The sequence below is a fragment of the Sinohyriopsis cumingii genome, chromosome 17 (assembly GCF_028554795.1).
Source record: "Sinohyriopsis cumingii isolate HCF-2022 chromosome 17, ASM2855479v2, whole genome shotgun sequence".
Taxonomy (NCBI): Eukaryota; Metazoa; Mollusca; class Bivalvia; order Unionida; family Unionidae; genus Sinohyriopsis; species Sinohyriopsis cumingii.
In genome coordinates this window covers 82,980,316-83,124,494 of record NC_142977.1, presented here as the reverse complement: position 1 = coordinate 83,124,494, position 144,179 = coordinate 82,980,316, and the positions used below count along the sequence as shown (strand labels likewise).

The 144,179-nt window shown below is 35.8% G+C and overlaps 1 protein-coding gene and 1 long non-coding RNA gene across 23 annotated transcripts; one reads left to right on the top strand and one right to left on the bottom strand.

Moving 5' to 3' along the window:
* Positions 1-63,447: 63,447 nt before the first annotated feature.
* Positions 63,448-80,520, bottom strand: LOC149779329 (uncharacterized). 18 transcript variants are annotated; one of them, XR_016415610.1, is made up of 6 exons: positions 77,525-77,540; positions 76,717-76,783; positions 72,644-72,699; positions 69,985-70,262; positions 67,439-67,811; positions 63,448-65,559 (listed from the first exon to the last, which is right to left on the bottom strand). It is a non-coding gene; the product is annotated as an uncharacterized LOC149779329 (long non-coding RNA). The 18 variants fall into 18 exon arrangements; XR_016415614.1 differs by lacking the exons at positions 76,717-76,783; positions 77,525-77,540 and adding an exon at positions 80,458-80,501; XR_016415616.1 differs by lacking the exons at positions 76,717-76,783; positions 77,525-77,540 and adding an exon at positions 80,428-80,464.
* A 29-nt stretch (positions 80,521-80,549) lies between these two features.
* On the top strand, positions 80,550-132,985 carry LOC149779328 (succinyl-CoA:glutarate CoA-transferase-like). Of its 5 annotated transcripts, none has more exons than XM_089939947.1 (14): positions 80,550-80,622; positions 85,667-85,748; positions 86,829-86,902; positions 87,674-87,759; positions 91,441-91,491; positions 92,068-92,188; positions 103,122-103,213; positions 105,716-105,859; positions 116,038-116,133; positions 119,413-119,484; positions 119,950-120,047; positions 124,919-125,021; positions 128,875-128,938; positions 130,876-132,984. In XM_089939947.1, the coding sequence occupies exons 1-14, from the start codon at positions 80,568-80,570 to the stop codon at positions 131,022-131,024; spliced, it is 1,287 nt and encodes a 428-aa protein (XP_089796073.1). In that variant the 5' UTR covers positions 80,550-80,567; the 3' UTR covers positions 131,025-132,984. The 5 variants fall into 5 exon arrangements, with proteins under 5 accessions (XP_089796073.1, XP_089796076.1, XP_089796075.1 ...); XM_089939950.1 differs by having other exon boundaries at positions 80,559-80,629; XM_089939949.1 differs by having other exon boundaries at positions 80,561-80,592.
* The last annotated feature ends 11,194 nt before the right edge of the window (positions 132,986-144,179 follow it).

Here is a 144,179-nt window from a genome sequence, read left to right as displayed (position 1 = left end):
ATCAGCTCGTATCCGACATGGAATATTTTAACCAGCGAGTAATTAAAGCCATAATTGATCATGTTGACAGCAATAAAAATAATTCTAAACAACGATTTTTAACTACATACAAGATAACAGAAGCAGATCTGCCGAATTTTAAATTTCCCGGGTATAACGCAGACGAATTAAGAAAATCCACCGCCAAAATCATTGATGAGTTTTTTGATGACATACTCGCACAGTACAAAAAAAACATTACTGCCGGCAAACATTCTCCGGCACAACAATGACTCGGAAGGGACAGGCCGACATGTATCCCCGGAAATTGTAAATATAACCCCTGTGGTTGCGGTCAATCTTGTGTGTGATGTCATTGATGGCAGCTACAGCACAGACACGACAGTATCAAATCAAGCCCAGCAAGGATTTGTTCTTTATTCATTCACCCCGAAAGAACCACCTGGATATCTGATTGTGCAAGAGCCGATCAATCAGGTTTATTTGCAGTGTTATAATCCTTTTTATCAAGAATAAATTTCAAACTAACAGACCAATCTGGCCACCTTCTGGATTTAAGACATGAAACACTACATATTAATCTACTTGTGAAATCCTAAAAATCTCATCGTAAAGATCTCATCCTAAAAATCTCATTCAAAAAAAAAATAATTCTCCTGACAGTCAGCGTGGATATTTTTTTACTGTCGCTCAGAATTATAAGAAATTTATTTTTTACTGAAAAACTGTCAACGCTCTCAATTCTGAAGGGTACTTAGCTAGTCAAAATCATAAAAATCGTCCGATTTGCTAATTCTGAAGGGTAATGAACTAGTCAAAATCATAAAAATTGTCCTATTTGCTAATTCGGAAGGGTACTTAACTAGTAAATATCATGAAAATCGACCGATTTGTTAATTCTGCAGGGTACTTAGCATGTCAAAATCATGGAAAATCGACTGAAATTCACAAGCAAGTTTGATAATTTTATTTTTGTGCACGAGCAACAGTAAAAATATTTTATTTATATATATTTTGTGCACATCGACTGATTTGCTAATTTTGAAGGGTAATTAACTAGTCCAAATCATGAAAATCGACTGATTTGGTAATTCTGCAGGGTACTTAGCTAGTCAAAATCATAAAAATCGTCCGATTTGCTAATTCTGCAGGGTACTTAGCTAGTCAAAATCATGAAAATTGTACGATTTGTTAATTTCATAGGAGTGTTTACTAGTCAAAATTATGCGATTTCAGTAAAAAGCAAAAAAAAAAAAATAATATTTTATTGAAATCTGCAAGTGCATGAAAATATTATCAGAAATTTATTTTTACTGCACATCGACTGATTTGCTAATTTTGAAGGGTACTTAGGTAGTCAAAATCATGAAAATCGACAGATTTGTTAATTGTGAAGGGTAATTAACTAGTCAAAATCATGAAAATCGTCCGATTTGCTAATTCTGAAGGGATGTTTACTAGTCAAAATCATGCGAATTCAGTACAAAAAATATATCTGCAAAGAAATTTATTTTTTCCTGACTGACCCTGATTTCTAATTAATTAAACGAGTATTATATAATGTACCACCATATGAAAGTTTTCATACACGACAAGCAAGCACTTGAAAACTACATTAAAGAGGTGTTTATGCAGTCCCCGGTCAGCACAATTGATTTAGTTATTGATGTTTTCGGTAATGAAGACTTTTTATTAACGCAGGGACAGTTAGATGAACTGCGGCAAAAACGTATTTGTATCATCACATGAGACAGAGATCAGATTTTAAATTACGCGCATTCCTGCATTAAATTTGATCGGCTTAAGAAAATATTATTTAACTCATCAGATGCAGGTCAGATTGATACAAGTGAAAATAACTCATCAGATTGATGCAGGTCAGATTGAAGTAGGTAAAAAAAGTCAGATTGATGCAGGTAAAAAATATTTTTTTTTACTGTCAGTGCAATCAGACTGACATTCTACTTTCAATTTCATTTCCACGTACCTGACTTCATTTCCAAGAAATCAAGGGGTTTAGCTCTCGATCGCTTCACGATCTGACAATTTTTTCAACTGTCTTACACGAGTATTAATTTTTTTTTTTATTCGTATTCTTGGGATAATTCCAACCTAATTTTTTTAATTGCACGGGACAACGAAACAAATTCATTTATTTGTGCTTCTTGTACCGTAGCTAGCGATTGATACATAGCCGTTTGAATCCTCTTTATAAATCTGTAATTAGATGGCAAAATAAACCGCTCTTCATGGTTAGCCTCTTGCAGTGTTTCAAAATCAGAAATGATTTTTTCAGGATTTAATTCATCAGATAATTTTATACCGTTTTCTTTTAATTTTTTAATAGCAATAATTATAACATTTAAAATAAAACAATTGGTACACCATTAGAACTCCTAGGTTGCCCTATAACATCCTAGCAAGTCCAGAATGGTGTGTTTTTGTTTACACTAACGACGATACATCCCGTGAGCCTCTAGGGTGCCATTGACATCCTACCAAGCTCCGGGTGCAGAAACACAACCCCCTGCATGAATCCCTAACCCGTCATACAACGGTCTAGAGGCCCAAGAGGGTGTGTTTGCGAAGGACAGAGCACAACCTATGTGACCTTCTAGGGTGCCTTATGACATCCTATCAGAATCAGAGGAATACATATAGGGACAGCACAGACATATACGGGGGTTATTTTATTCTACGCTCAACAGATTTTGCACACCTTCCCCCAAAATCAACCCCGCGAGGTGCAAAATGTCACCGCGCGTGGTGATAACGCGTGAATGCAAAATGTCACCAGGCGTGGTGATAACGCGGGAAGGTGTGCAACTTTGTTGGGTCTCGAAAACCCCCGGTTTTAATACGGATCCTATAGTATATAAACCGACTGATACTTGTAAATCCAAGAATAGCTCACAAGGTGGGCGTGGTTTTTCGTATTTCTTATCTTAAATATAATCGCGGAAAAAATACAGACTAACCAAGAAACCAAACGAATTTAATAAAACAAAGATATTATTTGTGAAAAAAATTGTAAATAAACGATTACGCCTGCCCGTGTTGATAAAATCCTTGACTTTGTCAACCTTGATTTTGTCGCCCTTGACTTTGTCAAGGGGAAGTAATTGGAGATATTTACTTCCGTGTATAGGTAACACGGAGAACCGTTTACCCGTTGTAGTGTGTATACAATAGACGATTCGTTACAGTTATCTGTATAACCTACCATTTGACTTTTTGACTGTTGCAAAATAATACTTGAATTTAGTTCTACTTTTCAGGATAATATATTACCGCAGAGGATAATGACATGTGTTACGCAATCTTCTGAAAATCAAGGGGAGGGAACTAATTGCATGACATATACTTAACGGAGTTATCTCCCTTAAATAACGCTGAAATTTATATAAAAATCCTCGGATTGAAGTACACAATCTAACAATAATGAAAAACAATCTTTTGTTTATTTTTTTTGAAAATGCAGATTTACATATATTTTCTGCGACTCTCCATACTGAAGCGCTGCAAATATCAAAATACTTGCCAGCTGCATGCATTGAAAAAAATATTTTTGTTTCGTTTGTCTCTAAATTTGTGGACACAACGGTTTTGGCGCTTTTATCATTACAGCCAGCGTTTCCAAATCTACAATTCTAACTTTAGATTGGATAAAGTATTATTAAGTTTATTTTTATCTATATGATCGATCACAAGACCGTCTTCGATCTCTCCGTGATAAACCTCAAATACGAAACGATGACAGTGATAATTTTTCTTTCCAATACTAAACATTAGATAGCCAGTGTTAGTAACAAAACCAACTAGCCCTTTCAAACTGCAATTTCTAATTTCACCATTACGATTCGCTTCGTAATTCCTAATGATGGGATGTGGGACAAATTCCTGGTTCATTTTATATAATAATGTTATCTGTCTAATTTATAATTTGCCTGAAACTTAGTTATATAATCGCGCTCACATTTCAGCGCATCATTGTTATTTTTTTGTTATAATATCTTTTAAGTTCACGGTATCTTTTCCCCACGCAACTTGCACATAACTGTGTTTTACCCCTGACACCAACACCACATCGTAGACACGGTATTGGTCCCAAACTCCATTTCCGAACACTTTGGGAATGTTCCCCGCAGAATTCTTTTCTGCAGGATTTGTTACAAGGAGTTACAGATCCCACTTTAAGCCACCTGCACTGATTGGTTTGAGGCATTATATATATATATTTCTTATTTAAATGTTTGTCTTAAATATAATATGGAGGAGTTTGAGAGATTATCTGCAATCAAGCCCCGGAAAGCTTCTAGATTTGATCTTGACAGACTAACCCCTGATTCGCGGAGGTAAGCCCTGACTGGTCTGTTTTATATTATCAGAGATGCCAAAGAAGAATTTCGTAATGATGGAGCATCTCACATGTGGTCTACATTCAAAATTATACATCTTGACAGAGTCAAGGAAGAAGTTATTGATGCCACAATGAGTGATACACGAGCGAAAACGATTATCGATTACCTCAATCAGAAATATTTTTCCAGAATAAAGTTTATTTTGCGCTCGGATGATGACAGGTGGATTATCCGTGACAAACGTGACCCTGTCCTTGCTAATGGAAAAACCGCTCTGTTAAGTATAGATTCCAAACCAGGAATGTTAACTGGGATTGATAAACCATATTACGCTCGAGCGTATCCTGTAACAGCGGTTATTTATGGAATCTATCCGATAAAAAAAACAACATTAATGATCTTGCCCCAATGAAATTTTCATCACTGAATTGTGTAGCTGAACGAGTAACAGAACATTTTACAAATGCGATGCGCGGAAACGGTCTAACGGCGTTACGACGTAAAAAAATAAACAAATGGGCTGAACGGGTCAAGGATACAGGAGCTACAACAAACGATGTTGCCGAGTTAGAAAAAGCATTAAGATTCCCCATAACCGTAGCAACGATAACAGGGGAAGTATTATACAAATCGAAATATAAATCGCAAGGAGCTCCAATAAATATCATTGATCATAACGCTCACGCTTGGACCAGTGCAGTCACAATATTTCCACGAGATCTAACTGTAAGATTTTACCCGTCTTCGGAAAATTCCGAGAGGAGGGACTCTGAGAGAAACATGTTTGATTTTATTAAACAGATAGGTGAAAACGATCCTGTGTCAGTGTGGTTATTTTCGAGTTCAGATAATGAAATATATGATCAGTTTGTACGCTTTAACGGTGAAATATACCGTAAGGAATCCCTTCATGAAACAATGAGAAAACTTGCACAGAGATATTCAAAAGATACTGACCGATTACTAAACCGCTGTTCCATCAGTTGCAGCCCATGCTGCCAGAGAAAAAAATTCCTGGAAGCCAACCCGAAGTGAGTTTATTGAAGATATACAATTAAGTTGTTGCGAATACGGACACGGCGGATTGTGGGATACCAAGTATAATTACAAGGAAATGATATCAGTTGATATGGTTGCGTGTTATCCAGGAAGCTTTCTCGGGATGGGAGAGTGTTCAGGATACTTTAAAAGATTTGGACACCCCACAAACTCGATGACGCGGGTGGCTATTAATGGACCATTACCCGATTTTGACCTGACAGGATTCGCTCGTGTAGTGTCATTTGAATTCGCCAAGAGTCTTCATGTTATTTGTTATGCTTGGTTTGGTCGGCATTTTAGTGAAAAGCGCTGGGCACCAATAGTGTTGTTACGATATATGCTTGATTGTAAAATAATGGTATCGTTGACGGTCAGTGAGGCAATTATATCATATCGGGCACAGACTGAAGTTTTGTTACCAACACCTGAACTGGTTGATTGCGAAAGTGATGATTACGATACATTAATCGCCAACCTCGAAGAGAAAAGAAACGCGAAAGATCTCGGTAGAAGAATAATTGGTAAATTTACTCAGGGTGGTGCATAAATATGATCATAAACGACATTATGCAAGACTGATTATGGATCCCGCCGCGTATAAATTTGTGGTCTCTGATGCAACTGCGAAAGGTATATTTGTCAGTCGATTAAAAGCTTATTTATCTGACGGAACTCGGCTGGGTACAACTGTAAGTTATACTGTTGGCGAGTCACCTCAGTATACTCATTTAAGATCTTCAATGCTAGCTTATGTTTCTATAAATGTGCTATCGATGATAAATAGATTCCCCGACACTGCAGTTAGAGTTGCAACGGATTCGTTTTACATCAACAAGAAATACCTGAATTCGGTAACTCGTTTTACAACTGATGATGAATCATGGGGTTCGTGGAGAATGAAAGAAGAAATGGTATATGATTCAGTATCCAGACACAAGACTGTTTATCTCAATGGGCCGGGAGGGTCTGGTAAGACGACTCGAGCGATTGAATTATTTCGGAATTCAGATATGATCGTGTTAACACCCACACATAGACTCACGCGAGAGATGAAACAACGAGGGGTTAACTCATGCACTTATCACAGTTTTTTTCAGATACAAGGCGACACATGGATTCCTGATCGAATGGGAGAGAAATATATTCCAAGGATTATAATTTGGGATGAAATATGTACGGTACCGTTAGAAACATTAAAAATATTTCTCGATTGGTTATTAACAAAAAATACAGCTGTGATCATGTGTGGCGATCACGGTCAACCACCACCTTTTGTTGGTCCATCTCCGCATTTGTGGTTAAAAAATTTTGTTGATTATTACGAGGAGATAGTTGATGATTATAGAGCGATAGATGCAGAATTAAACGAGTTTAATAAATTAATCAGACTACAACAAAATAAAATTCAATGTGAAATAATGCGTGAAATAATTTCAGAGACTTCAATGAGCGACTTTTGGAAAACGTGGAAACCAAACGACTTGATAGCGGCAAGTTCAGTTACAACGAGAAAAGTTTCCAACGTTGCCAGTGCCGTTGTGTTATCGACCAGCTGATACGCGGTTACAGAATATCGACGTTGATATACCAGGACAGCCAGGGAGGAAGCAGAATCTCGTATTAAATGATGTTGTTGCAGTTGATGTCAATGTTGTTGAAGATGCACTGCGCGCTGATAAATCCCCGTGGACGCTAGGATACGCAATGACGATACATTCATCTCAAGGTCTGACTATCTCTGATACAGTTGTTTGGATTACTGATGATCGTATCGAGTGGTCAATCTTAGTTTACTTGGCTGTGTCCAGAGTCAGAAGAATATCTCAGCTGCGAAGGATTGTTTTGGATGAGTCAATGACTGATGAAATTAATAATGAAAACAACAACGATATAATAAGAAAAGAATTAGCTGGTTACAAACAAAGTGACAAAAAAATAATCGAGAATTTGATCTTGATGTTGAATTTATCATGACACTGAAACAACAGCAGAATAATCATTGTGCAAGCTGTAATTGTATAATGTTGTGGCAGTATGTGAGTAATAATCCAAGACAATTCACCGTAGATAGAAAGGATAATCTCTTGGTCATACACGACAAAATGTGATGCTGACCTGTCTTGAGTGTAATCGGCGTAGAGGAGCTAGTTAAGTGATATGGGCGGTAACTGTGTTTCCTCGGGAATTACTTGTAATTGTTCACGTGTGAATCCACGTTGAGGAGCAGTTGAATCCAGCCTGTAGATTGCTGGTCTACCAGTAGATCTAGTTATGTTAGATATCTTGTGTGTGGTAATACTCCAAATAGGATCAGTCGCTCTTTTTTTTACCCTTTTTAAGTTCACCTGGTTCATATAAATATCTCACAGTGACATCGCCCAGTATTGGTTGTGCTGACAAATCACGTCGCTGTACGGGTATATTTTTTTTGGTAATTGCGTTAATGGGTTTCATGTTGGTTGTTCGAGTAATTTCATTATTTAATCCAGCTATCACACCTGGTAATCTTGCGACCAATTCGCGTGATCTCTTGTCCTGAATGAATTCCTTCGCGTATTGATATCCAAATAACCGCTCAGCAAGTGTTCGATTAAATCGCTCAACAATTGCCTGATCACGGTGAATTTCAGTATGTCCTCGTCAGATGGTGACGTTATGTTGTTTCATCAACGATGATACTGCACCCTGAAATTCTTTGCCAGGATCAACTTGTAACAACTGTGGCCATCGCAGACCACCTCGTTGATAAATTCGTTCAAAAGCAGAAGCAACCTCAGATGCTGTTTTAGTCGTTAACGGTTCTGCATCTTTGTATCTACTTGCAACATCAACTACAGTTGACGCGTATTTATATGTTATTTGACGTCTTCGGATTTCAATAGTATTATGTGGCAGAAATAATATATCAGCCTGGTGAACTTCATTAGGAACACTAACATCGAAATGTGCAAAGTGAATTTGTTTAGGCGGTGGTTGGTAAATTTGCCATATTGCCTGTTTGGATAACCAATTTTTAGCAGTAACGCGCGTAACTTTTGCTGCTTCAGCGAGTTTACTAAATGCTGCGCTACCCCTCCAATATCCTTTTGGGGAATAATAAATCGACTCCATTATAATTAATTACCAGCACCTAGCGCTAATTTACCTTTCATTGCGGATTTTATTAACCAACTAGCTAACCTCTCCTTGAAAGATTTATCAGTGATGGAATTTAGCGTGTGAATTAATTTCACATCCGCGAGATGCCTATGCTGCAGATCTTTACTTTTATAAGCTACATCATGAGCATGACACGCCTTATCAATAACGTTTATCGGATACTCACCTGGTTTTGGTTGATCTTGGTCATCAAGTCTGATATCAAGTCCGGTTCCTGGGCCGCAGTAATTATATCCTGGAAGATGTTTTTCTCCTGGGTATTTAGCCCACGGAGTCCCGGGTAGTTTTGTTAATTTTGCTGCGATGTCACCCCCGTGTTGTTTTTTTTACCTGACTTTGGCTTTGACTTTGGTTTTGGTTTTGACTTTGGTTTTGGTTTTGACTTTGACTTTGACTTTGGCTTTGGTTTTGGTTTTTCACCTGATTTGGGAATAAATTTAAATTTCTTTGTACCGCATCGCTCACACTCGCCCGTAACCGCAGATCTGTTATTTTTTGTTGTAATGGTTGTTATACCACTTTTTAGCGTGCGCGCCCTGCATTTCACACAATATAAATCCATATTTATTTTATATTATTCTAATGGAGATCACTGACTTTTCTGCTACAAAACAACGAGAACCAGTTAAGCATATTGCTGCGTTACCAAATTCTATTCGAATGATTATCATTGGTCCATCTGGAAGTGGTAAGACGCAGTTGTTACTTAATTTAATAATGAAGTGGATGAAGTGGGATAAATTGTATCTGGTAGCTCCATCTGTGGACGATCAGCGTTGCTACGAAGTGTTAAAATACTTTAATAAAAGCGCAAAATCGTTAAATGAAAACGGAGATGATGTTGTTGAATTTATAACTGATATTAATGATGCGCCGAATGTTGACGATTTAGATAAATCTATTAACAATTTGGTCGTATATGATGACGCAATGTTGGACAAACAATCAAACCCCGCTCGGATATTTTCTAGAGATAGACACAAAAACACTGATATGATTTATGTAACTCAGCGGTATGCACAAATACCAAAAGTGATCAGAGATAACTGCAATATTCTTGCTGTGTTTAACGGAGTCGATACAAATACGCTGAGAAATATTCATCAAACTTGGTGCAGCGGTGATATGGACATGAACAAATTTAAAAATTTCTTTAGTCGTGCTAAAATAACCCCACACGGATTTGTAACAATAAATTTACACGTTCCTAGAACACGGTATCGAGTTGGTCTTGATAAAATTTTTAATTCATAGCAGCAGGGAGGGCGACGACAACGAATTGGTTCGTTTGGTAAATCGAAGGCGCCATTAATGGGGTTTTCAACCAGAAACCGTATTTGGACTAACTCAGGAGGACCTCCCAAGGAGGTTTATCTCCAAGGGTTCCTCTTGAAACGTAGTTGACGTTATTTCCGGTTGAAAACCCATTTTTTTTTGTAGGGTTTATTTCGACATTTGGAACAATCTAAATTTTGTATGGTTCGCCCTCCCTGCTGCTATAGTTTTGAAATTATTTCCTTGAGACCTAAACTTTCACAAAATCAAGGGAGACAATACGTGTTACGTAGGACGTGATGACCTTAATAGAGATGGATATATGTGTTAATTTTACGGGTTATTTGGATTAGTCTGTTGCCCAATGTATGGCAAAGTTTTGTAACCCACGTACATCTCACATTTATGTCACCAACAACTCTGAATCAATCTAAAATAATTGAGGTCATCACGATTTCTAAGACCACCATTTCCACCGTCTTCTTCCTCTTCATATTTGTTGAACTTGTATATGGGAATAATGATTTCATTGTGGAAATGATAAGGCATGTTATCCTTGGTCACAATGTTATGTATTCATTGGTCATGGCATCATGTGATCCCGGAGTAAATGGTTGGTTGGTTTTGTCCGTTTGGTCTTTTGTTCATCTCCTGGATCTCGTAAATCCACCACATGTTACGTCCAGGATAAAAATAATTGTTGGCTCTAACTTTGAGGACAACGGACGTGAAATAAATGTGGATAAATTTGTATTTCTGAAAACGTTATATGTATTTTTAATGAACAAACTAATTTGGAATATTGTTCATGTATGCTGTTCGATGGCTGCAAGCAACGCTCGCTAATGGATACGATCTAGACGTGCTACTGATCACAACTTTGACATAAATTCCAAGCCAGAAAAAAATAGCTATGACCAAATGCCCAGCTTGTGCAATATTACACTCGTAAACTGGTAATATATGCTACATGGTCATTAAAATGATCTATGAAGAAATATTTGGATTCTAGAGAGAAATTTAGGTGAATCGGAAATTGCACTGGCTTGATATAGGTCTAAAGTTGCGACTGGTATGCTATACCACTTCGTCAAAAAATTTAGTTATAAATTATCTTTTGCAAACAAGTTTAATTTTCATCCTTTTTTAAGCGCCGTTTAACCAATAAAACTGTCTTTGATAAAACGAAGTTCGTCTGCACAACAATATGACTGACTTGCCAGAAAAAATATTTGACTAAATATACATCTTTTCAAATGCATTTTGTGAAATCTATTAAAGATGATGAGCACAGGAAAAGAACATAAAACAATAACAATAAGTTAAAGACGTTGATGTCAAAGGGAAGAAACGACGAACCTGGTGATGATGTCGCCAAAACGTTCTTAATTCACTCTATTAAACCTCTTGTCTTTTAACTTTCCTTTTATTGGTATTCTACGAGAAGGCATTCTAAAAAAATGAATTTCAGGTACAAATTATGGAGGGTGGGTAGGAAATGTATAATTTCTATTACACTGAGGATCATTGGCTCAATATAACTGGATTTCTTATAAATAAAATCCAGGTCTTCACGACTTTCGACTAACTTGAAAAATGAATCCATGTTAATCTATCTTTGCAGACAAGAAAAGGAAGTTAACATGACGTAAGCTCTTTGATCTGAAAGACCATGTATTTTACACACAAAAAAAACACATCAAACGCGGCCGCTATTTGTTTCAATGATTTGATATATTTTTATTCTTCGAAGCGAAACTATGAATTATAACACCATAACATCAGATGTTGCATGCTTTGTTGCATGTACATTCCAGCAGGCATAGGATAAAAATATAAATTATTTAAGAGGAAATTATCTATTTACGAGCATGGAATGTTGAGTACTTTTCAATTCTTCTCAAAACGAATATGATATCAACATCTGAGGCAAAGTGAAGTTTATAAACTATTATTTATAACTGGAAGAATATCTCCAGGTCTTGACTTGCAACCATTCTCCTCCCGTTACACATTGTCTGAATAATGGTAATGTGCATCACGTTTTACATTCACTTGCAATCTAGTGCTAAGCTTGCATCTAGGAAGAAAGAGAAAATATGGTTCTAGAACTAAACTGGGAAAATTGTGCATTATACAGAGATTTGTTGGGTGAAGGCAAGACCGAGAAACATCGCGGTACAGAAAACAGTATTGTGGTATGTATTGCAAGAACGGCAATACGCAATATACTGGTATATCGTTACAAACCCTTACTATTATTATTATTATTATTATTATTTAAACCACACACAAAGACACACACTTATATATATATATATATATATATATATATATATATATATATATATATATATATATATATATATATATATAATAAACTGACTACGAACAGTGCAAAACTAGTATCTAGCTCGCCTAAGCGCTTTCGACTCTTCATGAGTCTTTTTCAATGGCAAATACAAAACAAAGACAAGACAAACAAATAAAACATAGAAACCGATGTCTTTGTAAAACTTTACATGACTATGACTTGTTGCGGATGCTAAAAGAAAGCAGGTTCAGGGGGTTTGATATTTATCTGAGAGCATACTGTGCGGAAAGCATTTCTCTACGATGCGATCAAGGTAGCTCATTCGCTTCAGCTAGAAGGCTTTCACACGGGGATGTCTTAAATGCTCCCAGATGTTGAATTGAGTCAACCATGTTCAAGTAGGACATCCTAGCTGAACCATAAACAACGCAAGCATAGTCCACTTTGGAGCGAATAAATGTTCTATACAAATTGAGAATGAGTTTTCTATCAGTACCCCAATCAGTGTACGCTACTACTTTAAGTAGACCTAGAGATTTCAATCATTTAGCTTTCAAGTTCTTTAGCTGTGGAATAAAAATCAGATTTCTGTTGAAGATAATACCTAAATGCTTTGTTTCATCAACAACTGGTATTGAGGTGTTCCGTTCAGCGTCCGTTAATGTTCATCATGACGTCTTCGTAGCTAACAAACATGCATACATACCGTTTTTGATTTCGAGAATTTGAAACCGTTAGTACTGGCCCAATTTTGAATCTTGTTGATATTTTAATGTAGTTGTCTCTCAATTGTATGCATGTACTTTAATCGATAACATATTAGAAAATCATCAACGTATAACAAGCAATCCACACAAGGAACTAAACACTTGGTGATGCTATTGATTTTGATGTTGAAAAGCGTCACATATAATAAAATTCTGCCATGGGGCACACGCATCTCTTGCTCGTGCATATCAGAGACTGGGTGGTGCCCATTCGTACCTTGAATTCTCTTTCTGAGAAAAAGTTTGACATGAATGAGAGCAGACGACCTTTTAGACCCAGATCGTGCAGGTCATTTAGTATCCCGTACTTCCATGTCGTGTCATAGGCCTCTTCTAAATCAAAGAAAATCGCTACTAAATGTTCCTTCGTGATAAATGCGTCGCAAATAAATGTTTCCAGTCTAACCAGATGATCGCTGGTGCTCCGGCCATATTGAAAGCCACTTTGGAAAGGATATTAAATTGTTAGTTTTCCAGTACCATACAAGCCGAGAATTGATCATTCGTTCCATTGTTTTGAACACACATCTCGTCAGGGCAATAGGTCAATAGCTGTTAGGATCTGCGCTATTTCTACCTTTGTTTGGGAACTGGTATTACTGTTGCTTCTTTCCAAATGTTTGGTACATTATCAGTAATCCATAAATCATTGAAGTTTTCCAGAAGAGCTATTAATGATGGTTCTGGAAGGTGTTACAAAAACTGTTAATATATTTCGTCAGGCGCAGTGAATGCATCATGGCCCTTATTCAAAGATTCAATCAGCTCAAAAAGTGAAAACGGTTGATTATAACTTTCTGCATTATTCGATGTGAATTTCAACCGTGTCATTTCTCTTTGAGTTTTTAATCTTCCTAAGGTTTCTGAATAATTAGACGATGAGGAAGTTTTAGAGAAACTATCAGCAAGTATATTAACTATTGGCTGTTTGGAATAAAATTCTTGTTGTTAAGTTTCAGATGTCGGAAAGAATTTTTTCCCTTTTCATTTATTTTGCGGATTGTGTCCCAAACTTTCTTAATGTAAGAACCAGAATGTAAAGTTGAAAAATATATTTTACATGTTGCTCTTTTACTTTCTTTAATCGTGAGGCGGGCTCTGGCCCGAAACAATACGGTACTTAGTTAAATTTTCGGGCGTTGGACGATTACTTAATTTTTTCAGGGCTTCTCGGCGTTGTCTAATGACCTCTTTACATTTTTTTTGAACCATGGCTTTTGTGTTCTTTTACAGTTCGGTAAGGACAGGGGAATGGATTCTTCTGCAATCTCTATTAAGACAGAAGTAAAATAATGAAAAGGGTTATTGTGGTTTAAAACGGAATCCATGTTAAGCCTAGCTGTGCAAAGTGTTTCAAATTTGGCCCAGTCGGCCTTCTTTAAATTCCATTGTGGAACTGCTTCATCAATTGTAACGTTGGTGTTCTTGAGAGAGATTGGAAAGTGAACACTGCTGTGAAGGTCATCAGCGACATTCCATTTATAATCCAAACGTAGCGAAGGAGAACAAATTGTCAAATCAATACACGTGTATGTACCCGTTCCTGGTTGTAAATATGTTGGTGATTTGGTGTTATATAAACAAAAGTCGTGTCTAGAAATGAAATCTTCAACTTTTTATCCCCTGCCGCTTATGTAGTTTGATCCCCATACAATGTTATGGGCATTAAAATCCCCAAGTAGAACATATGGAGCGGGCAGTTGTTGAACAAGTCATTTTGTACTAGGTTGGTGTTTGGTGGTATATAAATAGAGCAAAGTAAATCACTCCATGTAGTGTAACGCTTACAGCAATGGCTTCTAAATTTGTGTTTAAGGGAATGACGCTATGAGGAGCCCTATTGCTTACAACAACGGAAACTCCTCCTGAGGCCCTGTCACTAGTTTTGGAGTAGGTGTTAAAAAAGGAGTAGTTTTTAAGTGTGATGTTGTCTGTGTCTTTTAAAAAAGGTTCTAGCAGGCATAGTACTGCAGGATCATGTTCTTTTAAAGGCAGAAGAATGTCATTGTAGTTGGTTTTACGTCATCGACAATTCCATTGTATGATGCTTTTCTAAATTATGGATCTTTTTAAATCGTAGCGGATGTAACTAGGTTAGATATTTCGCGAATTACTATTTGGATTTATTTCTCTGGATGAAGAAAGGGGTTAAATATTTTGGTTGTAGGTCTGGGACCACCCTGAAGGCATGGAGCATTTTCTTCTGCATCCATATCCTCAAAGTCTCCAAACCTGTTATGCAACTTTATAGGGTCATCAGACCCCTTCTGCTTCCTGTTTTTCTTTGACTTTTATACTGTTTGGTGATTTTGTCGTTGGAGTGTTGTTGAATGTTGTTTGAGTCGATATAGATTTTTTCGGAGGTTTGTAATGCGGAATGTTTGAGCTGGAAGGGGATTCAGGTGGGATTGTTTGGGTTTGGGCGACTTTCGTTGTTTTTGGGTTGTTTTTCACTACAGTTGAGAAGCTCGGGCCGGGGAGGGAAGTTCTAGCTTGTACAAGCTTCCTGGTCTCTGGATAGGTGACGGTGGAGGTGTAATTAATTCTCTATATCTGTTTTTCCGGTTTCCAGGTGTTGTCATAGTTTGAATTAGCATGGTCCTCCTTTCCACAGTTGACGCAATGCGGTGTGGCTCTGCACTCAAATTCCCGATGAGAAGGTCTCCGCATCGGCCACATGCTTGGCTTTTCGAGCATCGGTCTTCATGATTGCCGTATTTTTGACATTTGAAGCATCGAAGTTGATTTGGTACATATACCTCAACCTTGCCTTGTAAGAAACCAACTTTAACAACTTTAGGTACTGTTGGTTTGTTGAAGGTGAGTATAATGGTGTTGATGTCCTTCCCTTCGATGATTTTATTGTCGCTGACTCCAGCCAAGTCACGGCAACGAATGGCGCCTTTTGATGAGTTAAGTGATGCGTGTGCGAAACAAGTTACTGGTATGTCATGAAAGGTCTTAATTTTTTGGATGTTCTCAGTATGTGCTTTACGTGCGGTAGTATGTGCTTTACGTTCGCACTCTACAAGCAGACCGCCTGATTTCAGTTTTTTAATACTTTTGGGTTTGCTGACTACTCCAAGTATAGTCTTTTCAACTAACTGACGTTAGTGCGGCAAAAGGTTTAGCTTCATCTTTGGACTGGATGACCATGAAGCAAGGAAATGATTCCACGCCACGTGGCTCATTGTCAGAGTCTGAAATAATTTTTGTTCTCTTGTGTTGACTTTTTTTGATTTTCCTTTTTTCGTTTTTTTGTTTGTTGTTATTTCGTCACCCGTGCTCGCCCACCCGCCACGGAGTCCAACAAGAGGACACTTTCCAAGTTCGAGGGATACACAGGTGGTATACTAAGTAGGTAAGATTACCTCTCGACCGACCCGATGAGCCACCGCCTTCTAGGAAGTCTTCAGAGAATAGGAGAAAGGAAAGGTAAAGGGGTAGAGAGTTAGAGCAACGGTGGTATCAAGAGAGATACGTGGAGAAAAATAAAGTGAGCAAGTAAATCAAGACTTCCTAGGTCCTGGCGTGACAAGCCGATTAGTCGAGACTGGGCTCATCCCGACCACCCGTCAAGAAGAAGTAGAGGCCAAAGTAGTGTATTGCATCGGAATGCCTCTGCTCAAGTACCAGGATCCTTTCCTTCCCCGACACGGAACACAACCCACGGCAACACTTTGCCTCTACTTAGTCGCCTCTTACGTTACGCCTCTTACGACACGTAGTGAGGTCACGTCGGGCCAATTCTACAACCCTGGACCCGCAGGTGGATACAAGCGAAATAACTCTGTAATAATGTTACAAGTATGGTATTATTAAAAGCAAGAAATCAGTATAGGTATGGCATTATATATACGTAATAAGTATCTCCTATGATACATGCAACCATTCTAACCCGATATTTTTATTAAAATATTTTTTATCGTTTCTGAACGTTTATACATAGAGGAGTTCCTTTGTTTTTTTCTATGGTCTGTTACAAAAGGTATTAGGCAGGTCGTATCATTCATACATTTTTGTTCAAATTAAATAGCTATAAAAACTGTATGAAGTTTGTAAGTATTCATTTAGATGTTCATATGCTCTCTCGCAAAGAAACCTTCTTTTGATTTCTTTGGGACCCCCTCCACACACTCTTTTACATAGGAAGAAGTAAAATCTTATAACGACGAGTGCTATAAACCAACCAATGAATTGATTGATAAAAGATATGACTTGACATACATACATGGCTAGAAATAACCAGTCTTCGAATGGTAAGCAGCTAATCACAAATCGATCTTGAAAACAAACCTTATCTTGAACAATTTTCTTGGTGGACGTTCAGACCGAATACGCTGAAATAAAAACATATATCTTCCTTTTCTGGTAAAAGTTCCTTATGAATGACATTATACTATGTATATTGTGGTGGATCACTATCAACACGTTTCCAATTTGTTTGAAAGCAAGTCTGCATATACGTTACAAGCTAGTACATGAAAGGACGCTTTTCAAGTAAGCAGTAACGTACTAATAGGAATTGGGATGGGGTTTTTGCGGACGGGTCGGTTGCCCTGGGTGCCAGAGACATTGGGGCACCAAAACAGCTGATAAAACTAAGTTGCAGGAAAATTGTTGGTGGAGCCATCATCGTCGCCCCGGGCTCCCTGTACCCTTAGTACGCCACTGCAAGTAAGGTCTCAGTGGTTGTGTCTGACTGACGTGGTAGCCTACGAATAAAACATATTGGTAGTAATAGCTACATATTAGCTGTCGCTCAATGAATGTTACTCCTAGCTTGTAAATGCTTGTAAATCTAGTTTATATCATTTAAAAGGATGATGGATTCAGAAAGCATTAGAAGTTACCTCTCACACAACTACTTTTTCAGTTCTGAGTTGGACTAACACACCTTTGATTAAACTTTTGAGACGAATTTTATTATAGGAAATATGGATAGAATTTGTTTTAAGAAATTGCTGGAACTACTAGTAATAGTGTTTACATTGTATACATTGTTACGGAATTGTGTATCATCTTTTTAATTTCTGATATAATTTCTATTTAAGTCGTCTGGGACTATGTTATATTGTACGTCTTATAATTTAGTAGTTAACATTATAGTAAAAGTACATGTTTACTTCATCGTAAGAATTCATTGAATGCAAGGCCGATTGCAAAGGTAATATCAACAATTAAGCATGTCAAAAATGACGCGAGTATGAATGGAGGGGGGTGTCACATAAATCAAGCGTGTGCTTCAAAGTGCAATTGCCCCGTACAGAGTTATCACGCGCGCTCCAGTATTTGATTGGTTCAATTGTTACGTATATTTGATTTAATTTATATTTGATTTAATTTAATTGTTTGCAAGTTTTAAAATCTTTTTATTTTTAATTTAATTGTATGTCAAAATAGTGTAGTTCTGTTTACTATGAACTTTCAGAAAATATTTTGACCTTGACTGTTCATTTATCAACACATAAAGCTTACCAAGTTCCCGACTTTAATTAAGAAATCAGTGAGAAAAGTAAACAATTTTTTTATATCTTATTCTTGGAGTAGAATGATTGGTTCTTATCAACGTGCTTTTATGCGCAAATTATTCTCGAAGGTTCTGGAAAGTTGACAGGGAATTTGTTTTGCGCTTCGAGTTACTGTATAGTCATTATTTATAGAGATATCTCGCAGTTGGGCTTCTAAATACTGGGACGTAAAGGTGTTTGTTTTGTTGTGTCAGTTTTTAGAGTTATTTTAATGCTTGTTCGAATTATTTGGATTCCAAAGTAATAATTTTTTCCCTGGAAATATATGTGTCCTCATACAGAATTCTTGGACAAAGACATTTCATAATTCAAACGCCGGATTATTGTTTGTGAATAACACAGAACTGAAGACATTTGCAATACAACAAAGGATGCAGTATTCGTCATCGCCTTCCATTTTGGATTTTTCGTCGGTTCTCGAACTTGAATCCATTAGAACCTTTCATTATTACGACTTCTAAAATTTAATTCGTGGATTATTTTTGGATTTGATTCTAAAACCGTAAGTTTTTTTCTGCTCGTAACAGATATTTGAATTTTGGCTAAAACATTTCAGAAAGCTTTGTTTTTTGTAATTTGAATTCCCCTAGGTTTTTAAATTTTTAGTGAAATCGGTAAGCTTTTATGTCATCAAGAGTGGAAACCTTTCTTTCAAGTCCTACCAAAGACCAATTAGACCTTTTCAAAAAAGATGAATTAATTCAATTTTCAAGAAAATATGATCTTTTTGAGATAAAGGTTTCCTTAAGGAAGCAAGAAATAAAAACAATTTTGGTTCAGTACTTGGTAGAAAAGAATAATTTGGATAAAGGTACTTTGGCTTCGAACAGTAAGTCTCCATCAGACTCTGACATACAAGTGAAAAAATTAGAATTAAAATACAAGATGGAAGTGGAGTTGCGGAAGCTGAAAGAAACAGGAGAAAAACAAATGCAGTTGCAATTGGAAAAAGAAAAAGAACAAATGCAATTGGAAAAAGAGAAATAGCAAATCCATCTACAATTGGAAGAAATGGATAAAGAAAGCCAAATGCAGTTACAAAAAGAAAAAAATACAGTTACAGAAAGAGCAAACGCATTTGCAGATGGAGAAGGAGAAAGAACAAATACAAAAGGAAGAGAGAGAGAGAGAGAGAGAGAGAGAGAGAGAGATGCAACTAAAAATGCAAAGATAGTTGGCAAATGGAAAACACTCCTCTACATTTGATGTTTTAAGAAATATCAAGTTAGTACCTCCTTTTCTGGAAGAAGAAGTAGTTGTTTTCCTTAGTTTTTACTGGCCAAGAGAGTAATGGACTACATTATTGCAATGTGTACTCCATGGAAGAGCTCGTGATATTTAAATTTCACTGTCATTGGAGCAGAGCGAAGACTATGATGTAGTTAAAGACTATAGCTTGATGGGTTTTGAGTTAATCCCTGAGGTTTATCGGCGAAAATTCAGAAACTATAAAAAAGAAGCTGACCAGACCTATGTCGAATTTGCATTGGAAAAAGCACGGCAAATTGATAGGTGGTGCTCGTCAAGAAAAGTTAAAAATGAGTACGAAAGTCTCAGACAACTGATATTGGTTAAAGGGTTCAAGAACTGTGTCCATAGTGTCATTAGGACTTATCTTGACAAGCATCAGATCAAAATCTTTGAAAATGCTTCTAGTGCTGCTGGTAAGTATTCCTTAACTCATAAAGTTCCTTTTGTAAATAAGATTTCCACTCAAAGGTCTTCTGGCAGAGAAATATTTCAGCCTATACAAACCCTTCTTAATCTCAAACTGGCACAACTTCTAAAACTCAAGCTTTAGATAAGCTTGATTCAGGATCCTTGTCTCTTCCTACGTGTACCTATTGTAAGAAAAAAGGACACATTACTTATGATTGCTACAAACTGAAAAATAGGCATCAGAATCAAGACAGACCTATTCCAAATGATCTTATTTCTAAGAATTCAAGGTCACTGTCATGTATTGAAAGCAATACATTTGTTGGGTCTAATAAAACCCAGTCGGATTTTATTATGGAGAATAATGAACCATTCATATCGAAGAGTTCTATATCACTCGTGGGTGATTCGGCCAATCCTATCCTTATTATAATTTTAAGGGACACAGGAGCTTCTCAGAGTATTTTATTGTCAGGTACTTTGCCTTTTTCTGAGAAGTTTTCTTCTAATGAGAGTGTTCTTATTCAGGGTGTAGAGTGCGGCTTTGTTAATGTTCCTCTCAGTTGTGTAAATTTGTCATCAGACTTAGTCTTAGGACGCGTGACAGTCGGCACAGTGTGTGTTTTACCCGTTGTGGGCATGAATTTATTACTCGGCAACGACCTATCTGGATACACGCTTGTGGTTCGCACGTGGATCAAATATATTGAAATGCCGCCCTAACCAAACAACTAAAACAGGATGAACATGCGCTGCAGACTCAAATGATTCAGTCTCGGCAAATCAGTTAAATCGAAATATGGTCCTACTCAGAGGGGGGGGGGCCATTTATCGATACCCTAGTCATCTCATGTATTTAAAATATTCCGAGCATGCTCCCATACCAAGAAAACTTCCAGGATAACATGTAACCATATTAAGTGAAATAATTTCGTTGAAATCATCTTTGCTATTATACAACCCTTCTTATCCATACTAGACACACGATCCCTGAACTCCTTCAGGAAATTATCCACGTATTCTCAGTGAATTGTTTTTGGAGCAAAATGAGCAACAACAGACGGAACAGTGAAGCAATTCACTACTCGTTCTGTCTCATCGTAATAGTTCGTGTATTTCTGTGTGGTTCTGGTCTTTATTTCATGGAGATATTCCGCGCGATAAAGATCACCGCATGGCAGCACTAATTGATCAAATCTACCATCCTCACTACTCTGAAATAACCAGATGGAAACTAGGTCGGTTTTGCTGATTATATAGATGAACTCAAATTTGTTGCTGGGCGTTATGATCAATTATTACTATCAGTGCTCTATTTCTTACAAATTTAGCTGTGTACAAAACCTCTCCGGTTATTGTTCTAACCTTGATCGGAAATCTTAGGCTCTTTTCCAGTTCTGCGATGATCCTGATAGTGGCCTCACTTATTCTAACTTTATTTTCCCACGAGTTTATTTTTTCTATTGAGTTGCAGATCTTTAAGACCCTTTCCTCGTAACGCATTTGTAAAGTTTTCTGTGATTCTCAATTCAGGACACCTTCGTCTCTGGGATCCCATGTCGGATCGGAAATAGTGCATTAATATAGGGCTTATTTAACGGATAAACCCTATAAACAACTTCAGTCACCGGATATGATCTCTCGTAATATGGTTTGTCAGTGCCAGTTAACATTCTAGACGTTTTATCGAGCACGGCAACACCCTCGGTGCAAGCACACGTGCGGTTTCGTGATTCACGAACAGGGTCACATTTATCACGGATAATCCAGGTTACGTCATTGTCACCGCCAGCGTCAATCGCGGAAACAATAACTTTTATTCTGAGAAAATATGTGTTCACCCGGATCCACTTGCTCGTTGGTCATTCATGGTAGCATTGCTATTTTACTCTGAATGTTGACCAGACATGCATTGCATTATCATCCCTAAACTTCTTCTGAGCCATACAGATACGATCATTCAATCCCAGATTAACATCACCTAATACGTGCCTGCATGGGTGCATGGTTCCAGCACTTCGTGTTGGTGGACCAAGGGTTAGAATCTAGCATGAGAAGGTTTGATTCGGATAATCTTGTAAATTCTTCCACTATATCATTAAGGCAAATATATATTATAATCGAACTTCAACTTGTAATATACATTGACTCGAGCAAAGAATAGTTGCAAATGGTTGACGATTGGTTCCACAACTCAGTGTAATAAGTCTTGTGTAACGGATTTCTGTGGATACCACGTGCACAGTGAACGATGAGGGAGTCTAGGATCAAAGCTATGTTTGAAGTGTAACAGGGGGTCAGGGCGGGGGAAAACGCAATTGTGCGTAAACTGTTGAGGTAGAAAATACAGAGCTTAGAACCGGATTTATGATAAAAAAGTGATGCTAATGAATCTCCGATAAGTAATGCTAGAGACTATCTCGCTAGATTTTCGGGACAGATTGATGCTAATATCAACGATCCTGAGTAGTCGGTGGATAGCATGCCAATATTTTATTGTTTTTTAATAATAAAATTATCATTTAGACAAAGATATATTATATACAAATGGAGTAAGGAAATAACGTCAATGATTGTGGAATGCAAGCGTTCCGAGCTCATCCCATGATTAAGAATTACGAGGCGCCGTGTGCTGGCATCATTAGTCACTATCGACTAAAAATACAGGTCGGTTCTGTTACTGATGCTGGTTATCTCATGTTCAATTTTGGAAAAACCAAGTAGATTTATTTATGAACGTTACAATGGCCTGATTGAAGATGGTTTTGTGATTGACCATATTGATTCAAATCCAAAGAATAATTCTCTGGGAAATCTTTATGCTATTACACAGGGTCAGAATTCTGCACGGGGAAGTACTGAAAAAATAAGAAGGATGAAATACCAGTTAGATCTGTAAATCAGGAGATAGGCGAAGAAATAAGCTATTAATCAATGACTTCAGCTGTCAAATATTTCGGCATTTGCCAGCGTTCGGTAGGCCATGTCGCAGATAACCATATCAGGATTTTCAAAGAAATATAACAAAAAATAAAATTTCAATATTACGAACTGCAAGAACTGAGTTGTTAGCTAAGCGTGATATTTCGTGTATCGTACTGCTTGCAGTCAAGGGAGATAACTCTGCAGGGACTAAACAGAACTACCGAGAACAGCAACTCTGCTTGGCTCCCCAAATCTGACTTCGGGATACACCCATATTTTCAAGTCGGCTAATAAATGGAAGCATAATATATCGTTTTGATTTTCTGTATGTCTGTGTGTGATAGTCTTGACGTATTCCTGGGAAATGAAATCAAAACGTGAGTTGTTTTTAGATGTATTTGTAAGCGCTTGATTTTCGTATGTCTACATTGGACCATTCACATATTCTCTGGAAGGAAATCAGCGTTCTGTCTTAAAATGAACTCTGTTTTTTATTCATTTTACTGACTACATAATTCGTCTATATACCTGTACACGTAGGCTTTGATAATATCGTCCGCCATAGATTGATTTCATTATATAAAAGCTTTCATGTACAGGCAAATAGTTTCTGGGGGTCTAAAAGACCCCACACATGTATAATACACACGTCAAATTATTGATTCAGTGGGAGGGAAGAACTTGACATTGTGGGTGTATTATACCTGCAAGGAGGTGGGGAATTCTAACTGGGTTTCTCCCAATATGTGTAATTTTATATATGAGTTCCGAACATGTATGGGAAAACATCAACCATAACGCAATTGGTAACGCGTCTGACTAGTGATCACATAGACAAATTAATACAAATTTGAATCTCCACAGACGACAAAAAATTATTTCTATATAAGTAGGGGAACGACAGGGATCAGCTGAGATGTAAATATAATCTGAAATTCAACGTGGTGTATGAGATCGATCTGTGCTAATTGCCTGTCTAGACATCAGAATTCCTCGGAGGTCTGGTCGCTTGGATCGACCTATGGACCTGCTAGAATGTGATTTTGCAATCTATGGATGCACGGGGGGTTGTATCTGTGCTTAAGTTAGCACTGGTCAATACAGATGCCTGTTGAACGTAAAATAATATATCAGCACGGTAGCCAGATGTCTGTAATAAATCAAGCATATGCTCCCAGTAAATAAAGTATATGCTCCCAGGAAATACTACTAATGGGCATCACCTGGGCCTAACTATCTCCTTTAGTCCCAGCACATTAATCACTCATTTTAAACATATATTTATTATAAAATGAATTTCGATTGAAAAGTTACATGACTGGATTGTTAGCAATTCCGACGCTAGCATCCGACTTTTTGATCAACTTGATTCTATATAAAAACACAAATGAATTTGAAATGTTACAAGAATGAAAATCTGAAGAAAGATACATGCTAGCAGCCGAATACAGGTTTATCAAATTACAGGTGGGGGACCTCAGGGGTAAACGAATAAAGAATATATCCCTGATGTGCTTGCTTGGATTTTAAAGCTCTACTTGATAGCTACCGTCGACTGCGTCGCAGACTCAAACTACGGATATCGTTGATGTGATATTGACAACACCTGGTGATATATGACGACCACCATTATTTGGGTCATTGTTATCTTTGAGAATACTTGGAGGAGGCGAAATGTTTCTCCATACTTCAACGATTTTGGGATAGTACTCAACAATGATCGCGTCGACAGCAGGTTGCATAACATCAACCTGAATCCATCGTATTTTAAAAGTTATCAGATCTGCCACTGTGATATTAAAATATGCAAGAAAATTATCGTTGTATGTTTCATCTGGAAAAAGTGGAGTGGGGTCAGCTCTAAGGCCTATTCTTATTTCATGCTCTTTATGAATTACAGTCTTCATCACAGATTCATAAATAAAATTCAGCGTCAGAGTTTACTTGGTTCAGATGTATTGTTGAAATTAATTTTTTTTAAGATTATCATTTGGAAATTTATGTGTATACTGGTGAAATAATTGCTGTAATTTGTCACGCAAAGGCTTGTGTTCTTGTGTTAGTTCTTTAGTTAGACTTATACTAAAATTTCCATCCAAATTTTTATGTTTTAGGATTTCTTCAGCGAAAATTACATCATAGATTTTCTATTCATATATTTTTCACCATCAACACGGAAAGTTATATCGCGTGGTACGTCCTCCCAAGTCTTAAAATTTCTATATTCTGTACTAAAACCAGATCGTTGAGGTTCTGGTGGTCCTTGGTGAACCGGCGCTATCTCTGGCCAGCCCAGTATTGTTCTGACCAATGATTGATATATATCAACAGCAGAATCTGACGTTGATATTTCTAACGCGGCTGATAACGTTAGCTCGTGTACAGTTATTGGTCTCTTAGATTCTTTTCCTTTCATAGAATTAGTTCTGCGCTGAAATTCATCGTTGATTTGCTCGATTTGATAACTGCCCGTAGGTATGCTCACAACATTCTAGTCTGGTGTTCCAACAAACTTATTTTTATACGCAAATGCTAGTGAAATATTTGCTTGTAAACCCCCAATTGACTTTGCTCGCATATTTGGCCAGCTGTAATATACTCGCAATTGTGCTAGTGCTATTTCTTTGGCTGGAATGGCAGTAGGAAAGATAACGTCAAACTGATATCATCGTGGTTGTTGATGGGGTCATATTAGCGACGATTTGTTCTGTTAGTCGCAGTGATTGATCAGTTCGCGACATTGTTAATTACTCTTAATCTAAATCCCTGAATTATATGTCTTTGCCGGAGACAAGGGGGACTCTGATAGTTGATGATTTCCAGTTACTTCATATTAAATCTTAATCATTTCTGCGAACTCATGATCTGATATTATTCCATCGTGATATCAGTGATGATAATTTGAAGTGTGCTTGAGCTGCCGCTGATAGCAACATTGTGTGTTCGTGTAATTTATCATCCGCGCACGTGGATAGTTTCTTTGCGATGATAGTAATAATATCAGCAACACCGGTTATAATGGCGACACCAATTCATATTACTGGTGTTATTATGTATTTGGATGATAATGTTCTGATTATAGTTACTATTTCAACGACTATGGCGGCTGAAGCTTATACAATTATGCCAGTAACAACGATACGTATGCAGTGTTACGTTTTGTTTGTTTAACTGCATGGGCATCAATAACATTTTCTAGTTGGTTCTGCCACAAACATGCTTGCTCGTACCTGAAACGTTGAACGTCAATATCTTGTCCGAGGATAAAGGGATGGGGTTCATTATGTAGATTGCTAACACTCTAAGTGGGTGGTATTCTGGCGACGAATTCAAGACACCAATATTACAAGAACACCAGACCATATTACTCGGGTTCCACCACGAATGTTTCCTGTTCGTTCTGCTCTAATCTCACTAACATAGATCAAGAAGATCAGTTAACTGGATAACTCCGTGATAGTGTGGTAGATATTGTAAATGTTGTAGCACCGAGTACTGAGAACCTGTACACACTGGTAACCTCAGCAGTATGTTTGATGGAGCTACTAAGTGGTGTACATAATGCTGATCCAGAAGCTACTGTATTTACAGCGTTGATTGAGGATGAACGATGAACGACACTATCGATAATTTTTTTATATCAGAGAGAATGCTGTTGATGATCGTTTTATTTCCAAAGAAATTATCTATGGTCCTATTTATTTTTCTACGAAAATTTACAAACGTGCTTACATGATTTGTATATTCAAATATGAACGTGGTCATTCCTTCATTGATTGTCATTAACGAGGTCATCATCGAGATGTTGCTGTTGTCCAGGTACTTCTTCATTGCAGCGTTATCGGTCTATTTCTGGTTCAATCAGACCAGAAATTATATTACTAGCCAGTGCTATGCATTCTTCTGTTGCTGATATACTGTTAAAATTCTGTCGGTGATGACAGTCCTTACTAATCAAAATAAACAACTCACGTGGATCAGCCACATATGCAACCCATTGAGTGCCCATACCACTATTGGCAGGACCAAGACTTTCATCGAGATTAATGATACCGGTTTCTTGGATATTTGGTTGTTGTGGTCATTGATCGCGCATAAAAACACCTCTGAAGTTTTTGATGTTTAATTTCTTAGCAGCATCAATTAAATCAAAATTGGAAAAGCATTCAGCGAAGTATTCCTGTCAGTCGTAGACCCCGCCCATTTTTCGGAAGTCTTTAGTCCGTGTCCTGTAGCTTTTTTAATGTCATCTTTGCGGCAGTTACAGCAGCACCAAGTGCAGCTGATTTTGCAACAGCTGGGGCGTCAATAGCTATCAACGCTGGTATAGCTGCAAGAAGTGGAAATAAACCAGCCGTCTTTGCTGTACGCTTAATGGTACCCGCAGAAAGATCAAGCTTAACACCGGGCTTTGATTTTGTTATCGTCATTGAAGTGCCTGAGTTGACGTTTTGTCAGTGATAATTTATTAGGCCTTGCTGATTGTACCTTTTTAATCTGAGCAGGGTTAGAGTAACGTTAACGTTATAATATGACATTATAATATCATGGACAATTTAATTACTGTTCTGATCGGATCGCAAGCAATCTGATTACATGTTTTCCACTGGTGAATCAATGACTCTCATTCATCCAACAACGCCTTCAAGCAGTATTGTTTTATCTGACAGCATAACATCGATTGCTCTGTAACCACAAGATGGCGCAGGAGCACGTGTTCGTCAACAGCTGACTGTCTAAATAAATCCCGATGCTCCAACGAGAAATAATAGATCAGATACAATGTTGAGAAATCCCGCTGAGATATCTGCAAACCAGAATCAACATTCTGATCACGTCCCATTAATTTTATCAAACTATGATACGCCCGTGCAACGTCATTGTCGAAATTCAGTATTATGTCTTCGGAAGGTTCCTCAGCAAAATCATTGACACCGCTAATCTATCAAATACCTTTGGGGTTGCTGTCTGATCGTTATACTTGGTGGCACGCTGAATTCCACGAATATATATCGTGGTGCTGAAATTCCCTGTTGTGATGCGATCTGCCCAGAAAATGGTCCTGCTGTGCCAGGAGCTGTGTCCGTGGTCATTGTCAATCACGACAGGGTTGATTTACCTCGACGGTGACGACGATATAATCCACTACCAGCCACCAGATTTGCAGTTATAAGTCTTTCAACCGTTCATTTGCAACTAGAGTTATTATTTTATTAACATTTACTGGCATCACTTCGGTACTGGGCAATTTTACTGGCTTCGGTTTTCGTCGTATTAATCGTGCTAGTCTACCCTTGATTACTGAGAATGCTTTGCTAGCAAACATCACCAACAATGACAATGCCCTTATCACAAACAACGTTAATACCTTTCGTTCCTAGCTGCTTTGCAATCGGGATCACCTTTGGGGCTACAGTTCTCAATAGACACTGAACAACACCACGAGTCCATCTCCGTAGATAACTTTATATGTTGGTAATCGTGAATGTATCACCCTGACCATTACAGGTCCACGCTAGGCCTTATGTATGATCATATTATTTTGCTGTCACTGATCTAATTGCAAACCTGGGCATTGTCGAGATTATTCTCTGTCAAGATTAGTCATTGTATTGATCATCGGTGATTTCATCGACAAGTACCCAATAAACAGTAATGTCCATGATACCACATTTGAATAATCGCTGACAAATAGCAGCTGTTTCACTGGTGATTTCTGGGGAATTATTGCCGGCTTGTCTTCCACCAATAAGAATTTCTTGTGTATCAACACCAGCAAGGACGTTGCTGGGGCTTGGTGAGGTAAGGCCGCTTCCGGTTTTCTTTTGTTCCATTGGTGATCTCTTTTCTCGGGGGATCATCACTCTAACTGCGGTTTTCTCTACAGACGCTTCCACTCTTTCAGGTTCTTCTTCCTCAATATGTGGCGATCCGAATTGACGTACTACATCTCCCAGTAATGGTGCAGACGGTGCTTCTTTGATTTGTTTTACGAAATTCGCAAAGTCAGGCTGATGATTTTTGCTGATGTTACTTACACCACGTGACGTTCGAAATGCAAACTGGATCAATTTCTGGTCTGAAATATCAGCGGTTTTTGGATCCAACAAAGTATCACGAACGAGATATCCTGCTGCAACAACCGCTATGGGATTGTTCAGAAGTTCTCTATAACCTTCTTGCTGACATGGGTCGGTGGTATTTTGGGTCCTGGGCTGGCCCCTGGTGTTTGTGTGACAAGATCCCTCACTGTACCGATATCGGCCTCAAGATTTGCAAAACTATCCACTAACTGCTGTGGCTGAGCAGCCATCTCTTCAAGGATCTTTTTATATATAGTTCTTTTTGATATTTTCCCAGTTGACTTAGTGGTTTGATATAATGTGGGAAGAAGATCTTTGGTGGTCTCTGTAACTGGTTTAAACAATTCTGCTGCATCTTCTGCAAATTCCATTCAACATTCCTGACGCGATTGTTGTTGTTGAATCACGGACGGGGAGATATTTCTTAATCGCATCTAGTCACCGTTGAGCTAATTTATCTGTACGAGATTCCATAGTTAGCGCAGAATTGCTTATTTGTATTGGTGTATCGATGATTTAATTACCTCAAGTGACCGAACCTTTTCCCCCATTCCCCTGATGTGACTCTGTCAAGTCACACACAACAGCGGGGGGCGGGGGGACTACCAACAGTGGATGTCTCAGGGTCATGAACGAAAACGTATACAAATTTGACACACAAGGTCAAGAGGAAAAATATTCGCTAACATGGTTAGAGGCCTCGGTTTAGTGATTTTGACCTTGGTACCATTTTTGTTGGAGGGGTTGATTTTAGAAATGGGACGCGCCTCAGAGTTGTAGGATTAGCACCCTCCCCCGCTGCATGATGCCCCAGTGCTATAAATTGCCATAAACTGCCATACTGCAGACATCGTAACAACATGAATAAAAAATTGTTAAAGCTACATTAAAAATCTAAGTCACACACACGCGCGTGGAGAGGTCGCATATATAAAATTCTTTTCTTCCTTTTGAACACAAGGACTTTGAATTCTAATAGTCTCCATCTAACATGCTAAATACGTGACATACTTTAAATGCATTAGCCAGGCTTGAGAGACATTTTCTAAAGTGTATGTGCTTTTCCATTCATCAATTTTGAAATATTGTCGTTTCTTCTTTACACAGTAGTATGGCTAAACCACATAACAAAAGTTTTCGAAATGGAGGGTTTTCAGGCCTTTACAAGTTAGGGCTATCTGCTATCAAATATGGCTGACGTTGGTAACATGAGCCTAAATGGACCCGGCATTGCTTGCAAGGCTAAATATACCTAAATGCCAAATAAAGTTATTAAATAAATGTGGGTTAGTATCAACATTAAAACTTTTTATATTTTTTTTTTTTTTGCTATGGCTGCTAGAATGGATATCACCTCATAATGATGCTTGGTGTAAATTTTAAAATCTTATGCTAAAATACTTTTCGCTAAGACCAACCATTAAGTCATTTAAATTATTTCTGAGCTTACGATAACTATGGTAGGATTAAATATTGCAATATAGGCGCATACAGTTAAGCTTTGTCAGGATGCCGTATTCTTGACGGCAGATGTTTCTTCTGGTTATAGATTCATGCAATACTCACTTTCGTGCATCTTTCTCTCATTCGTGATTGAAATGTGGAGCATTTCGTTTCGCTAGATAATTCATGATTTTTGTAGATTTCCCTTACGTCTATTGAATTTAACAACGCATAGTGATCCTTCAATTAGATAGTGACAGTTTTTGAAGTAGTCAAGTTTAATCTACATTTACAATTATGAAAAATGCATGTTGTAGATAGTAAATATTTATAACGGTTTCAGTTTCTTGTCACCCGAGTACATTTTTATGTAGATTTAATGTACGAGCATGGTTATATATTTGTATACCCATCACAGTGCGATAAAGATTAGACAACAAGTATTACACAATTCGATATTATTTCGGAGTAATGGACAGAAAAATAATGTGTCAATACTGAATAGATAATTGCTGGCTGTGAAAATCATTATTTAAACCAGTTCAATGCCGATTAAACAGCATAAGCACTGCTTCAATGATAGACTGGGTCTTCAGTGAGTTAGGGTTTGGTTTTCACATAACTTTAGACTGAAATACGACACTTACTACTGTTATGTGGGCATGTTAATTTCGCACGCGAGTACATGTCATTATATTCTTGAATAGTTAGAACGTGTAGTCAGAACGTGTTACCATGCAAGGAACACACGAATAATTATTTGAAAACTTACTCTATCAACGAAATATATCGTGTATAAGTGAACAATACCTAGAAGATAAAAATTAAATTCTGTAATAGATTCATGCTTGTTAGATTTTAAACCTCATGCTTGTGTTGTTGCAAAATAAACTGTATCAGAAATTGTTCATAAGAGAATAATTCTGTATGCCTTTTTTTCCTTGTTTCTTTGTAAATAAATGTATTATTATCCTTCACCGATCCAGTCCCCTATCATTGTATCCATTTAACAGAATCATTTTTCAAAACTAAAAGGCCATCAAAGCAGGGTCCTTCTGTCAAATTTGGTTCAATTCTGTTCCGCGGATTTTAAGAAGGCCGAATGATTTCTGCAGTGGCTGCCATATTTGATAGGGGACTGGCATCACTTGTATAAAATTGAAAGGCCTTCAATCTAAAATACATTCGTCAACTCTGATCATATTATGTAAATAATTTTGGAGAAGAAATTTAAAGTTTATCCAAATTTTTAAATGTCGGCCATATTTGACGACAGGCTGGCATGAATTTTACTTTTTTATCCATTGCTGTTAAATGGGTTTTGAAAGGAGGTTGACTGTTTTTGTATCGTTGTTAATGTTGAATATATTTGATGATGTATCAGCATTATTTGAATATATTTGAAAGTATTTTTTTCACGTGATGCAGTGTCAAGTTTGGTCGAATTTTGTTCAGGGATGTCTAATAAGGTATTTAAGGCAGGCTTGTCAGCTTTTATTAGCAGCGGCCATATTCGATCCCAGACCCGCAATAATTGTCAAAATGTGGTTTGAACAGTCGCTGAGACTGAGAAGTACTTTACAGAGTGTTTCTATTTTTATTAACGACGCCCTAATTCTTTCTGTCGAATTTGGTCAAATTCTGTTATCATACTTTGAGAAGTCATTCAAACGTTTCTGTAATTCTAATAACAGCTGCCATATTTGATGGTGGCTCGGCTTCATTCAATAAATATGGAATGGAACTAATGCTTCAATTTTCTTCTTTTAAATTTGAACAACTTCTGTTGATATAATAATTAAATTTGTGTATATTTGTTTTAACTGCGGTTCTATTTGATGTCTCATCGGAGTAATTTGTACAAAACTTGTGAGAATCTTATAAGAGGATGCCATCTGTGAACTTTGAGGATTTTGTTGACCAGTTTTTGAGGAAAGGTGAGAGTACTAGCTGACAACCCACCATATACCATAAGGTTACATTGATTTGAAACAAAGTTATCTAAAACTATTAAAACATTCAAACAACTTCTCTAAAGCGCTTAAGAGAATTTGACTTGACCAAAATTGGACAGAAATTAGTCTGCCTGAACGACTTAAAAGTTTTTCTGCAAATAAATGAAATGCTGCTCTGTCATCAAATATGACCAACATTATTAAGAAAAGAAAACGTTTAAACGCGTTTTTCTAAACTTACACTACAAATAATTAAATAGAATTTGACAGAATGCTAGAAGGCTACAAGAAATATAGCCGTTTCAAATTTGTAAACATGTATACCTATGGATCGTAGAATATGTTCTAGTCATAAAAAATCGAAAAGTCCTTCAGGATCTTCTTAAAAGGCACTTAACCGTATTTTACCGAATCGTACTTAGATGGAATTTCTTATTTTCCTTAAATGATGTCGATCCATCGTGAAATGTGATTTAAAAAATAGAGAGAAAAGCCATTTAAACGGCTTTATCTAACAACCCAGTTGACAGGAATTATCCTATTATAAGGGTCTTTCTATATTGACACACGATGCCGATGATCAATCTAAGAGGGATCAAAGAATAACAGATAAAGGAACGAAAAACAAACTGTTTTCATAACTTATTCAATCAACATGACAGGTTACACTTTTGCAGAAAACTTCATACTAACCCAGGTTTCGTGACCATCTGCTTTTACATTTGCCTATTAGGCGGATGCTAGCCAGTCTAGCCATGTCACGGAATGGTGTAAATGTTGTTAATTAAATACATGTACTCGGGTTTCGTTTCTTTTTCTCTGTACAACGATACCCGAGGGTGATTATAATATGGTCTATGTATTTCGAAATCGTGAGTACGATTCGTCCTGTGCCACACGTGCAAGGTGCCTTTGATAAAGAATAACGAAAATTCTAAAGGTATAAATACGTTACTACATGTAAAGGACCTTTACAATACTAATGGTTTTGTCAGCAAGCGGCCTGCTAAAAGGATTCGCACAACTCCAGCTGTAGGGGTAGGTAATGTTTTGGGTTTTAAGTGATAACTAGTGTATTACCATATTTGCCTTTGCATGTTTGTTATAGTTTTCTTTACATACCATAATGCGTGCATTTTTTATTCTTGTTGCGACGTAGTGCAGGACTTATATTGGTAATGTAAAGCTACATTTTTTAAAAGAATTGTTTACTATTGTCTTATCAAGCAGGGTTAGGTTTACTATTGAACCTCTGTTTTGTAATTGCCATTATAATATAATCTTTTTAACTTACCATGTATAACGTCCTTACGTTATGTCTGTATCAAGTGTAGTACACTGTATCGGGTATATTTTCAGCTGAGTGAGTGAGTGTTTTGATGGTAGGAATATCCGGGTTGTCCGGTGTTGTCAGAGGGTAGAAACGTCCGTGTGTCTGGAGCGTTTAAGGTGCCGGAGCGTCTAATGTCTAGCGTCCGGAGTGTCCAGAGGGACTAAGGTGACCCAGCTGTAGAGCCGTCAAAGGACAGGGGGTCCGGAGGGTCTAATATTCCAAGTGTCCGGAGGGTCTAATGTTTCAAGTGCTCATAGTATTCCGAGGGTCCGGAGTCTATATTGGTTGTGAAATTGATTCAGAGGAGCTGTGGAGCGGATAAGGTGCACGGGTGACGGAGTGCATCTCCACACATGTATTTTTAGCTGTATGCTAATTTTGGGTTAGTAAGACCCAGTGTAGTATTCAGGACTGGAAGGATAGATTGTATATCCGTTCTTGTTTAGTGACATAATTTCGCTACCTGAGCGAATACATTTTTTTTACTATGTGTAAACACTTACATTGTTTACTATTTGAGTGAACTATATTCATCTTTCCATTATTGAATCATTTGTGAAATCATTTATCCTGTATTTTAGGGTTACTGAACTAAATTTATTTGTATATTTTTTCCATCTTTGAAACTGTGCGTTTTTTATGTTAAATAGATCCAATATTTGGATTATAAATACGCACACATCTTCATAATCCACTATTCATATAAATCGCCACATTAAATCATATATATGTGTCGTCAAAACGTGTTCTGTTGTTAATCCGAAATATCCCACCCGGTTATCTTGTTACAAGCCAGTTCAGGCTCATATTGGTCTCTTCTACAAGCAGAACAGAGGTGACTTAATACAAACCAAACTGGTGTGAAAATTCAACTTGAACCGGTCAATGAATCTTATAAAGTTTGATTTTGATATAGCCTTGCAACCTTACAAATAAAACTAAATCAGTTGCATACACATTTCGAAACACCATCTTAGAAGTCTTTGATTAACGATATTGTTGCTGTTGTTGCTACAAAACAATTTTCTCTCGTCTGCAAGTGAGTCATTATTATGCTACTCACAACCCCCCCAAAAAACTGGTCACATAGCCTACATTTCATGCACTATTGATAACTTTTGAAACTAGAAGACTGTATTCATTGAAAGATGCTATCTTAGTAATTATGTTAAGGTTTTGCATTTGGCTCTTTTTGTTGTTGTTGTTGTAGGGTTTAACGCCATTTTTCAGCACACGATAGACTATACATGGCGGCCAGTATTAATGGTGGAGGAAGATCCTGGGAAATCCCCAGAAAGAACCACCGACCCTCGAGAAGCTTTTTTTTTGGCAAAAGTGCGTAATAGTGGCCAAGTTCAAGTGATCCAGTATTATGCAGCAGGACACTATGTCAATGTTCGGTTATCCCTCACCGGTCCGAGTTTGACTAGCATATCCTACAGTAACTATCAACAAAACTATTTAGTTTATACATGTTAACTTTCGTATATACCGCTCCGGTGGCCTAGTGGTTAGAGCGTCCGCCTCGGATGCGGGAGGTCGTGGGTTCGATCCCCGGCCGAGTCATACCAAAGGCTTAACTAACAGCTGCCTCGCTCGGCGCTCAGCATTAAGAGGTTAATGTTACGACCGGTCGGCCTGGTGTCAGGATAATGTGACTGGGTGGGACATCATGCTACATGTCTGCGGTATGATGCCCTAGTGCAAGACATCACTATAAACTGCCACACTGCAGACATCGTAGCAATATGACTGATTAATTGTTAAAGCGCTACGCTAAAAATCCAAATCACACACACACACACACACACTCACTAACTTTCGTAGGCGCAACAGGCAAGACAGCATTCTATAGAACTTTCAGTTCATTCATTCTTATTGCAGACCTTCAAATTTTTTTAAAATCATACTTGTACGTAAATGAGATAATCTTGACCTTCAGTCGAGTATATGGATGTAGAAACATAGTAACACATATAGCATGCAATTTTTCTCTCATTCTGTCTTATAATGTTTCTAATTTCTCTAAAGTATCAATGTTATTCATGCACAAGGATGGTCTTAAATTGTTGTATGCAGTTCATGAATGGACAATCAAATGTCAACTGATTTCAGTAAACGGTCTGCGGCGCTGCAACGGTCATTTCATGTATGGATTGATAGAAGTTGGCCTAAATGTTTATTTCAGATCACTTTCAATACGTTTCATTGTGCATACATTTAAAGTTAGTCATTATTTGTAAAAATAAAGTATTTACAAGAATCGTCTCTTCTTAATTGCTCGACCTTGAAATATGATTTCACATGTCAGCGGATGATATGCTTCACACAAATGTAAACTGGTATGAATAATTTGATTTGGTTTTTAAGTAACATAAACAAATGCAGGTGCCTTACGGCCGAGAAGATGAGAATAAAGTACCCTGCCTTCCAAAAAATAAATAAAATAAAACCCAAACAAAAACGTTAGATGATCCAGGTTGGTTCCATGACTTTTAGTAGTTAATTCTGCACATGACCCACAGCGCCAATGTTGCTACAGGAACGCTTATCTTTTGTAGGCACACTTGTATCAAAGCGAGACTTTTTGCCTTCTTACAAGCAAGGTTAGAATCATTAAGCAGTTCCATAGTTTAGACGTCCCATTCAAGTGTTTCCAAGAAATTTCTTTTTCAAAATAGATATTCAGTAATCTTTGTAATTGCATTAAAACCTTTTTGCACTTGGCTTTCAAATAAATCTTTTCAGGGCGGTTTGAAGCTCATATTTGTATGGGTTGTTTTAGCTCTCACTCCCACACCCTTATGAAAGGTGAGTGAAAATAAATCTGTTGGGCTTTAAGCTATAACATAGTGGTTCTCGTCGTTCTTTCAAAAGACTCAATAACTACGAGTACAGGCTACACTATTTATGCCTCTCCCACCAAAAAAGAGAAGAAGCGAAATTTATATTGATGTCATTCTATATCAAAATAAATGGTGTCGTTCATACTTTTGTGTTCGACATACGATTGCTTGCCTTTGTAGCCAGGTAAATAAAATGAAAAATATACAGAAAAAAATGCCGGAGCATCTATTTTCTTCCTTAGGACATTAATTCTTATTTGTCATTTTTATGTTGCTGTCTTGAAGAATTATGCTATTAAATGTTGTGCCAAATAGAATTAAATTGTATTAGCGGTGTCATTTAGGTCATTAAGTTATAGGCATTCTTTGAATTAAAATGAACTATTTGAAGACGCATTCCTTCAACAATAAAACAGTGTAAAGAATGATTGTCAATATGAACAGTACCATAATTTATTTTCACTTTTAGGTTTGGACACAATGGACATGGCAACTACTTTCAGGCTGCCTGTTATATAAAATATCTTTAATATATTATTAAAAATGGCATACTTCTTAGGTGCCTGGTTCAAAGCTACGGGTCTCCACCCAAACCAAAAAGGAAACAAAACAAAAATACACTCTTGTATTGCCAAATTATGAGCAGTTTAATACATCTATGTAATACATTGATAGTACAAAATAGGTATTCTGTCCCCAAACCAGTTAAAAAGAAGATATATGTATGGTTTCGTCTGAGGACACCATTCCTATAAAGAAAATAGAGAAATACGACCCTCGAATTCTGCCTTCTGGATGATCATACTGTACTCTAGCCCAAACATTATCTCCCGCGTTCAAATGAACGATTAAGTTACACGAGCAACCCGTGAGTATGTTCGGTATAACTATAAGAATCGAGACGCTACATTATAATCTGGCCACAATCGAAAAAGAGATAAAAGAATACATACAAGAAATATGGTTGTGCAAACAGACTGGAGTGGCACCTGACGTAAAAGTTATTTTACAGTTACACAGCATTGTATTAAAAGTGTTCAAACTGTGTAGTTCACAACTCTGCGAACACGTGCTTAATGAATGTCAAATGTCCGCATGCTTCTACACGTAAACGTTTCGGTGGTAATAGTTCTAGCTGTCGACGTCGATCCGCCAACAAATTCTTGTCGATGTTGTTGAAGTCGATAATGAACTTCATCTTATTCTTATACAACTGCGTCAACTAAACTTTTTAGCTGCCCTAAGTTCTTCTTTGAAAATTTCACATATACGTTAATTTTATCGTCGCTGACCTTAATGTCGCTCATCGTTTCTCTAAGAACCTACAGTGGATATATATTTAAGCCTTCTGTGATTTTTAATAACTGATTTATTATAACTAGATCTGCTAGCGTGTTATGGGCATTTTCCAGCTCAATATGGTCCAGATATCGCTGTTCTTCTACGACTTTCAGCAGCCTGAGATCATCTGTGGAATAAGGTATTTTTCGATGATATTTATAAACGTAATAATACGGTAGAGCAATTGTTCCACGTTGATATTTACTTTTTCAAAGTATTTTGTCACTGTAAACATAAAATCCCTGTCCTTGGAAGCCCACTGACTCCAGTGTTTTCTTCGATACTTTCCTCGATCATTAATGTTATCCAGAAGTCCGTGAGATGTCTTTGGAGGATTGACAAAGTTACATTGAAGAAGCACACTGCCTTTTTAAAAATGCTGCTCAGCCTATGTTCATTTTCATTTGGCGTGAAATTTCTCAGATACTTATAGGACACCGCAGCGATATCTGGATCAGTTTTTCCATGCACGTTATACATGATCATGTTATAAGGTGCTTCCATGGCCTTGTTGTTTCCAAACACGGGATTAACACGTGCTGACACCTCATTGCGAAAAGCACCTTCGCCAGAGCGTTCATCAAGCGGCATCACTTCCAGGACTGTGTCCATGTCCTCGTGCTCTCATCCGACATGCTGAAAGTTTTGTTCGTTTGTCGATAGCGCCACGCAGTTTTAGGTTACCACGAAATCGTTTTTGCGCCACGAATTTGTTCATGATCATTTTTGTGCTCGTCGTCGTCTTCCATTAGACGAAATCGTCGACTTTTGACACATACGGTTTTCACGATCGGTCCGCAAGGCTCACATGTAATTGGTTAATGATATCGTGTACGATACCCTAGATGGTTTTGGCCACCCGCGTTGACTCCCTGTCGTTGCAATTTTAAAGATTGCAAAAATACTTATCCATGGCGTCTTTTAGTTGTTATTGTCGCACGGCTCTCACGGACAGGTGAAACAGTTTCATGTCATGGTATTTGCAACTCTCGTGGGCTTCTTAGAACGACGATTGACTTGTGTTTCTAACCTCATTGATATCCGCAGAGTTCCTATGATCTGCTTGAACACTTGCTGTTCGTTGTCATCATACGACGCGTTATGTAGATATGTATCGTCGAATAGCAATTGGTAAAGCTCGATGGCGATTCGTACCATCTCCGCAATATTTCTCTCTACACATGATATAAGACTAAGCTAGATCACAATGACCTAAGATCGTTGAAGGTGAAAATTTGAAAATACCTCAGTCCAGGATTGACAGGTTCTGCCGTGAGCACTACTAACTTAAACATGGAGTACATCGTTGACGTGTTATCTGACGTAAAATTCCAGAGTAAATCCGAGGGTTGTAGAGCTACTATAAAGTACCTCGGTGGTGCTGCCCAATTTGATGCCCTGGAGCAACCAGGTAAAAATTTTCTCCTCAACTCTGAAATTTCCATGTCAACTCAGCGAAAGGTAGCTAGATATGTATTCAAAAATTAGCCGTGACGCAATTGGTAGCCGACTCGTTAGCAGCGCTGGCCAAAGCCAATAGGGTAGAAATGACAAAGTAGGCCCGATACACCTCCGAGCATTCCGACGCTGCCGTATTGACGATTCCGTTTGAATTATTCATATTTCCGGACAGCAGCGGATTCAATCTCGTGTTGTTTTTGACGGGACGTGCATCTACGTACCGCTTTGTCAACCGTAGGAAGAAAATCTATCACGCACAGTTTAGCTCAGGACAACATTGTGACTACCTCGGCGATGGTTCAACCTGTCGCTGATAACTTTGTGTTTTCCACCGAGATCAACTGCACATCCGACATCACCTGGGTGTTTTCGGTGATCGACCACGTCGTGGGACGACCGTACAGTTTGTGGTTCTCAATCGATGTCTCCCTAAACATGTTAATGACGGCGACGCTCATAATCAACAGTGGCTCATACGTCGTATTTCTAACGCAAAACTCTTCCACGATATGCATTTTGATAGGCGTATAATTCCAACGTACCAAAACGATAGATCATCGTCGATTTCATGTTAAGTCCGGTACTCACTCCGACTCGTCTAGGGTTCTGCGACGTGGTTCCGGAATCCGGTGATGCCATGGAAAGATCGCTGGTCACCTGGCCTGTCACGGAGACATTTCCCGAAATGGCACCGCCGATTTTTTCGTACTTGTTCCCCATCGCCACCTCGAGCTCTGCTGACGACATGACCTGCGACACCATCCATGCTTGCCGGTTGAGCGTTGAATTTCCGTATAAAATACATCTCGCATGTTTAAATTACCCGTGAGAGTTTCACCGATCAACGATAGTTTTGTCTGCGCGAGTCTGTTCACGTGATACCATGGTGCGGTGTTGGCGTCAGGGTGTGGGTAACTCACCTCGACGCAATTGATGCTCTGACCGCTCATGTTGAGAGATCCATGCATGGAATTCTCGGCGCGGTTGACTTTAGTGTCCAGTTTCTCCTGGCTCGAGGAACTACTACCGGACCCAATAAAGCGTGCCAAAGGACGTGAAAGACAAGTATATAGAAAATAAACAATATTAATTTCGACAAGAAGACTGAAACAAAACCGCAACAGCATCAATTTTGATGCCGGTTTGCCATTACATGATTGTGGGTCCCATAGGTCGTGCTAAAACAAAATAACTCATGAACATGATTCTGAATAACATGTTGATGTACGATCGCGTGATAATTTATACGCTACAGAACGTTGCACGTGTTTGGCAACTATGTTGCTGACGACGTTTCAGGAGACATCTTCGTATGGGTAACTGACTCCCGAAACGCAGTTTCCAAAAACGATATTTGTGGATTCTGTAACTCGATGCTGCGTGTCTAGCAGCGCCGTTGCCTGAGACGAGGATAACAACTCGGACACTATTTTTACCATTGTCAATCCTGATCAGATACAACCTGTAGAAGAGCTGGATTCGGACTAGTACAAGAGCATCGTATTCGACGATATTAAAATCGAACGCGAGAACATGAATCGGATCTGAGAGTATTTTTCATTGTTGCGAAACAAGCACCACAACTCCATTTACCTGACTCAGTCGTACTATGACGTGCCCAAATACATCCGACGCAACACGAGATATTTTGTCCTGTTTTCCTTTCTAGACAACCGGGACATCGACGCGACCGCAGTGGCGTTACTGCAAAACAATTCAAAGACTGCTATTCCGCCGCAACGTCATGTTACAAACACGATTTTATGACGTTTCATCGCGATGTGAAAATCATTCAGAATACCATCCCAAAAGGCTTTGACAAATTTATATCCCTGATTAGTATATCAACAACAAACGTGTCGTCATGCCGTTCGAAAAGATCACCCATCATTGACAGCGCGATGACGTGTTAAAATTTTTTATCGATCAGCGGGCGGCGTTATGTCAGCGTCTCCTAGAGGACAAGATAGGCCAACATTCAGTTCAACGCGATGTCGCTGGGAAACTGTTCAAACCTAATCTCACGAAACTCGACGAAGCGAAATCGACATACGATGCGAAGCAAGATCAGATTCTGAATAGGCTCCAATCAACGCAATGTTCAGAACAATAACTACTTGAGGAGTTAGTGCCATCTTTATAAAGCGACGTCGCCGCTACGATGAGACGAACAGAGGAAGACATCATGGAAAAGGACGAACTGGAAAAATAAAACAAAAGAAAAGGTATGACAAGGCAAAACTGAGACACGAGAAATAAAATGCATTATTATGAGAGGGACAAGGCAACAGAAGCTTATGAAGCCCTGGTAAGATTCAATGGAAAGAATAGCCTGATAAACCCGAACTACAATGGCTCGAAAAATTTGTGGACAGTGATCTTCCCTTGATCCAAGACTACATGTCAGGCCTACCGTGTCCTACACCAATTATTACTTCACCGTGATAACGGCACGTAAACTACTGAGCAGTGTCTCCAAAAGTTACGATACCTCCGCTAGGATGAAAACGGATGAGGCTGAAAAGGAGCGCATGATGGGACTCGTCGAGGTGGTCAGAGCGTACAATCAAACCATCAAGGAGGAAAAACTTCCCACAGGATTAAAGTCTGCTCGGCTGAAAGAACAAGCGTCGGCGGACCTCGTGGCTGTGAGTCTGCCTGCAGGAGCACGTCGTGTGAAAAAAGAGAATTAATAAGAGGAGATTGAAAAATGGGCAAAAGAGGAAATAATGACGGTTTACGATGAGATGTTGTTTGTATTCTCTATTGATGAACCAAATCGGGACTACAATTTTATTTTGGAACTGTTGTGAATTATTCTGTGGAGTTTTAAACGACGCCATCTTTACAACGTCACGGTTCTTAGAGGGCCAGCACATTTCCGGTTTTGAAATTTATAAAGAAATTTTAATTCATTTAAGGCTTTCATAGAACTTTATCAGGATTATTCAGGATTCATTTCATAATTCTGTAAGTTTCTCTTGCAATTTCGTTTAAAACTATGATAATTAAACTCTTTCGTAAGTTTTACAAAACTTATTGGTTTTGCTTCTTTTTCTTACTTCGTTTATGACCATAGAGTCGTAACAACATTTAGCTGAGAAATGACATAGCTTTTCCTATTGCCTACGAGTCTTGCATACAAATCCCAAAGCAGGTACAAAGTGCAACTAAAGAGAGGGTAAGACATTTGCCTGATTAATAAATGGAATTTAACATATAGACACAAGGGAAAAGAAGCCACTGCATAAAAATTTCATTACTTCAATATTGTCAAGTAGATATTGATAGATCATTTAAGCTTGAAAGTTCAATGTCTCTAGTACTTCCAGTACTTTGATTAGTGTCTGAAATATCTGTATTTTCAAATTACTTCTTCTTTTCAACTTTCGTATGTGATATTTTGGTAAATCGTATTGATTACTTTTTCATAACTTCCTGATAATTGCAATGCACATTCTAACTTCATAAATACTTCATTATTAAAAGCTTCCTTCCTAAGTTTAAAGAACTTCCTTATTTGTATGTCTTTCCAGCTTTATACAAAAACGGTTTTCTGTATTATGACAAATGGTGTGCCCGCCATATATAATGTAAATAGTACAGTGTACGCGAGAACAGATTCATCAAACTCATTAGTGCGTTGAACAAACAAAATCCTGACTTTCTCGCTGAATGAGAAAGTATTAGGCACGCGCATCATACATTCAGCGCTAGCGGGAGTTTGGCTTGTCCTGACATAACGGAGTACCCGCGAACAAAAGCGATATATCCAGGGTCGGTTTATGAAATATCGTTAAGGTGTAGCAAAGGCGAGAAGGCTGTGGGAGACTAAATTTCCGCTTGGGGCACAGAGAGAAAAGCCCCCGGAAGCATAACATTTTAAGCACATCAAAGGTATTATGTTAAGCATTTAACTTTAAAGAAAACTCTAGAAAATGTGTTGGATCCTTTGCGCTGATTTATTTGCTCGTGTCAGGGTCACACATACGCATTTCTTTTCTTCCTCTTGAACACTTGTACTCCAAATTCCAGTAGATCTCAATCTAATATGCTAAGTATTAAATATTTTAGTGTATTAGCAAGGCATTAAAGACATTTTCGTAAGAATATGTGGCAAGTCCAGTCATCCGTTTGCAATATTTTATGTTTCTTGTTTAACTGACAGTAAGGCTAAACCTCTAAACAGAATTTTACAAAATGGACGGCTTTCAGGTCTGCACACCTGACTGAAATATACCTGACAGCCAATACGGTTGTTCAATAAATCTGTGTTAGCATCATGCCAACATTTCTAGGTCTTTAGACTGTAATATTGCTATGGCAGCCATATTGGATGTCGGACGAGCATCGTTGGCGTAAACATGAAACAGGCATTTTCTGAATCAAACTCAGCAATTTCGAGGCACTTTCTTTCAGTAATGAAGCAGTGGAAATAATGATTGATGGTACGAACCATAACATTGCCCAGTTTATTTTCATTGTTAGGCTTCGACAAAATGGTCGTGACAACTATGGTCAAAACTAACTCTAAAACAATATATCTGTACTATTCGATGAACAATATATTAAGATGGCATACTGACTGGTCCAAAGATTAGACATCCAACCACAAGAAAGAAACAAAACAAAAACAGTCGTTTTATGACTACTTATCATCTGTTTAATGCATCTATGTCATACACTGATAGCGAAAAATTGTTGTGGTGTCCAAAACTAGTAAAATCAGAAGATATATGTAAGGTGTTTCCATCTACATTCCCTGACATCGATTCATTGGGTTTCGTCTGATGATATCATTCCTATCGAGAACGTTGAGAAAACCCGCCACGGATTTTATTGTCAGGATGATCATCCAATACTCTGGCCCATACATTATATCCCGCATTCAAGTAAACGATGACGTTACACGAGGAACCCGTGTATATGACCGTTGTAACGACAGCACGGCACAGGACAGTTCCATCCAATACGACCTCTATGTTTGGAGTTCTGGTATCGTCTGAAGCAACCGTAAACAAGACAATACACAGCCCTGCAACTGGAGTGCGAAATATTCCGTTGTGTGGATTATATGCGTTTCCAAGATTTGCATACAGATTGTCCAAAATAACTGTCTGACCGTGGGTAAAGGGAAACTGAGTGTTGATTTGCCGTACCAGAAATGCGATCTGTGTAGGCACTATCTCACGCACCATACCTGTAAACAATCAAGGGTAGTATGTAAAAATAATAGTTTAAAATATTAAAGGATTGAGAACATTTCATCAAAAAAAGTGGTGATCTGTTTTAAATTTGTAATCATTTGATTTTGATTTACGTCTATTAAAATTACGTACGAGGCTTACATAAAGAAGCTAGATTATTTATAAGCTCACCCTTGAAATGAAGAACCATTTGCAATTTTGTAAGATCAGGTTAAGAGTTTTCAATTTTTATTAAATATTTAAAGGTTTATTTGAGGTTACAATACTTAAGTTTTTATAGGTATGCGTTGCGTTGAATGGAAAATATTGCCTTCTCAGCTATCAAATGTGGGTCGATATCACCGAGGCGGTGAGAGAGTGGGTTCCGGTGGTGGGGAGCATAATGCATGAATGTACTTGCGGATGTTCTGCTTTGGTGCACTTTTTTCAAAACTTGCTGTACATCAATACGTTTTAGAGGTATATCAATAGAGGTTATTTTCTTCAGTTCTAAATGCAGGATAGAGCTATTAACTCAGTCGATAGGGCCATAATTTGGCAATGTTAGAAAATCCCATCCTTTACATTGACATGTTTGCAATTTCCCGCCTGTCCGGTTTGTTGAATATTGCTACCTGAAGGAACCAATTCGTTAGAACATGTGTAGGAATTTACATTACCATATTGCATGATCATGTACCTTTTTTATACACTCGTCGGCACATGCCTCCTTTCTATGATGTTTTTCCCCACCACCACTAATCCATCCACCCACCCACTCATCCAGAGCATGTCCATGCAGGGTCAAATCCTGTATTTACTATCTTCCGATATATTAGTCATAACAGGCCATCATTTTAAACGCTGGGACTTCCATTAATGACCTATTTCAGTGCAATGGTAAAATATAACTCTACCATTATACAAATCGTAATTATGGCAGTAATAAACAACAAATTATAATGCAGTTTATTCCAAAATGTCTTAGGTCGCATTCTATCACGATTAAACAAGGCTATGTTTCCACTATATTAAATCAAAGGTTTAGATGAGATGTCGCATCATGATTTTGTGTTAGCTGTTGTTTGCAGAAGTAAGTTAGATTTACAGAACTACTACATTCCTCTAAATTTGTCATTTCCTTGTTCAATACATGCATTACTATATTTAATATAATATTCTTATGATTCTACTTAAAACAGCATGACTTTTGTGTCTTCTCCCGAAATAGTGTATTTACGTACATGCATGTGAAACAAATATGTTCTGAATGTATTTTAAAGGTAACATATGTTCCATATTTGTGATTTCTCTGTATCATGTTATTATATTATTAAGTTTGTTTAATTTGTATTGTGTGCTTGACCGTTGTCTATGATTAAGGATCGAGGTTTTATGCGGAACTGGTTTTTGACATGTTTATGAGTTATAAGTAAGTTCTTTACTTATATCTGAGTTCAAGGTCTAGTATTATTTAAAAATTTAAAAATGTTCTGGAAGAGAAATTGTGACCCACATCCTGGGCATTTTATTGTACCTTAGTTTTTCATATAAGGTTGAGGTAAATAAAATACAATTACTCGTTTCAGTTTAAGTTCAGTTTGTGAAATCATTTACTGTTGAGTTCAGATATAATTTCAGAGGTATCACTTATTTACATTGTTCATTGGAATTACAAAGTGCTCATTGGTATTTTGAACTAAAACAAAAATTTGGGATTATTGTGAATTCATAAAATTTCATTATGGATTATATCATTGGGATAAAAATCAAGACTAATGGTACACCAGTTCGTTCCAGACTATTAATATATCAGCACATTCAAAACTTGGGATTCAGTCGGAATATTCTATACGTTTGGAATTGTGATAGAACATTTATGATTATTTGGGATTTAATTCACAATGATGTAAGTTCGTCTTAAATGATCATTTTGCACCTTAGAGAAATATATATATATATATATATATATATATATATATATATATATATATATATATATATATATATATATATATATATATGTGTGTGTGTGTGTGTGTGTGTGTGTGTGTGGTGTGTGTGTGTGTGTGTGTGTGTGTGTGTTTGCATACATACACAAGCCATACATGGGTGAAAATAATGCATTTTCAATTATAACAATTTTCATCTTTTAAAATAATATCTGACCCAAAAGTAAAAAAATATTCCAAAATCGATACGGGCGAAGGAAGCCTATTTCTTGTATCTATTGGATTTCTTAACAAGAGTATCGTCAGTGTTTAAATAATTTTTCACAGCTCATTGCCTACAATCGTGTTAAATTACACAAGATTTAACATTATCTGGAACTGATTTTAAAATAAATCTTAAAAATCCTCAAAAAAAAAAACAAAATCCTCGTTCTTTGGTAATAAATTTTGGTGAATCATTTAAAAAGCTGTATGAATGGAGACTGAATTAAAGGTTTAATGATGGTAATTGTTCCATTCAGTTTTCTGCTTATGTTACTATTACGAATTGATTATATCATCCGCATTGCCTCCGGTGAATTGAAATCCCCAAATCCTCAAATTATTATATACTACAGTTGAAGAAATTAGGATATAGATGTTCAAGGATTCCAGTCTAAATTAAACTCGTGATACAATCTCACATTTCCATTTTATAATACCCCAACCCGAATTGCCCTAGCCTTTTTAACATGTAATTTAACTTTCTGTTATTCCCAGTTACGTTTTGTAAGATTAATGCAGCTCTAAGTCGCACTTCAGTAACATCTGACAATAATTTAGTCTTTCGGTCAATTTGATCAAATTCTGTTTTTCTATATTTAGAGTCACCAGGCACATTTCAAAGCACATCACTGATATTTATACAAATTAAAAGCCAGTCGTGTCAGAAAGCTCTTTGTCAATTGGTTCACATTAAGCTGAACTGTTTTAGAGAAGTGCAAGTTTAAAAGCCAACCATTTCATCATGTTTCTTTTTGTTAAATTTGGTAAATATTTGTTGAGCATTTGTAGTAAAGAGATCCTTTAAAGATTTTGATGTTTTAGTAATAGCGGCCTTTTTTTAATGGAAAATCGGGATATTTTGTGTATAATTGGAAACGCTTTATGTCAGGACTTTTTGGGGTTTTATTTCTTCAAGTTGTGTCCGACAGTGATTGTTTTAACATATTTCGATTCAACATTTTTCTATTGTTATTAACGGCGACCACATTTGACTTAGGATATGCACCATTTCTATAAAGCTGACAACAAATCCTGTCTTTATTTTGTATACGTGAGTTATTTTCTTCCTTGACGAAGAGCTTGTTTAGCCCGAAACATTGGGAAACTGTCTTGAATGTGTCTATGTGTGTGTGGCATGGCATATCCAATGGCTAACGAGCAACAAAGTAGAAGAGTTCGTATAGGTATCACTGGTTAGTGTGTGCTTCGGTGAACAATCTTCCACTGAGGAATTATATGAGGAAAGTTGATGAATTTTATATCTAGACTATTCATACAGGGAACAAGACTATGACGACCCAACTGCCTATTTTTTATTATTAATGAATTCCATGTACTGTTATTCCAGCAAGATTTATTTCCATTGAAAACATATTTTCTGTAAACATTCTAGTTTTATTTATATCATAGTAAACTTTGACCATTGTATTATGTCTTCCGAATGATGATTTCCATATTCTCCGTGAATACAAATTTCATAACTACTATCGCTCTGTTACAATATTGTTCTAGGCTTTCCCGTACCTATGTATAGCTCTGCAAATGAAAATGTATATTGCATTCATCCAATCAGTGTCAAAGATACATTAATAGTTAACTGACATGATGGGTCTTTCCATTCTTCCGCATACAGACTCTTAAAGCTCAAGGCCATCAAGAAGACATACAGAGATTGAAGTTACGTGACCTTTGACATGAACTATATATGCAGATTTGTCATGCGATATTTTACAATTATGTTTTCTTTCACATGACAGTACATTTTATTTGTAGTGTCGTTGGTTTATCTCACTTCAAGTAGGAGTACATTTTGTTTATAGTGTCGGTGGTTTATCTCACTTCAAGTAGGAGTATATTTTATTTATAGTGTCGGTGGTTTATCTAACTTCAAGTATGAATAAGGGAAGAATGAGTCCAACATGTTTCATCATAAATGCTTGAGGAACTGTCCTTTTTCAAGAAACACTGCGGTAGACGTGTTATAAACTCGAAATCTCACAACTACAAAAATTTTTCATTCACTTTCGTTTGTTTTCCAAGTGACAAATGTAATCCAAAATTATCATGTAATCATTTAGTCATTCTGAGAACTATTAAAAAGAAACTTTTCTTCGGAAACGAGATACTCAAAATCAAACAATATTACCCTGAGCAAACAGAACAATAATGGTGGCACGATTTAACAACGAGTAGCTGCAATTGTTCCTTCAAAGTCTTTCCCTCATCATTCCAGGAGACGGAGGGAGATTAGGAATATGTTTATCAGTATCCTTCAAATGATAAAATTGATGTTACTGCTCTTTTTATTACCAAAAATATAAAATATGCACACAGACTTCTCATTAACATTCAATGATCCATAAAACAGGAAAGGAAACTCAAATACCATCATTTATATATTATTATATAATCAATTAAAATAGAGACCACATAACAAATGTATCAGTATGCAATAAATAGAGACCACATAAACAAATATATCAATATGCAATGAATATATGCCAGGATTAACACCAAAATATAAAAACAAACTCTTGACTTTGGAAAGACTTGAAAACCTCCACACGAATCTATCATTAATATAGGAATCGAGACGCTACATTATAATCTAACAACAATCGAACAAGAGATAGAAGAATACATACAAGAAATATGGTTGTGAAAACAGACTGGAGTGGCACCTGATGTAAAGGGTATTTTGCAATTACACAGCATTGTATTACAAGTGTTCAAACGTTGTAGTTCAGAGCTGTGCGAACACGTGTTTAATGGATGCCAAATATATGCATGCGCTTCAATACTTTCATTGCGTAAGAAACTGATTGTTTACATATTTTCGAATTTGTACCTGTTTTCATTTTGTTTGCTCTCTTCTCCGGTGTGTTGGTCATAGTACGTTCTGTGACATTGCCGTGGCCTTGCTGTTCAAAATCTGCCATGAAATTGCTTTCAACTTTCTTCTCCGTTTCGCAAGAGTTCAAGAGATTTTCAAATTGCCTTTGTAGATGTATATTTTTCTCTCAAGTTCGTTTACACGATTTCTAAGCTCCTCCTGTGTTGTCAGTAACTTATTTTGGACACTTATCATCGCCTTCTGTTCCTCCTTTAAAATTTTCAACTCTAAATAAAGCATTCGCACTAATTCCCGATGTTCAGGTTCCGAGAGTCCATCTAGTTCGGTCAAAGTGATTCCCTGGTTACTCAAATTAATTTGTGCCGCGCATATTGGCCAGTACGAGATCACTACCCCGATTGCAATAATTACCAACATTACCATTCTAGACATCGGCAGCGAATATCAGACTATTCTTCAAATTAGGTTTACATCTTTCATATAAACTTCTTATCGAAGTTTGATTTAGGTCAACCAACGGCTTTTGTTCCATTTCTCACGAATGAGATTACAAGTAAAGATCGGTTAATGAGAGGTCGGGGAGGGGGGAGATAATGGTTACAGGTTTATCTGTATTTCAAATATTTATCGAATATAATGTAATTAAAGAATAACATCCAAAAGCAGGATGGCCAATTAACGGTTGTTATAGTAGTGTATCACTAATTTAAAAGTGATAGTAATAGAAGAGCCAAAGAGCCCTCATTCAAATTATATTCATATTCCATAGAAAGGTTAATGCACATTAAGATTTGGTGAGATAGCTAGATAAAAAGATGGATGGATTGATGGACCGATGTACATATGGTTCGGTGGGGATGTTTGTCTTGTGCATGTATGCATGGACGTACGGACGGATAGACAGTGGCAGATAGAGAAATACATCACATTACGAGATGATAAATATGCAAAATTCGTTGTTGGTTAAAACCGTGGATGAAAAAATATATTCAGATATACATTAATATGTAACTGATGGCAGGTCGGATATTCTATTATGGATATTCTATTACGAATAGTATATTATGGATAGTATATTATGGATATTCTATTATGGATATTATAGTATGGATATTATAGTATGGATATTGAAAAGTAAATAGGACCAAGCAATGACTCTGTCGACCCAACACGCGTTATCTTCACAGACAGTCCATGGTCACTTGATAAGCAAGTCTGTGTAAATGCCATCTTGTAAGAAAACAAGGTCACACTTTGTCGTAGTCTTAGAGCACATTTGGTAATTGCATCTTTCATGACACTAGTGTTGAGTATATGCATCCGCAGTAAGTCGGATTTCAGCGAACTATTCGAATAGCAAAATTACGAAATAATGGAAACTCTTCACTTTGACGTCCATAACAAGTTGAATATTTAAAATGTCATACCTTATTAGAAGACTATAGCCTGCCCTATTCAGATCTCTTTAAGTATTAGGATAATGTGATGATGCTTTGCATAGTCTAATGCCAAATTTATAATTGATTATAATTGCAAAAGCAATACAAGAATCCCAAATAATATGGGGCAAAACAAAATCTACAGTAACATTCGCCATTTCATAAAACAGTTACTGTCAAGTTAGTGAAATCACAAAATCTAGATGTCATCGTTTAGTGCCGTATATTTAACAAGGATTGTTTATTCAAACTAACACGCATGATATAGAATAGCATTGCATGAAATATATGACGTTATTTGTATGTGTTGATTTTAATGAAACGTTCAACAAGTTATTGGCTATATCACGTATGGGAAATAGAGGCAATTGCCTTTCCTAAGGACAGATATGCAGCTGACCGGGGCTGGACTGGGCGTGTATCCTGTGCATTAGGAGTCCGACGCTCTACCGTTGACATTCGCATTTACTAATTAAACTATTAGTTTTTGTCTCTAAGATGAATGCAGCTTTAGTAAAATAGTGCTGCTAGTTGCGTATATTATTTTAGGTCGTGACTTTGAAGAAAAAATAATAAATGAGAGACCATACAAAAAATAAAACATTTCCCAAGTATAAGTTTCAAATGAAACCATAAAACCTGTGCAGACAGCAAGTTTAAATGGTAACTTAAAAATGCTGTCCAGGATAGTAATGTTGCGAGATCAGATTTTTTTCTCCATTACCTCTATGAGAAATGTAATTCTTCATTTACTACGAGCAATAAAAATATATTCCACATCCTTTCATCTCAGTTAGACTATACTTTAGTGCAATCGGAATGTTTCAACTATCTAATGTTCTATAGATGAGTTATTTTAAAGTATTGTTTGACTTCCGTAATTAATTCATCATAACCCAAAATGTTAACATGGATTTTGAGTTTGAAGGTACAAATGTCATGCAATAAAATCTTTTCGTTCACTGAGCACCTGACATGACTAAGCTTTCATCATAAAATTTCTTCAGAAATATTATTTCCCTCTTAATTCCCATGAAACAAGTTTATCTGTTCTGTGGAGAAATAAGTTGTTGGTGTAATTTGTTGGTGAAAACCCACGCAAAGTGTGGAGAATTTAATAACATCTGACCATTTAGTACTTTACAAATTCACACATTTTTTTAGAATGTCGTAGTTGTATATATATATATATATATATATATATATATATATATATATATATATATATATATATATATATTCAAACTTGAAAAAGACACGACTAGACGTTTTTAATATGCGTTGTAAAGGCTTTGGCAAATTGAACAATACATACTAAATCTTGGCTTCGCCAATGTTTTGATAACAGTGATTTTCGAAAAGGTTTAGATTTTCATCAGACGATTATAAAGTCAATTGTTATTATTTCTGATTTGGGGTTATAATCTATTCAGTATTTTCATAAAGGTTGGTGTAAACCTTGATACCAATTAGGATTCATTTCTCGAAAAATTAGAGACTTCTGTATCATACACGTAACTAAATCATGCAGACACTCTAAATATTAGTTTTCAAGACGGAAAACTTTGCAAAGAAAGATGATGATTAAATTTAAAACTGTTTTGGTTCCCTCGGGGCTTTAAATAAGTCTTGCACGCGCTTATAGCAAAGTTCCTATGATCCCCCCATCCTTCATGATATTAGTTTATTAGTATTGCAAATGTTTAACATGTATCTGATATTCATTACGTTCAAACACTTGAAGTAGAAAAATATGTTACAAATACTTCTCTAGCATTCATTGACAGAATATTGTGACTTTTATCATGGCAATGTTTACGCCCTTCATTTACGTTGCTTCACACCTCTATTTATGTTCTGTTCACGAAGCTGATTGAAAACGTTAAGACTTTAATAATATTTGGCAAATTTATGTATGTCTTGTAGTTGTTTTAAAAAGTAAGTTTTATGTTGTTTTTTTTTCCATTATAAAGTGTTTTTTTTTTTTTAAAGAAACTCATTCACAGTTACCAACTTTCTACCACTCTCGTTTTTTCCAGATCAAATTCCGGTGCTATTAATGAACTGACACTAAAGATAGTATATCAGATAAAGTAAAAACAGGACATTCTCTTCAAAGAAATTCACACACAGAGAGGGATTATTGCGGTAATCCTGATGATATATGCTGATATGATACAGCAAAATGAAGATGAAAACCACAATCATTGCCGGTACGGTTGTACCTCGTATGAACAAAGACCCACCAGCATATTTTTTTTGGTCGTGATGGCCGTTGGTGGATTTTCGATTCACTGGCTGCCGTGTTGGCTTCAAGCGTTTAGGTTCGGTCAGATTCTCACCTTTCGTATGCAGCTTTTGTCTTGTCTTTCTTTAATCGTTCTTCCTTGCATGATCACGCTCAACTACACACGCTTTATTGTTTTAATTGACGCAACATCAATTCAAAAAAAGACATACATTAACTTGAATGTTAGTTCCAAATTTTTCTCAAAATTTCAGTACAAATGTTGCTCGATGAACAAATGCTGTACTTTGGTTCGTCCGGAAAAATATTTTATTTGTATGACCAATACAATACAAACTATTTTAATTGAATGATTCAACCAGATACCATAGTGTAGTGGGTAACACCCCCACCTTTTGTGTGAAGTCATTGGCAATTCTAGTCCTATTGAGTTCTTTATATTTCGAGCGTAATGATTTTTCATTGCCATGATCTCGTCGTGCCTCCCATCGCTTTATATAACTTGAATTCTGTTTACCCATAAAATTAATTGTTTCTTAAGAAATTTTATGCCTATTTTTATATATATATTTGTATTGTAAGTGTTTCTACTCTGTACCATCTTTAGATTTAGTACACGCTGGGGCTAGGAGAAATTCCAGAGCTGACACATTACAACTGTTCCTTGTCAGCTCACTGGTATTTTGTATCAGACATGAAAAGGAGCAGGAGTGAACTTGAGATTTGAGCTAGAAACCAGCAGGGGATAATCTAGGTCAGTGGTCGATGGGTTCTGATGAAAGAGTTTTCTAATTATATTATACACTCTTTACATTACACTATGACTGACTGAATTAATCTGGCTAATTTAAAAGTACAAAATCAAATTGTAAAAGCAATGAATATACCTGCATACTGAGACAAGGAAAAATTGCTTATTGCCGAAGCACCTATATCAAAAGTATCAGTTCTGACATTTGTATATCGTAATATTATGAAGGAAAGTGAAAGTAGTATTCTCAATTTATAGGACTAATTATGGCTAATCAGATATGCAATGTTACTCTTAAAAAACAAATATCAATAATAAAATAATATCTCAAGTCAAAACTAGTAAAAATGCTTTTTGAACCTGTACACATTATTCTCCTATGCAATGCACATACATATTGAGCGGACATACTATTGTGAAATGGGACCCTAAAAGGAATATTAAAAATGCAGGCTAATCTTTCAAAGCTTAAATGTACAAACCTCCGCAATCAGATTTCCTTTTTTGAATGAAATATGTAGTAAGGTATTTTTCATAGAAGTACTTTTACACAAAACTATTTAAAACTGGATTTGACGGTTTCCTTCTTCTTTATCCAAACGACAAGTACTTAGATAAGGAAACTGACGGAATGTATAAAGACAATTTTATAACAATTAAAACGTGATGTGTTTTCCTTCTAACACACACACACACACACACACGAGCGCGCGCGCGGGCGAAGAATGTATAACTGAAAAGGGCTCCTCGACCTGATCTTTCTTCCCCTCCATTGTACTATTTGGTCAAACGTTTACGACATGAACTGAAGTTTAACAATTTTGTATTTAACAATGAAAACTTACTACAAACTAATGGAATGGATTTGCAATGGCCACCATAATGGTACCTTCGTATGCCAAAAGTTTCATAGGGAAATTATGAGCAAACGCTTCTCGGTGAGGGACTCTAGAGAACTCTAAGCTTGTGAAGATTCATCAACGGCATAGAATCAAGATGAATAGAAACCGAAGACAATTTCAAATAATTTTTATTCACCAATAACTTCCGTCTTCTGATTAAATTTATGTCGGATTCATCAAAATGGTCCAACATTTGTCTTTGGATACTCAATATGTCCTCCCGGGGTGGGGGTGGGACATAAAAACCGACCTGCATTCTAAACATTCTGACTCTACCCAGTATCTACTACCGGCCAACTGCTAGCCCAGCATGCAATAAAAAAAAATCTTCATGAAGGCGTTCGGACCAAAGTCATAATCTCTAATCTGGTTGCCTTTGAAAAGAGACTCGGAGAGCCTAAGGGTCACTTTATAAAGAGAGGACGTAGCAGTAGCTACATTGAGGATGTTGTTAACAAAATTTGATTCCTCGATATAGGAACCATCCTGAAATATACAACCAAAAAAACAAACATACGAATCTCCTCTGCGGTTTCTTTCAACCTAGATGTTCCAGACTTAAACAGATCATTTGTAAGCGTTGGCATCAGACTGAATCATCCGGAAATCAGAAGTGCGTGTTTCGAGACGTTCCTATGGTTAAATACCGTATATATCAAAATCTGAAATACCATCTGGTAACTGCTAAGGTAAGATAAGACTACAGATCACAGATTTATTCTCATACTGCTGCAAAGACCAATGTTTCCCAATTTGTAGATATATACCCGAAACCAAATTTTTCAGAAATTCCACAACAGGGAATTTAGTATCAATCTCAAGATAGGATGTCAAACCAAAAGTGTAATAGTTTTCTGAAATATACGATCTGTGTTGGCGAAAATGTTAGTTTCAGAAAACGAATGAATAGCCCATAAGAGCCACATTCATGACAAAATCAACGCAAAACTCGCCTAACATTCGGAAATTTCTTTCAAGACAATTAAGTCTACCGATTTAATATAACCTGAGGTGTACCGTTACACCATTATCTTGATATAACTCCTTTCGAACCCCCATATATATCTTTACCGTATTTAAAGCTATTGTAAACTGTGTATTCCAAATTTACCGCCCGTTTTGCACTACATATGGATTCAAGTTTCAATTAATTTCACTGTATGGTTATACTGAACTTTGAACCATACCATCGTCTCAATTATCTTCAAAGAGAAACTCAAGGTGAAGTTCTTGTTATAGGTTAACCTGCGTTGATTTGAGAGGCTAAACTGTCAATATAACAACGTGAAATGGGTCGCAGATTTCACATCGGATCAGTAAAAATACTTCGTTAATCTCTGTGTAGTGTCGCTAAAATGTACACACACATACACTCACTATAACGCTTATGTTCTAAAGAATATAGTTCCCATCATTTTTCAAAAGTGCCATTGTAAAGTCTCTGCTGAAGAAACCAACACTAGACCATAACGATTTAAAGAACTACCGCACAGTTTCTAATCTCCCATTCATATCAAAAATCTTAGAAAAGGTTGTTCTATCCCAGCTTGTATCTCATCTAAATTCAAATAGTCTTTTTAGCAATGCACAATCTGCATATCGCCCTTGCCACAGCACTGAAACTACTCTTCTAAAAGTAGTTAATGACATTCTCTTTGCGTTGGATAGCGGAAAGATTACAGTCCTCATCCTCCTTGATTTGTCTGCAGTATTTAACACAATAGACCATGATATATTACTTCACCGTCTCCAGCATGTATTTGGCATTCATGATACAGCCTTACTGTGGTTCAATTCCTATTTGGTCAACAGGACACAAATTGTATCTGCAAATGGAATACACTCCAGCCCAGTTGATCCATGTTGTGGTGTTCCACAGGGGTCTGTTCTTGGACCTGTTCTCTTTAATTTGTACACACATTCGCTCTCAAGTGTCATAGATCATCATCCAGTGTCTCACCAGTTGTATGCTGATGACACCCAAATATACAAATCTAGCCACCCAACTGAAGTTGATGCTACCATCCGAGGTGTAGAGAGGTGCATTTCTGATGTGAAATCAAGGATGACATGTAACAAGCTGCAGATGAATGATGATAAAGCTGAGGCCATTCTGATCACAACACAAAGACTTTCTCATTCACATCCTTTACCTCAAACAATAAATATCAGCAACACCAAGATTAAATTCACACAATCAGTACGAAACCTAGGTGTTACTCTGGACAGTACTCTCACATTGCACCAACATGTCATGAACATATGCAAGGCTGCATATCTTGAGCTGAGACATATCAGCTCAATTCGCAAATATCTTTCAGTTGATGCCACTAAAACACTTGTGTGTTCATTAGTACTTTCAAGACTGGACTATTGTAACTCAATTCTGTCTGGTTCATCTCAATATCTGCTCCAGAAACTTCAAAAAGTTCAAAACGCAGCTGCTCGGATCATACTTAGAGTACCATGATCAGAGCACACCTCCCCGCTGCTCTGTACCCTACACTGGCTATCCAATCGATCCAGAATCAAACACAAAATTTGTTCTCTGTGCTACGTTTCACTGTCGGACTCTAGTCCAACATACCTATCTGACCTCACCCATGTGTACACACCAGCAAGATACTTACGCTCCTCTTCTGACAATCGTATACTCATTATTCCAAGTATGAAAACAAAGTCATATGGACAGCGTTCTTTTGCATACCAGGGCCCAGCAACGTGGAATGAATTGCCCACTGAACTTAGACACAAAGACACAGTGATCACATTCAAGAGGGCTCTCAAAACTCACTTATTTCGACTGCAAGAACAAACTTAAAGACCTAATAATGTTTCCTACCTGAAATATTCTCAGCATGTTTTTTTAATGTTTTCTAATTTCATGGTGTTTGTTTCTGTAATCATATCATTATATGTTTTTATGTTATAGGTGTTGTCTAATGTTGTAAAGCGCTTAGAGCTTCTAAAGATTAGGCGCTATACAAAGTCATTATTATTATTATTACTATTATTATTTAATTTAACATAAGAATGCTTAAGTATAAGCCGCGTCCGACAATCAAAATGTGAGAGGAAAAATGTCCTAAAAATAGACTGGTACAACATTCCTTGGTACTGATCTGGACTTTAAATTTTTTTGACACGAGTTATATCAGGGTAAGAAATTTTCATTGGAATAGAATACACCCCTATATGTGAAGAAATAATGAATTAGGTCCGTTCATACGATAGTTATACGCTATTAACTGATCCATTGTATTAAAATGAACAAAGATCAAAATGGCTGACTGAAAAACCTGCACATATGTAAATATTTGATTGTGAATTTATAATTTGAGATAGACACGTCAATGTTTTGTTATTAGTTTTTAATAAGAATAATTACAATAAACTCCGGAAATTAGATGAAATAAAAACTTGTCTGTTAGACGATGTTAGAAAAGTAAATTTCAAAATATGATACATGTTCTTATTTAAATATTTGAATGTAAGGTGCGTCTGTGTATGTGTGAATGTAAATGAACGTATTATTTATTATGAATGTCCTTCTTTTGGTACAGTTATTCTTGTTGTTTCCAAAGATTTCCGTATTTTCAATGCATATTATTCTAACATGTTCATGTATTGTACATCTTCTAGTTATGTACCTAGTTGGTATCCTCACTGTCCTATTGGATTAACCGAAGTAAATAAAGCCTAGAATTGTAAATGGTGAGAATGGTTCCAGTTTATTATCATCACGTGTACATTCTTGTCGTAGACATATTTTGCCTTTGATGAGTAGCCGCTTCAGTGATGTGCCCTGCTCTTGGTGGAATGGACCTCCATCAAAGTTTCTTCATCAAATTGTTCAAAAGTCACACCTTTTACGCGAGTATGAAATTTAATTTTCTTGCTGAAATGAAACGTGTTGTTATTTCTATTAGAAAATCATAACAAAATTCAGCAATGATATATGGACGATTTCTTAACACTTAGTTGTATTATCTAAGTATCTATAACGTGTGTAAATTATCAGAAAAGTGTGGGTTTTTTCTACTCACATTTCGTACCGATTTGGAATAATTTCCACAAATTTGAGAGAAACTCTCACCAGGCTGATGTCCCACCCAGTTACATTATCCTGACACCTGGCCAACCAGTTTTAATGCTGAGCGCCAAGCGAGGCAGCTGTTAGTACCTTTTTTGTAAGTCTTTGGTTTGACTCGGCCGGTCAAACCAAAGACTTACAAAAAAGATACTAACAGCCCGCGATCTCCCGCATCCGAGGCGGACGCTCTAACCACTAAGCCATACCGTAAGATCACCGAAACGAACAGCAATGTGAGCGAATACGTCAAGACTGAATTTATCTTGGCAAATAATACCTATTAAAAGGCGAAGTAGCGCCCAGTTACCCACGTTTCACGCTCCAGTGATCACGACAATAGTGTGCATAAATAAGTTTCTCTGAATCTGCATATACATACAATCATGAAACTTAATGGTACGTTCACATCGGACGGTTCTACTAGCTATCGGTCAGAATAGATCAACATGATCTACATTTTAGCGAAAGGGGTCATAGACACATATATATGTAAAGTCTTGAACTTTGATGTGTGTACCCATGATTAAAATCACCGCATCAGACGGTATATGCCGGTTGAACTGGTATAAATATACTTTTCATGCCCCATTTAATATTTTGGTACTTTGTATTTACATGTAGTACAGCGTCTTGGATATTTTTGTATGTGTGGTCATGATATGTGCAGTCACCCGTATCGCTGATAAGTACCCATGACAGGTAAATTGTGTTCAATTACCTTCTTTTCTGTCGAGTGGTCTAAAGCGCTCTTCGTTATGGATCACTGCCATCTCACCTCTGTCTGCGGCGGTTCGAGTCTAAGATTCAGCCAATGTGGGCATGTGAGAAAGCTTGCCAGTAGCTTCTCGTGGGTCGGTGGTTCTTTCCGGGGTTTTCCTCCACCATTAATACTGGCCGCCATGTATAGCCTATCGTGCTGAAAAATGGCGTTAAACCCCACAACAACAACAACCTTCTTTTCTTGATAAAGTGGTTATATTAATCTTTGGATATATACCAGCGAAGCAGACAAAGCGAAGCAGAGAATCAGGTACTACAAACACCTTAAAAGTTGTTTCCGTTTTAAAGGTGAAAAAAAGAAAATCTTTCATTTCGATTAATTTCATGAATGGTATAGAGTTACAACTCTGTTGCATTCAGATTGGTTGAATCCCCGCCTGGAACATTTCTAAATTACCAATGCTATTCTCCTGCATAAGAAGCCTTTATATACTGTATACAACAACTGACTGACCGATACAAAGGTCATATCATATCATAAAACAGGTTTGTCTCTATTTTACAAGACAGTTGGTACAGCATTTGATAAACGTTGTAACTGTGTATTTCAATCCCTTGAGGTCACTTTTTGTAGATTTTAATTATTTATATACGTAATCTTAGTAATTATTTGTGAAATGACAGTGTTTAAATATATTCACTGTATAACTGAAATTATATTGAAATATGACTGCATTCTGCAATTGCAATTTATGGCGGATACTGGACATCAAAAACCAGTGTGGTTTATTTGGTTTTCTGTTTTGTGACACGTCAATACTTGCAGTTTATTTACTGTTTAGTAAAAGAAAGTTGTTGTTGTTTGCTGTTGTGGGGTTTAACGCCATTTTTCAGCACACGATAGGCTATACATGGCGGCCAGTATTAATGGTGGAGGAAGAACCCGGGAAAACCCCGGAAAGAACCACCGACCCTCGAGAAGCTACTTGCAAGCTTTCTCACATACCCACATTGGCCGAATCCGAGACTCGAACCAACGCAGACAGAGGTGAGATGGCAGTGATCCGTAATGGATAGCGCTTTAGACCACTCGGCCACTCGGGGCCCCTGTAAAAGAAAGTAAAGTACCTTGTTCAGACACACGCCACTTTTGCTGACAGGCTGATCTGGTGGTAAAATTCGAAACCAAATTAGTAGTGCCCCGAATGATTCACACGAACTACTGTGCCTCCACGGCTTCTGGATCACCAAATATTCCATAAAATGTATGGTACTTTTCTAAGAATTGCATACAGTGTGCTCAATGCAAATTCACCTTTGGCGAAACGTTTGCCTGGAGGTTGTACTCCAGTCAAGGTTAACATGTGTTATCTTCTTTTTGCTCCGACCGCTCTGGTGGCCTAATGGTAAGAACGTCCGCCTCGGAAGCGGGAGGGCGTGGGTTCAAACCCCGGCCGAGTCATACCAAAGACTTAACAAAAATGGTACTAACAGCTGCCTCGCTAGGCGCTCAGCATTAAGAGGTTAGTGTTAGAACTGGTCGGCCTAGTGTCAGAATAATGTGACTAGGTGGGACATCATGCTACATGTCTGCGGCATGATGTCCCAGTGCTAGACATCACAATAAACTGCCACACTGCAGACATCGTAGCAATATGACTGAAAAATTGTTAAAGCTACGTTAAAAATCTAAATCACACACACACACACACACACACCTTTTGCTTCAGTTTGAACTTGTAAAAGGCAGAGATATTTTATGTTTCTCTTACGAGCAAGATAAGGAAAAGTTGGCAGTTAAGAATGAATGGATTACTATATCATTAAAAAGAGATAAAAGTTTTTCTTTGATCTAATATGCATCATCATCAGGTAAGGGTGATAATAATTCAGCCCCTAGTTTTGATATGTTAAGAATTACAAGAAAACGTTATAGTATAGGAGACATACATACATACATACATACATACATACATACATACAAACATACATACATACATACATACACCTCTTAATACTGAGACAGCTGCTAGTACCATTTTTGTAAGTCTTTGATATGACTCGGCAGGGGTTCGAACCCGCCCATTGATGCCAGTTTAAGCAAACTAGCATGTCCATCTTGGGAAAATAAAAACAAAAATATGACCAGCATTCGTGCGCAACCAACTTATTAACCTTGTCAGTGATAAATACAATGCTGCTGTTGTGTTTGTGGCTAATTCAAACAAATAACTCCAACTATTTATTAGACCTATTTTTATTTTGTCACTAAACGAATCATGATTATCTCCTTCTCAGAGGCGTAGCGGGGGGGGCGGGGGCAGGGGGGTACATATGTCCCCGGGCGCCAAGGTACAGGGGCGCCAAAATGAGGCTTACAACATTACATTATAATAAGTAAACAAGGGTAATATTCAAAAATGTGATTAAACGGGGAGGGGGCTGGGGCGCCAATTTTATAGTTCGTCCCCGGGCGCAAAATATCATAGCTACGCCTCTGCTCCTTCTGCAGCGTTATCAACATTCTTTCCTCCATCAAGAAAAATAATCTGTTTACCAAATTTGATATAATCATACAAACTGCAATGGCAACGGGGGCAATCGTAGTACATCTTTCTTACATAGTTGTGTTTTTTATATATATCCCCACTATTATCTAATATTAATTGTTTCACTAACATTTTAATTCTCTTCAATTTTTGTATGAAAACTCTTTTCAAACGTGTTAGATGTTCAGTTAATTGCGTTTTTCTATTGTCAAAACCTTCAACAGTTCCTGAAAATTAATATTTCGTTTGGATCTCCTTTGTGATGTCCTTTTTGATATCCCAGTATTTTGCTCATATTTTCATCTTAATATTGTATAGATGAAAATTTAGAATTTTAGCGTTGGCATAATCCATTAATGATATTCCAAGTTGAATAATCGCTTTACCTCAGGTGTTCGTTTTCCGCTTTGAATCCTTTTGTTGCAAATAATCTTTCAGATTTTCTACGTCCCTTGCCTGTTGATCCAGCATCTCATTACTCTACATTGTTTGCATCTCAAGATCAACAGGAACTTGTATTGGTTGTCAGATTTAATTGTTTGTTGTAGTGGACACTTAGGTTGTGTTTGTTGCAAAGTGGGAAATGCGTCACACATATATGCAGGGCCAACAAATTCTGTTATACCAATAACTGTGGATAAACGCATGGCCACTATTTTACCATTTTTTTATATATAAAAAACCCCTTAGGTTTTGTTTGTTATCAACAGATCCATCGTTTCGATTTATTTTAACCAAATAATTCATAGTTTATTTGCACGTCATATATTAACTATGTTATGATAGGGTTTGTATCGTCTCTTGCTATGAGAAGGAATTACTCACAAGTTAATAAATGACTTTGCCCATGGTTAGAGAGAGAGAGAGAGAGAGAGAGAGAGAGAGAAGAAGAAGGAGTTCAGGCTCTCTGACAAGGGTGTTACCAGTAACCATGTAGATACGGCTACATCTTGAGGAATAAGGTACGGAATCACTGTAAGGAAAAGACAGCGCTGTTCTGACTCGAGAAACGAACTTTTTTATTGATATATATAATGCTACATTCTAAAGATACATTTATAAAGCCTTTTTAATAAAAATACACTAAATACATAAACAATTACACTTTCCCATCAAGCTTACCAACTTCATTTGTATAATTTCTGCCTTTTAGAACGTAATACAGATAGGTAAATCTCGATTACTTTATGATATCCAATGAGTATAAAATTCAATAGTTGTGATTAATGCAACAATCATTTTGAAGAAATGTATTTTACTAAATTTAAAATAGAATACTAATTTGGAATAGGTTACTGAACATTACTCATTATTACAAAAAGAATCTTTTATTTCCAAATTAAATCTAAACATGAAGTTGGCAGCGGATTCATCTTTTACAATAATACATACTACAAATGCAATTAAACATTCCATTATATTATAATATAAAATATAAAGAACTCTCAAAAATGTTGGAAAATCCATCTTTGTAATAAACAGGTGAACCACATTTCTAAAATAATGTATTACTGGCTGTTTGTCTACTTTTAAGAGAGATATAACTTTATTTTCTAACATTGACTTTTTATACATTGACTATTCTTTTTCGAAGTTACTCAAGCCCGCCGCGCAGAAAGAAAGAAAAATATGATATCAGGCTGGATAAGTAAATGCTCCTCAGGAATTCCTTTTAGTGCTTCATCAGTTAGCTCGATCTGCTTTCCGTCAAGCGGACTCATCATAAGAGGATTCTGGATTCTATAGTCGCATAGGTCAGCCCGGGTCGGTTGCCACGGTGTACGGTGTCTCCTTGGCTCCCGTGTCCTCGGCAAGTTTGTGTCAAGAATGTCATTAAAACATAAGTGGAAAAAAAGACAAGAAAAGGGAAAGAAAAAACTGAACAGGTACAGTTTTCTTCACACGATTACGAGTGCCATGGTAGCTCAATTGATACAGCATCCATCTTTGATCCAAGGGTCGCGGGTGCGATACCCACCTAGACCAGCCCGGGTCTGTAGCCTTGATACGTCCTTGGCGAAAGGCACGTAACCCAAATTTTCTTTGCATTATATTGCCAATCATTTTTATAAAAGTGCAAATAAAACAAAATAAAAAAACGAAACAAACAAACAAACACATATTTGCATCGTCGTTCAAGAGGTATAATCTTCGTTCAAAGAGAGTTAGCTTAACCCATCGCGAGCACAGTGGTTCGTTACAAAGAAAATTTGGTGTATCCGTCCATGAATCAAGGGATGGGGGTTCTAATCTGTAACAGTGTTCTATTGTGATGGTGAGTTGGAGCCGAATTTACTGTGGAACAAATCTATGGAGGGGGATTACCGCCATAATTCTATGCATGTATTTTCTATTTTTCCTTGATGCATTATTGTAAATGACTGCTTGCAAATGCTACTTTCATAATTCTATCCATGTAGATTGTATTCTTCATTGATGCAAACTGTACGTGGCAGTTTTCTAATGCAACTTTCCTTCTGCATTATTGTAAATGGCTGCTTGCAAGAGCTACATTCATAATTCCATCCATGTAGATTGTATTCTTCATTGATGCAAACTGTAAAGGGCTGGTTGCAAGTGCTTAGATCTACTTTCCTTCTGTGTCATTGTATCTCGCTTTCTGCCAAACGCTGAATTCATTCCGTAGTTTGTCTTATGGCAAATGCTATATCAGTTATTACAAGTTTTTAATATTCTATTTATAAACTTGCTATATCGCAAATTACATCGTTCCAGCTGTTGATTTTGTTTTGCATTTTACAAATTTTGCCTTGCAACGCCGTAACTTCAAAATGTTCTCCTAGTCCATGCTTTATAACAAATTGCAGCTTGTAGAATCATGATTATAATGTTGCATCAAGCATGTTGCAAGTTAGCATCAGGGAAGTTGGCATGAAATAATGCCTCATTATGACAACAGATGGCACTGTGAAATGTCAATTTCTTACAAAACGACTAATCCCTGACTCTAGCGACATGAGATTATACCACTTTACGGTATTGTTGGGCGTCTATTTTAAAATATCATTCAAGTTACCTTGCTGCGGGTAATGGCATATTACAGTCAGCTGGTTTCCCAGATTATTAACAATCGGAAAGGAGGTGGCCTGTAAGAAGCATAGAACAAATTAAACTTATCAAATTGTATACAATTAGATATCTCTTACACAATGTTATATATTCGCTGACCCTTCACACCCTCTTTTGATTTGGACATTTTGTAAAAGTTATGTGTAATTTACCGCAACCGGTATCATAGGGTATAGCCGAATACAAACAAAATTTAAACGATATTACATCTTGTCATACCTGCATAAACACCAAGTTGCTGAGACATCTTTCCGATCGTTCTCAAAATAATGTGTGTGTGTGTGTGCGCATGATTTCGATTTTTAACGTGGCTTTACTTTTTTTTAATCATATCGCTACGATGTCTGCAGTGTGGCAGTTTAAAGTGATGTTTAGCACTGGGGCATTATGCCGCAGACATGTAGCATGATGTCCCACCCAGTCACATTATCCTGACACCAGGCCGACCAGTCCTAACACTAACATCTTAATGCTGAGCGCCAAGCAGTTCTCAAAATAAATATGTTTATATTTATATGGCCTAAATTGTTGTAGACGTTTATTTTTTATTTTGGACATATGTGTTTTAGTTCTCTGATATTATTCTGATTTGTTTTTAATTGAAAAGAAAATATTAAATCTATTTAGCCGAATAATATATATATATATATATATATATCATATCATGGCTTTTAAAGTATTGGCATAAAACAATTTGATATACCAATACTATTGGTATATCAAATTGTGATCCACCCATGTTGCAATAATACGCATATATATACATTCTTGGAACTGTGCGCTGTCCATTCTATTCCTATAGATCAATGTTGAATTCCCACTTGTTAATCACTAATGAGGTATGAAAATAACGATAAAAAGTAATAATAATCCCCATTTTCTAAATGAATTTAACATGATACACAATTTAATCTCAATCCTTTTTGTTTCCCCCTCCCCTCATGCATAAGGGACATAATATGCAGATATTTGGAGTGAGAGAGAAAAAGAATTTGGGCTGGATGAAAACCTTGAAACTAAACTTGCACCAAGTAACTTACAAGAATATGGTTCAGCATGTGTTTACATCCCTTGCGATCTATCTACAGTGTTTATATAATCAGTGACACAAAGTTGCAAAAGCCTCATGATATAAGAAAATAAATTCTAAAAATATGGATCTATTTTCTATATCTAAACATAAAGAACATTTCCAAACAATTATGAGATGCTTTTTTCCTCAGATTTCAAACTGAAAACTACATTTTGTATCATTTAAAATCATATGCATCCATATATCTGCCTTGGAACAATGAATCAAGTAAATTCCATAATTTAAATGACTTAATCACTCAGAAGACAGAGAGTCATAAGCAAGTTAGTTTCTTCACAGAATAATAAAAACCACAAGCCAATTTCTAACTACAGTTGCAAGATGTCTTAGAAGAAAGTAACAACTACTTTATAAGCATGTAATACATTTAATCTAAGTTATAGGCCCCAAGACTATTCATCAGATAAGACAAGGCTGGGTTTCAGAAACTGAAGCCACACAAGTACCAGTTCATTACTTTGTGAAAAATGGGGTCATTATGAGAAAATGGAGATGTATCTGCTGGTGATGAGTGGTTAGTGAGCAATCAAAATGTTGTTCCAAAGTCGTATAGACAGGAAATTCATAGTCAAGCCCATGAAACTCCTAAGCTGTCATTTAGTTGTCAATAAGACTTGTCACAAGAACCTGAACCATTTTTATTGGCTGAAAATTGAAAGGGATGTTTATAAATGCCGTAGATCTTGTCACACTTGTCAAATGGTAGGAAGCCCCAATCAGAAGATACCTAAGGCACATCTGCAACCTATTCCTGCATTTGACGAACCATTTAGCAGAAAAATGGTAAACTGTCGGTTTCTTACCTGATATCAAGTCAGGCAGCCAATACCTCCTGTTCACCATAATGGGTGCATCCACAAGATTTCCATAGGCTATTCCTTTAAAGAATGTTACAGCAAAAACTGTTCTAAAAGTTTTGGTAATTTTTTTAACATTTGTTTGCTTCCCCAAATCTGTCCGGTCTGATCAAGGGTCAGATTCATGTTTGGATATTTCCGACAACTTATGCATGAATTAGACATCAAACAGTTTAATTTTTCTGCCTAATCTGGGAAAGCTTTCTTCAAATTTAGTCCTGAAATATGCAGGGTCACTGTCCTTACAAAAATTTATCTTTTTATCTCTCAGACCAGCATCATAAAGGCGCTTTCATTCATCTCTGCTGGGAACAGTGTCCTGAAGAAAAGATGGAAAATAATCTGTTAGTGTGTGTGAAAGCACAAAAAATACCAGACCCTCACTATCACCCAAAATGAAGTCCAATGTGGCATCAGCAGCAAAGATGAGAACAGTAAAGATCAGCAATATCCTTGACGTTTAGTACCCACCACCCCCAATTAGTCACAAAATTACTACATGTCAGTAGTGAGTAAATCTGTCCTATCTATCATTCCATTACAGATGATACTTATCTAATGATGTGAGTGTGGCACTGAAACCACCTTCTGACAATGTCATGACAATATTACGAGTTTCACCATATTAATCTTCTACCACAGAAATAATACAGGCATGGCAATATGCACACTTCTGTGTTTACAATCACAATACATCTTGGTGTGTCCAAAAATATTCTCTATATTTCCGCTTAATATTGCTTCTTTTATCTGATACTGAACACAGTTTAAATTAGGTGTGGTGAAGTAGGTCAGAGTGTTTAGAATCCAGGGTCTCTTTTGTTTTAACGTGGATATTCCATTGGTGTTCTTTTAGTCTCAACTGTACACTACTAGGACTAGACATACTGCACTGGATGAGAGCAGACCTGCCAACTCTTATGATTTTTCTGTAAGTCTTACGAAAATTACCCTTAAAATACAGACTTACGACATACTAGCAAAATCTATGGAAAAATGATCGTTGTTGATATATCCGGATAATTGGTTTATCCGTGTTTTATTGGTATCCAGGTTTCATCTTAGAATTAGTGAAATTAGTCAGGAAACCAGACTAACTTTACAGCAGCACCCTAGATGCTTTAAACTGCACCAATTTGTTCATGTGAAGCATCTGGATGATCAAACTGTTGAATATAGAAATTTTAAAAATGGCATCCAGATAGTGATGCATGTTGAAGACGAAAGGAAAAATAAGCTTCTAGAAAAGTGTTAATAATCAACACAGAAGAATAAAAAGGAGTGTTCATATTCTTGTGTATAAAAGCTGAAAAGGACACAATTATGTCTATTGGACATCTCATGCCAACATGAGTATGTCTTGTGGAGGGAGATATGATTGCCGTCGAATGTGAAATGGAAAAGAATTTCCAAGAATTATGTAAAGTTGAGAGATAGCAACAAGCCACTGAGCTGCATCAGGTTTGGAAATAAGAGTTTGTGCAACTGTACTGGTGGTAAATAAAGTATACGCATACTTTACAAACTTTTCAGTTGAACATAATGTTTATCATCGATGCGTCAAACTTTTAATTATGTTTTCCAGCTTTACAATAGCAGTTATTGATATTTTGTTACACCTTACTGAAAACTAGTCAATCTTATGGAAAAAAATCAACTGCCTTACTGAGATGGACTCATCAGGGTTGCCAGGTCTGTGAGAGACAAACTTAACGAGTCAGAGATAGAACATAGATCATAACAATAAGATATTCTCAGGCTATATTCTTCCTGGTATCTCCATCACCCAAAACTGGATGTATCAACAATGGTTCCTTGGTTAGCATGCAGAACTCATGACCGAAAGGGTTTAGGTTAGAATCCTACCAATGGACCAGCCTAAGTCAGCTACTGTGGTGTGTCCTTGGGTAAGGCACTTTACTCCAATTGCCTTTTCACTAAATAACCAAACTGTGTTGCTGTGCTGATAAACACCAAATTAAACTAAACTGGATGGGACTGCTCCAGTGACCTAACTGGTTAGAACGTCTGCTTCTGATGCTGTAGGTCGCAGGTCTGAACCCTTGATGAGTCATATCAAAAACCTAAAAAAATGTTACTAACAGCTGCCTCACTAGGTTCTCAGCATTAAGAGGATATTGTTAGGACTGGTCATCCTGGGGTAAGGATAATGTGACTGGGTGGGACATGATGCTACATGTCTGCAGCATGATACCCCAGTGCTAGACATCACTATAAACTGCCACACTGCAGACATCATAGTGATATAACTGAAAATATTTCAAAGCTATGTTAACAATCCAAATCACACATATACACATGCACACACACACTGGATATGTACCTAGTTAAGTGTCATACAGAACTACTATGAATTTTTGCCAAAAATATTAAGGGACATACAGAATTTGTGTTTCCATATAAACAAAGGGAGTTTGTTCAGAATTGAAAAAAATCTATGATTTAAAAGATAGCTGGGTTTTTCTTTATACCTCAGATGTGCTTGCTAACTAGCAAAATCTGTGGGTCCAATGTGATATGGGGTTCATGACCCTGCCTCTACTGTTTCCCCGTCTTGGACTGGAGAACCCTCCAGCAGTTCTGGGATGGCTGTATGGAGCAAATATATTGCGTACATTTTCGTTAATCTCTGAAATAGGTCTTGGTGTTGAGCCACCTGTGGTACTTGCTGCACATGGGGACTATGATAGCTGAAGACAGGGCATTGACAGCCTTCCGCTGCAAGCTGCTGATTGTTCATCATCTAAACCTAAAACAACAATAAACTGGCTATATTATTAGTAAAAAAGGAAAACAAAATAATGGCCACAAAATAACTATTTGCTTTTAGGTGAAAACTTGAATGCAAGGAACCCTATAAAAAATCATCAACTACAATTTATGGTACTAATACATAAAACTACATAATGTTTGATTTACTTGTAAACATTAATTGTATCACAACTTTAGCATATGGATTACTTGCAAATGAAATAGGGGTAATGAATTGATTGATTTATTGATCTGTGATTATATTACTCTGATGTATGAAATATTAGATAGTACCTTAAAATGAGGGCTGAAAAGTTAATTAAGTCTGCTTAGTTTAGTTAATCTTGTTCATTACATTTTACAAACTAAAGGTGAAACAAGGTGCAAAATACTGAAGGTGCAATGATCAAAAAGGCTGAATATACATACAAAGGTACTAAAGCATGACAAGCAGGCTACAGTGACCTTAGTTTGGTGTGGCCAAGTCACTTTTAATATGTGATGTATCCAAAGAATAAACTGCATAAAATGCACTCCAGGATATTAAGTTAACACAAGTTGATAAATGAATTAATCAATACTATATGAGCAAAATGATTAATGTCTTGCTCTGTTACTGGAGTTTCCTTAACATTACTGTATTATCATCTTAATTACTGTACATTATTATGACAAAGTACTAGATTCAACTTTCAGGATGAAATGCAAGAAAGATTTTAATTTTTAAGATCAGACACTATGAAAAAACACCTGACACAAAATCAGACCAGCTGATGGTTCTATGATTTATTTAAAATAAAATTGGTGAATACCACATGAGTTGGTAAACTTAACTGGCCAAATTTCATCTCAGGTTCAGATATATATCTGGTATTTCTGTGATGGTCAAACATAAGAAATTACAAATTATCATCCTTTTCATAGTTTCTGCCAATAGTAAGTGTAAAAAGATTACTTTATCACCTGCAAAAAATTAGATTCTTCAAAATAACAGCACTTCTGTAAAGCGAATATAATGAATATGAATCAGGTAATAAAATGTTTTGGGGAATAATTCTTCAAGCAGTCACTAATGAATATAACCAGTTTGTTCTTGAGGCAAAATTTACAAATTTATTTGGTACATAGGAGGTTCTGTATGGAGATATTACCGAAGTAAAAGGATTACAAACACACTTCTATCTTTTCAAAACAGAAGACTGCACATGATAAACATGCATAAAACATTCAAATGAACAACATAACAAAAACAACAAACAAATAATTAACATCCTTCCTATGATATCACTGGTTTCCAAGTTTTCAGTATTTTACTGCCAAGCACCACCTATCCCATGTTTATCACCATTCACTGGATGACCGTAAGTTACTTGTTCTGCATCATCAGCTGGATCTATGAACATCAGTGTTTCCAATAATGGTCATATCCCATGTTCTCAAATAATATCTATATCTTTTTAAAATCTATATAACTGTAAACAATCTGTTAGCCAGTTGTCCTCTTAAATATCCTGTGATGTCATGCAAGAGTCAGATGACATGATTATCATAAATTAGAAACAGTAGATTGAATCTAAATACGAGTCAAAATGTAAAATATGTTAATGTTGTTGTTTTTTGTAAGTTCTGATATCTACATGAAGAAATCAAAAGAAGAATGCTCTGGTCACAAAATCTTATCAGAGCAAAATACAACAGTAACAGTGTATGAGATGACACCATCTATGAAAGAAACCAGGCTACAAAAAATTCAAAGAGCAAATTTCTGACATCAACATTAGAGTCTAGTCTTCAATTCATTTTGGACATAATTATAAGGTAAAAAAAACAAATGTGTACTTCCAGCTGCCTGACTGTCCCATTTTTTGTTGCTGACCAATGCACTATTTCCCCCCAGAGTAAAAACAAAAGTCCCAAAATATATCTGATGATTTAATTGAGCTGGTTTTGCCCAGTACTTGTAGTACTTAGTATATATATATATATATATATATATATATATATATATATATATATATATATATATATATATATATAATGTTTTCAAAATATAAAAAATACCTACCTACCCTAAATTTAAACCAGTACAATAGGTAACACACTTCTTATTTTTTTTATAAATGCTAAACTTAAATATTGTTTAGGTCAATATTTACAGGCATTATCAATATCTAAAAAAATAATTCAAGAGATGTTCACGTAAACACTATACTCAATATTCTCAATATATCACTGCTGGGTTTTCTTAACATACTTCCTCAGCTTTCATGTGAATTTGTAGCAATATATATATTATGATCCCTACATTAGGATACATATATGCCATTACAGATATTTTCTCGTATTAATGAGGTATCAGAGTAACTTGTCTTTCACAACCTGGAATCTACATGGTGTCTGTCTAACAATCTTTTCCCACAATCATCTTTCTGAAACTGGAAATGAAATGCATTTAAATAATAATCAAAGAACAGTAAATAAACATATATAATACCTTTAAGCATCTTTAATTACTTGTTTGCTGACTGCTAATTTTAAGACCTGCAATACTGTAGTACTCTGGGCTAAACACTTCATTAAAGTTCATAAACATTTGGCCTCTTGTTTCCAAGTCTGACTAAAGACCCCAAGACAAAGACTAACCCAAAACACCACTAAACTATCCGAAAACACTCTCACCTACCCAAGGTACATGTATACAATTATAGTGAATCGAACCAAAAAAAATGATAGTGATCAGTAAAATTCTGCATTATATAATTAACGAGTAAGATCAGGAGTTTTTTCCCCATGTTTTTAATCACCAAATGAAAGAACCCATGACTACCCTAAAACAGTAAAAGACTATCCCAAAACACCCTCAACTACCCAGGATACATATAGGCAATTAAATAAAATCAAACCAAAAAGAAAAGGAGTGATCAGCATAACTATCAAGTAGGATCAGTCAAGTTTTCCCCATGTTGATAATTATTGCAGGAGAGACCTCAAGACATCGCAAAACTATCCCAAAACACTATAAGACTGTCCCAAAACACTCATCTTCCTAGGATACATATAATTACAATAACTTAATGAAATATGCAAGTTTTGGTGCATTCTCTGTCTCTTTCTGATCATAGTTAATTCTAACTAAACCACTTTTAAAAGACAAAGAGCAACACAATAAGTCAGAATCATGTGTCACTACATTAATATTTCAAGAATTCTTTTAGAGTTTTTGTTTTTATAATCTTTAATGTGACAAAGTACAGTATGCTTAATAATTAGAACCTAAGGGTTCTGTATTTAGTTTTAAAATTCTTTACAGACAAAATTCAAAATTCATAACATCACATTAAATTTTCAGTTGTTATTAAGGCAAAAGGAACAGCATGCTAATCAAGACAGTGACAGCATCTATTGGACAAAAGGACAAAAATGCACCGATTGCTTTTTGCAGGACTTTAAATGGCAAATGGTACATGTATATAACAGTAATTCTAAATGACATCAAAAATGAAAGGAAATAATGAAAAAAAGTAATATATATGTGTGTATCTAATAAAAAAGAAAGCAACCCCCCAAAAAAATTTCAATAAAAATGGGCCATGGAAAGTGTACCTCCTTGTGGTGTGGCCTGGATACATATTGATAAATGAAAATAAAATGAGTATTCAATTACTTTACAGTGCATTTGGTATTTATATATCCATACATAACAGAATGCTTTTATTCAGTGCTTAGAAGTACAATAACTCTTTCATTGCTGTGGGTGACTAGGTAATAGGCTTAAACATTTCTTGGATTTTTAATTTTCAATGTTGGGGTATTTAAGATAAAACGATTATCTGTTCAAATGAAAAAATTTCAACATTAAAACATAATTTGAAGTGTCTTGGGGTGTTTCCAAGAGTGTTTGGTGCGTCTTGGGGTGATTAGTCACTCCCCTCAATCCCCTGTCAGTTGACCTTACAAGCTGTTTATTTAGGCAGTGAGATGTACAGAGGCTCATTACAAAGAAAATTATTTATGTATCCATCAATGAATAGAGGGTTGGGGTGTGTGTGCTCCAATCTTTATTTTATGTGCTATCTATGTTATTCTGAAATATGTTATTTTCGCTGGAGCATATGTACAATAGCATCACAGGAAAAGATTGACTTCTGTGAGGTGTTTCAAAATAGGTGACGTACTACACGATCTTTACGACAAGGGGTTGTCTTACGAAAGCTTGTGAAGAAACAAAAGGAATATATCACTGTCATTTCTGATGCGTACTTTTCTAAAATAACTAATATTTCCAAAATAATGAGATATCAATATGAAAGAAATACATTATGAAAACATGAAAGCCAATGCTTAAGTGCGTCAAACCTGGAGAATCTGTGATATGACAATACAGTACTGCAGTGCAAGGTGGTCCAACTGCAGGCCCGCGGGAATCTTTTGTGTGGCCCGCGCTCATACAAAAATAAGTTCTATAATTACAGCATATATTAGCATGTATGGCCTGATAACTTTATATTTTTGGGTTCATATGGCCAGCGGAGTTGAAGATGGACCTGGTCTAAGACCACCTAGTCCTACAGGTAAGACATAGAACATGTTGATCTTGTTTTAGGTGCTTGACGCCCACAACATAAATATCAGCGTCAGGTCTTACACGTAGGACTAAAGACCACCCTGCTGTTGTGATGGCGTTTTTGTTTTCCTAAGGTGCTATAAATCACTTAGAGGTTCGAAAAAGCACATGGTTTTAAAGAACGATTAAAACTTCTTCGTTAATTTACACCTAAAAAAAGACGGGACTGAAAGAATGACGAGTTGTTTTCTTTCCACACGTAGACCTATTAAGTTCTTTATGGTATCACGGTACCAATTGTTTTTCCATATACCTCAATGCTAATGTTTTGTGAAATAAATATACTTTCTGTCCTACTTGGGCATGCATGTCACACACTGTCATATAGAACAATGCTAGATTGTCAATTTGACAATGACATAACCAGGTATTCCATTGCATTTAAGAGAGATAACTCTACTGGAACTAGACAGGGGTAAGAGTTATCTAGTCACAACAAGCACATTTTCAGCCATGTGTACCATATTTTAAAAAAATCATAAAAAATACAAAATATGATCTAGATAGAAATTAACACAAACTCACATGTTGCCAAGAGGCTCAACTTTCTTTTAAGCCAAACAGAAAGTACAACTCTTACATAATGCACCAATCACAGCTAGTGTTGTTCTTTAATTCTGAATACAATGTTCCATACACCTTAAGCTCCACCCACCTGGACTTGCGCAATTGGTACCGTTATACCTATAGCAAACCTTAATTTTTCCAATAATCTGCGAAATAGTTCAGGACTGTATAAGTAACAAATATACTTAGTCTCACTTGTGAAAAACAATTTGATGAGGTACTAACCTATGTCTTATATGAATGTGTATAGAAATGTCATTGAGCTGTTTGAACTATTGTTTTCTAACTTTTGCTTCACCATCAAAATCATCTCTTGAAATAAAATGAATTCTTTCAACTATGAGTTGTATCTTATTCAAATCAGCACTTATTGAACTTCACATAGGTGATATGGGATAAATCACATTATGTCATATTATGTAATAATTAGGTCAAAGGTCAATGTACCAAATAGTATGTACCTGTCCTACTTCAAAATGTACAATTCACCTAAAAGAAAGGAATTTATATTTGTTTGGTAGGTGCAGAACTTAACATCAGAGACAGGTGGACATGACCCAATCTTATTATAAAGTTTAAGCTTTGACCGCTTTACACTATCTGCAGATACAAGAGGTCACGAACCACCAGTCCTCACACAAAGGTCCACCTACCCATCCTCTTTGTAACACAAATAGTAAGCTTTCCTCCTTTGTAATGTGAATAAAATTGTTTCAATAAGCCAATCAGTCACAAAATATAGTAAATCACAGCTTCTAAGTGGTTATGTTGGATTGGGGGGTGAAATTAGGGGAATAAAATACAGAAAAATGCCAAATATAAACACTAAGTATAGCACATCAAATGGAGTTAAAAACAGGAGGAAAGTGTTTATCTAAAAGGGAGAGGTAGCTTATGATAAAGGAATTAAAGGAGGCAAAATCGGCAATGCAAAAAATGAGAAGTGAAAGTTTGATGACCTTACCTTGGACAAATATATGGGGCAGGGCCCAATAGGTCCAAGGACAGCCCAAAGGCAACTGTGCTATCACATCCCTTACAGGTACCCAAATTTCAAGTGAAGTTGTGTTCATTTCCATTTAATATAAAAGGGTGAATAATTTAAATAATATAGATACATATAAAGTATATTTCTTCTACATAAGAATTTAATAATAATTGGCATAAGATAGAGAGAAACTTGATCCAAGCAGAACATACTTTATCAGTTTTTAAACTTGTAAACTTTACTGTGAGAAATTATTAAATTGATTCTACTTACATTTGCATCAAGATTGAGGGCTAATATAATACTTCACAAATCTTCTCTTTATTTTCATAACCAGTCACTGAAAATGTGAGATTTTATTTCCTTGAAATGTTATGACTGGTGTAAGGGAGATAACTGAATGATATACATAAGGTGTGGTAACCTCTAATCATTATCCATGTAATATAGATGAGTTCATCAACAACCTGTATTAACTTCATTGCAATTAAATTATCTCAGAATACATTACTGATAAAGTGAGAACCTAACATTTAGACTCCTATATTTAGTGGAGACCTCAAGAGTCATGTAATTTTAATTTCTAAGATGACGCAGCTCTTTCATATCACATAGTTCATATTTTCTACAATGCCGGCATGTAGAGTGCAGCCTTCCATAACCATGCAGATATCATCTCATGCCAATTTGGATTCTTGCGATGGGATGCAAAGTTTCAAGAACAGTGTGGATTTTAATGGAATGAATACACACTGTGTGACTAAAATGGTTATCATTCTGTAATGTTGGACCAAACATGGAAATTCCACAAGAGCAGATTGACAGAAAGAAATAGGATTAATTGAAAGTCAATAGTAGATTATAATTGGGCTTAAACAAGTGCCAATGGGAAATGCTGACTTAAGGAAACTGTTCTTGTTTGTTGGTGTTCACTGCTACTTCAACAAAAGGGAATGCAAGAGAACTGAACTAACTACATGAACAATTTCAAAGCTGGAAAGTGCATAATAAAAAAAAGAACAATTAGAGCAGGACAATTCAAATCAAAGTGGGAAGGGATACCATATCCTTAATAAATTACCTAAAAATTACTCATGCCAGAACATCCCACATGGTACAAGTGATCTATCTACAAGTGTACTTAGAGTGTTCTCTATCCTTGTTTATGGCATGCCTTACAAGAACAAGATAGCTGTTTTTGTACACGTGATTTTTCATCTTTTGCAGGTAAAATAGCCAATATTTAGCCAAAATCAACTATATTATGTTCACATAACTTATTTTGTTGCATGCATTCCAATCTAGGAGGTAACAGCACATACATAAAGGCATCAGGTAACACAAGTCTATATCTATCATAGCTATAGTTATCAAAAGTCCCCATCCAAAGCCATCTTGTGCTATTTTCTGAAGATTTCATACATTTTATTCTTAAAGAACTTTCAATATTTGAGCAAAACTGTTCAGCACACATTTGTTTTCCTACATCAAACTAGTATAGTTCATAAATGTCGCCCACATGTATGCGTTTCTATGGATACACTGTGAGGCTATTCTTTCCTTTAGGTATCACGGTACCAATTGTTGTTCCATATACCTCAATGCTAATGTTTTGTGAAATAAATATACTTTCTGTCCTACTTGGGCATGCATGTCACACACTGTCATATAGAACAATGCTAGATTGTCAATTTGACAATGACATAACCAGGTACTCCATTGCATTTAAGAGAGATAACTCTACTGGAACTAGACAGGGGTAAGAGTTATCTAGTCACAACAAGCACATTTTCAGCCATGTGTACCATATTTTAAAAAAATCATAAAAAATACAAAATATGATCTAGATAGAAATTAACACAAACTCACATGTTGCCAAGACGCTCAACATTTTTTTAAGCCAAACAGAAAGTACAACTCTTACATAATGCACCAATCACAGCTAGCGTTGTTCTTTAATTTTGAATACAATGTTCCATACACCTTAAGCTCCACCCACCTGGACTTGCACAATTGGTACCGTTATACCTTATATGCTGCTAGCCACACAAAATTAGTGCCGTAAAGCATTTTAACTTCTCGTTAGGAGCATTCATTATTTCATTGAGGAAAAAGACTTGGAAATTTAGAGCGCCATCTGTTGTCATAATGCCATGCTGATACTGTAGTATCCCACTGACTTATAGACAATTCGGCCCAACTTTGTGATTTTTCTTCAAACAGCAAGTAGATACTATGTAAGAGATATATATATATATATATATATATATATATATATATATATATATGTGTGTGTGTGTGTGTGTGTGTGTGAAAGAGAGAGAGAGAGAACACAAACTAACATATATTGCGCTTTCTAATTAAAATACTTAAAGACATTTATTTTTTATGCTTAAAAATATATGCAACTGCACAACGACAGTCTCAATTAAAGTTGTCTGGTCAAATTTATCTATATTGATTTATCAAATAATAATACTTAACAGATAATATTCTACAGAATACGCTTACATTTTTCTAAGAGTAGCGATATCATACATGAGATATTATACTAATATATTTGATTTTAGGCTTCAGATTGTAACACGTTATATTTCTGGAGTGACAAAAAAGGCATACACATTGTAAATTTTCGTGCTTATATTTTGATGCAGAAACTGTTATGATTAGAATGGTATTAATTTGACAACTTAAAATGTTTTTGGTGCTTTGAATATTCATTATTATCTATTTAAATGAAATTTAAAATACGATAAATTTTGGTAAAGATGCATCTTACGTTGTGCACATTTATCTGTCTTTTTCGTAACTCATAATAGCAAAACGCAATAATGTTCTGAATTAAATTTATGTGAAATTATTGCAAAATACCTAATTATGCAATTTTCAACCATTTTCCTGGTATCATTTTATTTGTAAATCATAACAAATACGTTCAAGTACGAGAAGGTCTCTTGTAACGTATGTATTTTGCTTGAGAATTAAGGTTTTGAGACCAAGTGGGCAAGTGCCTAACAAAATCGACCTTCTTCCACAGGAGATATGATGCATCTCATTATTGTCTACGTAACTCCCAAAGCATCACGTCCATCTCTACTTCTTTTTATCAGACGTCCTTTCTCCACAGTAATATTTGTCTTTGGTACGGTTTTCCTAAAGATATCAGAAAGCTCCTAACCATTATAACTTCTGAAAACATTTATCTAGTTCACCAAATGTTTCAAATTTTATTCTCAACCTATTCTATTTTACAAACTAATTAAAATGAGAATGAATAATTAAGTTACCTAATGCAAGGATTTTGAACTATACGGTAAAAACATATTATATTAGAATTGTCAAAATATATGTTAAAAATAAATACTTGTTAAAACTATTGTCAGTTGTATTATAAAATTGGGCCGAATTGTCTTTCAAGTTGGACCGAATTGTCTTTTAAGTTGGGCCGAATTGTCTTATTTTCAGTCCAAGTTGGGCCGAATTGTCTTGGGCCGAAATGTCTTTGGGCCGAATTGTCCAATAGCCATCCCATTATAACAACAGATGGCGATACAAGCTGGACAAGAAATACGATACTGACAAAATTAGATTGTTGCAAGGCCGAATCTAAATGAAATCAGGAGTTGGAATGGTGTAATTTGTAATATGGCAAATTTATAAACAGAATATGAAACTTGTAATAACTGACATAGTATTTGCCATTCGACAAATTACAGAACGAATTCAGCGTTTAGCAAAAAGCAAGATACAATGACGCAGAAGGAAAGTAGATCTAAGCACTTGCAACTAGCCCTTTACAGTTTGCATCAATGAAGAATACAATATACATGGATGGAATTATGAATGTAGCACTTGCAAGCAGCCATTTACAATAATGCAGAAGGAAAGTAACACTTGCAAACTGCCACATACAGTTTGCACCAATGAAGAATACAATATACATGGATAGAATTATGAAAGTAGCACTTGCAAGCAGTCATTTACAAGAATGCATCCAGGAAAAATAGAAAATACATGCATATAATTATGGCGGTAATCCACCTCCATACAAATCTGCCTGTGTTTGTTGCTTTCCTAAGGGAACCAGACTACGTTGATGACTCTTCACGAAGAAGGTTTCGGACATGACGACGATAGGAGGATTTGTCAGTAAATTATGTAGAAAAGTAAAATTTTTAGGTGGGAGGTGCTTGTCATTTCTATTATTGTTGTTTGATTTATTCAGCGTACTACTTACATGCTTGATTTTCCAAGAATTATTAAATTGCCTTCCTTTATTGTTCGCATTGTACGCTCTCTTGCGCAGTACAGCAGACTCGACAGTAAACTTAAAGTCATACAGGTCATGTATGCGTTCATTACCGACTGTGACAGTGACGGGTGTCCTTTTTTAGTATTCAGTTTTGCATACATTTAAATGGCGATTATTCACTTTATTTGGATTTTTATCCATATTATATGGGAAGGTCATTATTTCACACCTGAGAAACGTCAAAACTCTGTTAAAGTATCCTGGACTCCTAGTCCTACCTGTAAGACCCGACGCTGATATTTCGTCTTACAACGTAAGACACATCACCCGCTATTTTTGTTCAGGGGTGGGTGGGTGATTGTACTAAAACAAAAGCAACATGTGCTGTCTCTTACATTGTAGGACTACCTGGACTCCTCAGTTTTGAAGCACTTTTATCTTTTCAGAAATGTACTTCTTTCATAGTGATATTTTCATTACTTTAGTACATTAGTTATTTTAGCAAAGTACGGGTACTAAAAGACAATTATATGCTCCCTTATAATCTTCATAGCATGTTTCAACCCTTGTTGTGAAGATCTTATAGTACACCACCCTTTTTGACGCACCTCATGGAAGTCGTTTTCTTCCTGTGACTCCTTTATACATGTGTAAGGTTAGTGTTAGTACTGGTTAGCCTGGTGTCAGGATAATGTGACTGGATGGGACATAATGCAACATGTCTGTGACATGATGCTCCAGCACTAGACATCACTATAAACTGCCACACTGCAGACATCATAGTGATATGTATCTTTTAAAGCTACATTAAATATCCAAACACACACATGCAGTTATCATCTAGAACATTGTATACCATTCTGAACAGTATTATTAAAGCTGTTATCCACTAGAACATTGTACACCATTCTAAATGGTATTACTGATGTAGTTATCAACTAAAACATTATACAGCATTCTAAATAGTGCCAATGATGCTGTTAGCCAATAGAACATTGTACTTCGTGATTCTAACAAATGTTACTGATACTGATAGCCACCAGAACATTGTACACCATTGCAAATAGTGTTACTGATGCAGTTAGCCACCAGAACATTGTACACCATTGTAAATAGTGTTACTGATGCAGTTAGCCACTAGAACATTGTACACCATTGTAAATAGCATTACTGATGCTGTTAGCCACTAGAACATTGTACATGATTCTGACGAATGTAATTAATACTAATAATAATAATGAGGACTTTATATAGCGCCTAATCTTTAGAAGCTCTAAGCGCTTTACATCATTAGACAACACCTATAAGATAAGAAACATAATAATATTATTACAAAAACAAACAACATGAAATTAGAAAAACATTAGAAAATAAAAAAACATGCTGAGAATCTTTCAGGTAGGAAACATTATTAGGTCTTTAAGTTTGTTCTTGCAGTCGAAATAAGTGAGTTTTGAGAGCCTTCTTGAATGTGATCACTGTGTCTTTGTGTCTAAGTTCAGTGGACAATTCATTCCACGTTGCTGGAAACTGGTATGCAAAAGAACGCTGTCCATATGACTTTGTTTTGATAGTGGGAATAATGAGTATACGATTGTCAGAAGAGAAGCGTAAGTATCTTGCTGGTGTGTACACATGAGTGAGGTCAGATAGGTATGTTGGACTAGAGTCCGACAGTGAAATGTAGCACAGAGAACAAATTTTGTGTTTGATTCTGGATCGAATGGATAGCCAGTGTAGGGTACAGAGCAGCGGGGAGGTGTGCTCTGATCGTGGTACTCAAAGTATGATCCGAGCAGCTGTGTTTTGAACTTTTTAAAGTTTTTGCAGTAGACATTGAGATGAACCAGGCAGAATTGAATTACAATAGTCCAGTCTTGAAAGTACTAATGAACACACAAGTGTTTTAGTGGCATCAACTGAAGGATATTTGCAAATTGAGCTGATGCGTCTCAGCTCAAGATATGCAGCCTTGCATATGTTCATGACATGTCGGTGCAGTGTGAGAGTACTGTCCAGAGTAACACCTAGGTTTTGTACTGATTGTGTGAATTTAATGTTGGCGTTGCTGATATTTATTGTTTGAGGTAAAGGAAGTGAATGAGAAAGTCTTTGTGTTGTGATCAGTTTTATCATCATTCATCTGCAGCTTGTTACATGTCATCCATGATTTAACATCAGAAATGCACCTCTCTATACCTTGGATGGTAGCATCAACTTCAGTTGGGTGGCTAGATTTGTATATTTGGGTGTCATCAGCATACAATTGGTGAGACACTGGATGATGATCTATGACACTTGAGAGCGACTGAGTGTACAGAATGAAGAGTACAGGTCCAAGAACAGACCCCTATGGAACACCACAACATAGATCAACTAGGCTGGAGTGTATTCCATTTGCAGATACAATTTGTGTCCTGTTGACCAAGTAGGACTTGAACCACAGTAAGGGCTGTATCATGAATGCCAAATACATGCTGGAGACGGTGAAGTAATATATCATGGTCTATTGTGTCAAATGCTGCAGACAAATCAAGGAGGGTGAGGACTGTAATCTTTCCACTATCCAGTGCAGAAAGAATGTCATTAACTACTTTTAGAAGAGTAGTTTCAGTACTGTGGCAAGGGCGATATGCAGATTGTACATGGCTAAAAGGACTATTTGAATTTAGATGAGATACAAGCTGGGATAGAACAACCTTTTCTAAGATTTTTTAAATGAATGGGAGATTAGAAACTGTGCGGTAGTTCTTTAAATGGTTATGGTCTAGTGTTGGTTTCTTCAGCAGAGGCTTTACAATGGCAGTTTTGAAAAATGATGGGAATTCCCCAGATGAGAGAGAGGTATTAATAACATCAGTTAGTGAAGGCAATACTGGATCTAAGCACTCAAGCAGCAGTGATTTTAGAATTGGATCAAGTTCACATGACTTTGGTGCACTCTTCGTCACGATTGTACGTACAAAATCCATAGAGACCGGTTCAAATGCTGCTAATGGTTGCCGCTCAAATTCTGTATCCCAACTGTATGGTGACAATGAGTCAGTTGAAATTGTGGTGTCAAGCTTATCTCTAATGGTTTGTACTTTGTCACAGAAGAAATTTGCAAACATGTCCGGAAGGTCGACTGGAGAGAAGGTAGTTGGAAGTGGTGTTGATTTGTTCCTTGACATTAGCTTGTTAGTAATCTCGAAGAGCTCTTTGCAGCTGGAACTTTCCATGATCGTAGTAGTCTAGTGGGCTGATTTCGCTGCATGGACTATATTTGTGACATTCTTCTTAGCGACTTCATGGATTTGCTTATGAATATTGAGTCTGGTGGAAAGCCAGGGCCTCTCAGCTTTACGGTGGTCTCTTTTAGCAGTGCGAAGCTGGTCCCTAATTGATACAGTTATCCACAGTGTTTCATGTTGCTGTCATATATTGAGCAGGTGACCTTATTTCCCAAGTATGGGATGAAATAATAGAACAGCAACAAAAAAATTATCATTATTTTTGCCTGTGTGACAATTGTAATGTACTGAAGTAACTAGACACATCAGTACAGACAATACTGTGTAGTCCAGTGGTGGATAGATTTATTTAAAACTAGACAGAATACTTTATACGCATAAGTACAGACAGTACTGTGTAGGTCAGTGATGGACATATTTATTAAACACAAGACACATCAGTTCTTATAATATTGTATAGGTCAGTGATGGACAGATACATTTTACAATAGATGCTAGGCACATCAGTGTGGACAACACTGTGTAAGTCAGTGATGAACAACTTCATTTTACAATAGACATTAGGCTCATAAGTACAGACAATACCATGTAGATCAGTGATGGACTTATTTTACAATAACATTTAAATAGTTTTCAGAATCCATCACAATTACTTAACTCAGTTTTGCAAAACAGTAGTAATGCCCATGAATTGATTTTAGTCTGTATAATTTATAGCAGTGGTTTTAACTTTTGGCACCATGTCCCACTTTCCCATATTCTTACTTTGCCTTGTAATGTATCATTACCACCAACCACACAGGTGATTATAATTACAGAACTGATACAAAATTCCATATTTAATGCATGGGGGTGTGTTTCATTTTGTATTTTTTTTTTGCAAACATTTTATTAAATAAAAAAACAATGGTTGGCAAAAACAAATACTACCACAAGGCAACATAAACTAAGGTTACTAACCTAACATGTGAGACATCTGGTGGTCAGGTTAAGGGAGATAGCTTTTCATGGCTATTCAGTATATCTCGAAAGAAGCAATTAAACCACATTCTTTTAAGTTACAGTCCAAATGTCCTCACTTTTTTTTCTTCAAAAATCCAGAAATAAGGAAAACAAAAATAATAAGTGGTTAGCTTGGAATGCCTAAATGGATTGCCCAGTACTAACAAATAGGGCTGGCCTGGACTGCCTAAAGAAGCATCTATGAAATTGAATGTTTTACTGCGTTTTTATGATAATGGTTACTGGATATGAGGAAATGTCCATGTGATAATATTTTTGTAACTTTTGTACCAGTGTTGCAATTTAGAAGTAAAATAACTAGTAACTGTCTTAAAATTAAACTGCACTAGAACTTTCCAAAAAAAATTATTTGTTAAAAACAATGATGCAGGACAACAATTCCAGTTTTGACCCACTAGACTATTGGCATGCTTGATACTGGTGAAATGATATTGGTATTAAAATTTTCATTCATTTGTATATGTATAACTATGACTATAAACAAAAAGCATATACTGGGGAATTTCTGCTTTTTATGGCATAACAATTCCCTTGCCTAACAAGCCCATACAACTATTAGTAAATTTTGAGGCAATTCAAATTTAATGAAATTTTTATTGCCTCAAAATTTACTTTTAGTTGTATGGGCTTGTTGGGCAAGGGAATTGTTATGCTCTAGAAAGCAGAAATCCCCCAGTACAGTATGTGCTATTTGTTTATATTTTTAATCTTTCAGATCCTGCAAAATGTAGATGGTATTCCACCCAGACTACAAAGAATGGACCTCTTGAAGGATTACGGGTCTTAGATCTTACACGGTATCATTCAGTGTTTCATGTACAGTAATGTCCATCATTGTCATTTATTGTGTATGAAAGTGATGCAAAGACCTGAACAGTATATACGTTGAGTAGTTTCCTACAGTGACTAAAATAGTGTAATAAGCGAGGAATCCCACATTTTATGAGTTGAATAAACGTGCTATAAGTTTAAGATGTTTCACACACAAAAAAAGCACTTGAATTTATAAATCATTTAGGTAAAAGTTGCTGCATGATGTTATGTAACTTAGCTATATATTGTATTTTCTGCCTCACTAGGCACTCAGCATTAAGAGGTTAGTGTCAGGACTGGTTGGCCAGATGTAAGGATAATGTGACTGGGTGGAACATGGTGATACATGTCTGCCGCATGATGCCCCATTGCTAGACATCACTATAAACTTCCACACTGAAGATATAGTGATATGACTGAAAAACTGCTAAAGCTGCATTAAAAATCCAAATCACACACACACATACATATTGCATTTTAACCATGAAATATTCTTATGTGTTTCGTCTATAGAATGTTGTGAAATTTGAAATAATAATAATAATAATTGGTGTTTAAAGGAATTAAGTATGTTTCCAATCAAAGATATTGTATATTTTCATGTAGAACACTGGAAATTAAAGCATACAAAAAGAAAGAAGTGCTTTTTAATTATAAATAACATACACATCAATAATATTACTACAGGCCATGTATATTACCATGAAAATATCTGAATGGATAAGAGCATTTAATTAATGAAATTAATTTTAAACTAATTTTTATCGATTGATTAAAATGGTACTATATATACTACTAATAAGTCTAGTCCAACTGCAAATAACATAGACCCTGATCTGTCATCATATTAATGAGCCAGCAGATTGGGGTCAATATTGTTTGTTCTACTGATTACTGCTACAAACTGCATAAATCCAGACTGAGTGACGGAGTTAGTGTGGTTTGCAGTTGGACTCCTTATAAGCAAGTATATATAATACATAACAAATTAGAGAATGAGTTACTAACCTCAGTGGATAATTTATGACATTTTATAATTTTTAAATTTTTTATTTGATTTCCAGGGTACTTGCTGGTCCCTATTGTTCTATGTTATTTGGAGATCTTGGAGCAGAAGTTATCAAAGTAGAGAGGCCAGGTGAAGTAACAAGCAGTGTCATTTGTCTGTTTTAGCCAGTGTGATCACCACCCTTTAAAAAATCAGACCAAACAAGAAAGGAATAGAAAACAAAATAAGATGGAGCCTTTCTTATGCCTCTGACATATTCTATTTAGAGTGTGTAAAGTATTACCATGTTTTCTTATCAAATCCGTATGTATCAGAAGTGTCATGATTCATCAGCATGTCAAATCCATATGTATCAGAGGTATCATGATTCATCAATATGTGTTGACATCATAGTATTTTCTGCAACAATGCATGCAATATGTTATTAGTATTTGTAGAAATAGCTCGTCTGTTTATTAGATTTTTCTTAGCTTATCTTTTTTATTATAAACTTCATACCTCATCTTTCTATTCAATCTTTCATAGCTCACCAAGAGTTTTCTGATGATGTCAAGTTTGTCCAGAATGAAAATAATGCTATCATGCATTTAATATGTCAGCCACAGTGGCTACTTTGAAACCAGAAGAAATCGTCTTAATTCAGTTTCCTAGACATTCTTGGACAGTAGAGCACCTGTTTGTTTAAACGAGTCTTGTTTTTAATAAAGTTTTTTTTGTGTGTGCCAAGTTAGTGTAGAAAGGTAGATGAGTGTTTAGGTGGTTTAACAGCCATTCAGCACAATGTTTCCTTTTAGTTCCTGCTTTCTTTCTTTCTTTCTTTCTTTCTTTCTTTCTTTCTTTCTTCATTAATTTGTTGTACCATTTTATATGCATTTTAAAAAAATAACCTTTATGTCAAAGGTCAAGGAGATGACACCCGCTCATGGGGACCCCCATTTATTGGGACAGAAAGTGCATACTTCTTTTCCATCAACAGAAATAAGAAGGTAATTTCTTTATGATATGTTGTTCTTTCAGTCAGTAGCAAAACTGAGTATGGCGCTTGACTGTTTTTCTGATGCAGTAATAATTATCTCATCAGTTATGTATTGCCCAGTTGTAATCATGGATATAGACCATAACCAGCTTGGAAAACAAGCTTGCAAGGAGGCCAATATGACTATCATGAACAAAGGATATATGTCAAATTTCTTGCATTATCAAATAAGAACAATGATGAAAAATTGGTTCCTGTTCATACTGATCCATTCTGCCATCAAAGAATTTAACTTGCACTGGAAATCTCTTTGTAATATCATTTGTTTTCATGAATCTGAACTTCTGTGTTTTTGTATTAAAAAAATGAAGACAAATTTGTGGTTACCAAATTTTGTGGTTTTACATGTCAAAATTTGCATGTTTGTAGGTATTAAATGTTAGTGGATAACCTCTACAAATACCCCAGATAAAGAATACAAAAGAACAAAATATGCTGACAACCAATGGGGGTCACTGAAGTGGTTCAGTTAATACTACCACCAGTATGAATACAAATCAAGTGCCTGTATGAGTATAGTACAAATCAACAGGTAATCAGACATCTGTATGAACACAAATCAAGTACCTTTATGAGTACAAATCAGACACCTATATTAGTAGAAATCAGACACCTGTATGAGTACAAATCAAACACCTGTACAAGTACAAATCAAACACCTATACAAGTACAAATCAAGCAGTGGCTGAGTGGTCTAAAGCGTTCACCGTTACGGATCACTGCCATCTCACCTCTGTCTGCATGGGTTTGGCCAATGTGGGTATGTGAGAAAGCTTGCCAGTAGCTTCTCATGGGTTGGTGGTTCTTTTCGGGGTTTTGCCTGGTTCTTCCTCCACCATTAATACTGGCCGCCATGTATAGCCTATCTTGTATTGAAAAATGGCATTAGACCCTACAGCAACAACAACAACAACAACAATAAATCAAGCACCTATATGAGTACAAATCAAACACCTGTATGAGTACAAATCAAACACACATATAATACAAATCAAACACCTGTATGAGTGCAAATCAAACAAATGTATGAGTACAAATCAAACACATGCATTGAGTACAAAATCAAACACCTGTATGAGTACAAATCAAACACACATATGAGTACAAATCAAACACATGTATGAGTACAAATCAAACACGAGTACCGATCAAACACATGTATGAGTACAAATCAAACACCTGTATGAGTACAAATCAAACACATGTACGAGTACAAATCAAACACATGTATGTGTACATAACAAACCCCTGTAGAGGTCAATCACTGACACAGCAAAGAACACTTAGCAAATCTTTTATTAAGCTTGTTGTGTATGAACTCTTCCTAAATACTCTGTCCATAAAGTTGCACCATCATATTTCTCAGACAACCATGGGGCTAACACTGTAGCTTAAGAGTGGTAAAATTTTAATTTGATCCCCTTTGTTTTGGATAATTTCAACTTTCTAAATCTGAACCAAACATGTGAACAGCTGACATTTGCTTAATTGAGTTTGCAAACATTGTCAGCGTTTGATATCTTCACTGCCCTTCAAAGTATAAACCACTTTCCACATATGAAGACAGCACAAGCGAAGGTCACTTTCAGGTGACAACAACATTCAGATAAGGAGAAAAGTGTGATGTTTCCTCACCAGGTACAAAAAATGTTTGGGTGAATCCAGTGCCAAGCCTATGCCCATGAGGAGGTTGTATCACCAGTGGAAACACCGGATTCAATTTTTGTCTCAGTGATGCTTGATTTCAAAGAAAAACACTAAAGAAGGTTCACTATGCATGCCAGGCAATAGTTTTAATTACATCATGGATCAAAATGTTGCATCTGAGTGTGAGACATATGGAGATAGCTTTAACATCATGTGCAGAAATCCTTGTGATGTGTATCTGACCATGTGATGATTCAGAATATGCACTGTTTATTTCTCTATTCAGTGTCTTTGCCAGGGATTGAGGGATTATAGACTTTGCCAGGGATTGATGGATTATAAACTTCTCCAGGGAATGAGGGATTATAAAATTTACTAGCAATTATGGGATTATAAACCTTTCCAGGGATTGAAGTATTTTATCCCCTTTTCATGCCATTGCCAAAAGAAAAAGATGTTTGTACCTACAGTCATAGAAAATGTACATTATAGTTTTGGTCAATCTTTTTATATATCCTTATGTTTCCTAAATCCTTTGATAGCTTCTTTCATATATGGGGTAAATCATTATGAAGCTCAGACACTCTGTGACAGACATATATGTCACATGGACCTTGGGTTCATGATCACATTCAGAGAAAATTTGTATTAAGGCTTTGGTAAAGTTTTATTATTTGTTTGCATTTCTTTACCCTTGGAATGAATAATTATGAAGCTAATACATGATTCTGCAACACACTTGCTGCCTCTTTTTAATTGAGGTCAGGGTCACAGTCATAGAAATTTGTGTTGGCTTCAGTTTTTTAATTTGTCTATATTTACTATTCCACTTGATGGATTTTCTTTATGCTTAGTGCTTTGGATAAAATTAAATCATTATGAAACTAAGATATATCATTACAACATTCTCCTTCCTTCTTTGGCTTTAGGGTCAAGGTGACAGTTATGGAAAATTTGCATTAATGTTTCAGTTTTTTAAAAAAATCTTACATTTCCACACTTCTTGATGCATTGTTTTATGGATGAATCATTATGAAGCTTGGACAGTTGCTTATGTTTCCACACCCCTTGATGCTTTGTTTTATGGATGAATCATTATGAAGCTTGGACAGTTGTTTATGTTTCCACACACTTCGATACTTTGTTTTATGGATGAATCATTATGAAGCTTGGACACTTGTTTATGTTTCTACACCCCTTGATACATTCTTTTATGGATGAATTATTATGAAGCTTGGACAATTGTTTATGTTTCCACATCCTTTAATACTTTGTATTATGGATGAATTATTATGACGCTTGGACAGTTGTTTATGTTTCCACACCTCTTGATACTTTGTTTTATGGTTGGATTATTATGAAGCTTGGACAGTTGTTTATGTTTCCACACCCCTTGATGCTTTGTTTTAAGGATGAATTATTATGAAGCATGGGCAGTTCATTTTACATAACACTTGTTTGATCATGGCATCATGGTCACACATTAGTACATTGATCATAGGCTGACATGCTGGCCCTATTCTTATTATTCTTTTCTAGTGTAGCAACACCACCACCCCCCTTCCCCCATCACCTCCTCCCAGTGATAAAAATACTGTCATTCCCTTTTTGGAAATAAGGTGCCATTTTATTATCATTGGTACCAGGTGATATGAATCTTAAGTGCTGAAAAGTGTTTTTGTTGCAGACTAGGGACTGGATTTTTTTTATAGTTTATGTTTTGTTGTTTGGTTTCTACACTGAGAACAAGTAATTAATCTTCGGAGTTTGATTATTTTGTTTTAGTTTAAAGTACAAGGGACATTTTCAGTTGGTAATATAAAATACATTGGCAGATGAGAGAAGCAAATAAGAGGTAATAACACATCCCTGTATACTTTAGCCTGGATAGGAGGTTGGGCTGTAAGCTCAATCACAGAATAACTAAGCCAGTTGGTAAGTAGCTGTAACAATAAACCAGCTCAAATTATATCTTCTGTTTCAGAGTGTGGCTTTAAATATTAAGAAAGTGGAAGGACAGGATTTGGTCAAGGAGGTACACTTACTAATTACTTATCTAAACCCCCCACTCTTCTGTTTTGGATATTTTGATTTTGTTGATATTTACCTTTCATTTTGACACTGAAAATTTAGAGTTTTATGATAGCCTTAGAGATTAATTTACTCATTTTTTTGTTTTCAAAACAAACACTACATAAAAGAAGAAATATGATTTTGTCAATTTATGTTTTTTTTAGGTGAAAAGAGTAATTCTAACTCATAAATCATGTACTTGCTAGATGTATGTACAATTCTAAAGAATTAATAAGATTGGTGATGTAGTCTGCCTTTCATCCTCAGTTTTCTTTGAACTTTAATTATAAATGTTTCAGGCTCCAAATGTCCAGATTGTTCTGGTAAATTGCAGGTAATTTTAATGCCACCAAATAAATGTACAGTTGGTTACAAGTTGGTAACCTAATTCAAATTTGTGTACAGGAGCTATGCTGTGTTTAGATGCTTATGTTGAGTTTGAAAAAGTTCTTAATATTTATAACATATTATTATCTTCACCATCACCCCACCATCATCACCATCATCTTCTTCAAACTGTTGTGCATTTTTATTCTAGCTAGCACAGAAGAGTGATGTGTTACTTGAAAACTACATTCCAGGCAAGTTGTCTGAACTTGGTCTGGGATATTCCCAAATAAAGGAAGTTGCCCCAAAACTTATCTACTGCTCCATTACAGGTATGTCATCCAGGAGCCTTAATAACAGTACCCTTTCTTTATTGAAAAATCATTTTGATTGTAACAAGATAACCATGTGGGATTTTGGATTTACAACAAAACACTTTTGATGGTGATACAAATACAGTGTTTAATAACGAATGACTTGAATGAGCAATTAATTATGATTAATATGTGCATGTATATGATCCAAATATTGGATCAATTAACATAAAATGTACAGACTTAATAATGAAAGTATGAATAAATGGCTTTACACAGTACAAGCACAATGAGTGAATAATTTACAATGATTTCACAATGAAAGAATGATGTGTTTTACTCAGGGCTGTTCCAGTAAAACATATACCCCCCGGGGGGAAGGCATTTTCAAATTCAACCAACACACAACAGAAGCAATTTTAAAAAATTATGATCCACCGTCAGATGTGTTTTAATCAAGAATCACTGCCCCCTACAGAAGTATATTTTTTAACATAATTTCTGGCTATGGGTTAGTGGGCGGTAGAAGCGATTTTAATATTGGGTTGGGACAGAAGCAATTTAAATGACAGCTGGCTGGAGGTAATCTACTGAATTCATATACATCATATAATCTACTGCATATTTTTATTTATATTCATTCATTATAATCAGTCTTTTGTCCTTTTGTTTGTTTTTCTGTCAGCCAAGTTTGTCTCTGATACTGTGAAATCACAGATTTTCATGGTGGCTTATTATTTGTAGATGTCATTGAGCAGTCCCTTAATACCTACTAATTTAACATCCATGAATACAGATTTTATAATAGATATTTCCATTCTAATACAGAAATCATGAATTTGTATCCTTACTAAACTCTGTGTTTCCTAAAGTGATTAATATGTCTTGCTATTTTTCTTTGTTCTCAGGCATGCTGCTTTTGATTAGAATAATAGTTAAATCTTGTACTGCTTGAAATGTGTGGTCAGATTCTTTGATTCATTGTTATTATTTTTTCCAATAAATGTTTTGATAAACTTTTATGATTTGTCAGAGAAAAAAAAACAATGATGCCTGTGGAAGTGATGTTGCATCATTTGTCTACTTTTACACTATATCATTTCTTGTAAGAACATCTTTTTCAGTTACCGATGTCTTATTTTCTTTTTACGCCTTGTTGCAAGACTAATATAAAGTTATAACAAAATATATCAAGTCAAACATTTTTATATCATAGATTTAAAAAAATGGATGAAAGTCAAGGAATCATTTTTCCCAGAGCACTCATAAAATCAATATCACTGCAGTTAACTGCATTGTCAACAGCATCATCATCACTGATGGCCTAGCAGTAACATTATGCACTTTCAATCCAGTTGTCACAGGTTCTATTTCGCACTTCTAGTCTTTCATATGAGACTTATACCTATGGCCTGAGGGGCTTTCATGGCAGAGTGGTATAAGATGCTTGTTTTGTGATACAGACCTGAGGGGCTTCCATGGCAGTGGTACAAGATGCTTGTCATGTGATTACTTGGCTCCAATGTGCTAATGAGAATGTTGCCAGTTACTTGTGGAAGGTCAGTGGTTCTACATAAGTGGTGTTTGGTGTCTCAAAAGGACTTGGATTTTCTTCAGCAGTAAAACTGGCTGCCATATATAGATTCTCTTCATCTGAAAATGGTGTAAGGCCATACCGATCTACTGAAACCCCGAGAGCTCATGTCTAAATGACTTCAGCTGTTGGAGATAAATGTCAAATCAACAGAGGCTTCATGTGCCCAAGTGTACTAAGGTGCCTGCTTTTACATCACTTAAACATCTCACAGAGTGAGTTTGTGTCACAGATCAACCAATTTAGGTTGGTGGTCTTTCGGGGTCCTTCCTCCACCTAATATACTGTAAAAAAGTCACTAAAAAACCCAAAATCAAACCACACTGAATCAACCAACTAATCAACTGTAGCAACAACAGCAAAGGTACTAGTCAATCATTTTTGCCACAGCTGTACGAGTTTACAACTTTTGACTCAAGTAATTTTTGTGGACTTTAGAATATCATCAATTATGCCTTTCTGACAGTTACCTAAAAGTCATCATCAGTTGGTGCAAATGGATTTTTCATGGTGAGCATATGAGATGGAAAAGTCTTGAGCAATCCTGCATCACACACTGCCGAAAAGTTAACATTTTAGCTCACTTAAATTTTCTCTTAACAATGTTCATTGTTCCAACTAGAACTGTTATAACTTATTCAAGCTATATTCACCAATATGTGATGATATGCGTCTGTAATAAATATTTGAAAAAAAAGTATGAGAATGCATCAATGTTTTTCAATGATGCATTTGAATTGAGCAACAACTACAATAAACAAACCAAGAAATATAATTATTCACATCTCTCCGGCAGAAGTAGGGTATAATCATAATCTGCCAAAAGATTTTTAATTTTTTAAATTTGCCAAATATTTTTATCAACCATAGTGATTCAGTGGACATATCACCAGAATGGACAGAAACAGACCAGAAGGTTAAAATTTGATACAGCTTTTTTGTAGCTAAATTCATATTGGTTTAGTTAACTGTACACCCTTTATTGTCTTCCTTTTGATGAAATTTCTTACTGAAGCTAAGAAAATAATGTTGCACACATAAAAAAGGAGGCACACTTCTACTCATTATTGTTTTTATTATACTTCTCCATTCCAGCCTGTTCTAATGATCTTCTCCCCCCACATACTGTTTGTCTTGTTTATGATATGTATCTAAATTTCTCACTTACTTTTCCTACTACTATACAGATGTTCTGTGAATATGCATATCAGTGTGAAACACAATGGGGAGACTAAATTCAAGATTAAAAACCTCTACATTTCTGGATATATTCTGCTTGGATTCCATATTTCTGCACAAAACTCAAGATTTCAGGACTCTGCACTAATTCAGTTCCCACTGTAAATTTGTGCAAACACCACGATATTAAAATTTAGTAACTTAAAATTTTGAGTGCTCATGATCAAATTTATATCAGTATAGACACATCTATGATGACAGCTTTTGTGAAGAAAAAAACCCTTAACAGCCACACCATTTTCTGGATCTATACAAATTTGAAATGTGTGCTTTCAATACTGCACCAGAGTCAGCTGCTGATTTCAGTAATGAGTCGTCCAAACTCGGGTCTGTAAAGGGATGGAAATTATGTTAATAAAACAATGTCCCTCACTTTTTTCAGTTACAAGTAGGACAAGCTCTCAAAAGATTGTTTTTACTAAACTCTTACTTTCATTATCAACCAATCAGGGACAGCCAAACACATATATACTCTATTTTATCTTCACTGATTTATAGTATGGTTCTCGTTCTTTCACATCTGTAGTAATGGGAGTCCTTGAACAACTCAATGGTTGTAAGCCTTTTTCAACCAAGCTGAATGGACACACTGTAAGATAATGTTCAAGTAACAGAAATACCATGGGATAACCAGAGACCAATAAAATTGAATAGTCAAGTTATCTCCTATGCAGGGATGCTGCCAGGATTTCAGGATGTACTCTATGTTTTGTGTGTGTGTGATCTCCAATGAGGAAGTGGTGGTGGTGGGAATAGCCATTGTTAAATATCTCCCTAACACTTAAATATCTGTCACTCTTTCTTACTGTTCCACTCTGTTACAGCTCTACTGAAATCAAAATTCTCGAAGAGATGTCATCTCTAGTTGTATAGCGATTATTACTGTGAGGTCATTGGGCATGGTCACGTGGTTGTGGTGGGGTCATGGTTGGGATGGCATAAAGACTATAGGCTTACTCCATATTTGACAGCTAATTATGATGTTGTCAAAAGAATTAAAAAATTTCTAGCAGTTCCGTTGGACTCGGATACTTGATTAATAGTCAGTGAACAGGTTCTAATATTGATGTGTTTGTTTTGGAGCTATTTTCCTCCATCACATTCAAGATTTGGATATACCAAAGGTGAAATTGGTACAGTTGAATCCTAAACTACTATCGTGGCTACTTCAAATGTTATTTAATGAGAGACTTTAATGCAAGAACTTGTAGCATCAGTGACTTTTGGGTTAAAAAAATTAATTTCTTCTCAAACAACTAAATTTGGTGCAGATTACATTGTTTTTTAATGATACGGTGAGAAGTCTTGATGTGTAAAAATTGCACAAGAAATGAACATCAGATCAGAAAATTACTACCACTGGGAAAATACTGATAGGAATATACAGAAATAATGATATAATTATTTAAGTAGAATATGTGGTGACAATATGAGCGCTAGTTCTACAACTTTGTGCAAAATACATCTTGTACAACTATTCTGTTGTTTCTAACAGCACTGTAATATGGCAATAACTTCTGTCCACTTTTTACTTTAATCCCTTGCTAATTAATAGTTTTAGATTTTACAACTCTAAGCACATTTTACCTTTTGACAATAACACATCATTATAAATATTTAGATTGCAAGAAAATAGAAGTTACAATTTTATTAAAAGCACCGGTACCAGTAAGACTAAAGGATTTGGTAAAAAAAAGAAAAGAATCAGGATGAACAGATTAGTAGTGTAGTAAAAAATCCATATATCAGAATGACATCAAGTATTTTTTCATCAATTTCATCATCAGTTAATGATACTGCTTAAAAATGTATAATACTAGATAATATACTTTTTTAGTTATCCATTTTGCAATACAAATACCAACTGATGGCTTGGAACTAAGTGCCAAAAGGTCTGCAGAAAATACAACCATGATCTATATATATGGAAGAACCGAACATAAACAGGTCAAATTTTATCCAGCTTGCTTTGAGTTTACACAGATCAGTCTCTTATGTTTAATGTCATTTAATTTTTGCACATAGAGAGCATGTACATCATTTGGTCATACATATGATACAAAAGTTTGTCTTTTTATTCTTTTGTTGCTCAGTGGTTCTGCCAACTTGAGATCTACACACACTTAATTATGTTGTATGGGGATTCTCTGATGTTCCTTATGAGCATTAATCTGTTAATTGTTTCTGAATTTAATATTATCCTCCTCCTCGATGTACAAATATTTTTCTGTGCTGTGAACTCCTTTCATTGCCTGCTGTCTGAAACGCATATGCATAACTAGCCTGAACAAGTTACTGTTCTTTATTGTTGTGCAATTTTCAACATCTCACATGTATGGCCCCATGGGTATTCTCTCTTGGATATCTCTGTCTCAGAAAGAAAAGTTTTGAACCAGAGGTCTCGTTAGGATTTTAAAACTAAGAGTCCATGGCTCCCATTTTGGTAAAAATATGAGTCCCATCAGGAAAAGTTGCAGTCCCCTCTCAGAAAACTATGCCAATTATAGTAACTACTGGTTGCCATAGAGTTTAATTTCTTCATTCTTTATAACACTGACATATTTATAACACTGACATAGCTCTTGCTTGTCCATCAAAGTCTGAATTTTTTCGATCCAAGGAAGGTCTTATTCAAAGCACTAAGCTAGGCATAACACACTTTCATACACTTGGCTAATGTCCCTTTCAAATTATCAGTTCTAGCAACTGTAGCCCTCTCCTGAATCTCACAATCTTCGTCAGTTTTCCGTTGAACCCCAAAATACTCATTCAAATCTATGTCTCAACATGTCATGATTCCGAGGTCATGTGCACTGCTTATTTCGTTACACTCGGAAATGAACACTAGAATGAAAGCTAAAGTTGTTTATTTGATGTACTGTTATATATCCACATGTACATCTCTGGGAATTTCTGCCTCTAAATTCAAGCACTGTAAATATCAGTAGATTTTCCCACCCAGCTGCCAGTCAAAGCCTTTGATCTCGCCGCTTAGCTATTTATTGCAGCATGTTCTTTTGATGTACTCTTATAATGGTGACGACGGGGGGGGGGGGGGGGGCTTTCAACCACTAAATTCTGTCATTGTAAGTATCATCACAGCTAACTGATCAACACATTTTTCCACTATGCAGGTGACTGAAGCAGGACTGGCAAGTATTTGAATTTCACCGCCCGTCTAAATAAATAAAAAAACTGGCGTCCAGATACGCGTGATTTTAAGCGTTTCCGAGACCTCCGTCAGTTTTCACTAACATGAACCCTGCCAAAGATTCACTTCCTTGAATCAGTGTTTTGCTGCCTCTTATGCCAGATTTTTCACTTCCATAATGCTGTATTGGGGTTTAAGTCCAACATTCCCATAGTATGCTTGTTTAGACATGGGTATATTTAATAAATATAACCGGCATATTCTCCATCCTACATCGGACTCGCACTCAACATTAATTTTGGGCTCAAAATCACACACTGGTATTTCCAGTGACATTTTTCCAATGTCCAACAGACCGATCGATATACATGAAATTCATTGTCATCATAGCTATCACCAGCCAGTATTTGCCGACTGAAAAATGTTGTCTGAAGACAAACCGTGTTGTGATTCAACCATTTTGGTTTCCTATGTGGCCCTTATTAGAAACACGCATTTGTAAAACTTCACGATGAAAGTAAGGCTAAAACTCCATAAAATGCATGTTTCAGGGCCAATGAACGAATCAAATTTCGTTTAACAGCCATTCATGTCGAACCGAAGTATCCTGTTATCTGGATGTTGCATAAGGCGTTGTGAGACAGCTGCGGCAGCGCGAATTACGTCGCCAAATGCACTTTTTAAGTTAAAGTTAAAAGTTTAATAAAAATTGCATACTGCGCAAAGAACATTTTTTATATCCGCGGCGTTGACGTAATTTGCCGAACGCATATCACTGCTTTAAAAGTACGCGAATTCGTACAAAGTACGTGCACTCGCGTGTACTGGCATCATTTTCTGACCCAATGTTTTATTCACGTTAGACCGCTAGGAGGGGGGTAGATGCGATTTTAAAAATAAATATATATTCGTTTTTTTTTTTTTTCTTTCTGACAAACCCAGCAGCGATTTCTCATTTTGTTAGCACAACCCACAACAGAAGTGATTTTCCTAACCAACCTTCCACTGTCAGAATTAAAATAGTTCGAAACACAACCTCCTACAGAAGTTTTTTTGAAGTGCCGTCCCCGGTGGGGGATATATGTTTTACTGGAACAGCCCTCAGATTGTAAAGAATTGTAGTATTTTACTTGTATAGTAAAATGTATGCACTCAGAAAGTGAAATTATGTAAACAAAAATGGACAGATATACAAATTATCTTTACAGTCCCCAAAACACACTGGGTTTTACAAACCCCAAAGATTAGTCCACAGCTAAAAGATTACAGGTAGTAGTTACACTCTGCCACCAGCACACTGGGCTACCAGTCACACTGGTCAGTCAAGCTGTCAGTATTCCAGGTTGGTCAATCAAGCAGTCAGCACCCGCCAATCTCGGTCAGCAATGCCTGATCACCTGCCACTCAACCAGCAACACTGTTTATTCAGCTCTACAGCTGCAATGGTTCAGCTTCACAGCTGCTATGGTCGACTTCTAAGGTTGACTCTGATCACTCCAATAACTGTTTGCTCTTGTCAGCTCTACAGCTGATCACTCTGGTCTTTCGAGTCACTCGGGTCACCTGAAAATACATCTAACACCGTACTATGCCTGACATGAGCATATGCGATATAACATAATGACGTTATATACAGAAAGTTATACAGATTGCATTATCGGCACAATAATTACAAACTAACAAACAGGTTCAGAAGTAAACATAACAGTGACCAAGAAGAATCCTACGGTACTAAACGTTTCTTAAAAATGCAGCTTTATATTGCTAATATAAATCTCTTGCTAAGTCACAAACAAGAATAGAAAATATTTGCATTACACTACATAAACCGAAGCTATATAGCAAACACACACAAATAAATGTGGTAGTACAATAGTTATAACTTTTAAACAAGAAGTTAATAATTCACATACCTCTACAGCTGAAGATGTGCAAGTCCTTTTAGTAGACTGCTCACTGATCACTGACAAGACTTCCGTAATGTGAAGATTTAATCTTGCGGTGAGGCATTTATACACAGACGAAGTCATCATACATTGTCCGTGCGCTGGAAGCATTAGGTTTTTCCCACTGAAAGCACTTCGCGTGTGCAGCATAGGATGAACTGAACTCACTATTTCAAAATATTGTACAATATACATAAATCACCCTCAGGTATCGTTGTACACAAAAAAACGAAACCCGAGTACATGTATTTAATAAATAAACATTGATAAGTATTTAAATGCCACAACTTCTTAACAGGGATTAACAAACATATTAACACTTATTAACTTTAACATATTAACAGGGACTAACTTTGATGTATTGACAGTGATTAACTTTAATATATTAAGAGATTATCTGTAAGATATTAACAATGCTTGTTTGTGACAGCTTTTGTCGTGGAGAATTTATACCGATATTTTACATATGGTTTATACATGTTATAGTTGCGTGTTTTCATTTAAAGTGATGCCATGACAGAAGTTATGGTGACTTATTTACAGTAGCTTTAGTGGGGGCGCCGAGTGGTCTAAAGCGCTTTCCGTTATGGATCACTGCCATCTCACCTCTGTCTGCGTGGGTTCGAGTCTCAGATTCGGCCAATGAGGTATGTGAGAAAGCTTGCCAGTAGCTTCTCGAGGGTTGATGGTTCTTTCTGGGGATTTCCCGGGTTCTTCCTCCACCATTAATATTGGCCGCCATGTATAGCCTATAGTGTGATGCAACATGGCATTAAACCCCACAACAGCAACAGTAGCTTTAGTTGTTCTCTCCTTGTTTTAATTCTTTCTGATGTTGATTCTACATCAAATAGCTTCACAATTTGCTCAAAATACATGTATCTATGCAAATAAAATTGTAATTTTGTGATTGAGATTTATGAAACTGAAGAATCTGAAGAAAACATAATAACCTTCCAACTTAGTTTAACATATTATGCATCCATGGACTGAACCCTGCATGGTAGAGGTGCAGATTTAATGCATTATGACAGTACAATGTACTGATATGATTTATATGGTTCCAAACAAATGCATCCTTCCGGTACTGATGTAGTAGGATTTATACAGTTCCCAACAAGTACATTATGACAGTACTGATGTAGGATTTATATGGTTCCAAATAAGTGTATTATGACAGTACTGATGTAGGATTTATATGGTTCCAGACAAGTGCGTTGTGACAGTACTGATGTAGGACTTATACGGTTCCAAACCAGTCATTGGAAAGAGTTGTTATTACTTAAGTCTATCAGTCCATCAATTTCAATGGATTTTATTGATTTTGATTTGGCCATCCTTATGTATAAATATTTGCAAACATCAGTCTGGATAAAGGTTGTACAGTATGGATTATAAAGACTTTTAGGCCAGGTGAGTTTATGGTATGGCCCTGTATCTGTCTGGCATAATCCATCCATCAGCATTTGTGTTTTTTAATTTCTTTGCAAGAACCACTCAATAAATTTAAGCCAGCTTTGGCGTAATGATGTTTATCTACTGCCTTTACTAAATCTATAAGTTCTTAAATAACTTCACAAAACCTGTTCAGCAGAACTTGACAAAATTTGACGGAAAGCACCTTGAAACACAAGGCTTTCAGCCCTATGCACATGATACCAATATGCCATAAATATGGTCATTGAAACTAAATACAGAAAAACTTTCAATGACTTCTTATGAAAAACAGCTTTATTAGTGAAATATTGATTCCATGATTTCATTGCAAGCAATAGTGAAACTTCTTCTCATCCTGGTTGCCAATTCAGGAATTTTAAGTTTACTATAAACTTTGGAACTCACTTATCCATAATGAACCATTTTTGGCATGGAAAGCTTAGAACTCATCTGTACTCATTTTGATTCTTTGCCTTGCTATCTTCGATCACATTTGTGAATGATTAGGATAATGTAGGTTAGCTTCATTGTTACATGCTCCTCATCTACGTCGCCGGGAACCAACCACAAAAGTGTTGGCTAAGGTCTATGCCAGTGAGAAACTTCCACTGATCATGGACATCACATCCAGCAGTCTGCTTGACTTTGAGATGTCCAATCTGGATAGGTTCATTGTTGGAGAATGTCAGCTATTTCAGCATGGAGTGTCGAGTGGTCTTCAACAGATGTTGTAAACCACTCCCTCATAGCTGAGCCATCTCTCTGCCCTCCTGGTTTCAACCTTCCGTGACATCTCTGGACCATGCTGAACTGCTTCTGGACAGGACAGTATCATTGTGCACTCAACCTTGTCTGATGGGGCCAGGCCACTGACTCTTCTTGTTGCTGTGGAGTTCTACAGACCATGACACATTGTGAACAACTGTCCACTGACAAAGTTCCCCAGTGGACTGCAGGCTCTGCACCTTACTGATGATGATGCTGTTAAATGGCTGAGCACACACTGCACACGATAAATAATAGTTGCTATTTATTTTTTAACTAAACATTTTCACTGATCAAAATTTTTATCAAGGATTGTTATTTACAGTGTACTGAGAAATTATTTTAGTAAAGAAAATGTAACAAAATATAGGACTTCTTATTATAAGTTGGGACTTTCAGGATGTTGATGAAAATTTCTGGGCACTAGCTGCTGTTTTTGATGATATAATGAGCTTCATTTACCAGTTTTGATTGTGATTTAATTCAAGTTGAGCAGATAAGTCTCAATTCCCATGGCATTTTGTAGAAAAGAAAATGGGATCCGTGGCTGCATAAGCAGGTTCATGAGTTATCTGGGATTAAGTTTTTGTGGGATTGGTGTATCTATATGGCCGATATCTTAAAATTTTATTATTGTTACTCCACTGAACATGGGGATTTATCCAGAATACTTTTTATCTAGTTGGTTATAAATGAAAATGGTATTGTCATGAATTCCTATAAATACTTTTCAGACAGTAAAGCATCTGTTCCTTTGAGGGACTCTTGTTTTTTTATTATATGGATTGAGCTTATATGGATGTAGTTTGATTCCTTCAGGTTATGGTCAGAGTGGACCATATTCAAAAAGAGCAGGATATGATGTGATGGTGGAAGGGATTGGAGGACTTGCACACATCACTGGACCTGAGGTAAGTACAGACATATACACAGACACATACTTATATACTTACATACATGGGGCCCCAGTTGGCCAAGTGGTCTGAAGCACTTGTGGGGCCCCAACTGGCAAGGTGGTCTGAAACACTCACCTTTACTAATCACTGCCATCTCACCTTTATCCACATGTGTTCAAGTCTCAGGCACAACCAAATGAGTATGTGAGAAGGCTTGCCAATAGTTCCCAGTGGGTTGGTTGTTTTTACCAGGGTTTTCCCAGGCTATTCCGCAACCACTTATACTGTTTGCTTGTGTGCTGAAAAATGGCGTCACACCCCTTTTGGAGATGAGCTATCATAACTATGCCAGATTTATATAATATTGGACCACCCAACAAATTTCATTTTTTTTATATGTACAACATTTTAGATTTTCAGATAGTAGACTCCATGTTTTTTAATGATTTTATTTAACTATATCTTTGTACATAACTTTCTTTTGGGTGATTTAAAGTTACAATTAAATTGCAGCTGAAAAGTAAAATTGGTAACCTGACAAATAAAAATAATTATAGACCTATAGCTCTTAGGACAATTATTTCAGAAAATGTTTAATGCCTCATATTACGAAGATGTAAAGTCACAATTTCTGATAATCAGTTTTTGTTTTAAGAAACAACATTCAACACACTTATGCCTCTCTGCATTTAAAGAAACTGTCAGCTATTATTTAGAACATGGTTGCATTGTGTTGCATGTTGTTTAGATGTTAGTAACTAATTTGATAGGTTCAGTCACTGAACGCTGATTAAATGATTGCTCAACAATCAACTGTATTGTTCATACTTTAATTAACTTTGAATTTCAATACATATCACAATGTGTACCAGCAAAATCACTCTGTATTATGCTACTGCTTTTGCATCTGAATGTGTGTACATTTTTGTGCTATTGTTGATTCATAACAAAATTAATTTTTTTTCAAAAATGATGGGTAATTATTTAAACAAACAACAATCTTGAAACTCAGTTTTTGTTGTTTTATTAGTAAAATGTTTTTGTAGTGATTTCATCCCAAGTAATGTGAACATTTTCCTCATCCTTAAAGAAAACCTCTGAGTGCCAATTTGGGAATTTTAAATTCATAACAAAATTTGGAACTCACTTCTACACAATGAGCCATATTTTTGAGCTTGGTTCTTCATGCACTGATTATGTTTTTCACTTCGTTCCTTTACTATCCTTGATCTCATTAATTTTGTGAATGAGTAGCCAAAACCACTGATTTATGTCAAATATTTTACTTATGATACTTGCATAATAATATTTAGCATTGTTCAATTGCTTAATTTGAAATAGTTGACTCAACACATGGCCATGACGACTAGCTCTTATACAGGTAGGGTTTGCATGCATTTTAAATAGATTCTACTGATTTGATTCAGAAGATATAATTAACATGATAGTACAAAACATATCTGCTTCTAATTGAAACAAAGCAACAACACTTCCTTAAGTTGGAGATCAAAACACAGCACTTAATGAGGTTTCTCATGGAAAGGGCATTGATGTTTGTAAGGGTCAATTGATACTTTTCATATTTGAATACAAGAGGACATATTGCATTTATGATGATTACACTACAGCCAAGTTAAAAGATAAATTGAAACAAAACATTTACATTACAGGACTTCTTTCATTGGCATTTATTTCTTAAAACATTGACACAAGCAGGTATTACTCACATTTAATTGACTGTTTTTTCATTGTTTATATTCAGTTACAGTTTACTGTGAATTTTATTAAATGAGAATTAAACAAAACAAAAATTTCATTATTCAAATTTGCTGACACTGTTTTCAGAGATAAAATGAGCAGTACATAAAGTTTTGATCACAATTTTATTCATTCAGCAAATATAGGCCGGTTTGGAAAGTGTTTTTTTTATATATAGATAAAATGGGATTCACACCTACTCTGCAGATCAGCAAGTTTATGAGTTATCCATGTATACTATAATGAGAGGGCAGTATATATAACTTGGCACAAAAAATCTATCTTTGCACAAAACTTAACAACTGACTGTACAATTATAAATATCCCAGTGATCTGAAATAATTATCCCAATGATCTGAGTTAATTATCCCAATGATCCTGAGTTAATTATCTCAATGATCTGAGTTAATTATCCCAATGATCTGAGTTAATTATCTCAATGATCTGAATTAATTATCCCAATGGTCTGAGTTATTTATCCCAATGATCTGAGTTAAGTTATTTTTAGGGGAAGAAACAAATTACATCAACAAAACAAACACTACTAACATTACTACATATTTCAGAGATGGAAATCTACTAATAAGATTTATATAATGGAAACAGGAAAGAAAAATAAAGTTGGAAAGTGGTTGTAAACTACAAACCTGTTTTTTGGAAATTGCAAAATTTTATTATAGTAGTAAAACATAATCAAATATATGGAACTCATGAGACTTTCAAATTTTATGTTACTGAAACTGTTGTGTTGATTTTCAGGATGGGGAGCCATGTAAAGTGGGTGTGGCCATTACAGACCTTTCTACAGGCCTGTATGCTATGGGGTCAATATTAGCAGCCCTTATCCATAGGCAGAAAACAGGGAGGGGCCAGCATATTGACTGTAATCTGCTGTCTACACAGGTGACTTGACATAGATCTTACACATATGTCCAGTAGAAGAGGAGCTGAAAGGGGTCCTCACTGCATGTAAAATGTATGGGTCCTCGCTACATGTAAAATTTGTGGGTCCTTACTATATGTAAAATTGAATTTGTCTCTTTAACAAATTAACCCCCTGGAGGTTTTTGTCGTTTTTGCCTGAAATTCGAGTAGGAAACACATTTTGAAAGCTATTTCAGAATAAATCCTAATAAATCAACTTCCAGGTGATTTTCCAATAACATAATGCCTAGTTGTTTAGATCATCTTTTTTCATTGGCTATTTGGCTTGCACATGGGCAGAAGGGTAAAAGTTGGAGTCTTTTTGTTGTTTTTTGGCTTATCGGAGCCATTATTTTCGTATCGAGACAACTCTTTATTCCAAATGCCCATCTTGTCCTACTTTTTGCAAAGGTTCATCTGTCTGTTTGCAGTTCATACCGGTCTGCCTTAGATGTGAGACCAAAAAGTCTAAAATCTGGACACAAAATCAGATTCTGACCGTGGGCGAAGTTTGGGTGGTAAAAAATTGGATCCCAAAAAAATGAGGATTTTCTTTCTGTATTTTGTAGTGCACCTAGAACTTCCAGATTATTTGGTATCATTGTAGAGCTACATCTGTCTACCTTTCTATAATGCCACCCACTTTAGTGTATCATACATGACCTTGATGCTACAGAGCTCGGCAGTAGGCTACTAACTCCTTCCACATAAACTCGTCACCAGGGGTTAATGTGTTAATGAACATTAGCATGCAGGAGAATGAAAAACAAGTTTAAAAATCTGTTCAAGTGACATTGATGCTGAACTTGCCTTGTGGCTGCTTCATGGGATGAACTTTTGTTGTGCACTAATGCTGGGTCACTATTATAAATTTTTTAAGGTTTTTAACACTGCTTAAAAGTTGTGTTCAGGCTCTAATTTCAGTATTATTTTATCTGTTGCTAAAAAACGTGCTTTGAGAATGCATCTTGTAGCACACTCTAAACTGGTTTACTATGACTAACTTTCAATTGTTTTGTGAAATACTTAAAAGATACCAATTCATGTCACATGAACAGGGTTAGTTTTGTGAACTCCTGCCCATTTACAAATCTAGGTTTACTTGTGTAGTGCCACCTTGACTGCATTTGAATGCCTTGGACATGTTCCATTGCATTACATGAGTTTATGACATGGTAATATAATCACATTATATTAAATGTGACGATCGATATCCAAAATATTAAAATTTCTTGATGAAACAACAAGTAAATTTATGAGATGAGTTGAATATTTTATGCTATAGGCTGAAATTGTCAGGTGGTGTAATGTATTATTCATTGTTAAACCACAGAGTTGAGTACATTGTTTATAACACATTAAAATAGTGACAAAATATAATGTTATGGAATCAGTAGATTTACCAGCCTGTTCCTAAATCTTTCAGTATAAAATTAACGATGTCTAATTGGACATTCCAATGTGTTTTCATTTATTTGACTCTTTTGAAAATCAGGGTACGGCAAGTGATTAACCTGTTCATCTAAAAGATTCTGTCAGTTTAAAAATTTAAGTTGAAAAATACATTATTATTACTTAAGGTCAATCTTCATCAAATTAGAATATCACCAGTATTTTTCAGCTTTCTTTTTTGCTCATTATATCTGTATGCCACATTGTTATGAGGTAGTACCCTTGATCCTCATGTGATAGTACCCTTGATCTTTGATGTCAGTATAATTTATGCTACACCAAAGCAGGTGGTTTTACAGAAAAGTAGGAAACATATAACTCTATAGTGATACCGAGTATGTAGACTTTTTTTTACTCATGTTAAAAAATGCAGTTGCAAAAACAATTTTTGAGACAGATTTTTTGTAGTCTAGATATTTCTGGTTCAGGAACCGGAGTTTTTGTCCAGATTTGAGACTTGCTGCTATTAGATGTAAAGCAGACTGGTTTGAACTGCTCACAGATGAATGTTTGCAAAGAGTAGGGTAAGTTTAAGATTTGGAGTAAAATGGGGCCAGGACGTGAAAATCTTGGCCCCCCCCCCCCCAAAAAAAAAAAGAACAAAAAATGCCAAGTCCAATTTTCTCCCTTTGCTCATGCACTGTAAAGGGAGGGTTGTTGGAATTTATGATGGATTTAGTGAAGAAGTAAAGGAAGGGATTGAATATATTATGTGTGAATTTTGCACATTGTTAAAAAATCTTGTTATTTTTACTCTTTCTGAATGGAGTATCAACATGGGGTTTTAACTAAGTGACTTCTTATGATGTGTAGTTGCTCCTGAATGAAAATGTTGCTGTTCTGACATCCAAGGTAGCCACCACCATGACCATTTCAAAAAGTTTGTAATCACTACTCCTGATTGAATTGTCATGGCAGCATGGTATTGTCACTTAAAGACTTAATATGATGTCTTATTGGTCATAAATAAAAATCGGTCCAATCTGACATCCAATATGACCACCACAATGGTCATCTTGAAAATCTTGGTCATGAATAACTGCAGTTGATATCAATATTGAGCTATCAACAAAAGACTTCTTAAAATATCTAATTGATCCTAAATGGAAATAGTGCCAGTCTGATATCCAATATGGCTACCATGGCAGCCATCTTGAAAATCTTGCTATTGTTAATTTTCCAATATGGAAACTCCTATCAATATGGGTTTCCACTAGAAGACTTCTTATGATGTATTGTTGGTCCTAAATGAAGATGGTGCCAGTCTGACATCCACAGTAGCTAATTTGAAAAGCTTGTTGCTGAAGAATAACAGGGATGATTTCAGCACTCAGCATTTAAAAGGAAAAAATGATCAAGTAGAACATCAGTCCCTTCAAGTAGTCTGTGCTTGATGTTACTGCTGCTGATGTTAGTGATGTATTTCAAGCTAATTTGTTCCATCAGTTGATCATTAAACAAGCTTGCATACATTTAACTAGTAAAGATAAAATGTTCTCGATCTGAAGAATAAGTAGGACTGGAAATATCACAAATATTCCATTTGTCTGTTTGAATTTATTAACTGGAAATCATTTCAGATTTTTACCACATTTTATATCAAATGTTGTTTATCTTGGAGATACATTTAGTTTACCAATGAAGATTATTGTTTTACAAATGATGGATATATCCAGCATTGAATGATTAATAGATCTAATTAAAATGGTTAATATTTGTCACATATAACACATATAAAATAATAATTACTGAACATTTGTTTTGTTTTACAGATGTATTTTGCAGTTATTTTCAAAAAAGTCAGCTTCATAAAATGTTAGGTGATATATTTTCTGTTGCATTTGCATTCTGGGTGAAAAAGTCATGCATCATATTCTTAAAACTTTCTTTTGAAAAATGAGGGAATAATTTCTCCTCCCAAAAATGAACAATTCTTTTTGTATCCAATTCAGTTATGTTAAGTAATACTTGTTTCTAATCTTAATACTAATACTTCCTCTTGCAAATCATGCTTATTTTATGCTACACCATGACAGTGGTTGCACATGGTATAAGTTTGTCCATCTGTCTGTCTCTTTTGGTTAAGAATTTTTGTTTATGTCAGTTTCAGGCACTGTGGAGGTACATCCTTGTTATTGTCTTCATTAGCCAAGGGTCACTGATCCACATGTTCAACATTAAATCTTTGCATTTGTAGCTAGCAAAAAGGGTATCTTTTGCTCCACAAACTGATTGGATGCTGCTGAGTGTAAGTGTTCTAATCACATAGCAGATTTCATTTACCTAGAAAGAAAATTAGGAATAATCATTGCAGCCACTACAAAAACAACACATCACATGTCATTTTCTCCAATTCCGATGGCTCACAAACAAGTGTTTCTACCAAATTAAGGCATGTGGATGAAATGGAAGACATCATATTGCACACCCAACATGAAGGCATGTGGATGAAATGGAAGATATCATATTGCACATGCAACATGAAGGCATGTGGATGAATGGAAGACATCCTATTGCACACCCAACATGAATGCATGTGGATGAATGGAAGACATCACATTGCACACCCAACATGAAGGCATGTGGATGAATGGAAGACATCATATTGCACACCCAACATGAATGCATGTGGATGAATGGAAGACATCACATTGCACACCCAACATGAATGCATGTGGATGAATGGAAGACATCACATTGCACACCCAACATGAAGGCATGTGGATGAATGGAAGACATCCTATTGCACACCCAACATGAATGCATGTGGATGAATGGAAGACATCACATTGCACACCCAACATGAAGGCATGTGGATGAATGGAAGACATCATATTGCACACCCAACATGAATGCATGTGGATGAATGGAAGACATCACATTGCACACCCAACATGAAGGCATGTGGATGAATGGAAGACATCACATTGCACACCCAACATGAATGCATGTGGATGAATGGAAGACATCCTATTGCACACCCAACATGAATGCATGTGGATGAATGGAAGACATCACATTGCACACCCAACATGAAGGAATGTGGATGAATGGAAGACATCACATTGCACTGCCAACATGAATGCATGTGGATGAATGGAAGACATCACATTGCACACCCAACATGAATGCATGTGGATGAATGGAAGACATCATATTGCACACCCAACATGAAGGCATGTGGATGAAATGGAAGATATCATATTGCACACCCAACATGAATGCATGTGGATGAATGGAAGACATCACATTGCACACCCAACATGAAGGCATGTGGATGAATGGAAGACATCACATTGCACACCCAACATGAATGCATGTGGATGAATGGAAGACATCACATTGCACACCCAACATGAATGCATGTGGATGAATGGAAGACATCACATTGCACACCCAACATGAATGCATGTGGATGAATGGAAGACATCACATTGCACACCCAACATGAATGCATGTGGATGAATGGAAGACATCACATTGCACACCCAACATGAAGGCATGTGGATGAATGGAAGACATCACATTGCACACCCAACATGAAGGCATGTGGATGAATGGAAGACATCACATTGCACACCGAACATGAAGGCATGTGGATGAATGGAAGACATCACATTGCACACCCAACATGAATGCATGTGGATGAATGGAAGACATCCTATTGCACACCCAACATGAATGCATGTGGATGAATGGAAGACATCACATTGCACACCCAACATGAAGGCATGTGGATGAATGGAAGATATCACATTGCACACCCAACATGAAGGCATGTGGATGAATGGAAGACATCACATTGCACACCCAACATGAATGCATGTGGATGAATGGAAGACATCACATTGCACACCCAACATGAATGCATGTGGATGAATGGAAGACATCACATTGCACACCCAACATGAAGGCATGTGGATGAATGGAAGACATCACATTGCACACCCAACATGAAGGCATGTGGATGAATGGAAGACATCACATTGCACACCCAACATGAATGCATGTGGATGAATGGAAGACATCACATTGCACACCCAACATGAAGGCATGTGGATGAATGGAAGACATCACATTGCACACCCAACATGAAAGCATGTGGATGAGATGGGAGGACATCATATTGCACACCCAACATGAAGGCATGTGGAAGAATGCAAGACATCATATTGCACTGCCAACATGAAAGCATGTGGATGAGATGGGAGGACATCATATTGCACACCCAACATGAAGGCATGTGGATGAATGCAAGACATATTGCACAGCCAACACATGTGCAACTCATTAGTAAATTGATTTGCTGTAGGCAATAACTCTTTCATGCACAGCTTGTTCAAAACAATGTTTTGCCTTACTACATATGCCAGTGGTTGGTATAGAACAAAGCGGACTGATGAACCTTGACTATCAAAGTTAACTTGTTCTAGAAACACATTTCTATTTTGTCTTGTGACATTTTGTGACTAATTTTAATATCAACACTTCTACACACTTGACTATATTGTAATGTTCATAATTATATAATTTTTCTATTTTTATATTAACAACACATGTCAACAAAAATAATTTAGTAATACAGATTTTGAATCAAGCATATAGAGTTATCAACTGGTCTAACCTTATCCCAAATACTGATTATATGTAAAATGTTAACAATATGTAACAGTTACTGCAGGTTTTAGGCTATTCCCTGTTCTTGGTATGAATGCAAATTATGATAATTCATTTAGTACATTAATGTATTTATATTTCTTATAGACCTAATACAACATGATCTGACTAATCTTTTTCCCTGAGTTCATGGCCTGGGTTGCTGGATATTGCCCAGTGGGCTACCATGGCCTGGGCTGCTGGATATTGCCCAGTGGGCTACTAAAATATACCATAACTTTGTTCTTTTTTTAATGCCCACCAAATGGCCATTATCTTATGATGTTTTCTGTCCATCTATCTGTTTCCAGTTTTGATTCTACACAGTAATAAAGAAACCTATAGATTCAGAGGTCTAAATGTCAGACTTCATGGTTATGTCTGATGAGAAAACATTGGTTTCGGCAGAGTAAGTTAAATTCAAGACCACATGCCTTGACCAAAGGTGTATGTCATTGACACTCATTGGTCAGTGTATCTAGAGGTAATCACACCTTGCTAATGCCTGCATGACTCATTGGTCAGTGTATCTAGAGGTAATCACACCTTGCTAATGTCTGCATGACTCATTGGTCAATGTATCTAGAGGTAATCATGCCTTACTAATACCCACATGACTCATTGGTCAGTGTATCTAGAAGTAATCACACCTTACAATACTTGCATGACTCATTGGCCAGTTTATCTAGAAGTAATCACACCTTTCTAATACCTGCATGACTCATTGATCAGTGTATCTAGAGGTAATCACACCTTACTAATGTCTGCATGAGTCATTGGTCAGTGTATCTGGAGGTAATCACACCTTAGCAATGCCTGCATGACTCATTGGTCAGTATATCTAGAGGTAATCACACCTTGCTAATACCCGCATGACTCATTGGTCAGTGTATCTAGAAGTAATCACACCTTACTAATACCTGCATGACTCTTTGGTCACTATCTACAGGTAATCACACCTTACTAATGTCTGCATGATTCATTGGTTAGTGTGTCTAGAGGTAATCACACCTTAGCAATGCCTGCATGACTCATTGGTCAGTATATCTAGAGGTAATCACACCTTGCTAACACCCGCATGACTCATTGGTCATTGTATCTAGAAGTAATCACACCTTACTAACACCTGCATGACTCTTTGGTCACTGTATCTAGAGGTAATCACACCTTACTAATGTCTGCATGATTCATTGGTTAGTGTATCAAGAGGTAATCACACCTTACTAATGCCTGCATGGCTCATTGATCATTGTAGCTACAGGTAATCACACCTTACTAATGCTTGCATGACTCATTGGTCATTGTATCTACAGGTAATCACACCTTACTAATGTCTGCATGACTCATTGGTCAGTGTATCTGGAGGTAATCACACCTTACTAATATCTGCATGACTCATTGGTCAGTATATCTAGATGTAATCACACCTTATTAATGCCTGCATGACTCATTGGTAATTGTATCTACCATTAATCACAGCTTGCATAAAGGTCTGTTAAACATGGGATGGTTGAATAATTTGACATTCGTTGATCTTTTATTTTCATAACTAAAATTATTTTTGAAAAGAGAATAACTCTCAATAACTCCTGTCAATGAAAACAGAAGGTAATACTAACTGAGGCTAACTTATTTGTATTAAAGTGCCTTTTCTGGTTGTTGTTGTTGTTGTTGTTGTGGTGGCGCTGACCAGATAATATGTACTTTTGAGAGAGTGACATATGTAAGGTGAAGTAGTTCGCATTTAAAACATGCACAGTGGAGAGAATGTTGGCATATCTCTATGCTACATTAATGTAATGTGGATGATATTTCTTTTGGATATTGTACTTTTGGAAAGTTTACATGATTTAAGTACACTGCTAACTAAAATGACTGCTCCCTTGTATTAAAAAATCAGTCTGAATTAGTCTAAAGTGCACTATACACAGCAGCTATTAAAATAGGGAAAATGAATTTTGCCAGACTAGACAATACCAGCTTCTGAAAGTGCAATGAATGAATTACCAAATATATAAAATGTAAAAAAAGTTATCGGCTCTTTTTGATACAATTGACCTCTGAAGTTCCGGAAGTGAAAATGACCAAGTAGAGCTAGCACTTTTTTGAAAGGTGCACATTTGAAGTAAGGCCAAGCTGCATACTCTATAACCCATAGTACACCCATCAATCATACACCAAAATAAAGGGAATTTAAGGTTCTTTGCATTATACCTAAGATATACAAGGTCTTTTTTAAATAGCCAGTATAACCAGTGAGGAGAGCCGGGGAAATTCTTTTTCTTTAAAATCCTAACCCTATGCAAAACGCGAAACTGTATAGCGCCACCTTAAGAAAATATAAAAATGTTTGCAATTATTTTTTTTATTTTCATATATTTATGTATGATGTTCTGAATAAAATGGTACATTCATATTGATGTTAAGCATGAAAATAAGCTAATTATGATAATTTTTCTCTTGCTTACATAATGTGCCATGAGGTATGTTTGTGTGAGTAGTGACCTTAATTATGGGGAAATTAGAAGTCTTAGAATATAGGAATAGAGTCAACTTAAATTTAAAACTGTTGCAATAAGTGACAGAAATATATGGTGAAAATGTTTCTTTTCATTAATTTGCAATGAAATAAAAAAATAAATGAAGAGAAAGTGAATTCGCTTCTTCCATATTAAACAATAGGCAAATATTTTACACTCTGACCTTTGACCTTTATGAAGCTGATGAGTTACCTCCCTTTTCTAATTGTAAAATTCATTGTTGATCTCTCTGAAATAATTCTGGCTAGTTTCATGTTCCTGTCATTCAGCATAACATTGGTTGCTATGTTTACAAAATGTAATGTGCATTCTTAAAATAGCTCACTTTTATCATGGGGGGGGAGGCTGGACTTGTTCGAGACTCTGACACTCATAAATACTGTTCTGGGGGGGGAAAGGCAGGAGAATTATTCAAAAGGATTGTTTTGATGCTTGCGACTTAAATGTTTCAGCCATATAAATATAATTAAATCATACAAAAATAATACCTATATCTTCTTTATGGTGGCGCTCACCAGATAATATGTACTTTTGAGAGAGTGACATATGTAAGGTGAAGTAGTTCGCATTTAAAACATGCACAGTGGAGAGAATGTTGGCATATCTCTATGCTACATTAATGTAATGTGGATGATATTTCTTTTGGATATTGTACTTTTGGAAATTTTACATGATTTAAGTACACTGCTAACTAAAATGACTGCTCCCTTGTGTTAAAAAATCAGTCTGAATTAGTCTAAAGTGCACTATACACAGCAGCTATTAAAATAGGGAAAATGAATTTTGCCAGACTAGACAATACCAGCTTCTGAAAGTGCAATGAATGAATTACCAAATATATAAAATGTAAAAAAAGTTATTGGCTCTTTTTTATACAATTGACCTCTGAAGTTCAGGAAGTGAAAATGACCAAGTAGAGCTAGCACTTTTTTGAAAGGTGCACATTTGAAGTAAGGCCAAGCTGTATACTCTATAACCCATAGTACACCCATCAATCATACACCAAAATAAAGGGAATTAAAGGTTCTTTGCATTATACCTAAGATATACAAGGTCTTTTTTAAATAGCCAGTATAACCAGTGAGGAGAGCCGGGGAAATTCTTTTTCTTTAAAATCCTAACCCTATGCAAAATGCGAAACTGTATAGCGCCACCTGTAGGGTTTAATGCCATTTTTCAGCACACAATAGGCTATACATGGCGGCCAGTATTAATGGTGGAGGAAGAACCCGGTTAAACCCAGGAAAGAACCACCGATCCACGAGAAGCTACTGGCAAGCTTTCTCACATACCCACATTAGCCGAATCCAAGACTCGAACCCATGCAGACAGAGGTGAGATGGCAGTGATCCATAATGAAGAGCCTTGTCTGGTACACTGTATTTAAATGAAAACTAGATTCTTGTCTGGTATCCTATCTGGCAGTCACCAGATTTTGAAACTTGTTAGAACTTCTAACATTTCATTATTCAGCCACTGTCTTCATAACTGATTTTCTACTTTCTCCAGGTTGCATCTCTGGTTAACATTGGTTCCAATTATCTTAATGCAGGGATTGAGGCTAAACGCTATGGCACCTCACATGCCAGCATTGTGCCGTATCAGGTAATCTCATAAACAAGCATTCTTGCATTTTGAATAGGACCAAGTGCAAACAGTTACTATCAATATTTGCCTTTAGGGCCTACCTTGATAAAACTTATCAGCTTGAGTACATACTCAACTCAAAGTTTTGTCCCACAGGGAAACTTATCAACTTCAGTATGTACTCAACTCAGAGTTTTGTCCCATGGTAAAACTTATCAAACTGAGTACATACTCAACTAATAAGTTGTCCCACAGTAAAACTTATCAACTTGAGTACATACTCAATTCAGAGTTTTGTCCCATGGTGAAACTTGTCAACTTGAGTACATATTCAGCTCAGTTGTTTTGTCCCATGGTAAAGCTTATAAACTTGAGTACATATTCTGATAGTTTTGTCCCACAGTAAAACTTATCAACCTGAGTAGATACTCAAAATTTTGTCCCATAGCAAAAGCTGCTCTTGGCATTATCTTGGTATTGAGCACACCAAATACTAGTTTGTTTTAGAATATTAATTTAATGCATTTAATTGAAAAGTAGTTTCCAGAATATCAGCATGTGGAATTTGAGTTTTGTTCAAAGTGGATATGTTTTATGATAGTGACCAGATCAGCCTATTCAGACTGAATATGCTTGCTTCTATGTCAAATCCAACTACAAACTACACAGGCCCAGATCAGCCATTGCTTCATGCACCAGCAGATCTGGGTGAATGCAGTTTGTTAGGAGCAATCAGTATAACAAGGAACATAGACCCTGATATGCTATTATATTATGCAATGACAGATTAGAGTCTATGTTATTGAAGTTGGACTCAACTTATGAGCAAGTATATACATTACCTCAATGTAAATCTTTATGAGAACCATTTGTATCCTGGACTAAGCTTTATTGTATCTCTATTTTTCCTTCAAAGGTTGCTAATCCACATTACAAAACTGAGTTCTGAGAAAGTTAAAAGGCAGATGAATGTAAATAAAAAGTAAACATTTTGTTGCTTCTGTATGCTTAAATTATTTTACCATTTGTGTCCAAATGGAAATGTCAGGCCCAGTTTAAGTAGACCTCACCTAATATCACAGTAAGCATTTATGGCTTCCTGGAATGGTGTTATTGTGATGACCAGTCTATAATGTACCCCAATACAAGGCCATCCAATATGGCCACCACAACAGCCATCATGAAACTCTTGTTACCACTACTCTTCTTGAATGGATGGCTTTATGGGGTTATCACTAAAAGACCTCTTATGATGTCTAGTTTGTTCTCAATGAAATTGCTGCTGATAAGATGGCTAACATTGTGGCCATCCAGAAAATCTTGTTATTGCTACTTCCCCAGGATGGAAAGTCATCATTACATGGGTTTTTCAACAGAAGATTCGTATGGTGTCTAGTTGGTCCTGAATGAAAATTAATGCTGATTTGATGGCAAGAAGGCCACCAGAACAGCCATCTGAAAAATTGTTTTGTTGCAACTCATTCTGAATGGATGGTCATATCAACACAGGGTTTTCACTAAAAGACTTATGATGTATAGTTGGCCTTAAATGAAAATGGTGCCAATCTGATGTCTGATATGGCTACCACAATGGCTATCTAATCCTCCTGACTGAAAAATAATATTGCCATGGGCTTTTCACCACGAGACTTCTTATAGTATATATTTGGTCCTAAATGAAAATGGTGCCAATATGATGTCTGATATATCTGCCACAATGGCTATCTAATCCTCATGAATGAAAAATAATATTGCCATGAGCTTTTTACCACAAGACTTCTTATAATGTATATTTGGTCCTAAATGAAAATAGTGCCAATCTGATGTCTGATATAGCTGCCACAATGGCTATCTAATCCTGCTGAATGAAAAATAATATTGCCATGGGCTTTTCACCAGAAGACATCATATAATATATATTAGGTTCAGAATGAAAATGGTGCCAATCTGATGTCTGATATGGCCAGCTTTAAATACTGTTTTCACTATTCTTTCTGAATAGATAGTCATGTCAACATGAAGTTTGAAAATCATGTTATCACTATTTCTCCAAAATGAATGGTCAGATAAGTCAAGGGTTTTAAGAAGACAACTTCTTATGATGTTTAGTTGGTCTTAAATGAAAATGATTCTGATCTGACTTCTAATGTGACTACCACAATGCCCATCTTTTCAATCTTGTTATAACTACATTTCCAAGATGGCTGGTAATATCAATATTTTGCTTTCACCAAAATGCTTTTTATGATGTCTAGTTGGTACTAAATAGAAATGGTGACAAAAATCTGATTTTGAAAACAGTCACCATGGTATCTATCTTGAAAGTCTTGTAATCATTGCTCTACCAAAATAGAAAGGCATACCATTATTTGGTTTCTGCCCGTTGACTTATTATGATGTCTCTGGTCTGAAATGAATATGGTGACAAGTTGACATGCAGTATGTTCATCACAGCAGTTAATTTGTAAATTTTGTTATTCCTGAAGAATATCAAACATGATTTCAGCATGCCACATTTTTAAAAGGAAGAAATGGTTTTATCTTGAATTCCTGGAAATTCTTCTCAGCCAGATGAGCATCAGTCCCTTCAAGGGACTCTTGTCTTAGGTGTTGTATAATATAGCTAAAAGTCTTAGGTGTTGTATAATATAGCTAAAAGTCTTAGGTGCTGTATAATATAGCTAAATGCAGTACAGTTAATTTTCAATTGTTTCTGATGTATGAAAATATTAAAACCTATTATCATTGAGTCAAACTGAGTATTAATTCTTCTCAGTAGTGGCAGCAAGAAAAGGAAGATGAATTTATAATAGACATTTTCACTCTTACCAGCTGTACTGCTTCAGCTAGAAACAGAGCCCCCCCATCCCCCTACCTGAAATAAATACCTGTGCACTGCTCATATCTGCCCTTCCAACTGTCTTGCTCCATATTACTAAAATGCACATGAAAAACTCTTATTTTCATTATATTTTAATTTTTAAAAAAAAAAATATAGGACATGTATGAATATGATTTTGCCTGTTTTTACTCTCACCCCTCCCCATAACATTGTACAATTTGTTATTAACAGTAAGTCATTTGGTTCCTAAATGAAATAACCTTCATTCCAAACAGGTCCCTTCAGGTACCTGATTGGAAACTATTGTCCTTTTCCTTGTTTCAGAAAAGTAATTTTAGCCTGAGCACTAATTATTAATTAAAGTAAATTTTCGGGTTCTTTGGTTTACCACATCTCAGGTGTATGTACTGTCTGCATGGTTCTGTCTAGTGTAAATCAATGTAACTTTTCTGCAGGCATTTAAGACAAAGAATGGCCACTTCATGGTAGGGGCAGGAAATGATCATCAGTTTAAACTTCTCTGTCAGGTAAGTAGATATCATTTTATTTACATGAATTGGTGACTTGTGAAAGAATAATAAATTAATGCAATATGTTGTAAAAAGCTCTGTAGTAGTTAATCCAGTTTTTCCTGAGATTAGCAATGGCATAAATTGGAGCAAAATAATCAAGACAAAGTTGAATAGTCATGAAGATTCTTATCAAGACATACTAACATACGATTTATATATTACACCAGGTTTTTGGTGCTTGTAGTTGAAATAAGCTCTAATTGTTATTAAACAGGTAGGTGCTAATTTGTTATACACATGATTTCATTACACAGGTCAATCCTCATCTACCATAATGGTATGATTTCAAACTTAAGAGTTTTTTATTGGAATGGCATTGTGTTCCAGGATTCAGAAAAGTGACAAACAGACCTAGTGGAGACATAGTTCTTTTCTTTCCAGACATTGTATTATGCTAAAACATTTGTTTGTAATTTTCAGAAGCTTCATCTAGATGATCTTGCCAGTCATCCTGATTTTATATCCAACAGACAAAGAGTTCAAAACAGAGTGGAACTAGTCGGTATTTTAACTCGAGAGTAAGTTGATTTTGTTTCACTGTATCAGCTGGAAAAAATGTAGACCCAGATTAGGCATTCAATGATGTGCCTGCAGATTAAGGTATATACTGCTTTTTTAATTCATGGAGGAATGAACATTATAGACTGGGTCTCCACCGTTCAGTCTGGTGTGCAATTTGCAGGGGTAATCAGAATGAACACTGTAGACTGGGTCTCAGCAAGTCAGTTTGTTATGCAGTATATAAGAGTAGACAGAATGAACATCATAGACTGTATGTCATAGTCTGGTGTAGATTTTGCAGGGTTAAACAGAATGAACACTATAGATTTGGTCTCTGCAGTTCACAGTTGGGTGTGCAATATGCTGGAGCAAACAGTAGCATAGACTGGGTCTCCACAGTTCACAGTTTGGTGTGCAATACATAGGGATAAACAGAATGGACAGCATAGACACGATCTCTGCAGTTTGATTTGTGATATGCAGGGATAAACAGTAATTTCCTCAAGACTAATCTTTAAAATATAATTCCTTGTGGATACCAAAAATTAGAATAAAATTAATATGTTAACCATCATTGCTAATAAAAACGACCTTGTTCTTCATCATGTTGAAGAGTTTTTCAATTGAAGGGACAGTACTGTGGATCATACTATATGTTGTTGTTGTTGTAGGGTTTAACGCCATTTTCAGCACACAACAGGCTATACAAAGCGGCCAGTATTAATGGTGGAGGAAGAACCCAGGAAAACCCCCAGAAAGAACCATCGACTCACGAGAAGCTACTGGCAAGCTTTCTCACATACCCACATTGGCTAAATCTGAGACTCAAACTCACGCAGACAGAGGTGAGATGGCAGTGATCCATAACGGAAAGCGCTTTAGACCACTTGGCCACCATACTAGATGTAATTTTCACAAGAAAGAATCCTTTAATAAGCCCCTTTCTTCCCACCCGCATTCCTTTTTCCCACTGCTTTAGTAGTAAGTTCCTTTGTGCTTTACAATTTACAATAGATAACCCATCCATCAATCCCATTATTCTTGTTTCAGTTTTCCTTTTACATTACTTAGAAATGTTGTCTACATTTTCCTTTCACCTGTAACGAAAAATAAACTTTATTAACTTATTTATTTGAAGCCCATGCCTGATGGTGAGAGCACCTCCATATCAAAACTTTTTGGTAAATATATATACTAAGGAGATGTCTCTGATAATAAGCCAACCCCAAGCTTTTTGATAAATGACTTTGTCTGGTTCCCAGATCTTATCATGGGAAATACTGTGATAATTGTGACTAACTGATCACTTTTTATGGTTATCTTAATTTTATACTTCTTTCTACCAGAAACAAGCTTTTACATGGGGTGGCCTTTTTTGTTTCTAAATCTGTATTTTAATCAATTGTCCACCTCTAATTTTTATGCTGGTTAATTTCTTGCTATTGCTATTGCACAATTTCAGCAATGTCCTTAAAATTGGTACATGGCATATATTTGCAAGTTGCATCATTATATTAGATCATTCTTTGCCAAAGTCTGTCAATGTCATTTTTTAGCTCAACTGGCAAAATAGGCTGTCAATAAAGGAGGCTGTCAATGCTATGTTTTAGCACACCTTGCAAGAAAAGGCTGTCATCTGTATGTTTTTAGCACACCTTGCAAGAAAAGGTTGTCAGTACTGTTTTTAGCACACCTTGCAAGTAAAGGCTGTCAGCACTATGTTTTTAGCACAACTTGCAAGAAAAGGCTGTCAGTACTGTTTTTAGCACACCTTGCAAGAAAAGGCTGTCAGTACTATGTTTTTAGCACAACTTGCAAGAAAAGGCTGTCAGTATTACTGTTTTCAGCTTATCTAATAATAAAGGCTGTCAGTATGATGTTTTAGCTCACCTGGCAAAAACTGCTGCCAGTGCTGTGTTATAGCTCACCTAGCAAAAAAAGGCTGCCAATACTGGCAAAAAAGGCCAAGTCAGCTTATTATATGGTCAAGCCTGTGTCACAGATTGTGCATGATGTATCCATTTTTCAACAATTACCTGATACCATTCAGGAAACAACATTTCTGACTTGTCAATAAAACTTCGAGTATGGGTTTTTGTCATGATAATCTCTAACAAATTCAATAAAAAGCAAGTTCCATGCATATTAATGAGGTGATTTTGTGTCTGTTTGGTTACAACACATTCAGTTTTGATCAGACTTGGAACATTATGGTCCAGAACGAGTTTGATGAGGATTGAGATCCATATCTAATGCATGATGCATCTGATTGGTTAGTTTATTACCACTGTTAAAGCTGCATTTCTGACCCAATTTTGATCAAATTAGGACATTATGCTTAAATTATTAAGATCTTGGATGAGTTCAGTAATGAATGAGACATATGTATGATGAAGAAGTAATCTTCATCTAATTGGCTGATTTTACTATTACTGTAGAGGCCAAAGTAGCAGTTTGCATATCAAAGCAAAGTAACTTATGTACAGACCTATTGAGAATCACAGGTTTTGTGAACAGTTATCCCCCTTGAAATATATTTTAAAACATAACAAAAATCATTTTAAAATACAGGATGTATACATATTTGACAATGATTTTTAACTTTTCAATCACATACACAAACAATAAATAGAAAGCTAACCTGGAGCTAAGGACTTCATCAGCAGCCTGAATTATTCTCTAATGACTGTTAACATTCACTCGATGGAATGGTGTGCACAAACTGATGCTGAACAGGGATGGGGACTATTACAACCTGCCGCATATCTGGAACAATCTGATAACATTACTCACCATTCCATTCAAACAAAAGAGTCACTCCACTGTCTTTCAGTTTAGTTACCACTTTGATGAGCTCAGAATATATCAATTATTAACCCTGCCTGCCAAATGCATTGAGCCTGGGGCAGCTGGTTACATGTTTGGTTCACATGTGAAATGCTGATAGTGATTGGTTCACATGTGGAATGCTGACACTATCCAAACTGATGGGGATCTAAGCTGAATTGTACCAATCTTGAGCCACTGTGTTAATGTCTTGGATGTCAGAAAGTACTGATAGAGCAACTTTATGGATGGCAATCATACAGTAAGAGATCTTACACATGTATTTTAATAACCAGTTAGCATAATGTTGCTGTTCCCTATTGTTCTCAATTTAAGTAATTTAAGTGATTGATCTAGACAGATGTTTGATATATACTCATACAGGTCATAGTATTGTTTTAACTACTGGTGTAACTTCTATTTGTTGTCAGCATAGTTTTGTTCTTTTGTTTTCTTTACATGTAAATGTTAATCCATGAAATTAAATACCCATGAAAATGCAAACTTTGACAGGCAAATCCATGAAATTAAATACCCATGAAAATGCAAACTTTGAAAAGCAAATCCATGAAATTAAGTACCCATGAAAATGCGAACTTTGACAGGCAAATCCATGAAATTAAATACCCATGAAAATGAAAACTTTGACAGGCAAATCCATGAAATTAAATACCCATGAAAATGCAAACTTTGACAGGCAAATCCATGAAATTAAATACCCACGAAATGCAAACTTTGACAGGCAAATCTATAAATTTAAATACCCACAAAAATGAAAACTTTGACAGGGAAATCCATGAAATTAAATACCCACGAAAATGCAAACTTTGACAGGGAAATCCATGAAATTAAATACCCACAAAAATGCAAACTTTGACAGGCAAATCCATGAAATTAAATACCCACAAAAATGCAAACTTTGACAGGCAAATCCATGAAATTAAATACCCATGAAAATGCAAACTTTGACAGGCAAATCCATGAAATTAAATACCCACGAAAATGCAAACTTTGACAGGCAAATCCATAAGCTTAAGTACCCACAAAACAACAAAAAATCCCCACAAAACCACCAAAATAAAGACCAGCAAAATAAATGAAACCACAGTACACACTAGAAAGATTAGCATATGATTCACATCCAGATTGATTCAGTACACTTAAAATGCTCAAACCTCCAGAGTTAAAACAAGGTACTCTTATTAAATTCACATTCAGATTGATTCAGTAAAATGCTCAAACCTCCAGAGTTAAAACAATGTACTCTTATTAAATTCACATTCAGATTGATTCAGTAAAATGCTCAAACCTCCAGAGTTAAAACAAGGTACTCTTATTAAATTCACATTCAGAATGATTCAGTACACTTAAAATGATCAAACCTCCAGAGTTAAAACAAGGTACTCTTATTAAATTCACATTCAGATTGATTCAGTAAAATGCTCGAACAAGTTACTCTTATTAAATTTACAAGATGCCAAATATAATTAGCCTTATCTAATGAATTTTCTAATTTATCTCACAGAGCTGTGATCCAACATTTCTTTTTCTTTTCTACAGACTTCTCTATATTTGTTTCTGGGTTCCAAAACTGTTGGACAAAATTCCTTTATACCTGTTCACCAAAATGTTTTAAGAGAAAGTAGTTTAAAAGAGTGTATTTCCTCCTTTTTAACTGAATGCATTCCCAGGATGGCTGAGGATTTCCTTCATGTGGCATCATTACTTTTCACCCTCAGATAAATCTCATATTTAATACTGTTTACAATACAGTATTGTGATAATGTGACATACAGTGTTATAATGTAAATAAGTGCATCATACAACAAAATAGAGCAGGATTGATCTTTACTGCATAGCTTCAGCTATTATTAGGTATAAACTTTTTCAGTGAGTTGATTCATTTTTTTCCTCAAAGTTATTTTTAAGATATAACATTGCACGCCTACCCCAACATTAAAAAAATGCAGTCAACCATGTCCTGTCACTTTCTGAGGCCACAATCCACTAGGTACTTTGAGTATTTCGATTTGTACAAGTTATGGTTTTCTTATTGTTTCAGATTTATCAAGAAATCAACAGAAGAATGGTTGTCGGTGTTTGAAAGCTCAGGAATTCCATTTGGACCCATAAATAATATGCAGCAAGTGTTTTCAGATCCACAGGTTGGCATTTTTTATTTTTCTTTAAGAAGGCACTAAATACAGGAAATCTTCTGCTCAAGTCAGGTGAACTTATTGGATGGCCCTGTGTCATTTTTGTGCGTTGTCCATCATCACTTGTCTGTTGTATGTTTAACAACAATTTTTTTCTCTCAAGTTCTTCTCAAAAACCACAGTTCCAAGCATAGTCATCCTGGAGAATCCTATAGAATCGATTGAAATGATGCTAATCCATCCTCAGATATATCCTCTTCTACTAGCATTTTTAAAAAAATACAAATATTAAAGATCTTCAAATAAAAAAAACACTGATGAGAATTTGAGTTAATTTGTTAGAATGCATTTTTGGAAGAAAACCTTTAAATTTTTGTACAAATGCTGATCTGCCATTAAATGTGGTCATCATTGCTAAAAATAGAACAACTTTAAGCAACTACTCAATAACAACACTGCAGAGTTTGACCAAGTATAACAGGAAGCATCCATGAAGACTTTAAAGCTGTACATATGTTTTTAATATGCAATCAGATGTTGTTGCTGTTACTAAAAATATAAAAACCTTTAAAACAACCTCTCAAGCCACTTAGCAAAATTTGACTAGCCTTTCATTTTGTGCATATGATACAGATCTACCATCAGATATGGTCATTGGTACTAAAAATAGGAAATAAAAGTTCATTTTTGCATATCAAACCAATCCCATCAAATATGGCTGCAATTGCTAAAACTATAAATATATTTATGAGGGTATTCCACAGTTATCACATACTTCTAGCAGAGTGAAAAGTGTAAAGTGAAGTTGTGTGTTTCTGCAGCATGCACAATATAGAGAATGTTGGCACACCACTACAGCTTTCATATACTGTGGCTGAAATTTCTTGATATGTAATCATGCATGATCTAAGCACACATTTGATCGAAATGGTTGCTCCTTTGTCCTCAAAAGTCAGACTAAACTAATCCATAAGCACTAACTTTAGCAGGTATTATAATAGAGAAAACAAATTTTGAAAGTTTATGTTAGCTTCAGTCTGCTAAACAACAACAGCTGCTGCAAAAAGAGGTGGGAGGTGATAATCTTTATTATGTCTTAACCAATAATTGCTTTTAATTTCACTGATGGTTAAAGAAATTTTTTTTATTGTTGGATCTTTTACTTCCATTTCAGTTATATATGGCTCACCTTGCACTAAGGTTAAAATATTAGAGACAAAAAATACCCTGGCATGACAGCATCTCAGATTACACAAATGATGTCAATCTGCTATTGAGTGGGGATACTATTATCAAAAGTAAAACAATCTTTGAAGAACATTTAAAAAGTTGTTGAACAGAATATAACCAATTTGATGGCACCATATTTATATGAAGGGCTTTCAGATTTTTCAAAATTACGCCAAACTCCCATCAAATATGACCACTGTTAAATAAAATTAAAAAGTTTTAAACAACTATGCCTCAAATAAATGCTGAACAGAAATGTGAGAAACTTTGATGGAGAGTACAGATAGTGTTAATATGCTATCAGTTATGGTCATGATTACAAAAAGACCTTCAAAACAATTTTTTCAAGTGATGCTGCTCTGTCACTACTTAAAATAAAGAAACAGCCTTTGCTCCAAATCTGCCAACAAAAAAAAAAACACCCTAGCATAAAGGTCTTTCAGATTTTAACAATGTTGATCTGCAGTCAAATATGTCTGCAATTACTAAACACATTAAATAATTTGACATCTTAAGAAATTCTGAATAGAATATGAACAAATTGACAGAAAACACCATAATATAAAAGCATTTCAGGTTTCTCTTTGCAAATGATGCTGATTTACCAACAAATATTACTACTATTTGTAAACATAGAAAAACTTTTAAACAATTTTATCAGAAAAAGATGTTGAAGAGACTGTTACACAATCTAACAGACAATACCCTTGCAGAAACACAATAAAGGCAATACGCATACATAAACTGTGACCCAATCTGACAGACATTACCCTTCATGAAGCCTCTTCTGATTTATTGAAATAATTATGAACTACCATCAGTTATTGCTGTCCTAAAAAAATAGGCAGTCCTTTAAACAACTTCTCAAACATAGCTCAAAAAAATTTTACCAAATTTATAAAAATACACTCCATTTCATGGAGGTATTTTTGTTTCGTACAAATAATGACAATTCATATCAAATAATGACAATTCATATTGGATAATGACAGTTCATATCAGATAATGACAATTCGTATCAAATAATAACAATTCATATCGAATAATGACAATTCATATCAGATAATAACAATTCATATCAAATAATAACAATTCATATCAAATAATGACAATTTATATCAGATAATGACAATTCGTATCAAATAATTACAATTCATATCAGATAATGACAATTCATATCAATCATGGCTCCTATTTCTAAAAGTAGAAAAACATTAGAACAAACAGCCTTTTTCCAAAACTGCTAAACATGAATTGACTAAATATGACAAAAATTACACTGGCATAAAGGGCTCTCAAGTTTTTTCAAGATGGAAAGTACAGTGGCATAAAGGGTTTTCAAGTTTGTACCAACAATGCACGATAAGCCACTGAAAATGGCCACTGTTATTAAAATTGGGAAAACTTTAAAGGACTTCTGCCCCAAACTGGCTCAGCAGGATTTGAGTTAATTAACAGAAACATCGCAACCTAAAGGAAAGGGCTTTCAGTGTTGTGTAGATAATGCCAATCCATCATTACTACCGCTCCTGTACATATACAAAAAGTGGAATATATTTAAATAACATGTTTTTCTTAGATAATTTTTTTTAATAGAATGTGAGCTGATTTCACAAAAAGCACCCTGACATGAAGGGCTTTCAATTTAGTACAAATGATACCAGTCCACCATCAAATATGGCCACTATAACATTAAATATAAAGCTTCCGCTTCAAAGACAGATAGATAATGTAACAGAAAAATAGGAAAACAGATGGTCTAAAAATATTGGAGTCAGCAAACAGAAGAATGTGGGTAACAGTGCAAGTATGTTGTCTGGAAAAAATATTATTGATTGTCATAAGCTTACAATGTGATATGCTATAATATATGTATTGTCTTGATTCACAATAACAGTGTCCCCATATTGCAATTTAGACATTATACAAGACTGTGTTTTGTTCTGATGAGTTAGCAGAAACAACATATTTGATATGAGTAGCAATATGTCTCAGCCTGACACCCTCATCATATGCCATGTTGGTTGGAATTTTTTCCACATCTTGGAGCAAAATTTGAGTGCATTTTGGCATTTATTACAGGCCTTCTCTTTTATGTTTTAGAATATTTTTAGCCACATTCATTGAATGGATTTCAAAACAAATTAGGATTTATTAGAGTTTGATTCTTGAATCTAAAAATATTGAGATGCATACATCAATGAAAACACCTAAATTGTTCTTGGGGCCCCGGATGACCAATTGTCTAAGGTGCTTACATTTATAGATAACTGACATCTTGCTTCTGTGAGCATGGATTTTGAGGTTGATGTTAGGCCAACGTAGTTAATTGAAAAAGCTTACCAGTAGCTTTCCCATGGGTTGGTGGTTCTTCCTGCATTTTAATTGGGGTTTCTTCTCCACCAAATATACTGGCTCCTATGTATAGCCTATCAATTGCTGAAAAATGCAGTTAAACACATAACAACAACAACAAGCTAAATTGTTCCAGTCTGGTTGTGTGATATGAAAAAGTGAATTGAACATTTATATCAGGCACAAAATCAACCATGTAAGATTAAATTGTTTTGTTATAAATAGTGTTCTGAACATTACTTGTGCATGTTTATTTCCATCTTCCATTTGCTTTCAGGTCCTTCATAATAACTTAATCCAAGAAATGGATCATTCAACAGCTGGGAAAATTAGGGTGGCAGGTAAGACTTAATCATGTATATATTTTCTTCTCTGCATACGACTCTGATACCTGCACAGACCAGCCTAGTTTTGCTGTTTCTGTGTCTCCTTAGAAAAGGCACTTAGCTCCCTTTTTCTCAGCATTATATAGCCAATAATGTGTTCAAGTGCTGTTAAAACTCACAAAACAAAAAAACAGTATACACTTCTTATCGAGATCCTATGTGCTTTGCTGTGTGCAAATGTTTGCCCGAATTCAAAGGAAAAGTTTGGGGCTGGGCATTCATGGTCTTTCATGCAAATCTAGAAACAAATATATGATTATTATTCTTGCATCATCAATTAAAATAAATTGTTTTATGATCATATAAAAGTATAAAGAAGCAACAACAACAAAAACTGCTCAGTTGCTATGTGCAGTTCTGATGTTTGAGTACAGCTGATGTCACAAACTTGCATGTATCAAACCAGCTGGAAATGGCTTGATAAAAATGATAATTGTCTTTGTACCTCAGTCTATCAACATTTCAAAGTTTTATCTGGCCAGAAGAGCATGAGCTTTTATGGTATTGCCTAGGATCGAATTTACTGACTTTGGAGATATTAAGCAATGGTAATTATTCAATAGAATTGGAGATGCTAAGCAATGGTAATTATTCAATAGAATTGGAGATACTAAGCAATGGTAATTATTCAATAGAATTGGAGATACTAAGCAATGGTAATTATTCAATAGAAATGGAGATACTAAGCAATGGTAATTATTCAATAGAATTGGAGATACTAAGCAATGGTAATTATTCAATAGAATTGGAGATACTAAGCAATGGTAATTATTCAGTAGAATTGGAGATACTAAGCAATGGTAATTATTCAATAGAATTGGAGATACTAAGCAATGGTAATTATTCAATAGAATTGGAGATACTAAGCAATGGTAATTATTCAGTAAAATTGGAGATACTAAGCAATGGTAAGTATTCAATAGAATTGGAGATACTAAGCAATGGTAAGTATTCAATAGAAATGGAGATACTAAGCAATGGTAATTATTCAATAGAATTGGAGATACTAAGCAATGGTTATCATTCAATAGAATTGGAGATATTAAGCAATGGTAATTATTCAATAGCCTAATCTGCTCTACCTTTAGTCCTTGAAATTTCTTAGTAGATTTTAAGGTTGGAGACAAAACCATGCTTTGCTCTGGGTCTGACCAAGCTATTCCAGCATGATTGCTGCATATCTATGTGTGATTGAAGATTTAGTGTAATTCACCCCTCTGGAACAGATTTCCAACTGTGTGTTTGAAACATTGTCCTGAAAATATCAAATATTCTTTTTGTGGATTTGGATCATTGGATGAATGGAACATATTTCAGTCATTATTTTAAATTTGATTTGCATGACCTTTCAAGTTTACAGTTGATACTGAAACTTTTGTTGGCCCTAGTTGCGGTGTGAAAAACTGCTAAATGTATTGGCCCCAGGTATTGAACCAGAGACAGTAGAGGTGCAGAGTGAGTGACTAAATCACTACATAATGTGTCAGAGGCCTCGTATTCATGAAACTCCTCAACTAATGTCTACACTGAAAGGTTATGAAAGTTTATATTAAGACTGGTATGAACACCTACAAATGATCATTGACATAATAAAGTTTCATTACTGATTCAGTATTTTGATTAAAAAGAACTTTTTTAATTTTGAGACAGTTTGCCTTCCCCAGTCTCTGCAACATGGTTATGTTTACAATGGACAAAATATTCGTGTCTGAGGATATTCACAACATAAGGGGCTTTGTTTGAGGATATTCACAACCTAAGGGGCTTTGTTTGAGGGTATTCACAACATAAGGAGCTTTATGCATACAGAGCCAGGTTTCTTGATTAATTAAAAAGTAAACATTTTGCAAATGGAAAAAAAATCAATTTCTCAATTCACATTTTACTTTCAGGTCCTGCAGTAAAATACAGTGAGAGCACAACAGTGTTGCAGTACCCTCCTCCTTTGCTAGGAGAACACACTGACATTGTACTGCAAGAGCTTCTTGGACTGAGCACAGATGAACTAGGCATTCTTAGGGATAAAGGCATTATACAGTAGATCCATGATATATTGACATGGATGCTTAATTATAAATATAGATTGTATGCATGACCTCATAGGGAAATATTTGCCCTTATCTATCCACCTATTTGACCATATGTCTGGCAAATTTTAATTTATTTTTTGAGTTATTGTGGTTGTGTATTCATGTTCTTTGAGCATGTAACATATATATATGTATAATGGTTTTGAAATGTATTGAAATATACTCAGGGGAAATGTCATTTTTTAAAAGTATCTACTCTGAACAGTTATTGAATGAACTGGATTTTAAGAAATCACCATTCTTAGTTGTATTAGACCCAGAATACAGGATTGAGATGTCATTTTATATTTGGAACTGCTAAACCATTAATAGGTATTTTTATATGGTATGATACTATTTACATCAGTAGAAATGTTTTGAAAATGGTATTGACAGAACAATTACAGATGGTGAACAGTTGTTTGCAATAAAGATTAAGCCTGTTTAAGTCTGTGTACAATGTGCAAGGTGGCTGGTCCATTTTAACAAACCAGATTAAATGCCCATATAATAACGATGCTGTAGGGAGTCACTGTGGCCCAGTAGTTGATGTGCCAGACTCCCAATAAATGGGTTGCAGGTTTGATTCCTAGCCAGACTACCTTGGGTTAACTGCTGTGGTGTGTCTCTAGGCAAGACAATTCACGTTCATTGCCTGGGCACTAAGTACACTTCTCTCAATAACTTGCACACAATTGGATCCAAAAACACAGACTGCAACATTAGCAGTGGTTCAAGTTACCAAGGGATCTCGGAAAAACTAAGAAAGGGATGGCATCACAGTTGGGCCTCAACAATGACAAAACTTGGGGGGGGGGGGATTGTTTAATGATATAGTACTTTTATTATGATTGTGATAAGAATAATTGACAATAAAATGCTTTTTTCTAATAAACCTGTTTCCTTTTCTGTATAAATTACCTTTAGTTTCAAGATAACCAACATCCTGAGAAATATTGTATCTTACCTGACAACTTGTGTATGTAAATGTGGATATATTCAAGTGTTATTGTTGATTCATAACAAAACAAGATTTCCTTTTTTTAAAAACTAAAAGCATTTTTTTCAAGAAACAGCAGTTGTCAGTGTCAAAACCGATTTTTTTTTGTATTGTTCCATTAATAAGATATTGTTTACATGATTTAATTAGTGAAATTTCTGCCCATCCTTGAGTGAATATCTGAGGGCCAATTCAGGAGTTTTAAGTTGACTACAAATTTTGGAACTTGCTTTCTATGCACTGAGTCCTCCATTTGCTTGCTTCCTTTGATAACATTTGTGAATTAGTAGGATAAACCACTGATTAATGTTAGATCTTTAATTAAGTAAGCTACATAATAATATTCGAAACAGTATTTGATTGGTCAATGGTAATGATTTGACCTGACACACTACCATAAATGCTAGCTCTTATATGGGTAGGATTTGCATGCCTTGTAACATTATTTTAAATCTACCCAATGTTTTTATTTGATGCAAAAGACATAATTACTATGATTTTGCAAAGAAAGTCTGCTTTTAATTGATTCAAACAAAACAACAAGTAATTTTACAAATTGAAGATCAAAACACAGCACTTAATTAGGGTCTCAAAGAAATGCTTGCAGACATAGCCATGATGATAGATTGACGATCTTCACATTAGAATACAAGAGATAATATCACATTTTTGGTGATTACACTGAAAGCCAATTAAAAGATATAACTAACACACAAATTTCACCGGATAAAACGTATTTAATTTGTATTTATTTTCTTTAAATGTTGCCACCAGTTGACATTGCTGACATTTTTATGACGTCAGATATTGTTATTACTGATAATATTTACGAGTAAAGAAAATGTAACTAAATACATTAATTTCTTAATGTACATCCAAATTTCCATCCACTAACTGCCATTTTCTACAATAAAAACAATTTCGGGCCATTTATTTTTTGTATTTTCTGGAAAAAATGGAATCCATGCGTGAGCCACATTATAAGTGGGTTTGCAAGTTTTCTGCGCTAGAGTTGTCGAGGGAGAAGTGTAGTATTTGATGAGCTGATCTTATACAAGTTAGGTACTGTATAAATATGATACTTTACTGTTCAGCAGAAAACCTTTTCCCCCATAAATATGATACCTCACTCATCATCATTAGACTACCTAATTAACTCTAAAACTTGACCAACTAGCAAGGAAAATAAATACAACTGTCAGAACATTTTCCTGAAGCAACTCGGGAAAATTTAAATTTTTTTATGTATATATTCTTTTTGGAAAATAACAAAACTTAAAAAGAAATAAAAACTCATTAATTGTTCCAGAATTGGAAACAAGTGTATAATCTGATGCACAGACATTATGCACATGATGTGATTGTTTACATACTGAGAAGAATTTACTTGATGAAAATGGTGGTGCTCACTTATTTAGCATCAAACTGCATTGAGTCTGTACAATAGACATAGAGGTACTCGACTTATTAGTCATCAAATATCCCAGTCTGCTAGATGTAAATTGGGGTACTCCATTATTTGACATAGATATCCCAGTCTGCACATATTGTGGTTTGAACATGTCAGTGCCACCGGATACTGCATTCTCTCTATTCCTATTGGGTATTTATGCCTTGCACATTATCAAAATATCAAATATGTCTTAAGTGGCAGCAGGTGAAAAAAGATCTACAGACTCAAAAAGGTAAGAATTAGTTTTAACAATATGTATAGAATTAGCATTATTACTTCTAAAAAATGATGCATAATGTTTTAAAAAATGTATTCTGCAGTTCTTGTAATACAAATTTGGAATGTTGAATATTCCAAAATGTTTGGCATCGGTTTTAAAAGTAATTTCAGTCTCAATGTCAAAATCAAATGTTAGTGATAAGTTGCAAAAGGACTTCACAAAAATGTACAATTATGTCACACTATGTGAAGTAAAGAATATATATGCTCATTGCAATTTTTCTCTTAAGATGATATTACTTTGATGATGGCTTAGATGCTACATATTACCGTACAGTAGTCTTGTACAAAATCTATTCAAGCTCAACATTCTCACAGATATCGTATCTCATACAAATAAACACTTGGACATGTTTTTGTCATTAATATAAGAATAACTGTAAACGTCAGATATCGTGTCTCATACAAATAAACACTTGGACATGTTTTTGTCATTAATATAAGAATAACTGTAAACATCGAATATCGTGTCTTATACAAATAAACACTTGGACATGTTTATGTCATTAATATGAAAATAACAGTAAACATCAGAGCAGATGATCAATTTTTTTAATGGTACTGTCTGCTTCAGGCAAATTATTATGATGAATAAAGTACAAGCCACAAGAAATTTTTCTAACTATAGAAATACTAAATGACAAAAAAGCCCTGCATTTAATATGTAAATAATTTCAAAATATTTTGGTTACTGTCTTCTAAGAGATATTATATTCATGGTCAGCTAGTCATTGATACATGATTATTGATATATCTAAGGCAATTATTCAAAAATTGTCATTGTATGATGTATTTACCCCTGTTGTATTTAAATTTCAAGGTTTCCTTCTCATACTTGATAGGTTGCAAACAATTCATTTTTATGTTACGTAGTCATACTCTGCCAAATTGTTTTCATTAAGTTACAAGATTCTTCATTGTATTAGAAAATAATTAATTATTAATCCACAATGCTTTTCTTATTACATAATGCTAAGCACACTATCCATCTTGCAAGTGAATCTTTTCAGAGGATGGAAAAGTGAACTCCACATGACTGCAGTCATCAAAGAAGCACACACAAAATGATTTGGTACATACAGTGCAAGAGTATGAATAAAATAGTCTTCTGAGGTAATTTTAGACAAGAGCTAGAATTATATATATGTATGACAGTATGACACAGGATCCAAGTTGGAATCTCAGTAGATTACAATTTATTAATTATCTAGTGTGTATGATAAAATTCTTTCTCCATATTTAAAATTCAGTAAAAGAGCCCAGGGAAAACCCCAGTAAAATAAGTGGAGAAAGCCCAGGGAAAACCCCAGTAAAAGTAGTGGAGAAAGAGCCCAGGGAAAACCTCAGTAAAATTAGTGGAGAAAGAGCCCAGGGAAAACCCCAGTAAAATCAGTGGAGAAAGAGCCCAGGAAAAACCCCAGTAAAATTAGTGGAGAAAGAGCCCAGGGAAAACCCCTGGACCAGTAAAAATAGTGGAGAAAGAGCCCAGTAAAATTAGTGGAGAAAGAGCCCAGGGAAAACTCCAGTAAAATTAGTGGAGAAAGAACCCAGGGAAAACCCCAGTAAAAGTAGTGGAGAAAGAGCCCAGGGAAAATCCCAGTAAAAGTAGTGGAGAAAGAGCCCAGTAAAATTAGTGGAGAAAGAGCCCTGGGAAAACCCCAGTAAAATTAGTGGAGAAAGAGCCCAGGGAAAACCCCAGTAAAATCAGTGGAGAAAGTGCCCAGGGAAAACCCCAGTAAAAGTAGTGGAGAAAGAGCCCAGGGAAAACCCCAGTAAAAGTAGTGGAGAAAGAGCCCAGGGAAAATCCCAGTAAAAGTAGTGGAGAAAGAGCCCAGTAAAATTAGTGGAGAAAGAGCCTAGGGAAAACACCAGTAAAATTAGTGGAGAAAGAGCCCAGGGAAAACCCCAGTAAAAGTAGTGGAGAAAGAGCCCAAGGAAAATCCCAGTAAAAGTAATGGAGAAAGAGCCCAGGGAAAACCCCAGTAAAATTAGTGGAGAAAGCACAGGGAAAACCCCAGTCAAAGTAGTGGAGAAAGAGCCCAGGGAAAACCTCAGTAAAATTTGTGGAGAAAGATCCCAGGGAAAATCCCAGTAAGGACCAATAAGTATCTACTGGGTGCCTTCTCATATACTTACATTGGCTGAGTCTGAGGCTCAAACACATGCATTGAGGGCTGAGATGCCAATGATTGGTAAAGGTGAGTGCTTTGAAAAATCATCCACTCGGGGCTCCATGCATAAATAATGTGGATGAGAAATACATATACAGTGATTTCCTGCCTTGTGAGTGTTGTTTTTTTTTTGTTTTTTTTTAAGAAAGAGCTATAGAGACAGAGACAAATGTGTCCATTTGCATCAGACCAAAGAGAAGATTCAAGTTGTAAGTATGTTCAAGCATAAAGTAACAGTGTGCTAATGCTGGAATCATCTCTGCCCCCCCAACAAAATCTGTCAACACAGGGTTTATGGAATGTGTTGTAACCAAACTGATCATGGACAACATTTCCCATATCATTAGAAATTATCAGATTATTCCAAAAGTTGGGGTTAATTTATTTCCAAAGCACGGAGTAAAACAAGCAGTATTATCAGTCAGGAGATTAGGTTTCTGGACAGAATAGTGAAAGCATTGGAAAACATTTGTACAAATGAGAATGGGTATTTGGTGGCCTTTCTTAAACCACAATTATTTGTTCACATTGTTGAAGCATTTAAAACAATATCTGGAGTAGTGCAAGATCATTCTTGTTCCTTCGAAACACCTTCTGTGGTACTGAACTGTGGGCTGGTTCTGAAAAAAATGTGTTGTTTTGAAGGATTGAGAGCTAAGAAACAGTGATGATATAAGTGGGAAAAATACACAGATATTGCAACATCTGATCAAAGAGGAAGGACAAGGTCAAATCAATCACTCTAAAATACAGGAAAGATGCAAAGAGGAATGGAAGGACAAGGTCACATCAATCGCTCTAAGATACATGAAAGATGCAAAGAGGAATCGAAGGACAAGGTCACATCAAACGCTCTAAGATACATGAAAGATGCACAGAGGAATGGAAGGACAAGGTCACATCAATCGCTCTAAGATACATGAAAGATGCAAAGAGGAATGGAAGGACAAGGTCACATCAATCGCTCTAAGATACATGAAAGATGCAAAGAGGAATGGAAGGACAAGGTCACATCAATCGCTCTTTAGAGGAATGGAAGGACAAGGTCACATCAATCGCTCTTTAGAGGAATGGAAGGACAAGGTCATGTCAATTGCTCTAAGATACATGAAAGATGCACAGAGGAATGGAAGGACAAGGTCACATCAATGATTGTTAGGTATATGAAAGATGCAAAGAGGAATGGAAGAACAAGGTCACATGAATTGCTCTTAGGTATATGAAAGATGCAAATGGGAATGAGCCAGTTCTGCTACCATCTGCACATGACTTGATCAAACTCAAAGAGTATATTGAAAATGAAATTAAAACAACAAGTGATTACCTGAAAGAACACCAGAACTTGATTAACACACCTTCAACAGGAAAAGAAATAATATTCATTAGTTTTATCATCTTTGCATACTCAGATGGGGGTGCACTTACAAGTACTCTGTAGAGATGCTACATTAGAAAAATTTATTTATTCCTCAGTTTTGCATGTGTACTTGATAATTTTCCTTCACCATGCCTAAAAGTTTTGCATGTGTACTTGATTATTTTCCTTCACCATGCCTAAAGTTTTGCATGTGTACTTGATTATTTTCCTTCACCATGCCTAAAAGTTTTGCATGTGTACTTGATAATTTTCCTTCACCATGCCTAAAGTTTTGCATGTGTACTTGATAATTTTCCTTCACCATGCCTAAAGTTTTGCATGTGTACTTGATAATTTTCCTTCACCATGCCTAAAGTTTTGCATGTGTACTTGATAATTTTCCATCACCATGCCTAAAGTTTTGAATGTGTATTACATTTTTGGAAATAGGGATCGTTTGATGTTTAAATTACATTAGTACTATTGTGTAACAAAAATCAAATGGACCGATCATATATATATTTTAAATGCAGGATCACCTCCCAAACGCGAGAAATAGAGGCAGACAAGAGAATACAAATAAATTGCCTTTGTTATGACATGTCTTACTTTATTCTGATAAAACCTTACTGATAAATATAATTTGCTCTTATTACAAAATGATGCATTGAAGTGTAAACCAGACAGACACTGAATTTAAAATGTTACATATTTCAAACCAGCATTACTATGTGTACACTATACTTTTTGTTGATATTTTTCTTAAACAATATTGTACAGTCATGTAAAATTATTTGTCATTTCAATATCAATTCCTATTTCAAGATTTTATTAGGTATAAAATTGTGTAACCAGCATCTATAAAGCTCACCTGACCTTATCGTACATACCTACTTCCTCCGTCATCTGTCATCTACTGGTCGCTGGTTGTACATCAACATTAGTTTCAACTTATTCTCAATACTATTAGACAAATTGCAGCCCAACATGAAAGGCAGCATTTAAAATTTATAAACATTATGTCAATATGCCATCAGGTATCACAACCATTGATAATCTTAAGAAGAAAAAAACCTTCAAGCTACTGCTCTTGAGTTTCTCATTTTTGCACAGAGTTGAAAATTTTAAAAAGTATCGCTGATTTTCCTCACTGATAATCCTAATAATGAAAAGAGAAATGTATAACCTAATTTTGATTTCATGAACCTACATTTTCTTTACTTTGATATCTGAAGTGGATGATTTAGGTGTGAGAGTGCACAGTTTGGCCATGTTGTTGATATGTCTCATAGAAGTTTGCCATTTTTATGTGAATATTTCACTTCCTGAACATATATATATATCCTTACTTTTCTTGTCTCAGTCTAGTCATCTCAGACCAGTCATCTCAGTCAAGGTGTTCACATGCTCAGAACTACTTTAAAAAAAAGAAACCCTTGTTGTCTTCTGCTGTGCCTGATGTAGTTGTACTAAAATCAAACAACAACAATAATAGCAACAAATATATAACAAAAACATAGTAACTTAAGTTAAATCCATCTTTGAGAACACACCATACAAAAACAATTCGAGAGAGACAAAGACATACACATATGATGTTGAGCTTTTTGGTATTATGCGTGTTCGTTCCACACAGCATGGTCAATTTTATCCTATATGCAGGCTTAGCTCATACATTTTTAAATCAGCGTCATTAAATGTAGCTAAAGCTACCTAACTAGTTTTAAATACTTTGTGTGAAACGAATTATATACTGTTAGCTACATTTAATGATGCTGACCTGAAAATGACTGTGCTACAGAAAGGATAAAATTCTCAATGCTGTGTGAAATGAACAATATAACAGAAAACACTTATCCATGCATTATATACTATAGACCTATACACTTCATAGCCTTCCTACTCTCTTAACAACTACGGAAAACTTAGTAACAGCCAGAAAAGTGTTATATAAAACATGCTTTTTTCTAATTTTGTTAAGCATCTCCACTGTGCCCCGGTTGAATCAAACATGTACCTACAATATTTAATGACAAGTAATATACTTACCACCCAGAAGGAATAATTTATCCATCAGCACATTAATCCATAATCAAATTTCACTGTAGCACTTGCCATATTTCCAGGACAAAGAATCCATGAACTTGAAAGTTTAGCACATGGTTATCCACTAGAGTCCATTTTTGGAGGTCTGTTATACATGGAGGTAATTTTACAATCAATATTAAGGAGAACACAAGTATGTCACACACAGTTTCACCTCTTCCAAAGAAAAGAATAGTTATATACAATAGTGACACAGATCTCTAATTACCCATGAATAATCTAAAGAAAGATGTTACTCTTCATTACAGCTTGTACTAAGTATAACTACAGTAGAGCTGAGTAGCCAATATCGTTTTATTATTTACAATATAACTTTTCAAAATTGGAACTGATGAAAATGAAACAGTTTCTTGTAATAAATATTAATTATTTATTGTCAATTTCATATAACATTCATATATTAAATGTGATAATACCTCATTATTATGCGACGTTTTATTTTGTTATTTTTCTTTGCTCACTTGTATAAACTGTGTACTTCGGACGCAACGGTCACACCACAGCCCTGATTAACATATTTATATTAATGCGCCACATGTAAACATTGGACGTGAACACTAGTACAGAATTCTTTTTACTTTAAAGGAAAATATTGGGTGAGAAAAATAATCTACGTGGGGTTTGGGCCAAGACAAGGAAATCGCAGTCGAGGGTTTATATTATATGTCTCCCCACTTTGGGAAGCCTCGTGGGGAGACAATCAATATAAACCCATGACTGGGATTTCCTTGTCTCAGCCCAAACTCCAACATAGATTCAATATATATAGTTCATTACTAGCAAATAATACAAATAGAGATAAACACTAAAATGTCACTCCAAGTAGGTGAATACATCTAAATTTTGTTGGCATTCCCTAACATTCTGATAGTTGTATAGCAAGCAATTTTACTTTGTAATGTGCCCACTTTGAACTGTGTTCCAAAAATCGGAGAGCAAAAAATGAGCATCTTTTTCTGAAAATAAAAGGATGCTAAGCAGAATTTTGCCAAATTTGACAGAAAACATTGTATAAAGATACAAATATTAGAGAAACCTTGAAACGACTGTTTTCATAACAAATGCAATAATACAGCATTGGAAGAAATTCCATAGAAAGTATCCCCGACACTCAGATTTCTCTGCCAACTTCTCTTGCATTGGGCTAATAGATATCAATCATTATGCAATCTCAGGCTGATTTTTATTTAAGGTTGCCTATTATTTCCAGAGCTGTATCACGTACACCAATAAATTACAGATATGGTTCTTACATGTCACCATTGCTTATTTGAAGGCAAGGTGTATACATGACGTAGATTTTCAGAGGTGTAAATGGTCTTAAATACATGTAATTTGGCAAATATTTAAGATTCATAACTGACAGATGAAAGGCATTTTTCTCTTTTATACTTGGCTACTAATGATTGCATCATTTACTTTAATACCACACAATTATGACTGAATCTTAATTATACTATACATTTTACGGTTTATATTAAAAATGTTTTTAAAATGAGTATGTATTTATCATATGTAATACTGGCACTTCTCTTTATATAACTGACATTGTTTATACTTAATGATTATAACATGAAAAGAAGTATTTTGAGAATCAAACATTCAGTACAAGATATTGGCATGTTTTAAAGCAGTTTAAGGCTTTTTTTCATCTGTATACTGCTCATACTTGACAGTTTAAGTGATGGTATTTTTACAGGCATAGTAGTGAAGTTCATTCCAGGGTCATGTCACATTTCATAAATGATGATTTGATAAATAGGAGAAAATAATAACTTTGTCAAAGTTTTATGTGAGGAAAGGGCCATGTCATCCTAAAATTATGGTTGAATGTTTTAAGGGTACGATATAGCCACATGAGGAAATATTGTTATAAACATATTGGTACATTAGCAAACATAAAAATGTGTACAAATTATCTGTAATATTTTGCTGAAATTTCTTTTACACATTATTTCAGCTGCCAGTGACACACTGATGCCAGAAATAACTAGAACTGGCACTTCAATATATGACTAGTTTCACTTGCCAATTCTGTTTATGTGTTATGTCATAATTGATGCAATGGTAATTTTCAGTATCTATTGAGATATAAAAAGTTTCATTTCTTAATATGTGCAGACATGGGCACACACACATAGGGACAAGAGAGGACACATGCATCATCTCTTCCCAAGATTTCACCTCTAAACATTTTATGTCCTGCAACCATAAAACTGATTAGCTGTTCAATGTTTACCCACCCCTCTGAAAATGATTCTGCATATGCCCTTATTTGCAATGATATTCCATTACTGAATTTATTATATCACATTTTGTACATACTCATAACACTTTTTTCATTTTCATTCATTAATGCAGTACATCTAATAAAGAAACAATGCAGTATTTCTGAGTGTTTCTCCTGAATATATTGTTTCCAAACAGATATATTTATGTTTATCTGACTTGCTTGCGAGGTACAGTAAGGTAGGAGTTGACTGTTTCAGGAAAAACCACTTAATAACAGGTAATGCATGCATTGGTACAAGTTGCCCTCGTAAAGAATGAGAGCAAAAGAATTTGTGACTATGTTGTTGTTGTTGTTGTTGTTGTGGGGTTTAACGCCATTTTTCAGCACATGATAGGCTATACATGGCAGCCAGTATTAATGGTGGAGGAAGAACCCATGAAAACTCCAGAAAGAACCACCGACCCACAAGAAGCTACAGGCAAGCTTTCTCACATACCCACATTGGCTGAATCGGAGACTCGAACCACTGCAGACAGAGGTGAGATGGCAGTGATCCATAATGGAGAGCGCTTTAGACCACTAGGCCACTTGGGGCCGCATGTGACTACGTAAGCAATGCAAAAAAAAACCATATTCAATATGTAGTTGTTGTTTGAAGAAAACGTCAAGGGGTCAACAAAATAAATGACAGAAAGTAGTGTTATTAAAGTAGTTTGTGAGTTTTTGTTACTTTTCTGGGTCAATGCTTCCATCCTCATGGCTGTTACTCATTTTTAGAAAAAGGGTACACACACTGTGCAACCTGTTGACTATTACCATTATGAATCTATAAACATAAAAATGGCTCAAGCAAGATTCATACAGTGACCAACAAAATCCACCATTGTTACTCCACTCACATTCTCAACCATAATCCACTTACCATTTCCAGCGGATTCAGCCAATGTGGGTATGTGAGAAAGCTTGCCAGCAGCTTCTCGTGGGTCGGTGGTTCTTTCCGGGGTTTTCCCGGGTTCTTCCTCCACCATTAATACTGGCCGCCATATATGGCCTATTGTGTGCTGAAAAATGGCGTTGAATCCTACAACAACAACCATTTCCAGATTTGCAATTAATGAATTTTGTCATTTGGTGGCCTTGTTAATGATTTTACCTACCACAACAACAACAACAACAACCATTTCCAGATTTGCAATTAATGAATCTTGTCATTTGGTGTCCTTGTTAATGATTTTACCTACCACAGCTGGCATTATGTTGATGATTTTACCTACCACAGCTGGCATTATGTTGATGGTAGTGTAACTGCTTTTGATGCGTCTCAAGTTACTAACCACCGTAATCACTCTAGAAGTGGTTGAGCTGCTTTTAATTTGAGGGTTTGTTTTCTTCATCTGATCCAACGTTTTATTTATACTGTACTTAGAATGACTCGCATTGCAACCTGTTTTGCAATTGGTGTAGCGCGTGATGACAATCCAGAAAATACTTTGGCGCACCTGTGAACATTCACGAATAACATCACGTAGTCCAGTTTCATAAAATGATACATAAAGAGGTTTTCTCACATTAACAATGTGCACAGATTAAACACATCCACATACGACTGCCATTATATTAAATATCAGGTTGATCTCTAATGTACAGTTGCATAATCAGTGTTTGTTTCAACACGAAGATACACTTTGCCTGTCTTGATCCACAAGGGTTAAATGATTAGGTGTCAACTGACTATTAGGAAATGGAAGATACAGAGGTGTTGTGGGTGTAATTATTGACAAATCACTTGGTTCCACAGTTGGTGAAACCCCAAGCAGTGTATGACCTTAGTAGGCTATACCTGTTGTTTCAAACTTGCTTTCAAAACTACCACATACAGCATCACATATTTAATTGATCTGCATCGTTGAAGTAATTCTGACAATGTCAGTTGCAATATGATATGAAGTCCCTTTAGATTAATTATTGTTCATTCTTTTATAGCTTTAGGCTAACCAAGAACTGTTCGCAACGATTACTGTCCAATGTTAGCCAAATATCATAGAGTCTAGGACATTTGGTAGTCCCATGGAAAAACATGCTGTACTTGATATTTGCCATGTTCTTTGTTCAAATTTTAATGATAGACCTTATTTTGTTGACAACATAGAATATTGTAGAAATGAACTTTTAACCCTCATTATGGTTCTATTATTGTCTTAGTTTTTCATGTAATGTTGTTTACTAATACTGATAATCCGTGGGTTAGGTTTTTATGTAATGTTGTTCACTAATGCTAATAATACATGGGTTGCACAAAGTGTGTGTCTTTTATGCTAAAATGGGCAAACATGATGGGAAATAGAGGCTGTGACCTAGAAAACTACTAAAATCCCAAACCGCCATAATTATGCTAAGAATGCTCAAGTTGAAGAAACTGCTTGCTCAAATTGTCTAACCGTTATGGATTTTGCCTAAGTCTTTTGAAATATACCTACATGCCTTTCAGAATATATTTATAGATATAAATATTGAAGAAAAGATTAGTC

Excerpts from the sequence above, each read along its gene's own strand:
- LOC149779328 (XM_089939946.1), top strand. The coding sequence starts at position 80,861 with ATGGCGATTATTCACTTTATTTGGATTTTTATCCATATTATATGGGAA. Across the intron at positions 105,860-116,037 it reads GTAATCTGCTGTCTACACAG|GTTGCATCTCTGGTTAACAT; the intron begins GTGACTTGACAT and ends TACTTTCTCCAG. Across the intron at positions 128,939-130,875 it reads TGGGAAAATTAGGGTGGCAG|GTCCTGCAGTAAAATACAGT; the intron begins GTAAGACTTAAT and ends TTTTACTTTCAG.